Source organism: Condylostylus longicornis, unplaced genomic scaffold (genome assembly GCF_029603195.1).
Source record: "Condylostylus longicornis isolate FDR11 unplaced genomic scaffold, ASM2960319v2 ptg000018l, whole genome shotgun sequence".
Classification (NCBI taxonomy): Eukaryota; Metazoa; Arthropoda; class Insecta; order Diptera; family Dolichopodidae; genus Condylostylus; species Condylostylus longicornis.
The window spans coordinates 14,171,825-14,316,003 of NW_026577987.1; the positions used below are offsets into that span (position 1 = coordinate 14,171,825).

Consider the following 144,179-nt stretch of genomic DNA (forward strand, 5'->3'; position numbering starts at 1 on the left):
AAATAAATAAAAAATAAACTTGTTGTTTTAGGAAAAAGGGTGCCATATAAAAAGAACATGTTTTGAGTAAATTTATTTCAAATTTAAAACTTAAGTTCGTTTGCCTAATTTCAGGCATAATGTGAGATTCGTAAAAATTTTCTTATACTTATTTGAAATTCAACTTCATAATTATGTAGATGTTCTTAAAATTTTAGAAAAATTAAACAAACCTCTAAAATAATTTAATTTCGTATTAGTATCCAAAACATTACCCATATATTGTTTTCAACAATTGACCGATCGAATTCCATACAATAAGGGAGGTTATGTGGTGACACCAAATTTTGCGTATTGATTTTTCAGTTTAAATGCACTTTTCTAAATTGGAAAGTGTAAATAAATTTTAGCAAGATGTCGGTCTGTTGGTCTGTGGTGTTCTTGCGTATATCTCCAATTCGGCTGAACTGATGAGTTTATTTGCCGGTGTCAAGGATTGAATAAATTTTGTGATATATCGGGCTTCGAGAACTGGGCTTTTGTACAGCCGGACTAAATAGTTAAATGTTGACAGAACGTAGATCATATTATCTACTATGAAGGATTCAAGTATTGCATAAAATTGCGAAGCAGTCACAAAAATGTGTTTTCCCGTTTACTTTTTATATACATAACCAAACAATAACAAAATCAATATACTTTTTTTCGAATAGCAGTTAAAAAGCTTTTTATTGTAAAAACAATCAAAAATTTTGTGCAAAACTATAGTAAAGCAAACAAATATAGTGAAATTTATAGTTTTAGAGTCAAAGTTTTAAGATTTTTTTATTGTTACATGTAAAACGTGCTCTGATAAACAAATACAAAAAAAATTCATAATAAATAAAAAAAAATTTGCATAAAATCTAAATTTTATTTTTAGCTTTTGTAATTATGCGTAAATGCTCTTACATACGTATACCTATGAAACATTGCGTTAAGTCAAATTTTTGAACGTTAACTAAAGTATGCAATTATAGATTAAAAGGATATTTTTAGTTCACCACTTCACGATTCTAAGAAATACAGATCACAGAAACAGAAATTTTATTCAGCTAAATTCATCGAACTTGCGAAAGCAGATTATAAATAATAAATTACAGACAATTCTGAAAATCGAAAACGTGATTCCCGTAACTATCAAAAATTTTATATCTATGAAACTATTGAGTTTATAATTCTAAAATTTATATTAACATTAATATAGAAATGGGGCACAACAATTTAAACATAGGGCACAAGTTTAACACAAAATATAATAAGAACAAGGCTAGTCAATTATACTTATAGTGAAATTGAGGGTATGAATCCATATTACAGTTAAGTCTACTTTTACCAATATTCATTCGTGCAAATATATCCGATTTATTCTAAAAACTTTTTAAATTGCGAAAGTAATTGCTTGAACTGCTTACTTCCACAGTTGTTATTCAAACTCTTTTAAACATAGCATTATATAAGCTCAGACTGTATTAACTTTTAAATGCTTATCATATTTATTGATCTCTGGCTGTTTGTAAGTTCCTTTTACAACAGAAGGTTTGAAAACGTAAAAACTCAATAGGTCTTAAAAATTTTGAAACTTAATTTTTTTTCCATTTCATTATTTGTTTCGGTCAATAATATTTGCAACATGCCAAAATTCTTTTCATCTTTTAAAGTCTTGTTAAAAATAATTATTACATTTTAATTGTTCATCACAATTATTCTTAATTATCTAAACAATCTGCAAACGTCTCTACACTTTTGAGGATTTTGCAAAATTCAAAATAAATTTATAAAACTGTTATACTTATAGGCTACAGAATCTATATAATATTAGATGGGCTGAGTCAACATTCAGTTATTTAAAAGTATTGAAACCATTTTTCTTAAAATAAAAGTCTATATATGTGCATTCCCTATATTAACCCTTAAAATATATCGCCCGCAATTTTAAAATTATTTACACTTTCTTTAGCACGAACACTAAAGTTAAATGCATAATAAAATTACATCTAATTTCAATAAATTTCTTTGAATTGATTTAATTTACTGTAAATAATAGGTTATTAAAAACAAAATTATTACAAATAAATTATACATATATGTTGCATATATACATTAACATAGATATAGATTTACACAATCAGCGTGTTTAAAAATCACCATCAATTTCTTTCACATTAGTAAACTTATTGCTATACGAGTAGCTGTTTGTGATTGTTTTCAAAATTTTGCTAAGAATTTTTTTTTGCACTATTCATTTATAATTAATTATTCTATTAAGTATTATGAACATTTTCATTAATATTTCAAAGTTCATTAAGGCAAGTTTAGTTTATTTTAAAATCTTGAAAATTTGGTATACTTAGTAATTTGTATTTAATATAATTCTATTTTTACTATAAATTAAGGAAATACTTAAACAAATAAAATAGATAATTCAAACATTTTCTCTTTATCCAGTCATCATATATTTAATTGGATAATTTCCTAGATAATTGTCACAATTTCCACAATAATGGTTTGCTGTTCTACAGCCTTTTAGATAATATGGTAACGGAGCACAACACCATAGCCTATGGAAATGAAAACACGAGGATATATTAAAAAATTTTTATAGAAGATTAAATTGAAGCAAAGTGCATAGTGAAATTAAACCACATGTAATTATTGTTTACCACATGTTTGGGTCCTTAATAAATTTTTTGTATGACCCAAACACATCATTAAAAATGAATTGAGAAAAATATAATTTTAAAAATTTCACATAATTTTTGGTCCATTCTTTCTTTAAGTTAATCATAAATTAAATTAATTGTTCAATATTTTCTTCAAAAAAATTTTTAATTCATATTGAATTTATAAAGAACATTCAAAACGAACTATTAAAATTTACTAAAAAAATTTTTTAGAAAAAGAAACACAACGCGAGTACATAATTTCATTGTAGTTCAATTTTCTATACTTCACTTTAAATTTTATTCGTAATATTTATTACGAATTTTTCGCATACCCTAAAAAACACATCACTAAAGCAGATATGTGAGTTTTAAATCCGTCTTCATAAAATACTCTTGAAGGCATTTTTGAGCCGCAATCATTACAATCAACAATAACCGAACTTTGATCCAATGGTTGAAAGTCTAATTTGAAAAATGGGAAAAAAAATAATTTATTTTTTATCCTTAAATTTTTATTGTATCTTCTATAATCCTTGCATCTTGCAATGAAAAATTATTATAGTTACCTGCTCCAGCTGCTTGATGCATAAATGGTGGAGGTGCAGGTGATTTTGATTTACATTCTTCGAATTTATTCTTTTTATATTCATTTTCTATTGTATATAAAAAAATTGGGTCAGCAGTTGTGGTTTGTTCCTGAGGTGATGAATAACAACAATAAGATTTTTCTATTTTATCAGTAATTGGAGTTATGATGCCATTAAAGGGCATATTTTTTATTCGCTCGAATAATATCATTATTTTCCGAATTCATCAACTGTATAACATCAACTAAAGACTATATATACAAAAATAGTCTATTATAAATAATTTTATTTAGAATATATTATTTAAAATTTCTTTACTTAAAAGTTGTGCGCAATATATGAAAATAATAACATTGTTGGTGCATATAATAGTCAAGAATATTATATGAACCAGTTCCAAATTAAACAGAAAATTTGTTAGTATAAGTGAAGTTAAAATGATTGTATCTATGTTTTAGTACACATAATAAGAATATGTGTAAATATATGTATCACTAATTGTGTATAGTCATTATTCGATTCAATAACTGATTATTTTTGTTTTCGTTATTCAATCAACCACATATACACACATTCTAAAAAGAAAACAAATTTTCTATTAGAAAATTAAAATGACAGTGAATTGAATTGAAATTTTATCGATGAAAATTTATATTTCGACTTTAATAAACAACAAATAGTTTTTTTTTTTTAACATTCATGAAATAATATGGTAAGAGTATTGATTTTGTTACTTCAATTTTCAGACTTTTTATATTACTATTGGACTCAAATAACAAAATAAAGGAATTTCGGTTTTCTAGAAAATTTCATCAAAAATTTTCTTAAAAAAATAAAGGCGATTTCTAGATATTATTTCTGATATATTATTATCGTAAGGTTAAAAGTTTGATTGGAGATGAGGAATATACCTGCTTGACAAATTTAAAAAACTGACTAATCCAATTTTAATAACATTTCAAAGACACACCCAAATATCCAATTTTTATCCAAAAACCGCATATTTTGTCCTCTTTGGAATACTCATCAAACAAAGTACTGTACAAAAGCTTTTAAACCCCAACATCGGCTATGACTTCATTAAAATATGAACCAATTATCTGTTTATACTCTTTCGCTATCCTCAAAGCCATAAAATTTTGTGTGTTGTTAACCTGGTGTTATATTACAACTTTTGATATTACATTTTGTATTTTTTTTAATTCAAAATTCATTGTATATTAAATTTTGTTTTATTTAATATTTGACACCATTTTGTCTAACAAATTAATCAGAAAAAAGAAAAGCATAACACTTCATATTCCATTTAGTTGAAATAATTTTTTTTTTATTAGGTACTTATGTACTTGTAAATTTTTATTTATGAATATTTTTATGATAATAACATACAATATTTTATATGAGAATGACAAAAAAATTAACAATATACTTTACATTTACATGTATTTCTTCATACTATAGGATAAAATTCAATTTTTACTTTATATTCTCGTAAAATGTGCTTTGCATATTGTTATTATGTATGATTCATAATCGAACATGTTTTTGTATTATGCTGTTTGAGATAAAAGCTTTATGGTATTTTTTCTACTGTTTCGTTCCGAAAACGAGAAAGAGTCTACAATGTTTCAAATGCTAAGTTTTTAAAAAATTTTAAGATCTCATAATATTTATTAAATTTATTCAAAGGCGAATTATATCAGAGAGAAAATTATTTTTAATTCAAATGAAAATTTTGGTTCAAATTTTCTAATGGATATAATTCTGTTCATTCAAGTTTATTTCCCAAAAATGTGCATCTTAAAATTATAATATTATCAAGCAATATATAAAAATTAGCAGTTTTTAAGTGAAAAATTCCGAAAGCTTTTAACATGTAAAGCACAATTGTTTGGATATTGTTTAATAAGTTATTACTGTAGCTGCCATCGTGTATCTCTAAAAATATTATGTTTATATTAGAGAGTATATAAGAGTAAATTATATTAAACGAGTTTGTTAAGAAAGCGATTATAACGATAACATTTGGTCACAATTGTATAAGTTCTCACAATAATATAGAGCAAGAAACTTAACATTCAATGTAATCACAGACGAAAAATACACTAACCTAATAGATACTTCTAAGTTAGAGTCAATTTTAAAGAAAATATTATTAAAGTAACAAGAAATTTAAAATGTCACTTCATTTTTGGGTAAGATATTACTCACAATCGTTAAATATAATAATATTGTTGACAACATAAAGCATAATTACGTATAATATGTAAATAACTTATTCAAAATTATGACAAAAAGCGCACATTATAAGACACTGAATATAATTTAATAAGTCACATTTCATAAAATTACATTTTTATACTGTTATTTTTTCTACTCCTAATGACCTAATAAGGATAAAAAAAACACATATTAACGTAGAATAGTGAAAAAATTATAATATTTTTACTTACGCATTATCAACAACACCATTCCAACTTTCCTTATATTGAACATTCAATTACATTAGAGAAAAAGTGTTGACATGTAACGTATTAAATATATCAAAAATTATTAGCAAATTGAATATTAGTGCAGGAACGGCAGGCATTAGATATCGATTAAAAGGGATTAATTTTTGCACGTTTAAGTGCGCTTGTATAAAATAAATAAAGTGCGGTCTAACCAATGGGTTGTAATGCAGCCCTTTTCCCTTCAACAAATGAAAATACGGCTTTTAAAAACAATCTAGCGATCTACTACATTAATAAAATTACTTTCATTCATATACGAATATATTATAAAATTGCATACATTTAGGGTGAACAATTTATACAGTTTTTGAAATAAAGTAAAAAAAATTTAAAGAGGTGTTAATATAATGCTCGATTTTTAGAGTTAATTGCGTGAGTTAAGAAAAATAATTAAAATAAAAATGAAAACCCATATCAACTTTAAAAAAATTTTGAAGAAAAATAATGTGCTCTCCAGAATTTTCTTTAAATATTAGGAAAATTTTGTTTCCCGATACTTATTGAACACTTGGCGAACTTTCATTTGGAACTTGATTTATTCTAAAAATACAATGACGTTATAAAAGCAATTCAAATATTTAAGAATAAAAATCTCCTCAAAGTCTCATCGAGTCACACCTTGCTTTAACAAAAAAAAATACTCCTTAGATGACAAAATATCTCCATGTTTCATTATATATATATATATATATATATATATATATATATATATACACATATATATATATATATATATATAAATGGTATGTAACCACTCGAAAATACCTCTCAAGGACACAGAAAAAAAATAGAGAAAATCATATTAATTTCCATACATCTAAAATATCCACTCAATACATGATCCGCTTATTTCAATTTATTTTCATAAAGACCCTCAACTGAATTATTTTTTCACACTCTAAAAATTTTTGCGGAAAAAGCAGAAACTAATACTATTTTGGGAAGAAAATATTCGCTCAATTAGCGAGCGCTGATGAGCGGGAAATGTAGGCATAAAATAAATTAAAGAGCTTCTCTTTTATTGAAAAATCCCTACACATATTTTTCTCGAATGCTTTAAATTCTTAATTGTACAAATTACTGTGTGATTTTTTCAGCCTATACAGGCACTCAGATCTTCAAGTTTTATACCTTATTTAGTTCAACATAAGTTAAGCAGAGTTTGATACTTTTCGTTTTACACTCGTTCCATTGGGCCTGGGAGCCGATCGATCTTATCGCTTACAATATTAGAGGAATAGTAATGCTAAATTATACATTAACTTATAACAATAAAAAATTTCTTCAAATTTCCAAATATTGAAAAAACAAAGATATTATCTAGCAAGTATTTCAAAAAGTAAATTGGAAATTTAAATACTATTTTTCTGAGTGTATTTTATTTATTATAAAGGAAATATCAGTAGCAGAACATTAAAACATGACCATTTCTACTAGAGTTTAAAGCATGTATTTTAATTTTTGTTTTCGACTTTATTTTGAATTCTCAAAATATTCGTACTTTTTTTAATTTAAAAGCACACATTCCAATATGGCACCTAGTTCATTAATATCAATATTAAATTATATAAAAACAAGAAATACTTCCGATATTTTTTTAAATAAAATTTAAATAAATGTCACGTTATAGACCAAAAAACATTTGTTTAAGATTTTTAAAGTAGGATATAATATAGTACGAATGAATGTTCAATAAATTCTTTAGAAAACTCATTCATGAATATACAATGACAGAGGTTCAAGGAGCTTGTCAATAACATGTGTTTCCTCACTCTTTGCAAATTTACATGAAATATTTATTTAATGTGATAGAATATAAAAGGAAGTGAAGTTGTCGAAAAAATTTATATAATAATAGTAAAATGCCTGACGGTTATACTATTTGGCTAACAAAAATTTCTTTAAAAATCACCATTAAGTACATTTTTTTGCAATTTAAATTAATTGCACGTACTTTAAGACAATTTAGCTTAATAATAATATTAAAATATATTTCCTTTTCAGATAAGATGGTACTTGGAATAATAGAAAGAGAATAGAAAGGGAAGATTTAATATTGCATACTAATATTTATAGTAAAAGAATTTATTAAGATTGTGATTAAGAAAGTCTAAAAGAGTATCATGATTTTCTTTGTAAAAAATGTTCGTGAATCTTTAGGCTATGAAAGATATTACTTTACGATAACACTTAACATGACACTGCCTGAAAATAAAAAACAAAGAAATTGAATAAAACTTTTTAAAGATTTAAAAACAATTTTAAATAATCTTGTAACAAGCGTTGTCACAGAAAATCTGGGAAATTTCGCCTAGAAATCCAAAAAATCTGTTAAAAGCACCAGTTTATAATTAAATACTTTTATATTTAATTGTTATTGTCATATAACTTATGTTTATCAAAACCTATTCTTATTTTGCCAGCATCATTTCTTAAACTGGTTTACTAAATATCCCTCACAATACAGAAAAAAAAATTCCATAGAAAATACAATTTAAAGTTTTATCTCCAAATCTGATCCAGGAATTCAACAATTTTCAAAATTAAACATGCGTCAAAATAGATAAACAAATTTAAAATAACCCTTTATCAATATTACTCTTAACAACGATATAAAAAACGTCTGAAAATCAAAATTATCTTGATTATTTTCTTTTTGCAGGAATCACTCCAAATTCATAACTTTAAAATCATAAAAATTTAAGCAAACCAAAGGTTGTTTTAAAAATATAATAAAATGCTTTTTTTTTAATTAAATGCAGAAAAAGAGACCAAGTCCGTCAACAGAATTTCATGTTTAACCTTTTTAATAAATATTTGATTAATTAAATTAAAAATAACAAAAATACACCGGAGTACCAAATTTTTCAAGAGAACAATAACGATACAAATTACTTTTAGATTTTGTTTTTTTTTTACGGCCAAATAATTCTATTCACTTCCATTACTAAATTGAAAAAGTATGAAAAAAAAGGATCTCAATAAAAAATAAAAACATGTTATACAAAGTGATTGGAGAAAATTATTAATAAAAAAAGCATCAATCAATAAAAAAAAAAAACAAGAAAAAGATCACCACAAAATTCGATTCATTCAATTTTTAAACCGTTGCCCATTCATGTAGAAAATAGATAAAGAGTAAAATAAAGATTGAGCAAATAAAATATTATGAAAGTGAAATGCATACGTCATGTGTGTGTATGTAGAAATGTATGTGTTTGATGAAGTCAACCGAGTGAGAAAAGTATGTAGTATATGTATACAGTACAAAAATACGGTCAATATAATAAAAAATTTAATTCAAAAATCTAATAATATCTTACTGAAGACGTTCCATGAAAACACTTTTTTTTTAAATTAAGTTTTGAAAGGCAAAAGGGAGGTATAAACTATGACGTATAAGGTACACAAAAAGCCGGCCACATAAACTAACATTAAATCCCCAACACAATATGCATTAATTCGGAAATTAAAAAAATTCATTTTAGTTAAATATTCTGTCAATTGAAAATAATTAGGAAACACAATGACAAATTTAAATGTGAAATATTATTTAATCAATTGCCAGATTATTTCTCATAAAAGGAGCACCAGTTGTAAGCAACAAGAAATATCAAAATTAAGCTAAGTAAGTAGTTGAATCTCTTTCAGTTTCACCACCTTCTCTCAGTTGAACCATAAAGAAAATGGAAAATCTGTAAAACGAAACACGAGCAATTCTTGTTCGCTTATTTTGAAACGAGCATTAATTTTTTTTGTTATATTCATTCAGAAATCCTTTTCTCTCATTTAATCAACACAAGCAGGATCTTTATTTCCCGAAAGCACCAATTCTTGTCGATTTGTTTTAAATTTTTTGAATATAATTTTTTGTTGCAGATCTACTTGTATAAAATACATTTAGAATAACTTTTCTTTCTTATACCACAATATATCCTTTCTATTATAGTAGATTTTCCTGTATCTTGCGTGTTTTAATGAAATATAAAAATTTCTATAGGTATATATTAAAAATTTTCTAAAATTCATTACAAGGACGTTTTCAAATCTAAAAAAGAAAATAAGCCAAGAAATAGTAGGGATTACAATTTTTCTTTGTGTTTCCGATTTATATTTTTTCATACTCAACTGAAATATTCAACATTACATGTTTCTGTATACTCGCATTGCTCATTAAAAAAAAATGTTTTTCACAACGATTATAAACAATCATGTATGAATTTCATTTTCAGATATAAAGTTTTTTAAAAATGTAAAAAAGTTGAAAACAAACAAAAATTAATTCTGTTCGTTAGACAATATCCATAATATTTTATATGTACGTATATGTACGTATACTGTGTGAGTGCGGTTATTTACAAAATGGTATTAGTATACAATAAAATGTCAGTTCATTGTTTTATTTACTAGCAAACATTAAAAAATAAAGGAAAAAAAAACCTAACATAACAACATATATTTTTTTTTAATTTTATAAAGTATAAAATAAAATAAAATCTCACGAACTGCTTATATGTTTGCTATAAGGATTTTAATCCTTACATGGTATGCAACTTTTTTATCGAATTCAGACAGTTATAATACTCGAGTCAACGCTATTCTGTACTAAAGAAGTATTTTATAAACTGCTTATTTTAAATTTAAATAATTGTTCGAGAAAATGGCCAAAAGTAATATTAAAACAATATTATTGAATAATTGCTAGTGTGCTAATTAAAATTGTTCGAAATGTACTTGCATATAATTAGAATTAGCATCTTGTTCTTGATTTTTTTTAAAACTTTTCGCCTAGAAATCAAACTGTCTTTATGTAATTGAATTCTTGTTGCTAAAGAATTGAATTTTTCAAAAAAACATGAGCTATAACTAAAGAAATCCTAGGTAACCTTAGATTTTGAATGTTAATTTTAAAATATTTTAATTATAAAATGGGCGAAAAATGAGCAATCGCGAAAAGAAATTGAGTTAATATTCGTTTATTTGGACCAAAAGCTAATCCAACTTTTTCTACTGAAAAGCTAATCCATATTGATTCTGTTTATTATTTAGAAATAGTTAAAAATAGTTTTTTACATAAGTAATAATAAATTGTTATTAAAAATAAAATCCAGCAATTAAATCCATATAGATTGTTTTTTTCCAATTACAGTTTTTTTGTATAGCCAGTGTTCAAAATAAAAGTATTTATTTAGAAAGTTCAAATAAAAATTAATGATTCAATTAATTTCCCACAATCGTTTAATTCCATCGGTGTCCCAATTTAGTATTTTAATTAGTTTTTCTCGCAGTATTGTTAGTTTTTATATTAGGTATTCAGATGCGATAATAAAACAAAATCAAGAAATCAAATAAAATCCAGATACCCAATAGCGAATTTTATATTTAGTTTCATTCAAATTACTCCACATTAAAACATGATTTTTTTCAGTTTTTCAAAGAGCTGAGTAAAAAAACTGGGATAAATAATAATTTTTGTAAAATCAAAATGCATTTAAAAGATTAATCTAGCCATCTATATTAATTAACCTAGTCACCTATCTATATTTACACACTATTAATTTTTTTTGTAAGACACATTTCAACATAATATTGCTAATAAATTAAAATTGCATACTTTTAGGTCCCTGTAAAATTTTTACTTACGAGAATTTTTAAAAAATACTTAAAAGATAATGTTTTAAAATTATCTTTTCCATATGAACAAACTTTACTATTCGAAATCCTTATAGAAGTCTGTAATAATTTGCAGAAATCAACAAAAATTTACAGAATTCATTTGTGTTTCTATAAAGTGTGAAAGTATTCAAACTGTTTATAAAAAAAAAGAGAAAAAAATTTTGTTTTCTTTTGTATTCTTAATTATTTTTTACATGAGCTTCTGGTTTTTCTTTCTTCCGAGATCGTTGCAAAAATTTTTGGATTGCACACTTTGAGAGGAATTTTCATGTAATCAAATTTCACATCTCGTTTTTCACCATATCTCGATATTAAAATTTCAAGTCCTTCTCTATATTAAATGAAGGAAAATAAATTTCTTTCGTTAATGAGACTGTCAGACTGCGCTCTATAGGTCTTATATCCTAATTTCTACTCAACCCATCTTAGTTAAAATGTATGTCCAAATTTATACAAAAGCCGATTTTGCATTTTGACCATATCCATTCTAAAAAGAATTATCATAGATTCATAATTTTTTTAAGACCCAATTTAAAATTTTTGGACATAAATAAAATAGAAGATACTTAATTTTCTTAAACAGTTCTGAATACCATTTTTGCTGAAGTAACCATGACTTACGTTAAATTGACGTGCTGCACTGATTACTAAAAATAATTTTGAAATTTTTAGTTTTAATAAGATTGGATAAAAAATATATGACGACTCAGTAATTTTCAAACAAATTTTAAAATCAAATATATAAAACCTCAGATAATGCTGATTTTTTGTACATAACTAGCATTAGTTAATTATAGTAAAATTTTAAAATTTTAAAACTTGACAAGGATTTCCTTTGAATTTAATATATTTTTAAAGTAAGTTAACTAATACTACCTACACAATATTCAAGTTGATATAAACAATGGCCCCAAGTTGCTTAATACGAAATTAGGAGAATATTACAAGAAAATACAGCGATTAGCTAATCTAAATCTTACCATAATAGAAAAACGACAACCATCGTACATGATAATTATTTCCGATGCGGAATTGCTCGAATTTTAAATTGCAATTTAACATTATTTTAATTTTGCGTTTTTTGTTTTTCATTTTCATTTTATTTAGTTACTCAATTTGATTCAATTAAATTTTAATGTATTAAAATTTTTTTTGTTATATTAAAAACCTAAAAATATATGAAGGAGAAAGTGATTTGATTTAAACGAAAAATTTCGAAGGATATAAGGTATTTGATTCCGTTTGGAATGTTGAAAATAAAACAACTGAATATTTTTAACAAATTTTTAGATTAGATGGTATTAAATAACGAAAAATTCCATTTAGTGACGGAATGCCCTCGAATCCAGTATATTTTAAGCAATACGTGGCATTTGAAATTTTATTGGAATTGATATGGGAAGTGTTAAAATATAGAATGAATACTATACTATTCCTTTTAGAATTATATTGTATAATTTAAAAGAATAAACATTCCATAAATCGAAATTTTTGTACTTAACACAATTAAATGGAAAACACAATAATTTATTTTTGATATTAATTTCTATACTGTTCTTTTACAAAGTACATTAAGTGCAATTTCCCAAAATTGTTTTATTTCAGTTTAATTTACCCCGGTTACCGGGGTAAATTAAATTCTATTCCAAGTAAATTATTTGCAATAATCTTGATAAATAAATCCTCAGAGTTTTCAGTATAAACCAAAATGATAAAAAACTAAAAAAAAAAATTTATGTAAAAATCCTTTTTCATTTTTGTTTAAATAATAACATGGGTTTATAATTTTGTTCCTTTAATTTTTGTGGCACATTTGTTTTGTAAATGTTATTTTATTATTAAATTTGCATGAATTAAATAACATAGGGAATCCATTATCAAAATGTAATCCAAAAAATTAATCCTTTTTGGTACCGCAATTTACCGTTCTATTTTATACAAAACATTTTGTATTATGTAATTTCCGTGGTGATATGTTGTGTAATATATTACAAGAATGTCTAATTAGACAAGTGAGATTTATTCACTGAAACTTTATTTTATTTTTTTCATTATAAATAAAAATTTCAATTCCACAAAAAAATAATAGGATTTTTATTCAATTATATAAATATTATGTTGAGTAATGAGAAAATTTGTTAAAATTATCATTAATCATTAGCTTTAAAACATTTTGTTTGCATGTAAAAAGTTAAGAATTTCAATTATTTCAACAAATTCATAAAAAATTCAAATTATTTCTAAACAAATAAAGTTAATTTGTTAAAAGTTCCACTAAAATAATGATAATTAGATCCATGAAGGTATAATTTTATTAAAAATTTATTAGGGCTTAGGAAGCATGCAATTTTTAGATTTGTAACTGTTTGATTACTTATTTGGTTTCCATAGACTTATATTGAAGTGGGCACCCAAGTAACTGTGTGATCGTACGTAATTAACCAATCAAACAGTTTGCAATTTTTGGTTAACGCAATGGATTTGAATTGGCTCTATAATTTAGTTACTTAGATGACCACAAGATGTAAGTGCTCTGCTTAAACCCTTGTATTATTAAAGTTGTCCTTTAAAATATCCGGAGACTATTCTATAGTTTTCACGCAAACTGGTAACGCATGTTGTCAATAAACTAATATGTAATAAAATTTATGTAATACACAAACATACATAGCTATATTAACAATAATATTAATAAAATAATATTTTAATAGAAGAAAGTTTAAACATTATTCAAAGGTCAATCACAAAACCATCAAAAAAAAAATTTTACTAAGAAATCAATGTAAGAAAATTAATAATAAATCAGTAGGACCTTATCAATTTAATAAGAGAAAATAAACAATATCTACTGAATAATTTGATAAATCCAAAATAAATTTGTGAACAAGCTTTTATATTATATAAAGATTTATACTTCCATACGCATATGTATATAGTTTGTATACATATATTTAAGCACTAACACATTTAAATAGACTACCAATGTCATATCAACGGAATTAATTTCTACTTTTCTTTTTTTCATATCTCAGTCTTTATCTTCTTCTACTCTTATTAAAAGTAACGAGCATGTAATATTATATTTTGAAGGTTGCTTTTCCTATATGACATTAATAACTTGGCTTCCTCGATTTGTCATTCTATTAAAGCACACATATAGATATTTTATTTTGTTTTACTTCTCTTTCATTTTGTATTCATTTTTACTTTCTCAAGAGGAAGTTGAAAATACTAAGATTCCTAATGTAATGAATATTACGAAACATGCTTAATGTCAGACTTGAACATGTGTATGAACAAGAATGTACATTTATATAGGTACTGAATGATTGCTATCATGACATAAAGCTATTAAAATTGAAGTAAAAAAATTTTATATTGCGTCATTTTGTTCTTCTTAATAAATAGGGAATAAATTTTTTCTCGAAATTTTATTTTCTCGATTGCAAATATAAAATGAAATTGTTCAACAGAGATTGAAAGTACATAATTTAATCAGATACTTGCAGAGTTTTAAGAGAATTAAGGAATTTAAGCTATGGAAACATAATTAAGCAACCCAAATCCCAAGAGTAATGAAACTAATATATTATAGAAGCTGGAGATGACGAAATCCGTTTTATAAATAAAATTATGTTCGATTCAACCTTAAAATGAAATACGAATTTAAATTAATCGGGAAAGCAACGCACCTTTGATACTTTTTTTTTGTTTAATAATACTTGTTTTCTTTTCTATGAGTAGTTCATTCTGATAAAATTGAATTTCTTGTTTTCTTTTTAATATCTTAAATGTTTTTGCTATTAAGTCTATTGGTTGTTATTGATAATGAAATGTCATTTTAAATTATTTAGAATAAATGCTCAATTCTACAGATGGGAATACATTAGTACAGAAAAATATTGAGTATAAAATTAGTACGTATATTTTTTGACGGAAGTCACCATATTCTAATTTAAGATAGCAACTAAAATACAAAGGCATATATATATTGCGGATATTAATGATATGTAGTGCAAAACCAATTTGAGCTACAGACGAAAACCTAAGAAAAGTTTATTTATTATATACAAATCGTAAAACTCTTGAATATATGACAGAAAATAATTTCTTCTTTACCAAATTTTAATTACAGTTAAGGGATAAAAGAAGAAATTTTTTTGGCTAGTTCTTACTTGAAGAGAAAGCCATAATATTTTTTCCTTTAACTCTTTCAAAGTGATTTGTGGATCAGTTCGCTCTTTCAAAATAATTTGTGGTCGGATCGCTCGTTATAATATAATCGTATAAACAAGGAAATTAAACAGCAACCCTTAAACATACAAACCAAGTTACTCTCCTACCTTCAAAGAATTATAATAGTAAAAATTTTTCTCGCTTAATAAACTAAAAAGTAGGTACTTAGAAATTTAGAAATACTTTACAATCTTATTTTCTGTTTACCACCTACACTCTAGAATATAATTAAAGGAGAAAAAAAAATTTGATTCAATTTACATTTATAAAATAAAATTTAATTGGCTATTCGTCGAACTAATTACAAATTGCTTCAAATTTAAAACATTATCGCAAAAGGGGAATTCGTCAATAAACGACAATTTATTTTGAACAAATTTCTTTTTAAAATTTTTATTTTTAGTTCAAGGTGTTTTGAATAAATTTTGCAGGGCGAGAAATTATGTCAGACTTTAATTAATGAACGATTAACTAAATTTTATCAACTTTAATTTTATCTTTTTTCCAAAACGCGTACAAAAATTAATTAAATTTAAATAATCGATTTCACATTTTCTGACCAATATCGTAAAGATTAAAAAGTCAAAGACGTTAAGTATAGACAATTATCCTATGCTTGGCCAAGTTAAAGTATTACAATAATAAAATTAAAATTAATTATACTCCGATAAATTTCCATATTCAACTCTCAAAAAAAATTTAAAATATTGGATTAAAGCCAAATTTAATTCAATTGCCACAACAATATGTGAATATTGCTAAAACGAAATTTTACAATTTAGTAAGTGAATTGCTATGAGCTCGAAAATTTTCATAACCCATAAAGCTACAAATATTATACATGCATCATTCTAAATGTAGAAAGACTTTGATCTTAGCATATACAATTTCGCTATGAGTAATTAATTGAATTGTTTTTTATATTATAATTGCATTTATGAAACAAAAAACTGCATGCTATTTTTACTTTACCTTATTAACTATACCGCTTTCGAAATTCCATTAGGTGATGATATTCTTAAATTATGATAATTTCCTAGAATATTTCTTAATTAAATTTATTAAATTTGTTTGTTTTGCAATGTGCTCTTTTATTGTCTAGTTAAATGAAAGTGTTACAGAATATTATAAAAATGTCTGTTAAATACTTCTTTCCAATTTTTAGGACATTAGTAAGCTTATAGTTAACATACTTAGAAAAATGTAAATTTGGCTCTTAGTAGAGTTTCGCTTTGCGCTACCCGAATTCCCTGAACTGCTCGTCAGTTAGTTTCGGTAACAACCAGAACTCAAATATCAAATTTCAAGAAATTCCATCAATTCGTTCCCTAGATATGGTGAAAAATGTAAAATCGGCCCACAAATCAGTTCTCGAGCCCTGATCTTTCCAAAAAATTTATATGTTCATTGTTTTAATACGAGGAGTTCATATATTAAATTTCAATGAAATCGGTTGATTATTTCTTTTTATATACACAAAAATGTATATTTGGCCCTTAGTAAACGTCTAGTTGCCGATGCCTGATTTCTTCCAAAACATACGAATTTTTGCGGACGGTTGAGCTGAGCTTATATATAAAATTTCAAGTAAATCGGTTGAATATTTTCTTCAAAATGTTCAAAAATGTAAAACAGGCCCGCTAAAAAGTGCAGTTCCCGAGGCCTGATATATACCAAAAGTTGATCGATTCGTGCCATGGTGGAAACAAACTTATACATAAAATTTCATCAAAATCGGTTCAGCCGAACTTGAGATACACGCGTGCACACACAGACCGACAGACCGACAGACCGACAGACCGACAGACGGACAGACCGACAGACCGACAGACCGAGAGACCGACAGACCGACAGACCGACAGACCGACAGACCGACAGGTTGCTAAAAATAGTTTATTTACACTTCCCTACTATGGAGAAGTACGATATGCAAAATTTGTTGCCATCACATAACCTACCTATTGTTTACACAATACGGTCGGTAAAAATAGTTATGTGGAAACTACAAGGATATGAACTGCAATTAAATTAATATTCAATTATGCAATTCGATTATTCAAATTTCGAAAATGGTGGAATTATTTGGAAATAATTTTATTTTTTATTAGATTTAGAAAGTATTTTGATAGAATATTTTTATTAACCTGTTAATTGACCAGTATTTTTATAAGGATCATATATGTAGACGCTTCATCATAAACATAATGTCATTATAATTCGTTTTCAATAATTGAATTATCTTTTTGTGTCCATATTTCAACTATATTACAAATTTGGTGAAATTTCTTTGTTCCACGAAATTTAAAAAAATTTTACCATTGAAAACTTTTAATATTTTAAAGAATAAGTCATTTTCTTATTGATTCTTTCGTAACGTGAATACGGGAAACAGGTGAAGAAAAAAAAACTTGCATTAAATATTAGAAATTAAGTTCATCAATACGGACCCGATTAATATTGCGATCAAATCCTGGAATAAGAGGTTCTTACCCATTCAACTATAAAACAAACTCTTTATTCACTTATGATTTCTTTGATTTAAAAGTAATCAGAAAACATTAAATAATTTTTTTCTAGATAACTAATTCTTTTCATCAATGACTCAAGCATCTCAATTATTTTATGTATTGCATACTTTAGCCCTACAAAATTCACGGAATTATAAACAAAATTTTCTGATTAGTTTTCGCAATCATACTACTTAGCACACAAAAACTCTATTTTATTATACAACATTTTGATTGATCACGTTCCATTTGATAAAGGTTAATTTGCGATAAAATTTTCTAAATTTACAAAAACAATACTCTAACTAATTTTCAGATATATCTTTGTTTCTTGAATATTAAACCTAAAATATTTTCTCCCAATTTCAATTCACGTAAATAAACATTCTTTTGGTAAAGTTTAAATTCAAAATAATATGTACATACATAAGTATAATATATTTATTACCCTAAAGTTTATATACACATATCATTACCCCATCATATTTTTGTAGAATTATTTACCAACATAAACAATTTTCCCATGATACCCATTGTTATGTAGATTTAAATTTGAAGGAAAAATTTCTCTAAAAACACCGGATTTATGACAGGAAGTTCACCGGAAAATCACATATCATATTATTATAGAAATATAAATTTTCTCTATTACATACACATGTACAAGAATATCTACTTATTTTTATTATTTGTATTCTTCTTTGATCAAGTTGGCTTACCAGTGGTGTGTTACAAAAATAAAAGATATTCATGTTACTGTGAAAAATTTAATAAATTGAGAAAGGAATTGAAAATAATGGACAAACGTTTTAAAAATTCATTTATACTATTTTAGTACAAAAATTTTATGGCCAAATATTGCGCTTCTTCTCTATTCAGCGGTTTTAATACAGTCAATTATTTTGTTCAAAGAAGTTTGTCTTTTAAAAAAAGTGTAAATTATATCGATGAATTGGCCCGCAGTAAAGATCCAAATTCTATGATCTGACAAATCCCAAAAAAATAACCAAATTGGCTCATCCCCAGAGAAAAACTCAGATTTAAAAGCTTGGAGAAAATAAATTCGGCCGAAGAAGAGACTCTGATCTGCACAGAAACACTTACAGACAGACATCTTACTAAAAATATTTTATTAAGGATTCCCTAACATTTTGAGAAACGCATGTGGTCGGTAAAAATATACCACTAATCCATATAAACTTAAGCTGTAATAACATCACTGTAAATTTTTTAATACCTGTGTGTATATTAAAATAATTATGATAACGATTATTTGAAAAATATCCTGATAACAATATTCTTCAACATGATTATTATCAGCGAAAATATCTACATATTTATTCATGTACACAGGGGGACCCGGTTCGGAAGGTAATTGATAGGAGTTTTTTACGAAAAAAAATTCTATTGGTGGGGGAAAGGTTGAGCTCGGATATCCTTTGGTAGTTTTGGTGGGTCAGAAAAATCTAATTGAAAAATTCTATCTGACGAATACCCGTAGTAGCTGGGGAACTGTTGAAGCTAGAACAAAGCTGTGTCCTGAAACTTCTTTGCCAATTGATAAATCTGCTCAATAGTACACTGATAATTGGTGTCAGACTTACCGTTTCCAAGTTGCTGAAACAAAAAACGCTAGTTATCTCAAAAAAGTTCGTTATTTTTTCGTTTTTCCTCGATGCCCTAAATTATCCTAAAACTACTTCTGATATTCGAGGCCTGCCCAAAACCCATACGTTTATGTTCCTTAGAAATTTACCAAATCACTTCCAGAGACCTTTAACATTTGGATCGTACTACCCTGTATTCATACTCATATCCAAATATAATATATATATGTATACGAATGTACAAATGTATGTCTATATTTCGTAAGTATATATTTAACTGATTATTATGATAATGTATTTTGATCCATAACATTAGATGAATATAATAATCGTATGTTTTAATTTTAGAACGAAAAATTTTCCAACTTTCTATATAGTCTTAAATAATACATTAGGAGTTGGAAGGGATGATTAGTATTTCAGTCTCAGAGAAAACTTATAACGAAGTGAAAAACAAAAATTTTAATCAACATAATAAAGATTTGTAAAATATTAATGTTGTGGTTGGGGGTTTACCCATTTGTTTTTCCCGCTTTTACTTTTATACACTTTAAACACAATGCAACGTTCCTCTTCTTTTACTTTTTCGTTTATAAATTAAATTTATTGAAATTATATAGAAAAAGAAAATCTTTTTCAAAAAAAAAGAATTTATTCGTGATTACGAGTATAATGATAATGGAATAGAGAGAGAAGGAGATAAATGGGTTTGGTGAAAAAGGGAAAAGTGTTAAAGTAGGCAAAACTTCAGCAGGATTCCAGACATTGTGAACTTTATCATTGCTTGTTAACGAGAAAATTATTTTTGTTTTTCTCTTTTTTTTTTTTGGTTTTCAGTCTCAAAATTGCCTGTATGTTTTTGGTGTTTTTTTTTAGAAACTGTTTTTGCTGTTATTTTCCACCATTTTTTTATTCTGTTCTCTACTTCTCATCGATTAAATAAACATTAGCATACCTTAAGGATATTTGTGCTTTTATTTCTTTTTGTTTTGAATTGTTATATATAATTTATATGGTTTGGTTTTCGGTTACGTTGGTGTACCAAAAGAATTTTCTTTTTTATTATTGTTAGGTACTTTCCCTCCTGCACAATTGTGTACAACAATTGTGAATCGAATATAAATGTGTTGAATCAAAATATGGGAGACGATTTAATTTAATTTTAATTTCTATAAAGAAGTTTTTAAGTTATTCCAACATTTTATTTTACTTAAAGGTAATTTTAGAATTTCTTGCGAAAGCATTATTATTTTTATCTAATTTACATTAAAAAGTTTATTATTAATTACCCTTCTTACTGATATTTCAAAATAAGATATGAAGAATGAAAGTAGAATCAGTGATTTTTATCGAATTAAAAATTCCATTTAATTATTTAACATTGAATTTCGTAAATTTTAGATTAAGGACTTACAAATAATTTTACGGAATATTGAATCACAAAGTTTTAAGATATTGATATTTACGAGTATTTTATTATTGTTAATGGAACTAAACAAAATCTGGATCTCAGACAGGGTTTTTGGTTTGGGAAGTTGATGTTCCTATAAAATTCATTTTTTCCATTTCTTGCAAACATTTTACTCAAAAGAGAAAAAAAAACATTATTTATCCTATTCGACTCTCAAATTTTTTTTAAAAACTCAGATTTTTCCTAATTTTAAAATATTTTATTTTAATGCAATGGTTAGCAATTAAGTCAGTCTTGTAAAGAGTATTTGTTGCACCGATTCGGTCTAAGTGTCTAAAGGTAGCACGAAGAAGAATGACAGAATAAATAAGTACTAACGAATAAAAAATTATAGGCAACATTTTCCTTATTCTACTAAAATTATTGAGCCTAAAAATTAGCTGTTTCCCAAATCCTGAATTTTAATATTTCCTGTTTCAACTCCGGTAATTTTATGCAATATAGAGAATAATAATTCCGGTAATTTCTTCATACCTCTGTAGCTCTGTTGGTAGAGCGTCGGTTTAGAATGCAGTAGGTCACTGGTTCGAGTTTAGTTCCATAGTTAGTTATAAAAAAATAATTTTTAACTTTTCACTTAACTTTGCAAAATCTTTAACTATAGAAAATCATTATTAAACTTTCCTCTTTTCAGTACTATACCAGCATATTTAAATCATTTAACTGTGAACGATTGAAATTATGTACAACTCTGTAATAGTCTGAAATTCCGTATTTCAAGTAAATTTTTTTACTGAAACTTTAAATGGAATTTTTAAGTTTTTTTGGAACTACATAGGTAGAGCTGTCACAAACAAAAACATTATTTTTGCTTGGTTTTTAATTAAGCGACTATCCATATTGATTTTATTTTCTAATATGAATATTTCTCTCTCACCTTCTTCATGACTTTATTTCAAATTTCTGAAAAAGAAACATGGAAATTGCTTTTCAAAACTTTCACTTTATACCAAAAGTAACAGGAAATTTTTAATAATAAAATAAAATTAAAAAATATTTTTCTCTCAAGTTTGTTTTTCTTATATCCTTTACAACGTAAAAAGACTCTATGTTATTAGAATAATGTATAAGGATTTTAAAATTAAAATTTTAAATTTGTGGAAAAAAATTCTTTGTCCAGAAAACGTAATGCTACCTAATACCTATATGATTGTCATAACATTTTCAAAAAATTAAAATTGCATGCATCTTTTGAAATGAAAAATTTAATTTAAAGCAAACACCAGTAAGTTACGTAAAATCATTAATGTACTGGTCATGAAGATAAAGTACCCACATTTACTTTTAAAAGCGACATATAAGATAAACAAAAATAGGGTAAACACAAATAATAATAGGCCATAATAAATGATTTTCATCAAAAAAACAAAATCAATATTGTTTCGAATTCAATTTAAGTTTAAATCTCCCGAAAACTTTTTAACATTACTAATAATAAATTGAAAACTTTCTTAAACCGAATTAATAATTTTAAGCTGAAACATTTATTTAACATAGTAGATACTTTTATTGCTAAAAAAATATTTTTTTGTCACAAATATGTAAATCCGATGCATAAATTAGCAAATCCAAAAAGAAATAAAATTTTTCGGATAAAAATTACAAACACAAAGTACAAGGAACTTTAACTGTTGTTCTAAAGAAAAAATCCTTTAATTTTATAGATTTGTGAAAATTTTTTTCTTTAATGGAGTTAAAGTATTTATAAATTATAATTTAACCAAAATCAGTTTTAAATTCAACCGCAAAACTGTTTAGTAACTCACCTTCTAAACATAGTGTAAGATTTCCAGAATGAGATCCGATTATTTTACTTTTCAACCGTTCCGAAATCATTTTCAATTCTCATTTTCGACAAGAAACGTCCAGAATAGTATAACATAGACTAGCCAGTGTTATTAAAATAACTAAATCTATTCATTGATGCAGTATAATAAAAAATCTTAGAATACGTGGTAAAATCTATTTCATTTTTTAATTATGAATAAAATCCACTTCAGGATGGTTCAAAAGCAGTTTCATGTAGCTAGAATTTTCCTTTAAATCGCGTTTTGATTTTATTCCCTTAACACATTCTAAAATAATTGTTTGTGTTTCTTCTGTTCAAACTTCGACAATTTTAAGGAATTCACTATTTCTGACATTGAGAACTAGTTGTGGTGTAGAAATTTTATTTTTACAATTTTTATTATTCATTATCGTGATAAAATTCTTTATTCATAATATTATTGCCAATTATACATACAACAACTTAAGAAAAAAACAAATTACCAACAAAATTTACAATAATAAATTTGTTTTACTTTTAATCTTAAAATGTTTTTCTCTAAATTGAAATAATTTAATTTCTAAAATTTACTTTTAAGTATTAAAATGTTTTGATATGAAAAGTTCCCAAAAATTATAAAAGTTTTTTCCATCAATAACAAAATACCATCCATTTTGTAAAAACCAAAAAGAGTTTAAAACACAAAAAAAAATAAAAAATATTTTTTCTAATTTTTTTAAATTTTTATCACTTTTATTTTTTACATTTTTGCACAAATTTTCCAAGAGAAATTTGTAACGCATCAGAAATATAGATGAAAAAAAACCATATTAATAATTTATTTTTTCACATCCACACCTAAGTTGAAATGAGTTTTAAGTGAGAAATTGTAATTTTTATGAATTTCTAAATATTATGTAGATAGATTTCAAACAAGTAGTAGTATTTTTTCAGACAAAACACGAAACAACGAAAACAGAATATTATTGCAGTATTTCAAGAAAAGCATATCTGCTGGGAAAAACATAAATTTGGATTTACCCCAATATGGGACACAATAAAAGTGCAGCTTAATAAATTTTATAATATAAAATAAGCTTAAATATACGATTCCTAGACTTTGTATACTCCTTTCGGCTCCAAATGCTTAGCAATTACAAATCATACAATCTATTAGAGATTATTATAGATAATTATGACGATGATTTTGAAATAACTCCAGTTCATTTCATTATAAAATATTCTTTATTTGCCTCATTTAAATAAATTCACAAAATCTGATTGTTTTGTTGCCGTAAATTCATTTATGGTAAACATAATCTCTTTTAAACATATTTCAATCACTCAATTTCTAAAATAACCACCACTGCAAAACATATAGATACATTTTAAGGTTCTACACAATCATAGAAAGCATTTTTTTTTTAATTTATAAATACTTTATAAGCATGCATTCAAAAATTAAAAGAACTTATTGAACATCTATATAGATTAAATTTAAATTTTCGAATCATTGAATTTGTCTTATATAACGCGATTTATAAAATTATTTTGATTGATATTAAATTGCCGTAAGTGTTGCAATCAAAGTGTCTGTTTGTAAAGCTTATAACCCTTAATTTTCATGTATCAAACAAATTATTATTATCATTAAATCATTAATCAATCATTAATAGAAAATATCATTAATCAATTACTTAAGGCTTTTTATAGGTACCAATATAATTTCAAAATATTTACAGATTAATCTGCAATAAAATCATTATTTTTAGTTTGTTGCAGAAGATTCACTGAAGATTCACTGAAGGATAAATATTCCATCATGTACTTAAAAATGGGTTTAATTGAAATTATTTTCAGGACTTCTTTTATAATTTCTTTCCCATAAACGTATTCCGAAATGATTAAACTAAATGAAGTGGATTACTAAGCATCATGTAAGTAATATTTTCCATCAACAAGCAGAATAATACAGTATTTTAGAAACTGGATTTTTTTTAAATCAATCAAATTTACAAAGGATTTCATAAAACACAAACATCTAACTTTTATCGAATATTAAAAAATCCTAAAATCTCTCGAATTCTGATATTAATTTTTTTTTCCATAAATAATATTTCCAAGATTAAAGTTGACATTAAAAATTTGCCTATACAATTGACAATTGAATTTTTCACTTGAGTCGTCAAAAGAATAATAAATTTTATTGTAAATTTAAAAAAAACAAAGATAAATATAGAGAAAATTAGAAAACATGACACCACATAAAATTTTATCCTTGAAAATCAGTAAAAACCAGAAATGTATAAAAACATAAAAATTTGTCAAAATTTATGCCAATTCTAAACAGAGACATTTATTTTCATTTCTGCTACATGAATTAATTTCGTTATTTAAGTACTAAATATCTATAGCTCTAAACAGTTTAACAAAATGTATACATGTATATGTCCTTGTTAGGATGGGTTGCTATAGCACTTTGGGAAAAATAAAAGTTATTCGTTTTTATTAGAATAGTAATAGTTTTGTTAATTAGTTTAATCTCACCATGTTTTCAAAACAAACTACGTATTGTCAAACCTACATATATACCACAAAAACAATTATAAATTGCTAAAAATCATTAAAAAAACCGATTTAAAAGCAAACCATATCCACAATCATCAGATTACAATACTTTGAAAACAATATTTTAAATCAAACAAAAAAATTTACGATGGCTACGAGCCAACCACTTACACCTTTTCCTTTTAGAATTATAAAATTAAAACTAATTCTAATTTTTTTATATATAGGAACCCTCAATATGCTATTTTGTAAACTATCACCTAACATGGTTATCACGGCATGGTAATGAATTCAGGAGGACATTTCTGAACTCTCAAATCTTGAATGCTTTTCATCCAAGACTGTGGAATACACAACTCTTACACCTAAAATAAATATGTAATATTATTTTGCAATATCTTGTAATTCATCTATAAAAAAAAGTATTATAATACGAAGATAATATATTGTGTGACTGTTGTGCTCTGGCCGATAGGAGGTGCAGATGGTTTGAACGGGACTTTCTTAGTATTGTGAAGTTCGCTTCCAACTCCCTGAGTGATATCTCTGGGTATTTAGAATCTGAGACCGGAGTAGTGTAAGTGAAATATTTGAAAACTACAATAAGCCATGGCTGGTTGCGGTGGTCGGAGTGAGGAAATTCCTTTGAATTCATATCTCTGTTCAATAATTTACAAAGTACAATCTACAATATTACAATAAATGGATTTAATAAGACAAAAACGCTTTTACCCACCCTAATGTAAATACACTGTATTACATAGAATCTTTATTTATTAAAATTATCAACATTTTGGCTATGTAAGTGAGATTTTGGTACACCATAATATTTACTTTAAAATTTATAATATTTGAAGCATATAAAAAATTCAAATTCATTACTTTGTATGTGTAATATTATGATAAAAAAAATCATATACACTTTCAGGATAATTCAGACACATATACGTATGGATGTATGTATATACATTTATGTATTTTTCATTTCTAAATTAAACATTTTGAAACCAACGGCAATGCAAAAAATAAATTACCGCCATGACACAATATTTTTGTATTCTACATCTAAATAAAATGATGTTGGAAAAATAAAAATACAATTGAATAAAATCTAAATAAAAATAAAAGTATATATGGAAAGAAATTTAAAATCTTGAAACTTTTATTTTCTGCATTGAAATAAGTTTGTCTCTATTTCAGATATAAGATAAACTATACTTTTCAAATTCCGCTAAAGTTTTGTCAAACAAAGTGATAAATTTATTGTGAAAATTTTAAAAACATTTTAAAGCGGAAAATGTTATTTATCTCATAGCTGACAACAAACAACTTTTTAATTAACTTATAACATCAATATGTCAAAAAAATAAACAAATAAATAAATAAAATAAACACATGAGAAAAAATACAACACTATCGAATTACAAAGTCACTTGCTATCTCAATGGGATATGATAAAAAAATCCAAATTTTTTTACACAGCTTTAGAAATATTTTCACGTCATGAAAATTTCCGCAACACAAATTAACATGAAACATTTGATATAACAATTTTGAATTGAAAGCACTTTTCGTATCAACGTTCAACACGGTGTTATGAACGTTTTATGTTATTTTCTTAATTTCATATTAAAAAATATCTAATTTATTGATAATTTTAGATGAGAACCAATGCTAAGGATCCACAACGGTTTCATGGATGATTCAAGATTCAAGAGTGGTAAATTGTATTTTCCAATGACCGGTTTTTATTTTTTTTTATAGAAGAAATGAATAGCACAACATTGTTATTTTGTTAATTTTGAAGAGCAGGCAATAATAATATAAAAAGGAAAATAGAATAAAAGTTATTTCTAACGAAATTTCAGGATCCTACAATTTACAATCTAAGGTGAAAAAATAATGTCAAAAGTTGAAATAAATATAAGGTTTAATGCAATTTGGTCAAAAGCAATTTTGTTATTCTTTTACATTCGCCTAAATTGATTTGCGGGGGAAAATGCAACAACATACACACGGACGTGCAGAATGAGATAAATAAGCAAATATTTTTTCAATTTTGTTGAAAACGTACTTAGAAGTGAGTGACACTTATACCGGTATACGTCATATAACATCAAATACGTCAATACCGTATACGTAAACTGAAATATTATGTATGACATACTAAATTATGAATGATAGAGAAAAAATCTGTAAACCGTAAAATTGCTTTTATATTGGATATTTTAAAAAAGCTTTTAAATGCATGCAACAACAAACAAATAAAATATTTTAAATTTAGTTCTTTTTTTTTGTAAAGAAATTTATAATCTAAATAATTTTTGTACGTTTTTAGCATTTGTCCAAATAAAAATTTTGAAAAAAAGGCCGTTTGTTAGTGGACCCGGTTACGAAACTTGTATATTATTGAAGATAGAAATTTATTTTAGTAAAACCCTTTTAAAAGGCGAGATAGGTAAAAACTTTCCCCCTTCAAATTTTTTGTTTTGCTTAATCCTAAATCTAGGCAATTTTTTAAATTTTTCATATTTGGATGAAAGTAATTAAAATAATGTTTTCTAAAGCAGTATTTTCACTTATTGAAGGGAAAAACCCCCTTAAGGGTTTTGGCGGTCGAACATTAACGATAATTTTAAATTCAATATACAGTTAACGAAATTTGCTATAAGTATATCACAGTTAGCTGAATATAATATTCCAACTTAGTTTTAAAAATATTGATTTTCAAAAGTTTCTTGTAAGTACCATTTATAGGACAAGATATGCTAAGTACAATAATAATGCCTCTTTGCTAAAATAAAAGTCGACATTAATATACCTGCTAGAAATCATTGCAATAATAGTGCCAGCTGTTCTTTTAAAAAATAAAATTACTAAAATTTATTTTAGAAAATTACTAAACGCTAACTAGAATTAAATAGTTCTCGCTTATTCGACGTCGATAAACATCGACTTAGAAAAATAAAATTTGGTTATTTTCAGAACCTAAACTTAGATTCCAAGGTTTTATAATTATTACAATTCGATTTTATAGTGCTACTTCTTCTGTAATACTACTTTTTCTTTCGTAAGTGGGAAGTACTTCGGATTCCAGTGCTCAAATGCTATTTAGCTACGGATTAATGTTATGGTAATTAAATAAATAGTACATATTTTTGTTAATACAAATTAAAATTTTAAAACGCGTTGATATTTTTCGTACCATTACGATTTTTATTCAATTTTAGACATATTTCCTAAAAGCTTCAATTCTAACTCTTACAATATGGCTATCATAATTTTCATATTGATTAAAATTTTTTCTTGACAGAAAATTCATAGTATATCTTAAGAAAATTTGATTAAATATGAAGTAACCAGATGTTACAAAACGAATTCTCATTAACAACAGAAACAATATAAATTTGTACAAAAAAGGATCATGAATTTCTATTAAATTATTTAAACTATAATAGCAGTTTTTAACTCTATGTTTATGCTAAAGATACGGTTTATATTAATTCTAAAAAATATTCAAAAATGGCGCAAAAAATAAGAAGAAAAATTAATATTATTCAAAAAAAAAAAAATTTTAATAAAATTTTTTCTACCACTCTTGCGAAACTTTATATTTAACAAGCCGTTATTTAAACATTTCTCTAAAACAAAAAAAGGAAAACATTAAATTCAAACATTCATAAAAGGAAAAAAAGGGGGGAAAACAACTACCTACCCAAAACAAAAAAAAGAGAAAATATGAAAAATCCTTATGAATCAACAAGGTGTTAGTTATATGGTTTAAATATATGCCAAAAAGAAGGTTAATCAATTTATATCCTATTCGGCTAAATTTAAGGTTAAATCGAGCAAAAATTGATATTCAAAATAAATGTGCAGAAACCCTTAAAATGAAAGCAACAGAACAGAAAAATGAAAAGGTTATAAAATAATAAATTTTTCCTTTTCTTTTTTTTTTGGATTTTTTAGTTACTTTATAATGAAAATATTTATATATGTACAGTTAAACTTTTATTTTTTGAACTTAATAAGTAGGTTCAATAAAATAGAGAGGATTTGTTTGGTAAAAAATCAATGAATTTTGAAAATAAAGATGAATTTTAGAAATAATAAAAACACGCGATTCAATTAAGGTTTTAAAACAAAGGGCATGTAGAATTGGGATCAGATAAGTATTATGTGAAATATTATAATAATTTGATTCTAATGAAACTTTTTCCCATCACTTTTTTTTTGAAAATTCACTATCAAAAAATATGGTATATTTGCAGCGCCAGATCTTCCATATATACAAAAGAAGCACTTGCAATAGGCGCCATAAAGCAGGAATGCCATTGAAAACTTTCAAAAGATCTTTTTTCACTTTTCTAGGCCATAATTCTGTGATTATACTTGTGTTCATCATAGTAAAGTTACAAGAAAAAGATTTTTTATAAGCAAAGTGAAAAATTTATAGCATTGTGTTCATTGCTTTGAAAAGGGGGAGGACGATTTTGGCAACCGCTTGGAGCGTCGATCAAGATAGAACCGAACCTGAGTATAATGGACGTAACGTGGCAGAAGTCTCGGTAATCTTTACAATAATTCTTCAAATAAATTTGTTCCACTTCATCAATATATTATCAATAATCAATAATCTTGAAAAATAAAATATATTTAAATGCATCGAAAATAAAAATAACTGTTTCAATATTTATTAAATATTTATTCAAACCGACCGTGCCTATAGCTGCAAACCTTAAGAAGAATAATAGTCACATTACATTTCGGGAATCGCTAATAATTTCACTTGATTTGCCCAGTCATACTACCTAATTTACGAAATTACCCAGAATTTACTACCTAGAAAAATACGAAATAGTTAATTGAAAATTACAATTTTCGAAAACTTGGGTCTATGGTTCATATTTTTCTGTAATATTTCTATAGATACCGAAAATGCTCTTTAAAATATCCAAAATTCTAAATTAAGTAGTCAACATAATAAATTTACAAATTTAGTGAATTCAATTTACGAATAAATAAGTGGGTAAACGAAAATATTCTTATAAACTTTTTAAAAACTTTTATTAATTTTTTTTTTATTCATTTTGTTGAAAAACTAACCTCAAAATCTTTACTTTCTAACAGTTTGCATTTAAAGAAGTTTTATTGTTTTCATATGCGCAAAATATTTCTATAACTTTATTACTTTAACCGTATCTTAACATACTGCTGCCATTTTCCACCCTTCAAGCAAAAATATTTAAAACTTTATTCTTATATATATAATATCCCTAAGGACAAAAATCAATGTGCGGTTATGTGTATATGAATTGCAATAAAAATGTAAATTTTTTTTATGTATTTTATTTTTTTTTTCTTCATCTTATCTGTAAAACAACAAAATTAATGTAAAGAGTTTTAGTTTTTTTTTTTTATAAAATGTTACCATACATTACAGAAACCTTTCACTTATCATTAAAAAATCTGCTCTTATCCTTCAAGATATACTAATATGCATAAAATATATAGAAAAGTCAATATACTTATAATATATTTTTTATAACTAGATGGCATTAGTGATTAAAGTTTTGTTGAAAAAAAATTTTTGAAATAATTTTTTTTTTTTTTGTTGGTTCAGAATATTTTACAAAAATAAAATGGAATATAATAAATGTAGTTTGTTTAAAAAGTTCATTCATTCTCTTGTTTTTAGTAAAATATTTATAAGGAAAAATTAAAATAAAATAACAGATAAAGTCCACCTTCAATCAAATAAATTAAATCCTTGAAAAAAATTCTCTGCAAACTATAGTTTTATTCAGTAAAAGACTTGTGAAAGCTGTTATTTAACTAAAATGATAAGTAAAGTGCTAAAATATAGTTATAACTTTAAAGTCGGGTATACAATCTGCTATAAATATAAAGCTTTGCTATTAATAAAATTGTTCAGTATATTTTGAAAACAAAAAAGTATTCGACTTATTGCTAAGTCTAAAATAATAGTAAGAATTTTAATGCTTACGGAATTGAAATAGTGTCGCAGTTTAAATGTATTCATGGAAACAGCAGGCTCAAGGTATAGATACAAAGCCTACTTTAAAACTAATGGAGATGAACCACTTTTATGCATGTGGTTAGCTGTGCTGTGCAATAAATGTTCTTAATTTGCGATACAGAACTAAACAGTCTACGCCAATCAATTAAATGAGTTAATTAAGAGAAATTCAGTTTGATTCATTGAACATTTATGTTATCAAATAATAAAATTAGATCTCAATTTCCAGTTTGAAGAGAAAGTCTCATAAGTTATACACAAATATATTGCATGAAATATTGCTAATTTTTTTATTTCAAATATTTCGAAATTTTAAATTTTTTCACCAAGAAAAAAACAAAATATTTTTTTTTCGATTTTTAACAATTCCACCTTATGATAAAATATTTTACTCTTATATATACTGTGTACAATATTTGGTTACAATGTGGCAAATAAATTTGTCATAATATACATACTTAGTTTCGATAAAAAAACAAAAAAAAAACAACAACAAAATTATACAACATTCAAAACAAAACTACCATTAAGGACTCTTCATCTTATTTTTTGTTTCGTTTTTTTTTTATTACATCATTTTAAAAAAAAAAACTTTATCCTTATTTCAATGAATATAAATAAGTGCGATAGTGTAGAGTTCAAGGTATTCTCAACAAATGTTCATTATATTATAGAAAAAAAACAAGAAGTAAACAAAAAATAAAAAAAAATGTTCACTTTTTAAAAAATAAAATTTTATAGCAATGCGTGCTTTCATATATCCTTGTTGCTTTTTTTTACTTTTTCTTATTTTATTGTACAAAATATTATATTATCCTTTTAAAACAAACACTGACATATTTAAAAAAAACTTTTCAACCTTCATTTCACTTTCTTTAATTTTTTTTTGCAATATTTGTTTTTTTTTTAAATATTTGGCATAACAATATAAATTTACAATTTACATACAATATTAGAAATTATACAAAAAGTTACTTCGATCATAATAAATATTGTGCAAACAGAGAGAACAATACGTGTGTGTATTATGGTTTGCACATAACATTATGCATAAAATTTATATTTGAAATATAAAATAAACTATAAATTATTCGTATGTGTGTTATTAAAATGAACTTGAAGAGAATAAAATGCAAAATTGCCAAAAAATGAGAAAATATCTAAAGCAGTACATATACATTCCAATGTGTATAAAAGTATGTCCTATACCTTAAGTGAAAATTTTAAATGAAATATTTAAATGCTGACACGTCATGGATATTCGAAAACGAAGTCGTGAAAGCATAATTTATTTGATATTGAAAATTATCTTGATTTTCATTTTATCACTCCTGTAAGAGTATCAGACGCGAACAATAAGCAGGTTTGTTTGACACTAGGTATTAAATATCAAATCATTCCGAGATATTTTTTTTATGAAATTAAAAAAAATTTAAGAGCTGTTTTGCTTATAAATTCCTCTCGGAAAAGAAACAGTTCTCGAACGGGGTAATTAAGGCCATCCAAAAAATGTATAATTTAATCAAAATCAAAAAATTCAATCTAATATTTTTAATTTTCCAAAAAATCCTCTATTTTTTTCTGAACGGAAGCTATAAGAAAAAAAACTTGAACATGTAGAAGATTTATTAAATTTCCTTAAAATTTCTGAATCTCGAAAGCATTTGAATTTTGACGCTTAGATCCAAAGAAAATTTCCTGTTTTTCCTGTTTTTGGTAACCTGAGCGATGATAATTTTAAAGCATTCATAACTGAATCATCCTGTATTTTATAATATAGACATTGAATTTAAAAATACACGCCTTGTGTCAATATTTTGATTCTTATATTGTACAAAATGTCCTAGCCGTAAAAATAATTATCTTTCCGTTGTTTTGATTCGGAAATGCCTAAAATCTAAAATTGTTGCTGGAATTTTTAAATTCTCTTCTTTCTTGTTAAATCATATAATAATTTTAATATATTTCAATTTCTGCCGAAATAGTAAAATATAAATACTATGAGGAGTGAAACTATTAGTTTAGGGCAGGCAGTTACAATTTTTAGTAGGTGGGTTAAAAATTATTTTTGCAAATAATAATGAGGGTTCTATGCAAATTTAAAATTTTTGTAAACTAATTTGTGGTAATACAAAGAAAATTTTCCAGGACACGGTTGAAATTACATATATAGGCTTTCATAATACAACATAATCTTCAACATATATTAAATTCACTATATTTTATTTTAAAATAAAAATAATTTTAAAATTTATTTTCAAATTAAATTCTAATAACAGTTCCTTATATATAAGCAATAAAATATGAAATCTAGATAAATTTCTCTTGGAAAATTCCACTAAAAGATAGCGTAATAAAATATTAAAAAAAAAAAAAAATATTTACATAAAAAACAGTTAAATTTTATCTAGAACATTATTAGTTCCCCACAATATTTATATATAGCACTTTTCCTGTCTGACAATATTAATGGAGACAATTTAGAAACGAAAATAAGTTCATAATCATAAAAATCTTGTTAAATATTTCAAATAAATAAAATTTATTAACTTTATTTCCTAGTGTTATAGTAATAAATCTTAAAGACTAAGACCGGTAGTTTTAGAATCTTCAAGGATAGTATTATTCTGTATGCACTTTATCTTGCAAAGAGATTACTTTAGTTAGAGATAATATTAAAGTAGTAGTAGTAGATAATATTAAAAACAGTTTTGTGATACTTGAATGAGTACTATTCTACAATCTGCAGTATCATTTAAGTACGTAAATTTAAGAAACTATAAATAATAGATAATATTTTTTCACAGTCTATATGATGTAATGATATCTGAGAGAATCACATTGAAATTACACTGAAAGATTTACAGAAATTTGTCATATCAAACAGAATTACGAGTTTTGTTAAATTTCGAAAATCGCAACTGTATGAAAATAACTAACTATGTGGGTTTCTTTTCAATTCGAAATACATAAAATCTACAGTAAAATTTATGCAAATGCAAAAATAAATTTATAATTTTCCTCTTAAGAGTTAAATTGTCGAAATTTTAAAATTTGTTAAGTTTAAAAAGTCTGAATACGAGTACCTGCGAAATATCAATTTTCAGCGTGCTTTTGCTCGAAATCGTAAACTTTCTAAATTTCTACAAACGTAAGAAATAAGGTGGAATATGTTTTCTTATCACAAAATATAATTATTTATTCAAACTAGCTGTAGTGCCTAACCATAATTTCGTTAGTACGTTTTTCAGCGTTTGCTCTCTGCATACAATGTGTCAATCATCATGGCATTTTCTCAAATATTTTTTTATTGCAATATATTAATTTTATTTATGGCAACATATTTAATTTTTTTTTTAATTAAAATTTCTGTATGTGAACTCGAAATCTGTGACAACAAGCACAAACGACTTAAGTCTATATAAGTGATTTCGGGATAAATCAATTTAAAACTTTAAAATAAATTTTGAAAAAAGTCATAAAGTTATTTGATTCAATTTGTTTTAAACGAAAAATAATTAAAAAACAAGCCCTTAGCACATAACCTGATGTAAAATAACTAAGAGCAGCTTCATGGTCATTAAAATCTAATTATCGTTCCTATTTGAAAATCTATATGTGAAAATCTATATTTTATTCATTTTATGAATTTCATATCTTATTAGATGCAGTTTAACTGCTTTTAAAATTTGTTTATCGACTAATATTAGTTATTAGTCATTCTAAAAGAACAATCAAAAATTGCGAAAAAAATTTCCATAAACTAACAAAAAATCGTCTTTGAATCTTTTCTAATAAATAACACTTTAAATTCTACTTCTACTACAAATAATTCAATCTATTCTCGTCTTCAATAAAATTGAAAGGATAAAAATATCAATATTTTATTCTCTTATAATCAGATTACAGACTATAAGGATATAATTTATTTAAATTATAATTTTACTTCTTAATATAGAATATTAAAAACCTTATCTGGTACAAAGCGACAGTGTTGTTTTCTTAGTATTACAGACCTAAACAAATATCAAATATAGACACAAATTCCTTTTCCTTGTAAGTATATACATATATTTACTGACCCAATTCACATTAAATAAGGATTTTGCATAATACAGTGCCGTATAATTGATTTTCCTATTTAAATATAAAAATTTTCTTAAAAAAGTTTTACTTTAAAGTTTCTTAAAAAGAAAAAAAAAATTTTTTTTTTTATAAAAATTAAGAAATTTGTCTTAAATTTGTTTAAAAAGACACAATCATAGAAAAAAGTCTTTTAAAATAGGTGGCATAGATTTAGAATTATAAATAATTTTGCCATTTATTACATTAATTTAAAGACTGATGTGGATGGGCTTTAAATAACAAATCTAATTTTTGTATTTGCTTTTAACAAATATTCACAAAATTTTGTATTTTTACATGTGCTCGAAGGGTATACTAAATTTGGGTTACCATTTGTAATGCTATCAAATAATGGTTTGAAATATTTGAAATATATGCTCCAGTTTACGTTCTTGATCAGCGTCAAATTCTGATTTGATTTAGCTTTGTTTGCCTGTCCGTCCGTCCCAATGATAACTCAACAACTAATTGAGCTAAGTTCACTACATTTTTACAAATGATTTAAAACAGTAGATTCCCAAACCCTAATTAAATTGGATATGATTTAATTACTGGTTCAGGTAGCTGCCATACAACTTCAAAATTAATTTAGCCATAGCTCAGAAATTATGCAGCGCATCATTTTGAAAATTTGCTCAGCTGTTATGTTTTATATAAGCCGTTGAAATTTTTTGGCTTCTTGTTTTAGCTGCCATACAACTTCATCAAAATCAAAAAACTAGTAAAATATTAAGTACTATTAAAGGCTGATCAAAAACTATTAAAGTATTAAAAATTATTAAAAATTATTAAATTTCATCGCTCAAAAACTATTAAAGTACCAAAACTGAAATTTAAAAAAAACGAATTTGGTGATGTGGCCATCATTTTGAGTAAAACTCCTTTAGATTACATAGGGTTATATCATAACTATCATATATGTATAAAATAGTACTAGACACAAAACACGCAAAATTGTTCTATTAAACCATATGTCAATTGTCTTCGACAATTAAAATCATACGGATATCTCAGAGTTGACACGGTTAACTAGTTATGTTCTCGTTTTTGATATCTTTATTTAAAATTGAAATTAATATTTTCTCTTGAATCGAAAATCTGTAGAGATGACAGCTTGTCTAGCAAGCCAATATAATTTTACTATTTTTCAATTATTATTGTTTTATTTAAATAAATTAGAAATCAATTAATAAATTTAATATTCAAAAGTCTATAATAGAAATTACATATATAAATGTATGTATAGAAAAATTTTCAAATCCTAAAAATTATTCCTACTCCTCCAAAATCAATTGAAAAATTACTACTCGTATAGTAAAAAACAAGGATTTTTTTTGTGAAAATTTTATTGCTGTTAATAATATGTAAAATCAAATTGATTGAATAAATAAGAAATTGTTATTGTATTTATTACAAGCAGTAAATCAAACTTTTACATTTTAAAGAACCCAGTCTCCAAATTTCACACAGTTGGGGGTATCTTTTATGTCGTCTCGTCTGAATTGTTTTAATAGTCTTCTTAGAAATTTTCACAAAAGAAAAAAAACTTTTTTGTCGCCACAAAACAAAAGGCTTCATATTATAAACTTTGAGACAACAAAATTTCGACATTGTATAAGGGTTCTCTAAAATAATATTCTTAATAATAATAGGCGAAAATTCTAAAGTCTTTTCAAACCAGCGATTTTTTTAACAAAATTAGAAATTTATAGTTCTTGTATTTTTATATTTTATTTTTAATAGTAAAATATTTTCAAATCTGGTATATTTTCGAATAAATTGAATATAAATATATTCGAAATTTTACAACATTGACCAGTCATTAAAAATGGTAATAAGTAATAGCAATAAAAATAATGCTATTTCTGTGGCAATAATGCAAAGACTTCTAATGTCTAGAATTTTCATTATTTAAATATTCTAAATCAATTTACTTTAAATAAATTAAAATCTATAAATTTTCAGAAAATATTGTACAATGTAACAATTTGCTGGACTATAAAATTTAAGTAAATAAAATGAGTCCTAAAAAATGTGTTAGAACTAGATAAGTAAACTGATTACTGGATTCACTTATCATCACTTCACTTTAATTATGGATTCACTTAATTTTAAAAATAAGTAGTTCAATAAGTTTGTAGATATAAAAATGTTTTAAGACTTTAAATTCTAAATAGTGAGTAAAATAAAAACTACTTACTGAATTTGATTTGAACAGCTTTGTCTGATGCCTTCAGATAATTATTTATATTACATTTGTTTTTAAATACCATTGATTTTTCTTTTAATTTAATGAAATATTTTTATACCCTGCACCTTCGTGAAGTAAAATTCTGCGTTGATTTAACATGTTCGTCCGTCCGATCGCACGATAAATCAAAAACGAAAAAAGGAAATACCATCAAACTTTCATAAATTGTTTAATTTTGTGCCAACGACGCGGAAAACGGGTTTGGGTAGTTGCTGAAGTCTAATTTTAAATTTTCAGAAAAATAATAAATTTAGATTCATGAGATTTAGCAGTCAAATTATAGGTCAGACATATCTGCGCAGTTTTAGTGAAATGGTTTAACAGGTTCGAATAACTGCCATACAAGATACTTCTACTACCGTAAAAGTTAATACGAAGTATCTTTAAAAAAGCTTTAATACATACACAGGTTGTCAACATGAAGGGTATAAATCATTATAAGTAATAATTAATATTAAAATATATCAGTATAATATATTTTCCTTTCTGTTATGATTGATTCCAAAATATTTTCATAAATTATTACTGACAAAATAATATTTAAAAATATAATCTTCCTTATTTTTTAAATAACTCACTTATTAATAAATTATTCTTTTTAATTTTACACAACCAGTATTATTATAAATTCAGAGTAAATACAATTCTACTTATATAATTGTAAATTTATAGAGGAATTTTAAGAGAAAATTTTCAAATTTAACACAATATATTTAAAAATTTTAATTAATTTTTTTAAAATACTTGTAAATAAATTTATTTTTTAATTAATTTTTAATTAATACAGTAAAATTTCTTAAAAAATATAAAATTTTAAATAACTTAAAAATTTTTTAAAGAAATTTCTATAGAATTTAAAATTTTTTTTAAAATAAATTGTTGTTATAGAAAAATATTTTCAATAGAATTAAGGTTTATACTTTCAATTATCATTGGAGTAATTAAATAAAATATTTAAGAAAACTTGATGTAGTATAAGTATTTATACTTAAATTTTCAATAAATATTAATTATGTAGATGTTATGAAATCTAGAATTAAAATCTTCTTAAATTTGAGTAATATAGTTCCCAGATTTAATTACAGAACAATTGAATTCTTTTTTTACTTTAATTTTAAAAATATAATTTTCAAATTCAAATTTAATGTAATAATAGTACAATCTGCTTTATTCACGAGAGGATCCTATAGTAATGAAAACATGTTTCAGTTAAGTATAGTAAGAAAGAACATAGTGCAGTTGGATTCTCACACGAAAGTTTTTAACTTTAATAAGAAAAAAGCTTTTTAAAAAATTTTTAACAAAAATTAGCAGAGAAATAAAATTTAACTGCAATAAAATGAATACTGCAGTAATTTAAAAATCTTTTTATATAACTTTGGTTTCCCCTTCCCAGTTACTTTCATTATAATGAAATAATTCTTCTGAACAAAAAATATATAAGACAAGTGCTTTTCTGGAGTCGAGATGTTGTAAGCCAATATTCGATTGAAAAAAAAGGTGTCGAATTTTTTTAGGGCTAAAAATGTTGAGCGATTAAAAATGCCCCATAATCACTTGTATTGTAGGTGTTTTTTGAAGTTTTAAAACTTTTCTTAATATTACTTTGAATATTTGAATGAGAGGTATCCGTTTCAGAAGCCCTAGTTTGTTAATTTTCAGTACGGACGAGTAAAAGTAATACATATATACACAAATTGGAATATATAGATTTTTATAATTCATGCGATATAATATTATAACCCATATGTGTGGAGGCGAGTATAATAAAGTTGGGTCAAACAAAAAAAAATTACTTTATAAAAAAGTTGTAAAGTATCACTCTTCCATTCAAAAAGTGAAAATACTGTTTTTAAAAATAATTTGCTATATTATTAAAATTATTTTCATTCATATACCGAAACATTTTAAAAATTGCCTACTTTTAGGACAAGACAACAAAAATAATTTAAATTAGTAAGATAATGCTTGAATTTTATTAGGGTTGATTGCGTTAGCTTAGTAAAATGATTGTGTTTTTTGTTGGCACGGAATTTATTGTTAGATTTTTGCATTTATAGAAATTTGAAAAAGATTGCAGTTTCGGAAATATAAGTGGCCAAAAATTCAAATTTTATAAATTTCGAGGGGTATCACTTGAGAGGTGGAAAAAAATTTTCTTCTAAAAAAAATTAACTATTTACTAGTATCCAAATAATGCTATAACTTTTACAAATGGGAGATAGGTAAAATTTGTTTCTCTATATATTGCAATATAAAATTTCAGATTTCTATATTTAAGGTTGTAAAAGTTTTGTAAACGGGTACACGGACGGACAGAGTGAAACTAATAAGTATTTTTTTTTCAAAATTTTTTTTCAAAAAGTGCTAAAAACAACATAAATTTTAAATAAAAAAACATATTCCACTTGAATAATAATAACCGAAAATGTTCAATTTGCAAGGGTAGAATTCAAGTATAAATTTGTATTTCACTTACAAGGGCGGAAAAAAATTTCATAAAATTAGTAACCGTTATAAATTCTTAACAAATAGTAAAAGATAATTTCGTTAAGAAAATTTCTTTTCTTCTCCAGATTTATTCCTGTCATTGAATCTATGAGATTGGGGACAACAATATTAACGTTCGTCTTTAATTTACCTATCAGTTGCTTATTTCTTTTAAGAATTATAATCTTAACACACAATATGGCATATAATTTCGATTTTAACATTTGAGTACTTTGAAATGAATGAATGAACCATGACAACATTCAACTTTGTTACCAAACACAAAAACGTGTGTTACGATTTTTTTTTTATGTTTGCTATACGGTATTTTGGTCTCAATGCAATAAATTATTTTGTGTCCACAAACAACCACGCTTATGTTTATTTTTGATATAGGGAATTTATACCAAATTAACTAGAAAAAAAAATTTTCCTTAAAGATTTTAAAGCGCAGAGAACTGCAAAAAAGAATAACATTCAGAAGAGAAAAATTTTTATATAAAAGTTTTAATGTGAGTTGAATGGTATGAAAGCGACGAGATATAAAATCAATGATGTTTCCAATATTTTTGTATCTTTCTTGAAGACTTTACATTTTTTCTTTTGTTAATTTTTTTTTCATTTTAAGTTTTTCTCTATCTCTCATATTTTGTCTTTTATCGTTTGTTCTTTTTGCTATCATCATAATTCCCTAAGAAAGCATTTTTGATTTAGAAATTTTTTTTTGCTCTAACTGAACAATGAAATTACGAAGTCTGACATTAACAAGAATAAAATTCTAAAGAGAAAAAAAAACTTGAAAGAATTTTCTGCCGTAATTTTTGCTCTTTTTACATTGTCAAAGATATTTTTGTTTTCTTTTTTTACATACATAAACTTTTAAACTTTTGATTTTTGCCGCATACCAACATTATATTTTTAACTTTTTAGAAAAGAAATAAAGAATTTCTTCCACAAGAATTAGGAATTGTAACTTAAAAAATTGTTAATGTTAAAGAAATTGGTAGTGATAATCAATATTCATGCATGACTAAACTCGATTTCAGACAATAATATCGAATTGTTTGAATAGTTGAAAGGAAGACACATATAGTCACGCTTTCCCATCATGCACATTCTAAATGAAAACGAAATTAAACATTTCCTTTCTGAAAATATTGTTTTATCTTTAACCAGTATGATTTTGAAGACATTTTGTGATATTAAATTCTCACCAAAAATCTTTAAAACAAAATTATTTTTTTTTCCAATAGAAAAATAAAATTTCTAATAAAAAGCAAATTTTCTACCTTATTTTAGAAAATCTTATGTTGTGGATCAAAAATATTTTTTAATTCAATCTTTTTCAAACAAAGATGGTTCTGGGAGTCAATAGGAAAATCATGTACGTGCAAGTTTCGTAAAAAAACATGAAAAACTGTCTTTCGTCTTTCGTAATTTTTTATTTGCTTGGATTTACATGGTATTTTCAAAATATTTTTATGTCAGGTTCAATTCACTCTGTATTCGTAGCTTATTCTGTAATATTTTTATTTCCTACGGAAAAAGAGGAAGCATAAAAATGGGCTCATTATTGTTAATTGAAACGTGTTTCTGAAATTAATTGCAAAATTAATTTTCAAAGAATGTAAATGGACTGAAGCAGTAATGTCCATATTTCAAATTCAATGTATAAAAAATATAAGACCTCTTTAAGATTAAATTTCAACGCTGTCCTACGCAAACTTTTTCACTGTTCTACGTTCAATTTGTTCACTGTTTGATTCACAAACTGCAATTAACGAAGTTTTCAAAAACATCTCAGTTTGTTAGGAAAATTTTTTAGGAAAAAAAATTGTGGGACATAGAAATCATGTTTCAATGAATTGTTTCCAGAAACTATTCACAATTTAAATTTCTATCAACTTATAAAAATCTATCATTAAATTTCAGAAACTACATTTAACCAAACATATATTAAAGGGGTTTAAAATCTCCACGCTAAATGTTGTACATCTAAACGAAAAAGAACAAAATATTAATTAAAAACAAATTAATATTAATTTACAGCTCCTTCAAACCCACAATACTTTTATACTCTAAATAGGACAATTTTATCGTACACAATCTTTAAACGAATTTTCACTAAAATTTAACCATATTAATAGCAATAAACAGAATAATTTTTATCTTATCTCTAAGATCTCAGATAATAAAATTTAAGTATCAAAAACACTTTATTTAAATTGTTCTAACAATTAAAATTCTCATTAAATGTATACTTAATTTTCATGCTTGTGCAGAGTATCTTGTCTTCTTCTTAAAAGAATTTTTAATAGTAAATAGTGGAAAATAATGGAAAATATAAAAGTATGTAAGATATTTTCATTAAAATAAGGAAAATAAAATACAGAGAGCACAATATGACTTTCAAAAATGATCTAATCCATTTTAATCAGGAAATACATTTCCCATAGAGAATTAGAAAAAACTTACCAACTCAAGAAGAAGATTTTAAAATTGAAACAATCTAAGAAAATGTTATTTTTGTGAAATAGATTTTTATCCTTTATAGCATTTTCCCAAAAAAAAATTTAAAAAAAAAAATCTTATTAGTTTCATTCTGTCCGTCCATAAATTTGTGGACATATTTACAAAACTTCAACACCCTTTAAATTAGAAAGCTGGATTTCACATGTACGTAGATCTTTGATAGAGACTTATTTTCCTAGAAGAAAATTTCTCAAGTTATCGTGTTTCAAAAAATTTGTAAAATTTGAGTTTTTCACAGCTTATATTTCCGATACTGAAAACTTTTAAAGATTTCTATAATTGCAAAAAGCTAACGGTAAATGCCATGCCATTAAAAAAAATAATTGTTTTTCTTAACTCTTAACTTAAATTAAATTGGAGCAATATTTCTTGTTTTATTTAATACACAGCTCACCCCTAAAAGTATGCAATTTTTAAAATATATTTGTGTGTAAATGAAAGTAATTTTACTTTAATAATGTAGAGTATAAAGGAAAAAGTGCTACATTACAAACCACTGGTTTGACCCAACTTTATTATATCTCCTTTGAAAAAATTAAATTTTTCGTATTTTATTGTTTGATATCTATATAAGAATCCTGTTTCGAAACACTTCCACAGTCATTCATTAGTTTGCGCTTTTCACATACTATTTTTATATAATTTAAAAGAGAAATTGAAAAACGTTATACCCTGGTATTCATTATATCACTTTGTTTTGAAACTTGTTGGTACTAAATTCTTCAAAATTTCTTAAAATTTTTAATTGAAACTAGTGTTTCTATGGTTTTAAATACTTTATTTATACTAACTTTGTTCTAACTAACTTTACCCAATGATTTAGTACAACTACAAAGTAATCAATTAAAGTACATTTCTATATGTAAGCTTATTAAATTTATAGTTGAGAAAGTGGAATTTACTTTAAAAAAATTCAAATTTTGTTTTCTCAAAATCATTCAAATTTTTTTTTTGTGTATAAACAAAAAGTAAAATAAAAATTTTTCTTAATTTCCTACAATTTCATTAGCTAACTTGCAGATATGAGAATATCAAAATATTTCAATATCTATAGCAACAATCTCCAACTAAAAAAAATCAAACAAATTAAAACTAAATTGTGTGTGGGCAAGTAATATACATATACGCACACAAAATGTACCCATGTATATGCTATAGGAAATTGAATCTGAAAAAATAAAGTTTTTCTTCTTTTTTATTAACTATTAAAATTGTATTTTATTTTTATTTCTTCTTTATTTTAATATCTTAATAAAATAAAAGATATAAAATGAAAGTTAAAGGGACAAAGCCTATAAATATATGAACGTATTATGTATAAATAAAAAATATCGTATTTGTAATACAGAAACTATATTATATTAATACGATAAAAGGGATATTTAATCGAGTTTTATATTATACAAGAAAACTTACACATTCTATAAGAATATTTTACTGAATACAAGTATAACTTTAAAGGAATCCAAAGGGAAATTTGATAAAAGATAACCTTTTATTTCTTACATTTATTCAATTTATTGTGGGCGAGTAAATTCTCTTACGTCCAAATTTTATTGACAATGGACTGTCAATAAAAAAGGTGTAAGCAATTAATAATTTTGGGTATCAATAAATTTCCAAATGAATTTCGTGAAAATTTATTTTCATAGACTCCGTTACATATATTTTCGTAAATTAAAAGATTTTTGAGTTCCAATGTTTTCAAATTACCAAGATGAATCTGAAATTTCAAGAAATCTTAATAACAACTACCAAGATACAGAGAAGCCAGTCATTTAAGCGTTAATGTCCATGCAAAAATTTTTAGTATGTATTAGTATTCTGAAAGACGTAAAATTTTGTTTAGAAACTTTAAATGAATTCAAACATTTTTTTAACCCGAAAATGCCAAAATTAATTTTCCGATTCCGCTTCTTAGAGGTTATAAAGAACATTTTATAAAAAAAGTTATTAAAATTTTCAAAGGAATTACAAAATAGTGTGATACAACTCTAATTGGTCTACAGTATAACAAATTTCAAACTTGTTGAAATGCAGTTAAGATTCAGTAATAATTTGAATTAAAACCAATAAATTTATAACGTGAATTTAGTAATGCAATGAATTTAATAATAAAAAATCTTATAATACTAACCAATGTTAAAGTGCTGTATTACAATATGAAATTGTCCTTTAAAACGTTTATTTCAAGTTCTGTGAAAAATAATAAGTACCCAGAATAAATTCTTTAGTAATAAGTTCCTTCTAAAATAGAAAAATAATAAGTTCTTTAGTGAATGTACCCAGAAAAATGTAATTTTGGCTCTAAATAAAGGTTAATTTTCGATCTCTCTAGATCTCTCAGATTTCTCTCTAGAAAATTTTCCAGTTAATTTCGTTTATTAACTTAAAATTTCAAGAAGTCTCATCAAATGACAGATAGGAATCCCTCCATCTAAAATATTCACGAATTTTAATGTTTGGCTCTACATTACTTTAAATCATAGTTTTTGTTTTAGAAATAGAAAATTAAATATAAAAATTTTTATACTCTGTTATGTACACTTTAAAAATCAAGAATGAGTATTGTACCGTTCAATTAATTCTACCAACCATTGCTCAATTATTGCAATTTCAAAATATAAGCCTAGACTACTTGTTTTAGATTCAATTTAAAACAATTTAACTTCTTTTCAAAGCAGTTAGTAACAGAAAAACAGTGAAATCAAAATGCCAACACTTCCTATTTCGAACTCGTGGCAAAATTAACTAATTTTTATTTTTATCACAATCTTGATATCCAACATATATTGCAAGAATAATAATTAATACCAATTATGATATCTTCTAAAAAAATTTCTTTTTACTTATTTACTTTCTATATTTACATAAATCTGTAAATATTTTTAAATGATAAATTTTTTTTTTATGTTCAAGGATTAATATTCCTTTTATTTCCTTTCTAGCATTTTTCCAAACTTTCAAAAAAAAAGTGCTTATTGATTTCACTCTGTTCATCTGCTTGTCCATTCGTCCGCCTTTCTGTTTTTTTTAAGGTAGACAGCCGAAATTTTTGTTACAAATAGATCTTTATTAGAAACATATTTCTGTAGAGGAAAATTTTTACCTACCTTAATTATTTATTGTAACAACACCACAAATAACAAAATGGCATTTGAAATTAACCGCTATCTGGAAATACGAGTATGTGGAAGTTTTTTTCAAATTCTTGACCTTAAATCTTTTTTCTTCTAGATCTTAAGTAGAGGTCTGAAATTTTAGCAATCTTAAGATATCAATAAATAATTTATTCGGTTCGAAGAAAATTTTTTTCCATCTCATATCTCTTGAAATTCATAAAACTTGAGTTTTCGGCACCTTATATTTCGAAATTGCAAGCTTTTTCACATTTCTATAAATGGAGAAAACTGACGGTAGATGCAATGTCTTCAAAAATTATGAATATCACGGAATTTTTTTTTCGCTCATCTAAAATATATGAAAATATTTGAAATATTTTCTGTATATCTAAATGAAATTAATTTAAAATGTAATAAATTGTATTTAGGAGTAGAATTTTCTCTTATTCAAGTAAATCGTGCTAATCTATAAACCATTGATTTGACCCAACAATTGGTTTATTGGTTATTCTATTCTCTTTCTCTTACTTTACATTATATTTTATTGGGATCGCATATTGATTTTGAATAAATAATTATAACATGTTCAAACATTTTAACTATTTAACTTAGAATGACATATAAATACTTTTAATATGTCAAGATTGTTACGATATGAATACTTTGTTACATAATACTTATAGTTAACTTATACCGAAGAGAATACTTAAAAATAATATGGTAAATACTTTCAGTTATTGAAAAAAAAACTGATATTATAAGAATTTATTCACTTGAGTTCTATTATTGAAAATTCGAGATGATTATTTGCACATTTTATTTATTCATAAGAAGCTTAAAAAATTTTCATGTAAACAAAGACAATTTAAGTTTCTATAAGAAAGGAATAAAGTTTTCGGAGGAACGGGAAAGAAAATAATGAGAACAAATAAATATTTTGAATTGTTTTAAATGAAATTGAAACAATGAATTTTTATTTTATATAGAATAAACAATAATCTTTGTCGTATAACGGGAATTGACATATCGAAACTTTTTATGGAATGAAAATTGCCATGGCTTTATTAGCCAAATTCCAAAAAAAAAAAAATGTTGAAAAAATGTGTTCATTAGTTTTATTCTCTATTATCTGTCAATAATTTTCTCGTCCGAACAGCTACTCGAAAGAATACCAAATTTTGAAAATCTACAAATATTTAGTAAATGTTTTAAGTTATTAAAAGAAAATTTCTTTAAACTTCCCAAATAATTTGGCAAATTTAATGTGGTACACAAATTTTTAAATGATGTCAATTTCCCGTCACCTTCTCGCCAATTCTGCCAATCTAGCCAATAATGTCTACTAAAGAGAGAATATAACAATAACTGTCTTTTTACATAAAATTTTACGTCCTAAATTAAATTAATAATTAATCTAGTTCAATTTTTATGCTAGAAAATTCATTTTAGATTATTACTTTAAGATTTCACCAAAAAATATGCAATTTTTTTAAAAATAGGAGAACTATTTTTCCTTTGAACAAAATTAAAAAACAGTGTATTTCAATACAGTATAACATGTGTCTAAAATTAAAACAGCATTATAACTTGTTTCTAAACTATGACTTTAAGCTTCCACCTAAAAATATAGAATTTTTTTATAAAAAGAGAATTGCTCAATCGTTTTGATTGTTAGGGAATCAAACTAGGTATACAATGGATATAAGTTCTTGGCTTTAACCGATGAAACAAGATATTCTATTTGAAAAAAATAAATATTATATTGTGTTTAAATCCATAGTCAATTCAAATTTCATGAATATATGTCCATATACCGTTCTCCTTATCTTGAACTAGATCATGTATTGGATTTAGCATTTCAATTTGATTAAAGTTAGAAATAAAATTAAATTGTTGCTAATAATTGTTTTGTTCTTTCATCAAAACCGTACTTGCAAATGTATATTATGAATAATAATAATCATTAACATAATTTCAGTTTGTTTTCAAAAAACCCTCACTGAATATGGTATTTGCAACATATTATTAACTTTTCAAAATAAACTAGTATTATTCTAGATTTTTTTCAACATAACTTATGATAGTTATAAACAGAAATAATGACAGAAAATTTTTTTGTTTAATTCTAAAACAGAATTTCTATTCAAAGTTGTTCATACAAAATATAATATGGAATTTTTTATTCAATTTATCACAAGTAAGGGACCTATAAGACTCTTAATTTTTGGTGACAGGGTGACAATAATTCCGGTAGTAAATCGCCAATATTAATTTTTACTTTATCCTTATATATATTTAAAACTTCATACGTATAGCTGTTATATTCTGCAAATAATATAATTTTGAAGGAAGAATATTAATTATAGAATGTCCTATACAATTTTTATCACATTTAATATTAATCCAAAACTTTTTCACATTATTATATTTGGTATTAAGAAAAGAACAAAAATAGACTGACACGGATTGTATTTTTAAAAAAAAAATGAGAATTTTCTCAAAAAAAAAAGTGAAATATTTATGATTCTAAAATTGAGAAGTTGACGACCATAAACTCTGTAAATATTGATACGGATAGACGATTTTGGGACAACTTCCACTGGGATTTACACCACCTATTGTCTTTAAATAGCTACCTTATAATTGACATGGTCCGCACTAAGTTTTAATATTGCAGTGCAACTAAAGTATTTTCTTAAATATGACAAATAAAACTAATGTTGTAGAAGATAATCAATATTTATTACGTTTCTATTACAAAATGTGTGCTAAACTTCAATATGATATCTTTAACAGTTTCCAATATAAGAGAAAATAGCTTTGAATTCTAGGATCCTAACTCTCTTTAGTTAGTCTGTCGACCATTTACTATAATATGTAAAATTTGTTGAGTGAAATTATAATACTATGTAGTATAAATAGTTTATGAAATTATTCTATTGTTTGTTAATATTTTTCAATAATATTTTTCGTTTACAAAAGGATGAATCGTTCACTTATAACGCAAACGTAAATTTGTTAAACAGAAATCTTCCAATACGTTTTAACACAGCAGTACATAATAATATGTGCCATGTTTGTAAGAACATAATATTTAGATATACCTACATGTACATATACATTTTGTTATATTGTATTTGTCCAGTACATTTTATAATTTGTAATTTTTCATAAATCGGATAACAAATCTTTTTCTTTTTGTCTCAATGGAATTATTGTTCCACTATATATTCTTTCCAATTATTTATTCTTCCGTACAGTTCTTTTTCATTTCCTTTTTTGATTCGTTTTATCTATAATATATAATTGATTGATGAGGAAAATTTTCGATGTAGATTGCATTATTTATAAGTCCGGAAATGAATTCACAAAATGTACATAATATATAAACTTTTCGCATTTACCCCTATGTCGTACTAAAATTTCTTCACAGTATACCCTATTTATCAAAACAAAATAATTGTATGTAAAAAATGAAGTCGATTCGAATGTACCATATACCATTGGTTTCATTTAATTCCGACTAAAAGAAAACTTAAATACAAACCTATAACAATATGTGCATATAGAATAATGTTATATGGTTAAACAAACCTGTACATAATACACATGATATAGAAATGTTATATCAGTTCAATTTTTTCAAGAATATCCTTTGGAAATTTGAAGTCAATTCTAATTAACGGATAGATTTTTTTCTCGCTTCTTTTCTATTTAATTTTCATTTTGCTATTGATTAGACGGATAAAATTTTTATTAATGAAATGAAAAGCAAATAATAGAAAAAAATCAAAGCCAAATAATGGTATGTGGCATGTGCATCAAATTTGAATAATATTTTCTTTATCGCAGTAATCACCAGGAAACATGTAAAAATTCAGGATAATTAGAATTTTAAAGAATGAAAAATTAAAAGGAATGTTAAAAAATGTTAAACTTTTTTTTTTGTTTTTTGATAAACTGTAGTCAAAGTTCAATGAAAAGAAGCGGAAACACATATCAGTTGCACCTCCAATTTTGAGTTTTCTTGATTTGGTTAATGTCGCAAATTTATAACACAGGATTAGTTTAAAATGATACTCTTGTAAGAAACAAGAAAAATATGTGCAAGATATGAAAGGTTTTTCGACAAACGTTCATAATTTCATGTATATAATATGCAAACGTTGAAAACGTTAAAAAAAGAACGTCGGTTTAATACAAAAATGTTTCTGGCATTGTTGAACTTTCGTTCGCTTTTATCTCTTTTTTCAATTTTGTATTTTTTTTCTCTTTAAGTATGTATGTGAGGAAAATTGGTGTTATTTATATATTATAAATTTTGGAATGGCCTTTACAAAAACTTGCTATTGAGATCCATATTTGAATACTCAAGTTTTTTTTTTTCGTTCCTACTTCATTCCTGGGAGGAGCATAGAGCTTGTGCACGATTTTCTAGATAACCATAAACCAGTTTCTTACGTCATTAAATTTATTATGATATTCAGGTAATGTGAAAAAATTCCGAGGCTTGCACTATGTTGCCGTTGTACATAATTATATTAAAATTATAACGGATACTTGGACAATTTAACATGTGTTGGAATTTTAATCAAAAATAAATAACATTTTTTTACACACTATGTCGAGTATTCATCGTATTCGAACCACTTTAATCATTGGAAAAAATTTGTAAAGAAATTTGTAAAGAAAAAAATAATTAATATTTGCTTTGAGTGTTTTTACGAATTTTTTTACAATATATGTACATATGTATATTATTATGTAGTAGAGCACTTTCCCAATATCGTTATGAAAAAAGGATCTGTTTTTTTTTACAATACTGGTATTTAACAGAATTTGATGCGATTCCCTTTGAGAACAGTCTTTTTTTCTCTTTTTTTCAATTCATCCACTTTAATCGACAACGAACGATCATATGGGACAAACTAGAATAAAAAAAAAACTATTGATATAACTACATATATGCTACATCAGGTACTGAAAGTAAAGCTGCATAATTAATAAAAAATTAAAAAAAAAACGTGATGAGTCCCTTATGATTTTCAGAAGAAGACAAAAAAATATTTTTTACAAACTATTTAACTTTTAACCCACATGTGTGCTATTTACAGAATTATTTTTCAATAGTAAATTGGTTTTTATATCCAAGTATTTCATACAAGTCTATGAAAATTTAGAAAACTAATGTTGTAGAAGATAATAAAATAGTTAAAACTGTGCATTGGTCAAATGGAAAGGAAATAATGTTTTCGTTCCTTGTTAATTGCTACTGTTGATTTGTAATAAAGTAGACAGCTGGAACGGATACCTATGACATATAAAAGAAATTATAGGAAGGCTCAATATTTAATATATAAAGTTTTTATTTAAATCTCATATTATTTAGAACAATATTTTTTAATGCAAAATAACTCTCCCAATTCATAAATAAATTTTAATCGAAGCAAACCTTTGAATATTTTCGTCCAATTTTCAAATTTTTCATTTCTTATTTTTAATTTATTTTTAATTATATAAGCAAAAAATTAAACATCATTATGTATGTATGCAAAATTCCAAATTTCATAATTTCAACCTTTAATATGCATTGAAGATGCATTTATTTTTGCAAAATGCGCTGACCAAACAAGCTCAACTGTTTCATTAGGTTATGAGATTGTTATATCTTACATTACATTAGATTTAAAAAAAAAATTTTAAATAGAATATAAAATTTCTCGTTTATGGCAGAGTCATTTTTCATTTGATTATGAAAACTTTAATAATTTTCAAGCTTAGCGAGTTCACTTTTAAATTATGTATTTTGATTGAATTTCCCAAATTCTCTGCAGCAATATTTTCTTATCTGTGTATATCATGAATTCGAAAATAAAAGTATATAGCTTTTACGATGCAACACACGTTGCACAAAATGCATTTTAATGTAGACAATAAAAAATCCAAAAATAAATAATAAAAATTGAAAAATAAACTATCTAAATGACTTTTTGCATAAGGATAATGACGTTAAAATACAGAAAATTTCTTTTTACTAGAAAAAAAATGAAAAATTTATCTATTCACTATTCTACACTACAGCTATACCTTTATTCCAAAAATTCTTTAAAAATAACTTTTAAAAGTGATTGAGAGTAGAAAACATCACATAAAATTAAATTACATATTTGAAACTCACAAAAAAATATGAGAAAGATAACGTAAAAGGTGGTGATATCATAATCATTTGTATACTTTACAAATATCCTCATGAAATTTAACATATTTGAATATAAACGAACCACCTTAAGCTATATACTTGTATATAATATACAATATACATAATATACAATATTAAATTCATATATTAGCTTCTTTTATACTCGTACACACAATACACTCTCTGTAACGTCGCATGATATTTTTGTACACTTTTTTTTATGAATTCAAAAATAATTTTAACAAAACTGTTATTGAAATATTTACAGGATTTTCCACTTATGAAAAATTCTAAAGACAAAAAAAAATCACACCATCAAAATTTTTGCTTTATCACCATAAAAATAACGTTACATCAAAAATTTCTTGAGAACCCTTTCAAAACGTTCTTTTTACTAAAGATAACATTAGTGTCATATTAAATAATTTTATATATTTTTAAAGGATTTAAAGAATAGATTTTGCTCACACAAATCTTTCTTTGATAATGAATGTCATTTAAAATTATCTGAAATAGTAAATATACGGTAACATTTTATAGAGCATCAGGCTATTTTAATGTTTGAAGACAGTGTCAACACAAAAAACAAATTATTCCTAAAATTAATGTGATTCACTAAAATCTTAACCTCAGATTTTGTCTGACTGCATATTTTGTTATGATTCAGATTTCATTTGGATGAAAAAAATGGAACCCCATTAAATTACTGTAACTGAGGCATTGTTCTCGAATTTTATTTCTTAAAAACTATTTGAAATTCACACGCTGCAATATGTTATGAAAATTTTTATCCAAATTAAATAAAATCAAATCCAAGCGATATTGTAAATTGTAACTAGACAAATTTCTTACAGCGACGTCTTATAATTTATTTTGGAATTATAGTATGTTAACAAAAAACACCCGAATAGATTCTTTTTCAATACTAATTTACTTATATTGTAAATATTGCCAGTTTATTGCATAGAATAGCAAATATATAATTAAAATTTTCAAAACACGTTAATCATGCCATTAAATAAATTATTTTTTTCATATATAACTAAATTTTAGATATTATAGTTTTCCTGTGTAATAATATGTGAGTTCGCAAATAGTAAAAATTAATTGGTGAAAATAATAAGTCATGAAATGACCATAAATCAGACAATTAAATTTATATTAAATTAATAAATTATTATTCTGAATTTAATTAATAATAAATATCACTTTAGTTACCTGAATATTAATGAAATATAAAATAATTTCCAAAATCAATAAATAAAAGTTATTTTGTGTAATAAAGAATATAAAATAGTAATACGTATAGATCCATAATTATGTACATACAACATTTATGTAATACTCTAAAATTGTAAATAAATTGTGAAAACGTTTTTCTTCAAGTTCAATATACAAAATGAATTGCTAGTAGCTGGACAACTCCTATAATAATATTTTGTATAAGAATACTCGTATAATTAGAGAATCGTGATTCATAATGTATTTTAATTACAAATTTAGCATTTCAATTGCAAATTAAAGGATATTTTGTGAAAAAAATTATAAATTAATAATTCGAAATAAATAAAATATTTAATCAATATCATAGTCTCAAATAATGTCATTAATTGACGATCGATTTTACCCAATTATAATAATTATATTAATAAAATTATAAAGAGGCTTCTAAAATACAAAAGAACTAAAAATATAAACAAACAACTACTTACAATAACAAAATATTTAGAGAATTTTGCGCTAATCACCCGGGTGACCAATAATGTGAGAGAAGATGTTTTATTCTCTATGAACACAAGGGTTTTAAATTAATGATATTTCTAAAAAATCATGTAATCATTCTTTATGAATTCAATTGGTATACGCTTAATATTTTTTATAAATGGTGTGAGGACCAAACAATTGTTTTTTAAGTTTTCTAATTAAAAGCACTCTTTTCGGGGTGTTTTATCATCCAGTAGGTATAAGTTAGTATGTGAATAATATTAACACAAAAATTTCATTCACATTTTCAATTTTTGAAAATCTTTCAATAAAAAATTTTTCTTCTAATATGAATTTTTAAAGCTGAAAAGAGTCAACTTTGTACAAATAACAATAAAGTAATAAAACTAAAATCGCATTACCCTCTTCTTTAAGAAAATAAAGAACAAAAAAAATTACAAATAAAATAAAAATTCTAAATTTGATCACGTAATAATAATTTGAGAACGACGTTATACTTTGAATCTAAATAATGCAATCAAAAAAACAAAATATATGAACATACATGAGAAACACAAAATGACAACACACAAAAAGTTTCCTTTCAAAAGGAAACTTTCATATAACAAATTTGTTAATATCCTTTATCATTTCAATTCAAAATACACAGTACGCATATATTACAGATATTTTACTTATAAAATATAGCATAAAATTTTTTGCGAATACAGACATTTTAATATACACACGCATATTTTGTAATATTTTATTTATGTATATACATAAATATGCAATAACAAAATTTTTTTTTTAGTTATTTTTTACTGTCTGCTTGTCTACTGTATAGATAATATGTAAAAATTATTTTCATTTTTAACTTTAGTAACTACTTACTGTCATATTTTAAGTTAACAAAAAAAATAAAAGAAATCATAGGCGATGAAGTTGAAGTAATTCTCTCGATTTCAATCATACATTTTAAAATATTGAGAGCGTGGGTACTCGTTGTAATAGTTATGGATGTGTGCGCATAATAATGTATGTATTATGAAGATTACAACTTAACTTAGGCTATTACTTATGGTTTTTATTTCGAAAATAAATGCTTAATGTGGCAGTCTCTACTATTCAACGTATAAAGATGAAACGTGGGTCAACGTATTTATTGAAAAATTAAAATTTCATTTCTGTGTTCGAATTTCAATATCTTTAATTCTAGAGCGAGAATTAAAGAATATACAAGAATTTTTACAGTGAGAATTAAAGAATTTACAAGAAATATGGGATGGGAAATAATGATTAGGTTTTAAGACAGTAGACAGTACAAAAATCATAAACGTTATTAAAATATAGCTAAAGGCGAAATTTTTTTTATTTACTACTACTTTATAAAAGGCACACCCTGTAAAAATCTGCAAGTTTGTTTTAAAGATTTGAATTTCAAACATATCTCAATTCTATCTTCCTCTTCCACATATTACCGAGAAGGTGAGAATTTTATTTTTAGTATTTTAGTTTTTTCTTTGATATTTTTTTCCAGCATTATAACAAACACTATAAACACATTGTATATATAAATTATGTATGTTTACGTTGTACGTTCATTTAAACAAATTTATGATAAAAGCTAAAATAAAATGTCTCACTTTATTACATTAATTTTCATTTTCTAAGTCAGTTTTCATTCAGAGAGTGTAACAGAATAAATTTTTTTTATTATTATTAGACTCCGGAATTAAGCAAATACTGCATGATTAAAGAATAGTTAATATACTCAATGTATTAATTCAAATATTTTAAATGGTTTTTCTTTCAAGTGAATTTGGTCACAAGAACATAGAGCATCGCAAGATATTGGCATAATATACCGAGTTGCTGTTCAAGAAAATTTTATGCAAGTAAGTAGACGCACATAATAAAATTTATTTATCTATATTAAATGATGAAAATCTAATTATTAAAAATATTCCCGTTACACTCTTCAAATTTACCCCTGAATTATGCAAGAATTAAATATCCTAGTATTTTGTTTTACCCACTGCACTGTATATAATTAGGTATAACTTATGTGATGGAAACAAATTTTGTATATCGAATTTTCAGTGGGAACGCATTTTTCCGTGATAGGGAAGCGGTAAAAAACTATTTTTAACAACTGGCGAGACATTTTAGAGAACTGGGATGGCACAAAGCAAAACTCTACTAAGAGCCAATTCTAGGTATTCTAGCTAATAGCTTACTAACGCAATAAAAATTGGGAAGAAGTATTTAACGGGCTTTTTTATATTATTCTATAACATTTTCATTTAAGAATAACATTGCGGTCGGTTTTGTGCTGACAACACCAGATTTTTTAACTTACAATTCTCAAGTAATCGTTTTATTGACAGAAGAAAACTTACAATATTAATAGTAAACGAAAATGTTTTAAACACTCTTCTGTAAAATGTTATGGTTTGCTATAAATCAATGTCGTAGATAGTATGATGAAATTAATCATTTAATTGAAATAAAATTAAGCTGAATTACACTTAAGTATCATAGCATTAATACAAAATACGACCAAATCCAATTGTTAAAAAAATTTGACACTTTTGACAAAAATTCAGACACTTATGAGACACTTAGTCATTTTCCTCTTCATTCACGCACATATAGTTCAGTAAGTTGTTAGTTGTCATATTAAAATATAACCTCAGTTTTTTACGAATTTTAAAAATTATTATATAGTTGTTTATATTTCATTTATAACATAAAACATATTATTTTTACATAGAAAAAATTTTTCAATCTTATCCACATTAAATGAAAATCTAAATGGGTTAATTAGAAAAGTATTCTTTGGGGAAAAGTAAAAAATATAGAAAAGGATTAAAAAAAAAACATTCAACCTTATTTTTTACATTTACTCTAAATTCCTTTTTTTTCTTGTTTTGCGTATCAACTTACTTCATCTTTTTGCTTCTCTGTTTTTTTTCTATTCCCTAAGTTAGTAATGATAAATTCCAAAGGACAATGACAAGCATAATGGAGCGTGATTTGAATTACGGATAATTTTAATATTTAAAGTGTTATTAAAAGTGTGTAGGTATAAAAGAGAAGAGAAATATTTTATTATTACTTGAGTTGAAAATGTGAAAAGTTAACAAAGGAGGAGTAAAAAAAAAAAGTAAATTAATAAAATAAATTTTTTATTTTTTCTCCACTTCGATTTTTCAATATTTCTTCAATCACTAATTTAAGTGATTAAATTTTAATTGAGAGAAAATTTCATGCTTTTAAACGGTTCTTGAATATAATTATCTTTATTTTAAGGATAAGTATATTGTTAATAGTAAATACATTATTTTAAAACTTTGAAATTATAGAGAAATGCAAATACTACGCCATGGTAGATAAACGCAAGAAATCTACTTTTACGAGTTGCTAAAATTTTCAGGCTGTCGGACTGAATACTAAATAGCCTCGTTGTGATATATAGCTAAATCTTCATATTCACGTCCTCACATAATTCAGTATTTGGTGTATTTTTGAAAAGAAAATCATTTAAGAAGTTTTCAACTCTGGCGTTGTAGAGCCTCCAATTTCTCAAGTCGAGCTCCGAAAATAGTTTGCCATCTCTTTTTTCCCTTTATAAAAATACACTCTGCAGTTTCGTAGAATTTAAAAAAAAATTTAATAAAATCTCTCAATGAACAATCATTCCATTAATATTTAAGGATAACTTTTTCAATAAAGTTCACTTGACTAGAAGTTCAAGTACGAAATTTTGAATACTCCAATATAATGTAAGATTTATATATACATATACAAATATGTATGTATTATTATGGCTAAATTCCATTTTGAATATTCAAAATAATAATATGCATATATTTCTATAAATTTCAAAATATTTATGCATTATGATTCCCTAATATACATTTAAACAAATCTTGATATAATAACAAGTTGGAAAAAGTATTCTCAAAGGATTTCAGGTCAATGTTTTCATACCAACAGTACTATTAGTATGCTGTCAAGTTGCATGTAATTTTTTTTTTACAATATTTTCTTAAATATTTTTTCTTGATTTGCTTATATATAAATATTCTTTTATTTGATATCTAAAGTATCCTTTTTATGTAGTCAGTCTATTTATGTGGAAAATATTCAAAATTTCAGTAAATTTGTTATTTGTTTCAATATGCTTTTATATACAACATATACATACCTACATATTTGTTGATAAATATCAGTGGCATGCAGTATTTTGTTTCTGGAAATAAAAATTAAGAAAGTAAGTTATTTCGCTGTTTTTAACTTATTGTATAAAAAATTATTATGATAAAATACTACTCTTTTAAATTTATAATATCTAAGATTTCATTTTTTAAATAAAAAATTTTAATAAAATTAATACTATAATGAAATATGAAATTCTTGTATACGTAACAAATAATTCTTTTTAACATTGTTCAGTCCACATTTTGCATGAAAATGATGCTACGCCACTGACTGATGTTGTAATGCATGTGTATAAAGGTAATAACTTATGTACGAAACAGGTGATATAAATTTTCGTACAATGTTACTAAACATTCTCTATAAAGTTAAACTAATGCAATTTTTGTAAAAAATTTATTCAACTTGAAATATTATGGAAACTACTTTTAAAATTCAGTAAAAATAATTTTTTTTACTGAATTTAGAGAGGATTCAAAAAAAAAAAAACTATGAATATTCTACACAAGTGATTTAAAGTATTATTTTTTTCCATTTTAGGGTAATATTTTTGGACATATTATAATACCATAAAAAATTTTAATGCTTTTCTACTGGTAAAAGCTTAAAAGTGCACTGTAATCATTATTCCCCAAAAGAACTATTTTTTTTACCCTTGTAACTTACTAATATAACATTAACTCAACATTGACGTATAAGTCGAGTTCAAGTTTAAAAATTACAAAATTGCTTCAACAAAAAAAACGAATAGAGTACCATGTACGATAACCTGAATAACGCAAAGCCATAGTAGTTAAAATATGGTCTGCAGTGCTTTACAGCATTAACAAATTTCATTTTAAAATATATTTTTTCGAAGCGGCTGGGGAAAATTTCTAAAACTCTTAGACCTTTAACGATAACTCATATAATAAAACGAGTCTAAATACCAAGGAAACATTAGTTTTTACACAAAATCTGGAAAATAATATTAATATTAGGGGAACAAAATAAATAAGTTTTCATTTAACTAAATTAATCAAGCGAGGTAGATTCAGTTCAATAATAAAGTAAAACTGAAAGAAGGTATTTTTATTACAAAAGAAGAAAAATGAAAAATTTCTAAAATAAAATTTATATTCAAAAATTTCACTATGAATAATTCATCTTGAATTTTTGCTTACATCAAATTTATTGAAAAAAAAATCAAAAAAAAAATCAAAATTTCGATTTAATAAAATTATTTTCCTTCTTCCATTTTATAAAAAATTCATATGCTTCTTCATATTTTTTTATGCAAATGCAATTTCTCTTATAATGCAATTGTTTCTACCTTTAATATATCATTAGAATAAAGGAAAACTACTTAAATATTAGACTGTCAACAATATACTGCTCTTATATACAGACATATTAAAATAATGTTGTAAATCTGTAATTTGACAAATATTCGGAGTATATTGGATCAAACAGAAAATTTTCCTCCAGTTGTACACGTTGTTTATTCTTATTGAATAAGGTTTCGCGTGCCAGGATCTCCAGGATTTGCTCCACTGTCGAAAATTTTAAAAATTTTATTTATTATCTGTTCTGTTCTATTCTACTCGGTTTTTTTTTCTGGAACGACTACCCTCTTCTAACTTTATGTTGATATATTATTTAAATGCCCAATAAACTTTTATAGATTAAATGGCAACACTAATTTTATTTTATAATTTCAACCGTTTTACAATTTCCCACTTATGTGAGATCAATTTCTTATCTCTATTTCTCACTAATTTTTCTATTTATTACACATACCAATTATACGAATATAAATTTTTGGAATTTTACGTGGAAAGTAGAAACAATTTCTAAATACAATGAAATTAAGTGAAAAAGCAAAGGAAAAACAAAGACAAAAAAAATGTTTTAGTACCTTTAGTAATTTTTGACATTTTTAACAATTAAAGACAGAATAGGACATCATAAAGGATAAACTACAAACTCACAATTCCTGTGATTCTATGTAATAAATAAGAAAGAAAAAAGAAAGTGTGTATGTTTACTTATTTGAAATTTTTACTTTGAAATAGTTTTAAAAAACTTTACCAATTTTTATTTTTTCTACTTTAAAGAATCTAAAATACCATAATAATACCACATAAATTTTTTCAATGTATCCTTTTGAGATAAAAACAAAATTTTCAGAATTAAAAGCAAAACAAAAAATTTGTTGGAATTTATTTTATTACCACACCTACTGTTTTCCTTTCTTTCTATTTTTTTTTTTTGAAAAAAAAAACAAATAAAATATTTTAAAAAATATTACACAAATCACAAGAATTGTAAGAAAAAAAAAATATTTGAAATAGTTCAAGTTTCCGTTTAAACTATTCGAAAACCATAAAATTTACTAGCTATGCATTATGGATACACTATGGATACTTGCAAAATAAAGTTTGGCCCAATTGTAACTCTATAATAAATAAAATTAATCTACTAACTATGATTTCAAACTTCTTAGAATTACATGTAGAAATCTTGTATAATATCGTAATGTGTGAAAAGAAATCGATATATGCTTATATCACCTCCCCATAAATCAATTTCGAGTATGATTTTTGCCGTATATAAAGAAATCTTTTGTATTGTTTATGACTTCAATTTTGTAAAATTACATTTTTTTTTAATAATAGCTAGTTGAGAGTAAACAAATATATGTATTTAATTTTTTTCTCTATTTATAGAATATTTTTTAAAAAATTTTTGAAAAAAATGTTCTTATTATAGGTTTCAGAGGTTTATTTGTGCGTTTCTGAGCATTTTTTTACAAAATTCCTAAATTTATTTTTGTGTTAAAAATTTCAAAATTCCACAAAATTATCAACCGTGCAAAGCTTATGGCAACATTGTGTAACAGTTAAAAAATTTTATAGGCAACCGTTGTCATTTGACTTGGTATCTTGAACCAATTTCTTCTTCATTTTCAAATAAAATTTTAAATTTTACTATGATACCACAAAGTAATGAATTCAGAGTTAAAATCTAATATTTTGCTAACATTGTCCTTCTTGGGAAAACTATTGTGATTAAATAATAATATTATTTATAATTTATATTTTAAATTACATGTTAGCTAAGTCTAGCGTTAAATGAATATTAGTTTCCCCTAAAATTATGCAATGAGTTTTTAAAATGAAAATAGTTTTTATCAATAAAAGGTAATTCTAATAATCGCTGCTTCTATCCGAATTTCTATATTTTTCAAACCATTATGAATATTTGGAAAAATATTTCATTCATTAATGTAAATAACCACAATAAATAGCTACTATATTTTTGAATTGAGTAAATATCTACATAAAACAAAGCATGAAAGCAATCTTTATTACACGTACAGATAAGAACAACGTGTAGCACATCTATTATAATTTTTAACTATGGATGCAAAATATATCTACCCATAATTCTTGGTTTATTCCATAATATATTATTTTTGTGTATAACCAATATTTTTTTTTATTTTTATAAAATTTTTTTAAAATTATCTACTTGCATAATATTATTTAAGTTCCTATTGGTATAACACATAAAAATTTTAAATTATTTTTTAAAATTTCAGATTATTTATGGTTTACCTCAATTCTCTTATATTGAAACTGTGTATTTTCAAATAAAAAGATGGATCACATTTCTTGAACTCTCTAAACTTCATAATTTTTACAGAAAAATTTCATAATTTTTTTGCAATATTAAATCCTGGATTGTTTTCAATGGTAAACGTTCGTGTAGTTACTACTATATGCAGTTTCGTATACATGTTCTGATTACAGGATTTTTACTAACCTCAATCATCTGTAATTTAAAAAAAAAAAAAATTGGGAAAAATCCACAAACAAACAAAATCAACACACAGAAAATTTAGTTCGAAACAGAAAAAAGTGAAGGTGGTAAAATAGCATGCAACACAAGTTTACTGCGTTAAAATGTTAAAATTAAAAAAAAAAATGTAAATAAAAACCTTTTTTTCTTTAATTAATGCCGTTTTGCTTTCTAATTATGCAACTTAACAAAATGTAAATGAGTACAAAAAACATTTAACCCAAAAAAAAATTTAGTTTTCTCTCAAGCAAAATTTTATAAATTGTTATAAATACTTTTAAATCCTTAAATATTTTTCGAAGAAGTGTTAAAGGAAAAATTAAAATTCGGAAATGATAATTTTGATTTCGTAAGTACTTTTATAACGACAAATGCATGTACTCATATTATACGATATTAAGGAAAATTTGGGGAATGCTCTTGAATTAAATTTACAAAAAACCTGTTAGTTGGAAAATTAGTTGGAAAGTTGTTAGTCAGAATTAAAGAAATGGAACAAGGTTTTGCACAAGCTCAAAAACTTATATAAAAGCAATTCAATTTAGATTTAAATTTATATAATTTGTAAGATCCACAACGCAACAACAGACAGGCTTTGATATTGGTAAATTTCGTTCATCAAGAACTGCTTATTTTAACAATAGCCAATTTCTCAATGAGTTAGTCGACCCGAATACAAGGAAAATTTATAAATTTTGAAGGATTTCAAAATTCATTAATTTTTTTGGTTAGAATTCAGTAAGCACAAAGGGTTTTTTTTAATACAGGTGTTAAAACTCATCGAAAGACAAAGATAAATGGACTGCCATCAGGCCAATCAATAGTGTAGGATTTTACTTCAACCTGGAAGGTTATAAACTTCTTTGCTCTACTGTAGTTTAATGTCTAAATTCCGTGCTGGAAGTGCTGTCAGAGCATTCTAGGTTAAATCGAAAAATCTCGTTCGTTTCAGTGTTTTTGTCCAAATCTTCTCTCCTATAAGTCGAGAGGCCTTGGACATTTTGCCATTTCATATTTTTGAGATTTTGCCATTTCACACCCCTAAATTGTGAATCCCCTTTCTATTTTCTATACTAAGTCTCAAAATCAAAACAAAATTATAATAATAAAATAAGTTAACTGGAAATTTTATATAATATGAGCTCTTGTTTGTAATATGACGAGCTACTAAGCTTTCTTACATTTCACCAAGATGCAAAAGTAAGAACAAAATTTATTGCACTTTTCAAATATTATTCAGAAAATTCATATATCACATAATCAGCATTTGGTTATGTTCGGACCACATATGATTTAATATTAAATAAAAAAAATTTGGAAAGAAAAATTTCTTTTCGCATTTTTACTATTAAAGCATTCAAAAAAAAAAAAAAAAAATTTTCACTTTAAATTTTTGTTTTTTCAATTTTGTTGTCTACGGCTGAAAAATAGCCCCAACAGCAATCCACTTGACTTTTATGTCATAAAATTTCATAAAATTTTCTTAACCATACTCATAAGTTTCGTTTTTGTGCATAATAAGAGGAAGGATAAGAATAAGTGATGACAGGAAATAAAAATTTCATGAATTCATGACAATTTTTAAAAGAGGACAATTCTAGTTGGAAGGATTAAAATGCATTTTGAACTTTGTTGCAGCCATTATAAATTAAATCTTCATGTATGTATCTTTTTGTGTATTTTTTTAATAGTCTTAATTTATTCTGTTGTATAAGGGTAATGTTCTTAGCCTCAGTGATCAAAATGAACGTTTAATTTGAAAATCACAAGTACGTAAGAGATTGCAAAAGAGATGCAAAAGAATTTCATGAATTAATTTATTAACATCAACAAAGCTGCCATGAATAAATTATTTATAATTATTCTAATTTCAAGTGACTATTGCAATCACTATTTTTTCTTTAATAATTGAATAGTTATTGGAAGGGAAGTACACATTTACGTACATATATACGACTTATTGATTTAAGGGGAAATTTTTGTTTTGTAATATAAAGCTATGCCATAATGTGAAACAGTATCATTCTCATCACCTTCAATAACTATTTGCAAAACTGATTTCCAAAACTAAATTTATAATTTCACAATTCTTGTTCATTTGAGAATGCGAGCCCATTAAATTTACAATGCAAGACTCAGTAAAAAGCTATCATATATGTTATATACTATTTTAAATTTATATTTTACTGGATCATGTAACTTGGTCGCGTAACATAAGATACGCAACCAAGTTAATAATCGTTACATTTTCGTTTGTAAAATCTAAATTTGTATTATTTTACTCCCTTTTTGAAAAGTTTATTGCCAATTAGAATGTGGTACGACTTTTATTTATGATTTAACTGTCTTCATTTCCTATATAGGCATATTTTTTTTAAAATATAAGATGTTGCAGAAAATGATTATTGCATACCAATTTATACCGCTACTCTGAATACCAATAATACAACACGTGTATAAAACTTCTTTCAAATTTAAAACCAGATCAATAATGCTATCACTACATTCTTACTCAATACTTTTAAATTTACATTGTAAGTCTATGTTATGTACGTGATATAATTTTTACGCTCAAGTAATGATATATACATATATACACACACATAATATAATTATGTATATAAACATAATTTTACAGCTTTCTAAGACTTTATCTTTTTTCCAGTAAATATAAAAAAGAAAGAACGACATGAAAAATTTTGAGATTATTTAAATGACAAGACCTAGTTCCCCATTGAATTCAGATCAATGTTACAGGTATAAATAATGTTAAATATTATATTATTTTTATGAAATTTCTTATTTATGATCAATTTCTGTTTATGTTTTTGTGTGCCTATAATTTTACATCATATAACAATAAAATATTACTTCATTTGTTTTTTTAACAGTTCTGTTAAAATGTCAAAAGATTTTAAATCAAATAGAAATTTCAAATGTTTACGTCAGTTTCTGAATATAGTATAAAATTGTAAATTTACATTCAAATTCTGAATTGTAACCATTTTTAGTTCGAGAAAATATTTTAGTTATTATTTGAGAAAAAATTGAATCTTAAAGCTCTGCCACAACAATAAAACAAATTACAAATGCAATTAGGCAAATTTTAGATTAACCTGCGCTTTGCACGATTTATCGTTCTCATGGTCACGGTATTGTAGTTGCTTGCCAAACACTTCATTTTACTTTAAATTATAATTTACACTGAAATCTTCTTCTTGATCTTCAGCTCTTGTACCCCATCCAATTATGAGCGGCAATAAAATGTAAATATATTCTTCTCTTTTATTACAAGACACGAGAATCACAATGGAATGGAATTTTTACTTAATTATTATTAAAAATATTTTAAAAATTTTCTCACTTTGACTAATTTTTCATTTTAAAATAGTTACTTTTTTTCTGGTTTTTTATTTGAGGTTGCACCATTATTTTGTAATAAATTACAAAATTCTTAATATAAAAATGTTGTTTTAAAAAATTAACCAACTTTCAACATTAATAAAATATTGCTTAATTTTATGTTCAAAATGTTTAGCTTGTAAAGGGAAATACGGAGGGAAAAAGTGCTTTTTCTTGGCATTAGAAGCATATTTTAAATTTTATTACTTAAATTTAAATTATTACTCACCAGGCGCATTCGATTTGGTCTATTACGATTGCAAAAATTTTTCAAGCTTAACATGAATGATTAAAAATATTCTCGAAACCTTTTAGTAAAAATAGCATTTCCACATAAAAAATACCCTAATAATTTAAAAATCATAATTAATAAATCATTTGTTTCCTATTTGTTATTTGTTAGTCCTCTATGACAAATATTATACGCAATAGTTATTATTTCATTTCCCATTAACAAAAATTTTCAAAATATTTTAAATTTTAATTATAATGAGCCTTTTTATACCCTGCACTTCGTGAAGGGTATATTAACTTTGGTATGGAGTTTGTAACTACTTGAAGGAGTCATCTGCGGTATGGACATATATATATATTCTTGCTCAGCGTAAAATTCTGCGTTGATTTAGACATGTCCGTCCGTCCGTCCGTCCGTCCGTCCGTCCGTCCGTCCGTCCGTCCGATCGCACGATAACTCAAAAACGAATAACGCAATCGACACCAAACTTTCACAAGTTGCTTCTTTTGTGCCAAGGACGAACCCTATTGTTATTGGACCAATTCGGACAACGGGGTCGGGTAGCTGCCATACAACTCAAAGAGTTTATTTTAATTATTTCAAAAACTAATAAAGGTACAAATATAAAATTTTGTATACATGTGTCCAATTATATTCTACATATGCTCTAAAAATTTTAATGAGATAACTGCACCGGTTCGGGTGGCTGCCATACAACTCCAAAAGCAAATTTTTTATATTCGGCAAGATAACAAAGTTAGATTCATGAAACTTGGCAGTTGTGTGTCCAATTATAGATCAGATATACCTGCGAAGTTTTAGTGGAATTGCTTGGCAGGTTCGGGTACCTGCCATACAACTCCAAAAGCTAATTTTAAATATTTGGAAAAATAATAAAGTCAAATTCATGAAACTTGGCAGTTGTGTGTCCAATTATAGATCAGATATATTTGCGAAGTTTTAGTGGAATTGCTTGGCAGGTTCTGGTACCTGCCATACAACTCCAAAAGCTAATTTTAAATATTTTGAAAAATAATAAAGACAGATTCATGAAACTTGGCAGTTGTGTGTCCAATTATAGGTCAAAGATATTTCTGAAGTTTTGGTGGAATTGCTTGACAGGTTCGAGTGGCTCCCATACAAGTCCAAAAGCTTATTTTAAATATTTGGAAAAATAATAAAGTTAGATTCATGAAACTTGGCAATTGTGTGTCCAATTATAGATCAGATATACCTGCGAAGTTTTAGTGGAATTGCTTGGCAGGTTCGGGTACCTGCCATACAACTCCAAAAGCTAATTTTAAATATTTTGAAAAATAATAAAGACAGATTCATGAAACTTGGCAGTTGTGTGTCCAATTATAGGTCAAAGATATTTCTGAAGTTTTGGTGGAATTGCTTGACAGGTTCGAGTGGCTCCCATACAAGTCCAAAAGCTTATTTTAAATATTTGGAAAAATAATAAAGTTAGATTCATGAAACTTGGCAATTGTGTGTCCAATTATAGATCAGATATATTAGCGAAGTTTTAGTGGAATTGCTTGGCAGGTCCGGGTACCTGCCATACAACTCCAAAAGCTAATTTTAAATATTTGGAAAAATAATAAAGTCAGATTCACGAAACTTGGTAGTTGTGTGTTCAGTTATAGATCAGACATATCCGTGAAGTTTCTATAGAATGTTTCACAGGTTTGAGTAATTGCTATACAACAATGAAAGGTGCAGGGTATAATTCAATCGGTTCATACCGACTGAAACGTTTTTACTTGTTTATATATTAGTTCATCTTTTTATTGTAATGTCCTTTCAAAATTCACTTTATCATGCGCTATTCATAAAAAATATAATTATTAGAAATTAACATAAATAAATTAAGTTATAACTTGAAACTAAACATCATTAATTCAAAAGAAAAACAAAAAAAAACAAAAAAATATGCTGAAATAATTTCGAATATTAAGAAAATAGAAAATTAGAATTTTCACAAAAAATTAATTAATTTTATCCGACAATTAAACAAAGAGAATTATTTTCCGTTGTACGTATTTAAAGCTAGAAAAAATATTCAAATTTCAAAATAATTGAATAAAACGAAACACAAAAAAAAAAAATTTTTTTTCTTTTCTAATATCCTTTTTACGCCAGACCATTAGAATACTAAAGGAAAAAATACCGAAAATATACGATAATAACGGACAAAGGGTATTTGGTTTTTTTCGACTTTGGTTGTGTTGTTTTGGTTTGTGTTCTGTTTTTTTTTTGTTTTGTAACCATAAAAAATTCCAACCAAAAATCCCAACATCAATTATAACCTTTTCAGAATAAAATGTTAATCTCCCACATTTTCATTCACATTTTTGTTGTACAACATTTTTCAAAAAAAAATATTTTTTTTTTTTTTGGTATTTCACATTACTAAAGAACAATAAAAAGGCAAAGCAAAACAATTATATAATTTAGGACTACAAAAAAATAATTTTTTTTTTTCATTATTTTATAAGAAAAAAAATTTATTGTCCCAGGTAATGGTTGAGAAATGCTTTTGACAAAAACGTTCTACATTTTAAAGAGGAAAAATAACACCGAAAACAAAAATTACAATTGTACACTTTTCTCTTCATTTTAAACGCTTCATTTAAAAACAAAAATAGAGTTGCCCATGACAAATCGAGTACAATTGAACGAAGTTTTTTTACAGTTATAAAATAAGTGATCTCACGCAATTCAAGTTAATATTTTAACAAAATGTTGGTTCTATGGAAAGTTGAAAAATGCAAACCTTTAAAATTTTTGGCAGTTCTTGTAAGTATGCCCAGTTCGGAATAGTTGCCCAGTTATAAAATTCTCAAGCAAAATTTGAATTACTGTAAAAATTGAAAACACTAATTTTTATGGTAAGCATGACATAAACCTTTTAACTTTTGAAATTGTATAACAGTTATTGTAAAAAGTTATACAATAACAATCAAATTTTATCAGAATGGTAGCCATTTATTATTACCGAATTCCTTCACACAAGATTTAAATACTTCAATTTGCAAGACATTGCCAAACTGCTATTTAAGTTGTATGACAATTACTGTATGAACTTTTAAAATCACTACAAAATTTTATCATAATAGTGGCTATACACAGTATCGTTCATGCAAAACTCAGTAATCCGAATCTTACTCCATTGTTAAAGATACAACTAAATTATGTGAGTTATAGGGCAAATTATATCGAGCAGCTGTTTAAATCATATTAAGTAGAGTTTCTGTTAATTTAATTAATTTCACTTAATTTCAAGTTTTCTATGGAATGGGCAGACATTACTAAATCGGTTCAGAATGCCATGTTAATCAAAATCATATATTATTGTATACATACTTGTGCCTATATCTTAGAACTTTATTTCTTGGTATGATAAACCAAGTGTTAAATTTATAATACTATTTGACTATTTACTCGTGCGTTTATGAAAATACCATGAAAATGTCCGAATTCTTGTTTTGCATCTTTTTTTCTTCTGTTTGGTTTTTTTATCCAATTTTTTTTTGTTGTTTAAATAAAGAATATAAATTAAGGATCATTATTAAATTTTCTTGTATTATTAAAGTGAGTATGGAAGAAAACAAAAAAAAATATTTTCAAATCAAAATGTTTACCGTTTACCAAAATGGCAGTAATTTTATTACATCTATTTCTGCATACACGTGTAGTGTGTTCAGAATACTAAATAAATTTCCCCAAAAATATGCAATTTTATGTTTTTTTTTAAATATTAATTTATTATAATATTAACCTTATTGCAGTAATTTGAAACGAAATATTTTAGTATACAAAAAGTAAAATGCATTCTGCACCTATCCTTTAAATAATAATAATCTAAATTTTTTTCTAATTTAAAGGACTACATATTATAAACAAGAGTTATTAATAAAACAAGAATATAATATTGCGTTAATTTCCTAAAATGGCTATTATAGAAGGCTAAATATTTAATTTTCGAATAATTTTCTTGGAAAATTTTAAAATTTATTTGTGAAATAACAAGTTTCTTAAAGCAAAATATAACATTTTTAAAGAGCCATTTTCTTTGTTTCCTTTAAATACCTTATTCCCCATCTTTCGATGTGATGCAAAGATCTCATGATCAGAAATCCTTAAACAAAAACTTGATTTCGTCATATACTATTATGATATAAAAAAATAAAAATTGACTAATAGGTATGTTCTGTTATCTAAATACAGGCTTCTCTGTCTATTTATTTGCAACATTAACAATGTGATTTGAATTGAAATTTTAATTTGTACATACATAATATTTAAAAACTAAATGCAAATCAACATTATTTTTAAAAAATTTCATAAATTTTTCATATAACAATATTTAAAAATATCCTTTTGTACGCTCGACTTATATTTCCCTTATTCAATGGCCTAAATAGCTCAAAAAAATTTATTTCCTCCCATTTTAGACTAATAAAAATTTTAGTAGACTAATAATTTATCGAATCGATCGAAATATTCTATAAAGATTTATTGCAAAGCAAATGAATAATAAAAAAAAAAATTCTTTTTAATTAAGGAAATAATCTCTATTTAAAAGATATTATTTTTGACTGGTTGTTTTATAATAGCACCCAAATCATATACAATCAGTCATACATCACTTAAAATAATATTTTCAAAGTTTTATCGTAAATTCTTCGAAAAGGATAATCACATTTCAATCGATTCAAAAAGACAGACTAAAAGACAGATTGTTATGTAATAAATAATATTGTCCTTCTCATCTATTACAGAAGAAAAGAAAAAAAATCAAAAAGTTTTAATAAAAGGACATGAGACGAATAAAAGTTTATATTAATGATGTTTTCACTAAAATGAATGACGTTGACAAGTCACTTAAACAAATTTTCTGGTTTTTTTTCATTTTCGTTAAAAAATTATATCCTTTTTCTCTTTGTTTTCCGTTTTTTTTTTAAAGAAATAAAAAAAATATAATGATTCATTGTTATTGTTATTAAGAAGGATGATTCATTTTTTTTTTCTCTTAATTTCTTATTTTCTTTCATGCCATCACATTTTTCTTTCCAACAATTTATAATGTTATTATACTTTAAACTAAAATAAATATGAGAAATTTCATTCAAAATATTATAATATCCTTTTTCATTATCGCCATTAAATTTAAATAAAACAAAAAAAGAAAATAATTTTTTTTTTAATTCTTTTATACTATATTTAACAAATAATTTTCATGTTGTATTTTGATTCCTTTAAAAATTTGAAATATGGTAAAATTTAATATATTAATTAATAACATAGTAAAAGAATTTTTGTAACATTATCCATTCAAGGATAAAATACAAATAATAATATCATGTAAAAGTTATTTAAAATAATAATAATTAAGAATTTCCCTTAACATCTTTTTACCGACCGCATTGCATACAATAAGGAAGGTTGTGTAATACCATCGAACGAGTTTTCGGTGGGAACGCATTTGTCCATAGTAAGGCAGCGTAAATAAACCATATTTGGAGGGATGTTGGTCTGTCGGTCTGCGTGTATTTTGGGATATATCAGACTTCGGGAACTAGAGTTTTTTGCGGGCGTATTTTACATTTTTTCGTATATAAAGAAAAAGAATCAACCAATTTAATTGAAATTTAATACATAAATTAGGTGCCGTATTATTTAATAATACGGCACATAAATAGAGCCCATTTTTCGTTTTTTACCATATCTACGGTACGGGTTGTTGAACGGGAAATTTCTTGAAATATGGCGTTTAAGATTTGGTTGTTGCCAAAGCTAATTGATAAACTTTTGAAGGAAATCGGCTGGCACAATGCAAAATTCTACCAAGAGGCAAATTTATATTTATCTAGATATTATAACTAAAAACTTGCTTCCATTCCTTAAAATTGGAAAGAAGTGCTCAAAATGCATTTTCTATAACACTTTCACTAAACTAGGCAACATACATTCGGTTATGTGCTGACCACATCAGACATTTGTTATTCGTTGTTTCCCTAAAACACACATATCAAATTACAAATTTTTGTTATATTAGAATTTTATTTAAATTAAATTTGAATAATTATTATTTTACATATTTTACATATTATGCTTGTAAACTTTTCTTTTGTTTTTCTTTTCAAACTAAAAAACATCGTGTCAAATTATTCACAAATGAATAGAAAATTAAATTGCATATATAAAGTCTTGCATATTATCAAATGAATAACACCTGGGATTGCATCAAATCATTTTTCAAATTTACTTGTTATGAAATTTGTTATACAATAATGCAAAATATTATTATTAACAAGAATAATATCATTTTATTACAAGGATAATTTATTGTATTTATAAAATATTATAGAAAATCAATTCATAAAATAAAATTGTTCGATGCTTTTGTAAAAATATTTTTTGATCATTTTAATACATTTGCATTCAATTTTTTTTTTGATTTTATAATATGCAATTTTGTTATATGACAGAATAATTTGAACTAAGAAATTAATTATAGGCTTTCCATAACTGAATGCAAATTAAATTCGGCATGGTTTTACAAGCTCCAAGAAACTGAATATTGTTCCTTCAAATATTTTTCCATTATTGACTATAAAACGACCGGTATTTTGTAATTAAATCGGTAAACCTGAAAAATTTTCAAGTCTCCACAATATGTTACATGATTCACTTGGAAGACAAACTTATTACTTTTCTTGGCTCTCTAATTAACTCGACTAGTGTTAAGAGCTGTTCACAAGATATTACGAGCTTTTAAATATTGAACTAAATTTTATTTTTTAATAACTTTATTGCTTATTTTATTAAAGTGTCGACAAAGAATAATTGAGCAAACATTCATCTCTCAATCTAGCCCCGCAATATATTGGAACTTTATAAATGTAATCAATAATATTTATCTTTTTTTATACATAATACCTTTTTGATACAATTCTCCTATGACATTTTCATATTTTCTTACTTTCAATTCTAATAGTTTAATACGAATTGGATCACAAAGTATAGCGTATCCTATATATTTTTAAATGCAAACTAACGTATGTTCGAAGGGTATTATAAATTGATTTTATCGTTTGTAACGCCAAGAAATAATATATGCTTTGGTCAGCGTCGAATTCTGACTCGATTTAACTATTCAAATTATTGAATCTAAAAATAATATTGGAATTTCGCACAAGCAGATATATTATTAGGGGTGTAAAGTGTCATGAATATCATTGAAGTTTTTTGATTCGTTGTGCAAGCTGCCATACAACTTCAATAGTATTTTAGCCATACCTTAGAAACTATTGAAATAACATTACTGAAATTTATGTCAGCTATGGCATATTTTTTCGCTCATGGAATGACAAATTCTCGTTTAAATTCAAATTCAATTTTGTATGATTTTGAAACAAAATCTTATTGAGCTATATGCATTTATTTTTAAAGATTTGTAAAAAATCTTGGAAAATTTCCCAAAATATCACCTTCACTCATAATTTTCGAAATATTATAAATTGGGTGCGTTCATCCTCTCAAAATTCCTATACATCTAATTATTTCTTCTTATTATTATGGTTATACATCTTAATTATACTAAAATAATATAATCATCAATCAATTAATTATTTTTCAATCAAGGTGCAAAAGTATAATATCATTTACGTATTTCGTATATATTTATTATTATTTTGAATAAATCATCTCAGTAATGAATTTTGAGAGTATTTTCGGAAACAAAAATAATGAATATTTAATTGTGATTTATGATTTCATAATGGTATCACAATATACCATAATTTAATGAAAATTTTTAATTATTTGAACATTATTTCAACAAATAAAACAATTATATTTTAATTAATTATTAATTTTAAAATTTTAATTTGTAATAATATTAAAATAAATTCATTATTTTAAGTAAATATTATGAATTTTATACGAAATTAGTTCAATGAAAAAATTCTCTGAAAAAAGAAGGATTTTAAGTGTTGGATTTCTTAAATATAAGTAATGTTAAGGTAGTGCTCTTCCAATTTAATTAATAAAAATAATCAATCAATTAAATATAAAAAAGTACAAGTATACATTTTAAAATTTTTACATTACAAAGGTAAAACAAAAGCTAAGTGTTTGTTCAGAGAAATGCAATTAATATTGTTAAAATTTTATTTAGAATTTTTGATTAAGTTTTCTTTTATAGTAAAAATTTTAAAATCAATTTTGTAGAATTTTTTCTAAATATCTCGATAATTTCTAATGTGTGCACACTCAAAAGATAGTAAAATTTTCATATTCTCATATTCTCTATCAGATTTCATAGTTCTTAAACTTTTAGATAAAGAATTTCAATTAATCTCACAATAATTGCGTTTTGCATATTGAATGACGTAAAAAGAGAAAGTTTTATTAAAACTACCAAAGTAAACTTGTTTTTTCTTCATTGTTTCTCATTTATTAAAAGACATCATAAAAGAGAATATAACCAACGCGGAAAGAACAAATTTTAAAAATTTCATGTAAGAGACCAACTTTAAAATTCCCAATTGTTTTTAATATAGTTATTTATTATTATATCGTTTTTCTGTTTTTTTGCCGCTCTCCGAAATTTATTTGAAAAATGGTGACAAATTGCACGAAATGATGGTAAATTAGGTCTGAGTATTTTAGATTGTTAATTCATTGCGAATGAATTGAGAAAAAAATGTCAACTCTGTGATACTCGTAAGAATTTGTTATCCTACGTTACTTTCGAGTAAATATACCATAGCTGACTATGTGACAGACTATGACTTAAAGTTGCCGTATTACCATATTAATTTACGCAAAATTTTCTAAGATATGGCCAAACTACTATTGAAGTTGTATGGCTCCTATCATAACGAGTCAAGAAATTTCAATGATGTTTATCACACATAACAGCCCTACTAATACACGAGACATCAAACATATCGGCCCTACTTATATACAGGGTGATTCTGAAAGTTATACAACAACATATATTATTGGTTAGAAGATCGAAAATGGGTAAAACTTTTATCCTGGGTTAGGTACCAAATGTCAATGATTTCCGAGTTCCACGTATTTTCAAGAATTTGGTTATAACTTCCGTTCCGAAAAAGATAGGAACCTACACAAATTTTTTTCAAACTGTTTGTGAAAGGCCTAGTAAAGGGCTTAAAATAGTCATCCTGTTTGATTTTGTATTTTATGTACCTTCGGAATACCAAGCATTCGAACTTTAGGGAAAATCAAATTTTTCACTTGTTTTATTTTTAAGTGTTTTTTAACCAGATAATTTCGTAAGAAATTTTTTGAAACCTTGATATTTTTTTATAGAATTTTGCGCAGCTGCTTAAACTTTAATTTAAGTACTCGAACATTAAAAAAATTTTTGTGGTACAGAAGATATAACACAAAAACCACTTCTATGTCAAATTTAAAGGCCCTATTTTCCATTATTTTTAATTTTATTGATTTAAAGCGCTGTAACTATCAACTATTATTAATTTTTGATGACAAAAGTTGTTATTTTGATAAAAAAATCTGAATTTTAACATTTTCATTGAAATGTAACAGGTAATAATAAAATTGAAACGAAATTTCATACAAACTTTAATTTGAAAAACAAAAATTTATTTTAAAAAATTTGAAATTTTTGAAAAGAAAAACTAGAATTTTCATTTTGGAAAAACAAAAAAAAATCTAGTAATCAAAAAATTTTTTTCGAAACTTTTCTTAGTAAAGAAAATTGATAAGTTTTTAATTTTTGCCAGTTTTTATAAGAAATGGTACCTATATGGTTTAAAATTTTTAAATGCATTTTCCTCAAATTGGGTGCAATTTAAAAATTTGAAAAAAATATTTTCGAAATCTAGAAACCATTTAGCATCTGAATTTATTAAAATTAACCAATTGGAGCGTATTTTTAAAGACATGTCATACAAATTTTGACATTTCTTCTAATAGAAAACATTTTTTTTTCAGTAGGAAAATTTAATTTTTTTCGTACAAAATGAAGTTTGTAAATGATATGGTATTAACATTATGAAGCTAATAAATAATTAATAAATAATTAAAAGGGGATAATAAATTTTAAACAAATTTCTAGAAAAACTAAAATTGATGTATGGTTGATGAAACTAGAAAGGTAAAACAATTATATAAAGCAATTATATATTATTATCTTTATGTAATTTAAAAAATGCAATTGAATAGAAATAAATTTGAAAGAAGAAAAACATAAATTTTTTCCGAATTAGGTGAATTTCATAGGAAAATTTGGTGTTTGTTTTGAAAAATTTATAAAATTTTTGGATAAAGAATTCGTATTTTTCCAAATTTTATTATTTAAAATTAATTTTGAATTGATTAAACAGATGTAAGATATAAGAAATAATTCTTTTACTAATATCCTTTTCGAAGGACGATTATCTTATTAAATGCAAAAAAAATAATATTCACAAATCAATTAATAAATTTAATATTAAATTTTTTATAAAAATTAATATTTTTATATATTAATTGCGCACTCACTTTAATTAAAAATGCAAGTATAATCTGGCATTAATGTGGAATATTTAGAAAGCAAAATGTAATATAAGAAAATTATTTCTTAAATTTAAAAATCTTTAAGGTCATTTGAAAATTTTGTAAACACTATACGAAACTAATATATTTATTTTAGTTATTAACACTACATTAAGAGGTCTTAGAAAGTTGATAATGTGAAAATTTTAATTAAGTTAAATATAAAAAAAAACTAATGAAGAAATGGTAAAATAATTATAACAATTTCAGCTAACAGTTGAACTATTAAGGAAACTAAAAGAAGGAAATTATTTTAATTAGAGCATCTGGTGTTTGTGCTTAATATTAATACTATTTAATTTTTAAATTTAATATAGAACAATAATGCTTTTGAAATCGGACATTATATTGATATTAGAGCTATATGCTTAATGTGTTTTAAAGAAACTTAAATTGTGGAATAAAATTATTATAAAACTCCAAAATAATTCCAAAAAAATGTATTATAATTCGATAATATCACAATTGTAGTGCAAATTCATACATTTCATATATCTTCATACAAAAGATTTGATTTTACTACAACGTCGGCTGTTATACAAAAGTTAAAAAATTTAAAAAATAATAAATTTTATAATAAATAATAAGTATTTAAGTTCTTAATTCAAAATTAACATTTTTTTTGCCTTTAAATATAATAGGCATCATCTGTATTTAATTTACTTGCTTATACCATAAAATTATAAAATTTTTGGATTACACTCTATCATATTCAATTGGTCGTAGAATATTATTTAAAAGGACCTCTTTTTATTGTTATGTGAAAAATTATACCATGAGACCATAGAATTCCATTTTATAAGCTTAAATTATTTTATACTTTTTTTTATAATAGTAGTATACCCTCATATAGTTAACAAAATATTTTTACTTTGCAACATTTGTAATAATACCAAAATTTTATTGTAAGAATCCTCAAGGATTCATTATGCATTTAACGATCGTTAAAAAACTTAACATATACAACAAGTATGTACTTGTATACGTAAAGTGGTTGATTTTTTTTTTCTAAAAAAAAAAGGATTTTCAATATTTCCGTGAGTACTTTTATGGGTAATAGCACAAAAAGTTTAAATATACATACTGTAGCAATGGATCTAAACGCATTGCTGAATTGTCGTATATTTTATGTTACATTTATGAGAGACTGAAAAATGAAAAAAGGATTAAAATATTTTAGGTTAATCGAACAAATCGAGGTTTTACTAATGAAATGAATTCCAAACAGCTTTCTATTTCAAACAGCTATGTTCAAAATTTTTCAAATATTGGTAATTTTCTACTTGACTTTGATTTTTGTCTTTAAAAATCTGTACAAAGGCGAAAGGTAAGAAAGAAATAATATCAAATTCAGCCAGTTCCCTGATTTCTACAAATTTCATTTACAAAATTTTGAATTTGTACGGTTTTGGAATTTTTACGTATCCCACATATGATTTGTAGTATACATATTTACATCCTCTCTTATTTCAACGATGTTTAAGTAGAATGTATGCCGAATTTTAAAATATTTCATCCTTGAACATAAATTGTCCATAATATAAGTTTGTTGTGTAAATAATTACTGTGAATAAATATAATATTAATATGTAAGAAAATGTTATTTAAAAATTATGATAAAAATCTGTTCTAATTATATTACTAACCCTTTCAAATAATAATAAACACATTTCATTCGTGTAAATATAAAAAATTAAACAAGAAAAATTTTAGGAACAATATGAAAATTACAACTACTAGCCATTAAACAAAAAATTAAAACAGCCTGTTGTACTACATTTACAGAACTGAAAAAAAACGTAGGAAAATTTAAAAACGAAAACAAAAAAATAATTATATGGTTCTTTGTTTTGTCTTGATAACAAATAATTTTATGTTAAATAAAAACAGAACGTTGTCATTTATTTTTTATTTTTAAATTATTATAAAATAGAAGGTTTAATTACGTGTATATAGATAACATAATATATATTTCTATATATAAACAAAAGACTAAAAAATTTAATAAAAAATAAAATAGATAAGATATTCATATTAGTTTCTACGTTAAGATCTAATAAAAAATTGCATACCTCGCGGGGCAATAATTAGAATACGTAATTTATTTAACTAGATTTAGTAAGAGTATAGCTGTCGCTATTCCAATGAGTAAAAGTAACTACTATAATTATTTTTCTTTTAATTATTTTTATTTAAAAATTATTTTTGTATATCATTCCACTTATCGTTTCTGTCTCACGATATTTCATTTAGTCCCTTCTAAATAATATTTTCCAAAATTTTTTATCAAAATTATTTAGAATTTCGCTTCTAACACTATTTTTGCTCTAAAATTCCAAAATCAATTTAGAAGTAACTGCACAAATGCAGAGATTAGAGACTCTAGAAACATAATCAAAATGTATTACATTATTCCCTTATATTATTTTTCTTTTAATAATAAAAAATAAGACATCTAAATTCAATAACTCTTAACTGGTGTTGAAAACAGGAAAAATTTTAAATACATAGCTAACTTCTCAAATTTTTGGAATTGTTTTCGGATTTTACAACCTTTGTTAAAAATTGCATACCTTACGGGGCAAATATTATTCAATATTTATACTCAATATTTTTCTACTTCTAGCTAGCAATATATTAATAACTTAATTACACCTACATGTACTTATGTATACAAAATGCACTTTATGCTATGATAAAATATCATAGTGATGAATAATACTATAATGATGAATTGCTATAATGTTGAAATGTTCGAATGATGAAATGTCTTGAATGATGAGATGTCTGGTCACCTATATTAATAAAAATCCATGTAATAATGGATAAACAATATTCTATCTATTAGCGACACTTGTTTAATAAGTCTATTGAAAAATATAAAAAAAAGTATAAGTTATAACAGTATCTCCCTCACTAAGAACCTACTTAAAAACTGAAACTCATTATTATTGGAATGCTGTGGTACCAGATCTAGTATTTATAATACTTTTAAAAGAAAATAATTTAATAAAGTCCTCAAGTTTAGAAATTTTTAAATTATAATTTTAATTAGAATTTTTTAAAAATGTACAACAATATTAATGAAAGCTAATAATTTTTATGCAAAACCCTAAAGACAACTGAAAATTCAATAATTTGAATTTTAAAATTCTTCTTACAAAATTCTTAAATAATTTTAAAAAATTCAATTATAAAATTGTTTATTTTAATATTCTAGTAATCAGAACCACAATATCACCTCAATTATATAATCCCAAATTGTGTCGTCTGTATAAAAAATTACAAATTAAATAAAAGAAAAGGATATTTTTTTTATGTATTTTGAAATCAGACAGTTTTAAGTGTTACACCCCTTCGTTATTTTTTAATCAAAAAATAAATAGATTTAAGTCAATATTATGAATAGAGTGAAGTATTTTTTAATTTTATCCTTGTATTCTTCATTTATTTTATTTTCTCCGACTTCGATTTATTGTTATTAATATTTTATTTCTCTCTCATTCTCTGATTTTGAACCAGTTCAATAGTATAGCAATATTTTTGTTTTTACTATATCTATGTGAAATGAAAAATATTTCACAAGGACGACACGGAACAAGAAACAAGAAGTAAATTTAATATGACAAAAAAAATTAGAAATTGAAATTATGAAAGAACGTAATTAATATTTCATTGTTTAGAGAATAAATTTCTGTAACCACAGATAATGTCCTAAAGTTTGTTTTTTTATTTTTAAAGTATTGTCAATGGATTTTGATTATAAAGAGGAAAACTTTAAAAAGAGAAATAAAGTTTAGGAAAATAATTAAAATTGCAGAAAGAAAATTTAATTGGAAATGAGATTTTAGATTTTTAGAAATTTTATAGAAATAATAAAAATATGAGCTTCTCTTAATAAAATAGTACGTTAAAGGATATTTTGATACACAAAAGAAATATCGCCAGCGTACTAGTAATAATATTGAAGAAATGTCAAGGTAGAAGGGGAAAATGGTTCAATATTATTTATGCACTTAATATACAATGTTATGAAATAAAATATTCGATATTTTCAAAAAATAAAAATGATAAATATCAATAACCTCCAATATTCAAGATATTATCTGAATCTGCTGATCACGGTCTGGTTAATTCAGAAGAATGCACATTCGCCAGGGTACGAGATATACGTACTTCTCGAACTACGTATATCTCGTACTAGATATGCTTGCAAATAATTGCACACCATTTCTTCTAATATTGTATTTTTATAAAACAATGGGCATATCTTCTTTATTATTTTGAATTTTTTAATTGATTTCAAAAACAATATTTTAGCACAATTGCAATACAACTCTTTAATCAACATTAAATTTAAAAAATCATGCCACATTTTCTCACTTATTCAGTGCATAGATTGTAAAAAGTTAAAGTTAATTTTTTTTTTCTTTGTGAAAAGTTTTCAAAGAAAACTACAAAATAATCTTACAAAAACAATAAAAGAGATTTTTTTGCAGAAAAAAGAAAAGTGAACAATAAATTTTCTCGTGGCAAAATTATTTTTACATTTGAATGAGAAAAGATGACGTTGATCATTTCAGCTCTATGAACAGATTAGCAAACAAAAAAATTCTGATACAATCTCTGTTAAAATTTTAATAAAATGGTCACCTTGCTAGAATACTAAGGGGTGCTTTAAAATTTAAGATTGGCAAACGCTAATTAATTATATGGCAGGTATCGTTAAAATTATGCAACAAAAACAAATTTGCGTAGAAGTAATGGTTTAATCGCCTTCAATGAAGCCCATTTTGAATAAATTAGCCTTTTCAGTTGCACAGCAGTATTAAACAAGGAACGTGCGATAAATCTACTCAAAATATCTGTTTCACTGCCTACATTCCAAGCGTAAATTTCTTAGAGTTACAAATGAAATTGAAAATTTATTATATGCCTCATTCGTATGGATGCAAAAAGAAAACAATAAGGGTAACTTTAAAAATAAAAGAAATTTTGTTTTTTTGCCTCCAATCCTTTTTAAAATTTTATACCTTAGGTAAGTACTTTGCTGGTGCTGTTGAGCCTGAAAAATCTCTCTATAAAAATAAAAATAATTTGAGTGTACGTGAAAGAATAAAAAGTTTTCATAAGATTTTTTGTTTCGTTTTTTCGGTTTTTATTTTTGTTAGATAAAAACGAATTTTTAAAAACAAAATGAAATAGTTTAATAAAAAACACTGAATTTTATTAAAAGCAAAAGTAGAATTAAGTAAAATTTAATAAAAGAGAGCAGTTGCGCGTAAAACGCTGCGATTTAAATTCTTTCATTTAAATTAATTGAAAAACTTGAAACTTTTCATTAAAATCATAAAATATTTTATTTAAATTTGCATATCTGTAAGATAATATTGAAATTAATTTGAAAGGTTAAATAAAGGTCAGACATACTAATTTAATTTTTAAATAATTTCTTTATATATTGCTTTTTAATTAAAATATCTTAAAATTTTATGGTGAGTAAGTCATCAAAGTTGAGTCAAAATGAGTTTAATTTGAATAAAATTAAAAAATTATTTAAAATTAATCCTTTTAAGAATAATCAATCTAAAGATACGATAAAAATATTTATATATCGCCAATTATTGTGTTTTCTTTCTCTACTTAAATATTAAATTTGATATTAATAACGCAGCTGTTATAAAATGTGATTTCACACGAGTTACCGTAATACCCTCATAATTAATTTTTATTGCGAACAGCTCCACTTCTAAACTTGTCTCCTAAAAATTTTACTATCATATCACAACTGGTTGTACAGATATTATAGTCTTCCTACGTTTACAAATTTGTGGCTGATTTTCGAGCCACATTAGGGAAATTTACTATTGGTTGTTGTTAGAATTAGGTTGTACCGCATAAATCGTTTTAAAATGCGACGGTAAGTAAGAAGTATAAAATACGTCTATAATAATATTCAGATCAGCAATTTATCAACATTACAAGCAAAATAGTTAAGTTACAAACACAGTAAAAATATTTAATTTGGAATAAATTTTAATTGATTACAATATTATCATAAAATGTATATTATATGTGTATATAGAAAATAATTTTCACTGACCCATGCATTTTTCAGTAAAATTATAAATATCATATTCGTAGGATTTTACTAAAATTATTGTACAGTAATTGAAATATTTTAACATGAATATTTGTTGAGTGTTAACCACATTTTTTTATTAAATTATTTTAAATAATTTTTTCTTTTTTAAATTTAATTAAGTATTTTGATGTGAACGCATTATTCTCATAATTAATTCAACCACATTGTTATAAAATATTTTACCACGGAATAAATATAAATAATATTTTCATTAATTTTTAATTTAAAGTTCAATTGAAAATCCAATATTTAACGTATATGTACGTAAAAGTACAGGTACATACCATGCATTAATAACATTTGGAACCAAGTACTTTTTTTATTTTCAGAGACCATTTTGTTAATTTACGGAAGTATTTGCAAATTTTGTAAAACAATTTGTTCAAATAGTTTTAATTGAAATTTATTACGTTTAGACTGTTACTAATAATTATTGTCTAAATCACAGCACAAAAAGAATAAGTTTCTTTGAGTTTAAAAATTTCGTAATGGAAATCTCTATTAGTAGTATTAGAATTAAATATTTTGATAAATGGTTTGTATTATTGACTATTTTTATTATAGCTCACTATTTTTTAACTATTTTTCATCAAAAAAGTTGGTCAGAGCATATCTAATATTTATAATTATTAATTATTCATCTAAATACTATTGTTGTACATAAAATTTTTTGAAATTGTTGTTTTACATTAAAGCTTATCATATCAAAACGCTTTTTAGTACTTTTCCAAAAAATTTTTGAAAGAAGTACTTATTAGTTTCACTCTGTCCGTCAGTTCGTCCATAGTTCGTCCGTATGTCCGTGGATCCATCTACTAAACTTCTACACCCTTTAAGATAAACAGCTGAAATTTTACGCATAGATAGATCTTTCCTAAAAACTTATTCCCGTAGAAGAATATTCTTACCTATATCTCCCCTATTTAAAAGTTGTAGCCATTCAAAAACCCAAAAATTACAGTTTCTTACTACTTATTATAACAAAAGCATTTTTGAAATTTAAAAACGCGCAAAAAAAGTGCTAAACTTTCTTCACCGCGGTATACCGAAAAAAAAATCCAAAATGACTGCTAAAAATTTACCGTTTTCTAAATCCGTTTTTTCCAAATTTTTGATGTCGCTCTTCTTCAAGACCCTAGGTTGTGAAAATCTGAAATTTTAACAGTTTTCAAACACTAATAAATAGCACTAAAAACTAGTACATTTTGTTAGAAGAACATTTTTTTCCACCACCACACCCTATCAAGCTAAAGCTTTTTAAAATTTGTAAAATTTGCGTTTTTGGCACTTTATACTCCCGAAACTGAAAGGTTTTCTAAAATTTTATAACGGTAAATACCATGGCATTAAAAAATATAATTATTTTTTAGCTCACGCAGTTAGTCCTTAAATTCGAGCATTATGTTAACAGATCTTTCAATTTTTTTTGTTTTTGTGCTTTACCCTAAAAGTATGCAATTTTTGACGTATTATGGCAAATCAAAGAAAATAATTTGAAATTATGAAGTATTGTGTTTAAAAGCAATATTTTCACTTGTTGAAAGAAAAAGTGTTTCTTTACAAGTCATTGGTTTGATCCAACTTTATTCATATACATGGAAACAAATTGTAATTCCAACAAATGGGAAAATAAAATTTTGATTTTAAAATTTTTGTTACAAAAGAATGCCACAAATACCAATTCTTCTACAATTCGAAATGAGATTTTATAGAGCAGTCGCGAATCCCGATGTATACTTTAATTTAAATTGCTGAATTACTTGCCATATTATTTTCTTTAACTTTAAAGTACCTTCCATTTTAAATTAACTTATAATTACCTGAAAATTTGTTCAAAATTGATTGTCATGAAAAAACGAGAAAAATTGCTAACTCAGAAAAGACGACACAATAAAAAAAATACAAATAAAATATCTTATTTAATTTTATTCAATGCACAACTTCTTCCACCATCATGAAGTCCTTTTTTCTACTAAAGTTTTCCTCTAATAAAATTCTTTACTTTTTCTACAATTTTTTACATTAAAATTTTACATGTGATTTTCAATGTTTTTTTTTGGTAATTTTTAAGAAATTTTACATAGATATGTTGGCATGTTTAGTTACAATAAAAAAAAAAGCTAATTTAAAATGCTATTAAAAATAACTTAATCTAACTTTTATTAGAAATTTTAAGCTACTGCTAAAAAATAAATCTGTTTTCTTATAAAAAAAAAAATGTGCATGTTAACTATGTACCTGATAAAAAAAAGATAATAAAATTTTTTCTTCTAACTTTACGTGGAATGTAAAGTTGAACGTGTGAATTGCATAAGATTATGTGTTAAATATATGAAAATATAATTTAATTCTGTGGGGAAATTAAAATCTTATAAAAATTTGATATGCTATTCATAGAAAAATTTTTAAATTTTTAAGTTGTAAAAACAAAATTTCGGCTTTTATTGGAATTGCTTGTGTTGAATGTGCAGCTGAAAAAATAATTTAGTTTTATAATAATTACAAGTGCAAGTAAAAGCTGTAATAAAGGCTATAACTTTATGATATCTGACAACTAAATGAGTTTTTTCCTGACATTTGACTACTAAATTTTTTTATTCAATAGCTTATATAATAAAAAAAATCAATTAAATTTCAATAAATAATAAAAACAATTCTATAATAATAATTTTCGTTATTCAAATCCTTATAAATCGCCATATTTCAGAAATTAACTCTAAACAATAAAAACCAATTCTATAGTATTTCAAAAAGGATAACTAAAAAATTTAATTTATTTTTTAATTAAAAAAATTTAAACAAGTCTATAAAAATTTCAGATTTAAAGTGTTTTTATATTTTTTTGGTTTTTTTTTTAATATGTCAGTGGTGATTTGGTGATTTCATTGGATATTTCACATGTGACCTCTTATACAATATTTATTTAAAAAAATTTGTTGAAAAATAAAATTTTTTAAAGAACAACTTTGATAAAAAAAAAATTGGTATACAAGTAATTGAGATTTTATCCCAAAATTTTGTAAAAAGCACATTTTTTATATTATTAATTTAATTTTTTAATTACATGGAAGCTAGGCGAAATAGGGTATTTTAAATTACTTTATTTATAATTCTTTTATTTCTTCCCCATCAGTTAGTTGAAACTAAAAAAAATTTTGCACGCCACAGAAAATAAAAATTGGCATAGCAAGCAAAATAATTGCTATTTAAATATGTAAGGAGACGAAGTCATTTGGTGTTAGATTATTAGTACAAGACAGTGCATACAAATGAATTAGTGTTTTATTACTATAAGAACCCGCCAAAGTTTAAGTGAAAAATTAAATGTCAATTCTGTAGCAATAAGTTGGAAGTGACTAACTCGAGTTGATAAAAATTAGTTTATATCAGAACAAAATTTGTTAAATTGGTAAATAAAATTATACAGACAAAATTTAGTGTGATTACCTCTAATTTTAGTTACAAAATTTTGTAGTGACAAAAGTGCCTAACTTTGTATTTTCCCTGTCAGATTTTGCCATAACGTACTATTTCAATTATTTACTTAATTTGCTTATTTCAAATATAGGAATAATAATCAAAATCGCGAGTTAACCTGTTTTTCCTAATTAAATTAAAAACGTTGAAAATAAAAACACATTGCAATTCAAAACTAAGAATTTCGACTTAAAAAACTTAAGCATAAAACTATTCTATTTCGACTTATGATGTGCTTCTTGGAAAATTTATGAAATTGGAGAAAATAATATGTATAACTCACATATGCACTTCTGCCATATTATCAAGTCCAAAATTCCTGTTATAAGATTACTTATTGAGTAGTATCAAAATCAATGTTCAGCCATTGAAAAATGAACCTAAAACCAAGTGAAAGTGTTATTATAATATTAAAAATATGAAAAAGGACTATAATTGAAAAATGAAATACTATAAAAATTAAATTACCATGATAAAAATGTACAGAATTATATTTGGCAGCTCTACCACAATATATTACACAATTCATCATCATTATCGTCGATGAAATATAGTCGCTCTTATGGAATTTACTAATCAAAGTCAAACTTGATCACTGTATCTTACAAATATAGTGATTTTTCTCACATTTACTATCACTTCCATCGAGTTATAAATGACAAAAATTCCATGTAAACAATTTGTACTTACTTCCAAAACTATAATGATATGATTATGAAGTTTATTATCGTTAATAAAATGCCTTCTAAATTATTTAACCAGCATTTCTTAATAAATTTATTCTGTTTGAACTCTAACCATCGTAATTTAATAATTAATTTATCGAGAAAGTTTTAGTATAATTGAAAATTTCGTAAGCAAAAAAAAGCGAAAATAATAATTTTACAAATTACTCTCCAAATCCAACAAATTTAAAAGCAAAAAAAAGGATTCAAGTTATGAAAATAAGGGTAATAATAAAATAAAATTAGTAAAAATGAAAAAAATTATTTTGAAATAAACATTGTTAAAGACATGAAATTTTTTTTATTTTAGTCAAAAGAATTCCAACAGCTGCCACAAATATATTGTTTTGCCTTCCATTAAAAAAAAAAACGAAAAAAATAACTATAAAAACACATAAAAAATTTATGAAGGACTTCAAATATTTTTAAAGTTTCGCGTTGCGTTTTTTTATGCCCCGCACTTCCACCCCTTAAAAAACAAAATTAAGTAACACTTCAAAAAATGAAAGAGTTGAAAAATGTTTTCCACCTTTTTTTTCTTGTTTCTTTTTTCTCTCATTTTATTATTTTGTGCTAATGATTTTTTTTTTAATAATTTTATTCTTGTTGCTTTTCCTGGAATTTACAGTTGTTATTTGAGTAATTCCACACTTAATTTATTTAAATTAAAATTTCCTCTTGTTATTTTTAAGGCCCGAAATTAAAATTAAAAAATATTCATACAATATTTTCAATTGAACGTTCGTCTTGTTATAATGCAGACAATTTTATTTGTACATAATTATTATTATTATTTAATTTAAAAATATTAAAAGTAGATTAATTGAATAATTTAATTTGTATTAAATTTAACTAATTAAGTATATGTAATTTTTATTTTCGTGAGAGTTCGTTTTTTATCTATCGGAAGTACATTAATAATTCCAAATTAAACTGACCCCCAATATTAAGATTTAGACTAAATTAGACTAACACCAAAGTTTTATCAAATATCGTTTAGATGTACAAATTTTTATGCCCCTCCATTTATGCTAGCTTTTAAATTTTGCAGAGCTGGTCATACATGTTAATTACACGCTAATTGAAAAAAGTAGGAAATTTTAGTATATTTAATTTAATTACAGTTAAATTTCTATGTATATGCAAAAATATTTACATAAGTACAAAATAACCACAACTTCGAAATACTTACTTGATTTTATATTTTTAATTGTTCCAAATAAAAAAAAAATTATTCTATAACTAAAGAAAAATTTTCATTTCTACAGAATTAATTAGCAATTTGAATTAAGGAACACTATTCATCGCGCAGTAAAAGGAAAAAAAAATTTCTTTTCTCTTTTCACTTCATAAAGATTATTTGAATATTACATTAAAATAATTTTTCTTTTATTCTTTTATTTTTATATATATACAAATTAAGCCTTTCTGGAGTGCTAAATAATATTATAAGGTTCTCAATTACTATATGTATATAATGTTAATTATAATATGTATAATATTATATTATATAGTGTATTATTATGCTCATGTGGCCATTATATAATGAAAAATCTGTATACGAGTACATACATATCAAAATTACCAGAATATGCCAATTAGAAATAATAAGAGTGAAAATGATTTTATAATAATTTATCCTGGTCTTCAATAGTGTTGATTGAATTCATAATGAATAGTTTTTTATTTATTTTTTTTTTATAATGGTAATTAATAAAGATATAAAATTTCTAAATATAAAAGTGATAAAATAAATAAATTAAGAGATAAAATTCTTATGCTTGCATAATTTTGTTTGCATGACAATTTTTCTTATTTAATCAAGGATTAACATAGTTTTATATATGCAAATTGGAAAGAGAACTTTATGACACATTCAGCATTTTCAGAAAAACTCTTTTAGTATTATTAGAATAACAACACTAATGATTAGTTTAATTATAAATTTCCATATAGAAAAATAAATTAAGAATATAGCGTAACAAAAAAGCGAATTTTAATATTGAATTTTAATATTGAAAATTACGTTTATTTGCATGAACACCAAAATGTACAATTATTGACAGCCTAGATAAAACTATTGAAATGGCTCAATTTTACAATTTATTGATACTATAAAATGTTCTCAAATGGTATTATACACTTTGAACCAAGTAACCAAGCATAAGACTTTGAAAATACCTCCTGCTAAAAGATAAAACTAAGCCGCAATTTGTGATGTTCATATTGAATTTTAATAAGCGCTCTTCAAACTATATGGTTTGAAAATTGCATAATATATTAAAAAACAAAAATACTGAAATAATCTTTAAAATTTTACCTAATCATCTATAATGATAAAAAAAAATTTTTCGAAAATTAATAAAAATTAGCGCGAATAATTATATTTTCTAGTTACTCGTATTTCACTTGTAAAAAAAATTAATTTGTTTCAATCGATTTGATTTTATCAAAAAAGTTAATTATAAAAAAATCTATTAAACTTAATCTCCCATATCAATTAAAATAAAAAGCAAAATGATTTTGTAAATTGATTTTGGAAAAATTTTCAATACAGCTCTTTATTATTAGATAACTATTAAATTTTTTTGGAAAAAAAAAAAACAAGAACTGAAATTATTTCTCATTATTCCAAATAATTTATTTTCAAACTATTTGAATTTTTTAATATTATAATATCATTAAAAAACTCAAGGTACCGCACTAAAGCTGAGTTATTATTTTTATAATCGCAAATATTAGCTGCAATATTAAATTATGAGTGAATAAATCCGCCGATAATATTGATGTTCTAACAGATTTAAAACATATTTATAGTAAAATGGAAAGAAACGTGTTTACTGCTCTAAAATATGCACTTTTTGCATATTTTTTGAACACATTTAACACGTTTTACTGGTAAAACTAAGAGAGATCGAGGAAAATATTATGTGAGTCAACTTTTAGATCTCATCGTAGCGCATCGAAAAAAAAACAAAAAATTTCAAATGAAAAACAAAAATTCTAATTTTAGCGAGTTGTATCTCGAGAACTATGGCTCAAATGAAATTAATTGTAACACCAAAAATGAAGAACAATCAATCGCCTTTAAAACAAGCTTCTAATTGAAGTTATAAGCATTTATTTATGTGCAGGAAAAGTTCGGCACCTTTTTTTTCAACAGACTGTAGCTCTACAACGAGTGTATGTGCACCCCCTTCCTCATACTATTTTTTGCTGCAAATTGCAACACCCTGTATATGATATATAATAACATATCTCTTCTTGTATGGTACTATATATAATATATCTTTCTACTAACAAATTTGGAATTCTGTATAGTAAAGCAAGCAAATAACATTTTTTGAAAATAAAGCTTTCGCAATTTATTATTCGCAGCACTTTGACAGTTTTGTAATTTTTATTTAGTGTTTGAGAAAGACATTTTAGTAAAAATTTTTAAATGTATCCGATAGCAGAGCTTGATATTTGAGTATCTTTTTATCTAAGCAAGATTTAAAGCAAAAATGTATACAAATTGATGCAATTGTATCCAAATCAGGACACATTAGAGCGCTTCTATTATATTTTGCAATTAAGCGCTTTTAGAATGCTTTTTATTGATGTAACATATTATATAACAACTTAGTGGCTAAACAAATGAAATTCTATTTAGACTTTCGGAGATGAGGGTCCAAATAATTTGAAAAGCAACCATAAATTTTACTTCTATATTTTGAAAATTGTGATTTTGAAAATTGAGAAACAAAAATACATACTATAAAATTGCCTGCCAAATGAAACCAATTTTTAATCATTTAAGTAGCTAATTATTTAATATTAAATTTTTTTTCTTTGTGTTTTCATGTATGTATTTAAAAATTGCTTACCTTTAAAAACATCCAACATAACATAGAAGTATACTCGTATAATATATCTACGTATACAGCTGCAAAAAAAAATTTTTTTTTTAAATCAGAGAGAAAAACTTTTTCTTTTACAATTCCCTTTTGCTTTTCTATTTTTTTTCTTTGCTGATTTTTAGAAAATAAAATAAAAATAATAATAAATATTAAAGAAAAGCAAAAAAAAATTTTTTTGCCTTTAATAAAATTTTCCATTTCTTTTATACAAGTTATTAATATTTTAGAAAAAAAAAATAAATGATTATTTTGTTAAGAAAATTACAATACATAAAATGGTAAAAAAAGTGTCAGAGAGAAATTTTTTAACCATTTTTATCCTTAAAGTTTTAAAACTCATGACAGTTTTTTTGGGTAGCGTTTAACTGAAGAGAGTATACCCCGATTACTTTTCTCATAAACTTTCCTTTTTTTTTACCCATTCATTCACTTTTTAGTTATATACGATTTGTTTTTAAAACAAATTTTTCTCTTTTATTTTATTTCCTACACAAAACAATATTTGAAAGGATTCAAAAAAAAAGAAAGAACCAAAATAATAAATAAAAATATTTTAAAGGATTCAATATTAAAGGATTTTCACCCTATATTGCTATGCTATAAAAAAATAATAATACAATATAGCTATCTATACATTCAAAATTATCCTGAAGGGATTTTAAAATATTTTCAATTCTAATGTACTCTTATACAATAGAAATTATTTTTAATAATTTTCGTTGATATCAGAAAAGAGTTACCCAAAATCAGATTAAATTTAAATAATCTTTAAAAGAAAAAACTTATTTTTGTTTTTCATAAAAAAAATTTTTATGAAATGAATTTTTACTAGGCTACAAGCTTTTATAAATTTAAAACGAAGAAAGAGTAAAAAAACAATAAGGTTTTTTTTTTGAAACTAAGTAACCTTTATTTTTACAATTACAAATAGGACTTTCACAATATGAATTTACAATTTTAAAATTTTTTTCTTATTTTAAATATTTTTCATGCTACATTTTAAGATCTTTAAGATTCCCAATAACATGAAATCCCATAACAAACTGAGTAAAACAGAAGCACAGAGTCCCTATTGAAGTATATCTTTGGCATATCAAAGAAGATACCATCGCTACGCGTAGCACATATATTTTACCGGTTTTTTTTGTTCTCCAAAACAAGTGTAGAAAATTTTCAATCTCCTTTTTACCCACTCTCTTAAAGTGAATCACCGAGCGCCAATGTTTAATAAGTGCAACAACCTCTTCCAGTTGATTATGAAATATATTATTTCATCTCACATTACAATTTAGACTATGCCGAAAAACTGAAAATAATACTCTTGCATATACCTTTCGTATAAAATTAGAATTTTGAAGGATTCCTGCATACTACACTATTATTTTCTTTAATAATGTTAATATTTTTTTTTCCAAAATTTATACATACATATATTCAATTTCTTAAAAAACAAAAAATATAGACAAAGTGTTAAAAATCTAATTCTCAAATATAATAAAATCAATTTTCTGATAAAATTTGAAAAATTTCGCTTCAATCAAAATGACAAGACAAGAGCACACTATCTCTCATATTATAGCATTAACTCATTTTTTCTTTATGTGTGCAGTGGATAATTCCGAAAAATTTTTCTTAAAAGCTGAAAGAAAACATTTTAAAATATATAATCACAAAAGGGAGAATCTGTAATATAGTTCAAACGACGAGAAAATTATAACAAAATTCAAATTGACTCCCAATTTCTAGTCAACCAATTATGTGTTTTTATGACAGTTCGTTGCCTAACTTACTATAAAGTAGTATTGCAATTATATTGCATAAAAGTTGGCGTATTATAATCAAAGTATAAAGTACACCGTCTGCTACGGTGAACGCTACAGTAGACTATATGGGGTTAACGATTACAGTTATATCCTCCCCGTTAAAAATATTAATTGATCTTGTTTTGAAAAGGATTTTTAATATCCTTTTTATTATTCATTTTGTTTTTAAACTATAAAATAAAAATAATTAAAAAAAAAATTTATCCTATTCATAACAAAAAAAAATTCTGCCATTCAAATTCTGTAAAATAAATTGAAAAATTTTTTTTTATTTTCTTTCTAACTTTCAATCAATTTTTAGTGCTAAACAGCATTTTTTTCTTTATTTAAATATTTTCATTTAAAAACTTGAAAATTTATTACTAAAACATCAGTTTCATTTTGAATTCAACGGAGCACAAAATCAGTCAGAAAATAATATTGTGCCTACCTAGTTTTCTGTTCATATACTTGAACACACGTATGTAACACGTGTTTAAGAAAATAATTATTGGTGAAAAAAAACCAACAACAAAAGAAATTTCCAACATATTTAAATGTATACAAATAAATCTTTTCAAAAAGCACAAGTTTTTAAATAATGGGGTCCTTATTTTTCAACCTCATCAATTACTATTGTGGAACTGGGACCTCTTGCAACATTTATAAAATTGCTCTTTTTTTTCATTTCAATGTTGTAATAAAGCAATTTTTTAGTATCTACCAAAAACAGAAAAAATCAGTAAAAAGCAAAAATTCGTAAACTTCTAAGTCTTTGAATTTTCTTTTCAATTTTTATTTTTTATCTTTAATACTTATACAAGCAAACATTTTTACTGTACGTGTATACGAATAGAAAACAAGGCATGAGAACAGTTTGTAGAATGAGCAATCGCATGATCATGTTTTCCAGGTCCTATTAAAACTATTCACAAATCATTTTGAATTCGTATGTTCGTCGGATGAGTGAAAAAAATTGTACGAGAAAGAATGAAAATCTTTCATAATGAAATTTTTTTAATTGTTACTTGCAAGAAAGCTAGAAAATTTCAAGAAAGTTACAAAATGCCTACAGAAAATGTAAAATTAACCACAAGGAGCTGTTGTTATAATATTTATATGAGGAAACTTTCCATAACTCATAGGAAAAATGTGAATCTCTACAGTTTGTTACCGTTCTTGTAATAGTAATATGTGAACAAGCAACGAAGTATAAAATTCTGATTTTTACAGATTCTGTTGATTTTTTCATTTTTCTAATTACTGTTTTAGAAATATGCTTTTATTTTTAAATTGATCGAATTTTCGCACAGAGTAAGGTCAAAAAATTTATCATTTTATTGCAACTACAAAAAGTCTATACCCATAAACTATAAACACAACTAGAAACTTTAATTAAACGACGTTCTGAACATTAATTGTAAAAATTAATTCAATGCTTCCTTTCCCGTTAAAAATTTCAACATGTCTAATTTTTTCTTATGTATAACAATACCTCCCTTATTGTATTAAGTTAATAAAAATGCAATTCCATATAATATGCATTAACAACACCTTAATGATATGCAATAAATTAGAATGAAAAGAAAAGAAATTGCAAAAGAAAAAGAAAAATGAAAGAACACAGAAGCGAGAAAAAAAGGATACGAAAATACAATGAATTACATTGAAAATTGTATTTAACTTGTTTGTTTGTTTGCCTGTGTTTATTTGCTTGTTTCATTCAATTTTCTTTATTATTTCATTTTTTCTTATTATTATTGTCCTGTTGTTTTTCTTTCGTTTTATATTTTCTTTAACAACAATAAATTAATATTTTGAAAAAGAACAGAATGAAACCACAAGCCCGTCACCTATCTAGATAAAAATTGAACAATACTAACAGTAAATTTAGTGTAAATGATTTTTTATACATAACAGTAAAAGTGTAAGTATATTTGTATTTCTAGATATGTATATATGAAATAAGTACATTTTACGTACAACAGTATCTATATATGACAATATTATATGAAATGCGGGAGGGAGGGCGTGTTTATACGTATGTAAAGTATATGAATTTCATTAGGCAATAAAAAATAATGGTTAAAATTAATTTTTTGACAAATGAGCGTTTTAACAAAAGTTCTGATTATTAAGTGATTTAAATTTATCCTGATACTTGGTAAATTGACTTTTTTACTTTTCATTTTGATTTTGATTTTTTTGTAAAAGAAGACAACACTGTTAAGGTCATTATGACATTATTATTATTAATAGCAATTTGGAAAAAAAAAGAGAAAGAGAAGTGATAATTTGAAATATTTTTTGAAAGATGTTTTAAACATGATTTATTATATAACAGCTACATATATACCACTTGATGTCCTAAATTTTAAATATGTCAGCTAAGAGAAATAACTTTTGTCAGAATTAAAATATTCTTTTTGAATCAATAAAAAATTGGATACAAGTAATAACCGTCTTAGTCCAATCCGAAGGAAAGAAATGTAAAGAACGACTGAGCATACAAGTAAGAAAAAGTGACTTTGTTATGAACTAGTGGCTTGATGATGACAGAGCATGTCAGCTACCCCAGTGTGATATAAAAAGAGCATGTCAGCTACCCCACACATTGATATAAAAAGATAAAAAAAAAATTAGTGCGTTTTGTCTTTAAATTTATTGGTTTTTTTATATTAAAAAATAGAAAATGTTATTAAATCAAATATCAAATTAATATCCAAAATAGAAATGACAGAAAATAATTCAGAAATTATAGCGAATTTTTTTTATCTTTTTTTTAATATTTCTAAAATTTATTTCATTTTTTTTCTGTACATACATATTATATTTGAACTCATAATGTCCGTCTGCTTTTAAACTCCTCCACTCACTAACTCTTCTTATTTTTCGAAATCAATTTAACATCAAGAAAAATGAGAAAAAATATGGTTGACCGTGCCAACTCTGTGATACCCGTACGAATTTGTTATCCTACGTGCGAATAAATATGCCATAAATGACTATGGGGTAGACTATGACTTTAAGTTGCCGTATTATCATATTAATTTATATAAAATTTCAGTACTGTGTTTTTCAAAATACTGTGTGTGCCAAACTATTATTGAAGTTGTGTGGCAGCTACCAGAAAGAGGCAAGAAATTTTATCAAAAAAAAAACTCTAAAATTCGTACCGGTAGAATCGTATGATATTTAACCAGAAATTTCGATTTTAAAATAGAAAAAAAAAATCCTAATAAAAAAAACCAACAACAATAAATCAGATCATGACAAAAAAAAATAAATTTCGATGATCCGACAATTAACCCTCCACAGGATTCCACCTAATATTAAATACAATTTATTCCTACCTAACGCCAACATGATCATACACACCTATAATTCGCATTAGAATAGTATATGACATATAAGGGGTTAGCAAAGAATTAGAATATTTTAAACTGAAATAACAAAAATAAAATACAACAACAATTTGTATTATGCGTACAAGAAGAAAATAGAACGAAAAAGAAACAATAAAAATAATCTGATATCACAGCACATAACCGACCGTAGTGTGTGTTGTCTAGTTAAGTGGATGTGTTACAGAATATTATAAAAATGTCTGTTAAATACTTTTTTTCAATTTTTAGGACATTAGTAAGCTTATAGTTAACATACCTAGAGAAATGTAAATTTGGCTCTTAGTAGAGTTTCGCTTTGTGCTACCCGAATTTCTTGAAATGCTCGCCAGTTAGTTTCGGTAACAACCACAACTCAAATATCAAATTACAGGGAACTCCATAAATCCGTTCCTTAGATATGGTGAAAAATGAAAAATCGGCCGGCAGATCAGTTTTCAAGCCCTGATCTTTCCAAAAAATTTATATGTTCATTGTTTTAATACGAAGAATTCAAATGTTAAATTTCAATGGAATTCATTATTTCTCTTTATATATGTAGGCAAAAATGTATAATTGGCCCGTAGTAAAATTCCAGTTTCTGACACCTGATTTCTTCCAAAAGTTAAGAAGTTACGCAGGCGGTCGAGCAGAGCTTATTCCAAAAGTTGATCAATCCGTGCCACGGTTGAAATAAACTTACATATAAAATTTCATCAAAATCGGTTCAGCAGAACTTGAGATTTACGCGTGCACACACAGACCGACAGGTTGCTAAAAATAGTTTACTTACACTTCCTACTATGGAGAAGTGCATTCCCACCGAAAACTCGATATGCAAAATTTGTTGCCATCACATTACCTACCTGTTGTATACACAATACGGTCGGTAAAAATTGCAAATGCCAACAAAGTGCAAGCATACTTATGCGTAAACATTGCAAATCATCCGATGTGCGACTGTACACATTTTTTTCTATGAATATGTATGTTTATGAATAACATTACGTATACATACATATGTAATGTTGTTTGTACGCACACGAAAACAATTTGTTAAAGAAAAAAATACAATTCGTATAAGAAAAGAGGTATAAAATCTGACCACCATTTTAAGTTGTATTATTGAAATTACTATTAGGGATGGGGATTTTAAATTTCATTATTGCTACCTATAGAATAGAGCAATTTGTGTAAAATTAAAATTTGTATGTATGAAAAATTCCTTTTGATCTTGAAGTTAAATTTTTCCTATAAAAAAAAATTTAGTTTTTCAAATAAAAAAAAGTTAAGTACTTATACAACTTTCAAATAATTATTGCGGTCCTCTACTTGTACTTTCTATATAACTTAAATACCTATAGGTAATCTTCAATAATAAATTTTGTTATTCAAACTTTCTTCTGTGTCAAACTCATATCCAGCATTGACAGAAAATGTCTGGCGACAATAATACCGATAAAAAAATTAGGAAGAAAAGCGAAGAAACTTTCAAATAATTTCAGCACTTTATTGAAAGCGTTTTCTAAATGCACTAGGTATTGATGTTACACGTTTTTCTGTACAACTTTCTCCCAAATCTGTTGATCAACGGTATTCTTGTTTTAAAATCTAAGTACTTGCAAATAAATAACGCTTTCAATTATATTGGGTTATGGATAAAGTTTTGACCTAGCACCCATGCTACTTTATATGTTTCCCATATGCATGTGCCTCAATAATACATACATATGTATGTACGTACATTACACATTTATGAATTCGTTCAATGATTTGTTCAATGATTGTGGATTCCATTGTAATAATTGCCTTAAGAATATAAAATATTACACATGTACAGATAGTGCAAAGAATTATGATAGAAAATAAATGTCTGCTATACGGAAACTATTTAAAAAATTCCAACAAAAGAATAATGAACAAACCACCTTATTGACATAAATTTGCAGTTTGCAAAAGGATTCATTAGAAAAATTCATTCCAATGTTCGTAATTATTTAATTTCACTTTGTTTCAATTTCAATTTATTCTAAAATTTATTCAAGGTTATTCACGTACACAAATAAAAACTTTTAAAACATAATGTAAAAGCACAACTTGTAAAACTCAAATTAAATTATAAAAAATAAATTTAAAAAGTTTCTTCTATTTTTTAACATTTTTTATTGATTCAATATTTTCATTTACCATATTTTTTTTGTCAACTAAATTTTAATTAATTTAATAGAAATTTTTAGGAAATTTTTTTATGAAAAACTTTACGTTGTATAATTTCCATTCACACAACACTTATTTTTTTTGTAATATTTTACAAGAGAAAAAAAATATGTAAATCATTGTGTTTTACAAGTAAACTTTCACATTTTTTAATATTTAAATGCCCAGGTGCATCAATAATGTAAGAAAAACCTCGATAAATATTTTTATGTTTACAGACCATGAAAAAAATATTATTATGATTCAAGACAAGCAAAAAAAAAACAACAAAACTATAATCATAAAACAAGGACAAGAGTGTAAAGAACAAGATATAATGCAAAGAGCATAAAAGCAAGAATAACATGAATAAATATTTAATATCCTTGAATAGTTGACCATCGCCTTTTTTATTTTTTGAAAACTTACTCACCACTCTGTGAGTGATTAAATTGAATATTTTACTTCAAAGCTTTGGTTCTATATGAAAAATTTTTATTTTTCGTTTCAGTTATAAAAATATGGTAGAGATAATAAATTATGTACTTACATAAAACAATGAAAATGGTAGAAAAATACAAAGAAATATTAAAAATTAACCTTGAGATACGCGGTATAACATAAATTTAATGGCAAAAGAAAAAATTCTACTGCAAAAATAAATTTTAGAATAAACGAATTGTTAGCAATCCATAAAGTTTCAAATAATTTAATTTCAAAAAAATAAAGGTTTAGTTTTTTATATCTGTTTAGTATATCCTTGTTTCACCTGAATTCAATAAGTTTATATTCATATTCAACGAGGAAAAAATTTATTCGAGATCTTAATAAAATGAGAAACATTTAATTTTTTATTTGAATAAGAATAATTATTGGTAAAAAATGAAAAATTTTCACAACAACCATATTAATTAAAAATTCCAATCAAAATTTATTTTGTATTAATCTCAAAAATTAAGGATTAATAAGTGACATTAAGAATTGATCCGCTTCTGCCGTAGATATTGTCATTTAAATATCTTTGTCATTCTTCATACTTTTATACCCTTACTGAGGCATTACTCCTTATTCTTTTGATATCTTTCATACTCATATATACACTTACTGAAGAAAACTACAAAACCGTAAGATAAGTTGAACTTCTTAATTTGCCTCACCACATACTGGTTGAAGTTCTTCAGTTTTTTATGTAAATTGTAAATGTGCAGGCAGACTTAGTAGTCATATTATTTTATTATCCTTTTCTCCTATATCGTAACATATCTATTTATTTTAAATTACTTCTTGGTGCAATAAATACTAAATTTGCAAAGGAATTTTGTTAATTTTTTTTTAAATATGATCTCAAAAATATAAAATTAACTTAACATTTCTTATTCAATCAAATATTGAATCAATATTAATTTTTGCCTTCAAAAAATGATCTTCTAACATTGTTCAATTATAACGATTTCAGTTACATACCAAGTACTGATTGTCACTTTTGTTACTAAACGAAATTATTTTGCTATCCTTAATGCTTTTAATAAACAATGGTTCTATTTGAAAATATTCATAAAAAATTCACTTTACACCCAATTGTAAAAATTGCAATTCTTAAATTTAAAGTAATCTAGTAATCGATTTCAGTAAATTCTATTAAAAATTTCTAATTTAAAAATTTTTATAGAAAAATGAAAATCTTAGCTATAATTTTCGTGTACATCATTCATATATAGAAAACCAATCGAACCTAACCTTAAATATAACCTTAATATAATATTATTATAATCGACACCATTTAAACCGTACCCTCCATAAAATCTACACAAAAAAATTAGCAAGAATAAAAATATTAAAAAAAAAACCTAATTTAATTTTATTTTTTTTTTTTACCAGTACAAATAAGCCTATGATGCCGATAATCAAGGACATTTATGTAAAAGAAATGTAATCAAATCTCATATATTTTTCTTATATATTATAAAAAATATTATAATAACGACCATATAGAAAAGCAATACAAAAATCTCTCGAAATAACCAGTATATTTCCTCACCTATACATGCTATGTCTATACATAATAATATACTATAGATACATATGTCTATGAACACAACTATAAGAGAACATATATGGAGTAGACATATTAAATCAGTTATCCTGGTAAGTGATGACAATAATTTAGTAACACTTTTCTTTACAAATACACAAAAATAAAAAAAAATATAGAAAAAAAAAATAATTTTGAGGAAAAACCAAAAAGTTTTTTTACATTTTTTTCTTTATCCTCTTGGTTTGCTTTTTTTGTTGTTTTTCTTTTTCTTTCTTCTATTTTTATTTAAGAAAATCATTCTATGGTAAATTGCCTAGAAATTGGTCATTTTTTCTCACGTTCATCCATTATACTCGTACAACAAGGACATATTACCTTGGATTATAAGGATTATAAGTTGTAAGAAAAGAAAAGTAGTGAAGAAGGAAGAAAAACTAAATAGAGAGAAGAGAACAGAAAAAAAAGTAATGTTGAAATTACATTGATTTGTACCACAAAAAAAAAAGAAGATACAGGAAAAAAATTAGAGTTCAGAAAGAAGGAAGAAAAAAGCAAAAACATGAAAAAACATAGAAAAATTAACTACAAGTGACATTTCATGTCCTTTTTTATACCCGTACGAACGTATGTTCGAAGGGTATACTAAATTTGCCTTACCGTTTGTAACGCTAAGAAATAACGGTGTTAGATATAGACTCAAGTATATGTTTTTGATCAGCGTCAAATTCTGAGTTGATTTAGCTTTGTCTGTCCGTCCGTCCGTCCGTCCGTCCGTCCGTCCGTCCGTCCGAACGATAACTCAAAAACTAATTGAGCTAAGTTCACCAAATTTTCACAAATGATTTATTGTAGTAAGTGCCAGAACCCTATTTAAATTGGACGTGATCGGGGTACCGGTTCGGGTAGCTGCCATACAACTTCAAAATTTATTTGGCTATATCTCAGAAACTATAAAAGTTGTGGTATTGACATTTCACACAAACGAATATATTAATAGGGCCAATGTGCCTCATAAAAGTCGTTGAAATCACTTGGCTCCTTCTGGTACCTGCCATACAACTTCAAAAGTTATTTGACTATATTTCAGAAACTATTAAAGCTATGGTATTGAAATTTCACACAATCGAATATATTAATAGGGCCAATGTGTCTTATAAAAGTCGTTGAAATTACTTGGCTCCTTCTGGTACCTGCCATACAACTTCAAAAGTTATTTGACTATATTTCAGAAACTATTAAAGCTATGGTATTGAAATTTCACACGAACGAATATATTAGTAGGGCCGATGTGCTTGATGAAATTCGCTAAAATTTCTTGGCTCTTTCTGGTAGCTGCCATACAACTTCAATAGTAGTTTGGCACAATCAGTATTTTGAAAAACACATAGTACTGAAATTTTGCATAAATTAATATGGTAATACGGCAACTTAAAGTCATAGTCTGCCCCATAGTTAGTTATGGCACATTAGTTATTCGCACATAGGACAACAAATTCGTACGGGTATTACAGAGTTGACAAAGTCAACTCTACTTTTTTTCTCGTTTTTCTGTATTTTTACTTTTACCGTCCTTTTTTTTTCCTCATATATGGTTTCTTAGACAAAATGTCATTCTTAATTGAGTGTTTCAGTTAGATAAAAAAAAAATTTTTTTTTCTGCATGAAATTATTTTTTTTTGGGATAAATATAAAATTTTTATAAATATAACACCCACACAACAAGACCATCTTAACAAGAAATATTGAAAAATGAGACAATATTGAACACTATTAAAAACTAAAATAGATGTAGTTGACCGTATGAGCTATGTGATACCCTTACGAATAAATGAGTTGTGAATGCCGCAGACTTTTGAAATACAGTTCCAAACAACCTTTTGCTTTTTATGTCTAGTTCTATTTATATGGTAGTTACCATACTCATACAATCTAATAGAGTTTTACTAAAAATTATGGTCACATTAACAAATTCCTTTATTTAAAATTTCAGGTTTGTGGCTTCAATAGTTTCATTCTATGAACAAACATTTTATCAAGTTGTATGGCAGCCACCACAAGCAGTCAAAAAATTTCAACGGGTTTCAAAACTATGCGCTGAATAATTTTTAAAATATAGTCAAATAAATTTTCAAGTTATCATTGGAAAGAACGGAGGGGCAGACAAATAAACATGGTTGAATCCGCTCAGAATTCGACGCTGATCAAAAGCATACACTTATGTCTATATCTCAGACCATTATTGTTCTTAGCATTACAAATCGTAATGCAAATTTATAATTCCCTTCGTACGGGTATAAAAAGCAGCATCATCAGGATTATTTCAAGCTAGTCGAAATTATTTTATGACCATGATTGGAAATCGGTCGTCGACAAGCATTTACTATTAAGATGTTATAAGTGCGAAAACCTTCTTCATAAAATTGAAAACGAAAGATAAATATAATACCGATATTAATATTAATTGAGGAGAATTAAGTTACGCAAATTAAAAATTTCCTAAAACAACATTATTGTCGAATAACTGATTTACTAATTAATTTTTTCTTTATATTTAGATAAAAATTGCTGTTTGATAAAATCAATTTTAAATGGAGGTAATGAAGGTTAAAATACGTAAATTTGGCAATACCGTAGAGATATCAACGAGCTTTAAATTAAACGAGAAAAAAAATAGAGTTGACCTTGTCAACTCTGTGATACCCGTACGAATTTGTTATCCTATGTGCGAATAACTAATGTGCCATAACTAACTATGGGGCAGACTATGACTTTAAGTTGCCGTATTACCATATTAATTTATGCAAAATTTCAGTACTATGTGTTATTCAAAATACTGTTTGTGCCAAACTACTATTGATGTTGTATGGCAGCTACCAGAAAGAGCCAAGAAATTTTAGCGAATTTTATCAAGCACATCGGCCCTACTAATATATTCACTTGTGCGAAATCTCAATATCACAGCTTTTATAGTTTCTGAGTTATAGTCAAATAACTTTTGAAGTTGTATGGCAGGTACCAGAAGGAGCCAAGTAATTTCAACGGCTTTTATGAGACACATTGGCCCTACTAATATATTCGTTTGTGTGAAATTTCAATACCATAGCTTTAATAGTTTCTGAAATATAGTCAAATAACTTTTGAAGTTGTATGGCAGGTACCAGAAGGAGCCAAGTAATTTCAATGACTTTTATGTGACACATTGGCCCTACTAATATATTCGTTTGTGTGAAATTTCAATACCATAGCTTTAATAGTTTCTGAAATATAGTCAAATAACTTTTAAAGTTGTATGGCAGGTACCAGAAGGAGCCAAGTAATTTCGAACATACGTTCGTACGGGTATAAAAATCTCTTAATCTAAATTTGGAATAAAATATGGCAGTCTTATTTTATAGGTGCAATTATATTTATTGTTATATAATAAATGCTTGTCACGTGCTGCATCAAAATATATATAAAAAGGTTTTTAATATATGTTATATAATATTAAACAGGTATATTATAGGTTGTTCGACAGGTGTTAAGAATCAAGATCAAAATATGTTAACATTTTTAATTAAGGATGAATTTTTTCGCATCCGAAAAAATACGAAATTCTTTAAGATTTAAATTAGCTTTAATATTAATTAGGAGTCAAATAATGCATAAGGAATGAGCAATATGCATAAGGAAAGAATATTATATAAAAATATTTTTTGACAAACTACTAAACACCCACAAACTATTCAGCAAATATAGCCCAAATACCGATAAATTCTCATAACTGTGTTTCAAATGAAGAAATAGGAACCAAAGGGGAAGAAATAATTTTATCAAGATGATAACATCAAAAGTAAATCCAAGCAGAGAATTCTCGATTGTTTACCTATTCAATAACTCGGTTTTCAATTCCTTGAATCAATTGAGCAATAGAGTAAGACTATAAAATTTTAAAAATTTCTACTGTTAAATTCAAATACGTTCTAATGGAAAAGATTCGTGATCGCGTAAAAAAAGTCTAGAATTTATCGAACAACACATGTAAATAATATTACGTGTATTCCCAAAAATTTATATTTATTTGTATACGAGTAAAAAGAAAAAATTGAACGAACAAAACAATTTTATTATTATGGCTCATATCGAAAAGTTAATTACAAAGGAAAAAAAACATATAAGAGCTTTTACCAATTAATGACACAATATATTACAAGACACCTATTTGTAAGTTAATTACATCTGCCATTACATAATACAACCTGCATAAATAAAACATTTTTTAAGTAAATTAATTGCTTTAGTTGATTTTAACAATTTTACGTAGATGACACGTACAATTTCTATTTAGCTAAAAGAAATTTAAGTACTTTTTTTTCATTTTGTTAATAAATTATTTTGGATATAGACAAATGTTATAATATAATATCTATGTATATATGTGCATGAAAAAATATTGAAGTTAACGTATACTTTTATATATTGCATAATAATGAGTAAGAGAGAAAAAATCCACAATATTAAAGTACAGAAAAATAAAATTTAAGAATTATAGGAAAAATTACTTCCGAAATTGGTAATTCGTAAAACGCATCTTGTGAAAGGAAATTGGAAGATAAGATAGAAATTGAAATCAAATTCCAAATTTGGAAAAACATTTAAAATTGAAATTGAAGCCAGATTTTTGGAAGTCAAAAATTAATATTAGATTAAAATTATATATATGTATAAAGAAACAAAAACAAGAAAATTATACTCGTAGCAAGAATAAAAAGCATTTCGCACACTTTTCGATCTGAAGAAAATTAGTAATATTTGGAAAATTTTCAGGAAAATGGAAAAATGTTGCTATAATATTTTGTTCACCACACCTATCACTCTTTTTCATAACAACTATCAGGTCTCATATATCTTCTATTTGCCTATGGTTATATTTCTGAAAACATTAAGTTTCACTTAACAATTTGAAAAAAATATGAGAAATTTTTTCCAAATTAAATCTAAATTTTGAACTTAACAATTTATAGGAAACATATTTTTCCTATTTAAGGAATTTTCTCTGAAAAAGTGACCACCATATCTTTCTGTTCTACATTTCTAACTATTTGTATTTCTTACAATAAATATTAATTTATTATTTCAATAAAATTATTTAAAAAATGCTATTATTTTACTTAAAATACTTAAAATGATATTATTTTACTTAAAAAAAATTATTTTATTTAATATATTCCTTTATTATTATCCGGCATTATCCTTTAAATTCATTTAATTATAATAAAAATTTAATTACATAGAATTTTTAATTAATTAAAAATTTTATTACTTTATTTAATTTCAACTTCAGCAGTAATTTAGTAAATTATATATCGATAATTATTTTTCACTTTATTAAATTGCATTTTAAGAATTTAGGAAAATATTATTTAATAATATTAAGCATTATGTCCTTAATCCCTCTTAAAACCAAAATAATTTAACATTTACAATTATTTTCAATTTTGTTAAGATACTACCAGTTAACAGGAAAATAATATAGATTATTTTGTTTTTCATTAGTTATAATTTATTTTTTTGATAAAATATTTTCTTAGTAGACAGTTCTAAAACTTATGGTATCTATATAAGATAATTATCTTATATGAGGTACCATACTGGCATAAGATATTAAAAATTCATATTTACTGTTTCCTTATAAATTCAAACTTCAAAATTGTGGTTTTCATACACCGTTATTAATTTTGTTAAAGAAAATCAATTTCTAAATAATCCCTAATGAACGAGAAGTAATTATAATTTCATTATAGTTTTCCAGTGAATTTAATTTTAATTCTTATTGTAAACTAATTTAAAACCATTATGGATTGAAGGAAATTGAAGGAAACTAGAAAGAAAAAGGAAAACTAATTAATTAGATATTAAAAAGATATATGATTTTTTTTAAACTTATTTCTCTATTAAAATAGATTGAAAGTTGCCATTATAATTAAGGTATTTTCACAAGATTCCAGATGCTTTAACTGTGAAGAGAGCTGATATTACTCGATTGGACAAAAATTTCGCGGTTTACTCAATTCAAGGTTAAGTTTATAGTGAACGTAGAAAAATTTCCCAAACGTAGAAAATCACAGTGTTTTTGAAGGTAAGATGTTCAGTCGATAATTTGACAAAAAATCTTAATCTTATGAAAAAATGAGTAATCTTATTGGAAATGTGAAGAATTCTAATTTGAATGTGAATAAAATTTATTATTTTTTATCTCACAATTTAATAGTGAGATGAAAAAGCGAGATAAATGATTAGGCTGTAAATTAATGACCGATAATGATAAAACAATTTTCAAAGCTCCTGAATGCGTTCTGATTGAGATTTGAAAATAAAGTTATAAAAGTATTGTCATTATTGAAAAATAAATAAGTATATTAGTAGAATATTGCAATGTTTAGAACAATTTGCCGGCAATTTCTTCATACCACTGTAGCTCAGTTGGTAGACTGTCAGAAAAAACAATTTTTTTAATTTTTCTGCCTAGTTCTTTTGACTCAAAAATTCAATTTCTTTTTATAATTTTTCTAATGACAAACACTTTATTCTAATTCTTTATTACGTTAAATGATTTTGGTATTTTCCTAATTTTTTAATAATCATAATAATCTTGTGCACAAAAAAATATCTAATATCATCATTATAAAAATTAAAAAAAAAAACACTTATTTCTGTTTGTACTCATGAAAATTCCTTATTGTGGAAGATATCAATATTAAAAAGAAATACTAACAGTTTTAAAATATAAAATAATAAAATATAACAATTTATGTAAGGAAAACATCTAAAATTATAATATTATACAATTAAACAGCATGTTGACAACCTGACCGAAAAATAAACCCTGCACAGTATGCAAAAACACTTAATACATTAGGAACCGTAATTTTATCATTAATTTCATTAACACAAAAACCGTTTCCGGCACCCTATAAATATAAAAAAAAAATATTCTACTAAATAATAAAACCCGTAGCAATCCCAAAGAAAACAAGGCATAATTTTTTGTGAATACATAAAATAAAACTCTGAAATTTTTATTTTAAATCAGCATAGCTAGCTAGTATTTTTTTTCTTGAAAGCAAACATAAAATATCCATAAATTTATTCAAAATATCTTGTAAAAATTTTACGTTCTCCCAATAAAAAAGGAAGTAGCAAGAGAATTTTCATTTTAGAAAAAAAAATATAAAAAATTTTATGAAAAAAATTAATTTTTACATATAAAAACGCCCACCTCGGGGGAAAATCAAATCCCTACTAAAACAAAAAAAAACTACAATAAAAAAAATTATTGAAAATTTTATCAACTTTCTTGCGATTGTTTCGATCCTTTTCTTTTCAAAAGTCTCAAACTTTCACACAAACAAAAAAAAAAGGAAAATTTGATTAAAATGAAAAAGAAAGGAGGAAAAAAAATCCTTACAAAAATCTGTCAAAATTTAAGGTAAACGTAATAAATATCATGGTGATAGTTATAAAAAAAAATAAATATAATTTAAGAAAAGATAACTGGTTTTTGTTAAACTTTTTAACACTTTTTAAACACAAAACTTTAAATCACTTTAAGTTGGTGAATTTATTATACTTCACACTGAATCGGGTAATTTCTTCAATATTTGCATTCTTCTATTCAAAGAATATATTAAGACGATACTGATTCTTATTTCATCGGTTGTAAGAAAATGTACACATAATCGAAAATACACTGAAACATTCTATCATTAAATTTAAACTGGATGCGTAGCCGGAATTTTTTACTTGCTAAAAATAACAATAAGAACTAAATTTGTTCAAAATTCCAAAAAGACAAATGTTCCGTAATCAAATTCTCATAAAAAAAACCGTAAAAAAATAATTATAACTTTACTACTTTCGAAATATACTGCGATTGAAGAAGCCAGCCGCTACTGCTCTACATCAGCAGAATTTAAAAAATATTTCTGGTTTTTCCATAATAATTACTTAAAAATGGCATTTTTATTTTTTTGACGGGCTATAACTTTTAGAGTGGGGGGAGATTGGTAAAAATTTTCTTCTACGGAAATTAGTTTCTAGTAAAGATTTATGTACATATTAAATTTTCGCTTTCTATCTTAAAGACAGACGAAGTGAAACTAATTACAAAATTTTCACATGATGTATATAAATGTTTTGCAAAAAATTGTGCTTTCGAGAAATACTCAAAACCAGTCTAAATATCAACAAAATGCGGAGCATCAATTTTTTATATTGAGTTTTAAATTTTATCTTTCAATAAACTTAAACTTTCTACATTTTTCTCTGCATAATTCCTGAATTAACATAGGCAATTCAATCAAACTTCAAAAACACTATATTAAATTAACTGCAGAAAATTTGAATTAAAAAGAAAAATCAAAATCTGCAAAACTTCACTTTTCCTTGTCACCACTGAGTAATTAAAAAAAAAATTAATTTTTTTTTTTGTTAATTAGTTAAAAAATTTTGTTTATAGTTTATTGATAAAATAACAAAAAAAACTTCACATTATTTCCGTAATTATTAATTAAAATTTCTTTAAATCAACTTCTTGTTGATCTATTCAATAATTTCCATTTTCATACATAATGTAAAGTAAGCGCATGTGCTCCTTACCTACACATGTATAAGAATTACAAAACTATGCACCATAAAATCTTTATTTATTACGAGTATCAAAAACAAAAGAAGGAAACAAAAGTCAATATACTTCTTTTTCTTTTACTTTTTGTCTCTTTCATAATATCTTTTTTATTGTTTAACGGCTTTTGATTTCATAAAATAAAAATTAAGTGGAATAAATACATGTACACATATTGCATAATCTTACAATAAAATTGTTATCGTACATACACATTGTTTCACTTTATCTCTTTTCTGTCATCACTATAATTTTGCTGTAAATTTATATTGTAAGCAAAAAAGAAAACAGAACAAAAAAACGAACGAATAATAAATAAATTTAATAAAATGGCTGTAAAACACAAGCATCACATATGGAATAATCATAAAAGTATTTCATTTGTTTCAAATACATATTTCAAACATTGACTCTGGTATTAGAACAGAAAAAGGAAAAAAGGAAATTTTTTAAAAAAGTTTCAATGTAATAAAAATGAAAGAATTTTTTGTTTGCTTTACGAAAAATACAATATAACATATAAAATTGCATAAATTTAGGCTAAATTTAAATTGCAACACCTGAGTGTCAAATTAGCGATTTTTCACAACAATGTGAGTTAAAACTAAAGGTTTAAAGAAAATAAAATTTATATAACTTGTATAGCTCTATTCAGTTACTTTGACATATTAGTGCAGGTCGGGGTAGAAGCAAGAAAATCCTTACAGCTTTTACAATTTATCAATGAACAAATTTCGATTGAAAATTTTCTAAAGTACCGGTTATTGAAACTCCAATATTATGACAGAACCCGGTCTGTTACAAAATTCGATTGGAATATTATAAGAAAAAATATTTTTTGGGTTGGTTTTGCGTGCAACACCATTAATGTGGTAATTATCTATAGCTAACAAAAAATTCATATGAAAAATTATAAATAATTGAAATATTCCGAATTTTTTGCTAAACTTAGTTTTGGAAAATAGCGTTTTTTCCCTGAGGATCCTGTTATATGAAACAAATTTAAAACGACATTATACTCAAAAAAAAGTTTTTTTTTGTCCCTTTGAATGAGTGGTTCAGAAAGTAATTTTGACTAGGAAAAAAATAATTTCGATTTTTTGGAAAATTTCATTTGGATTCATCGAATTAATGGAGCTTTTCTATATCACCTGATTTAAAACTTTGAGATTAGCTTAATAATTTAATAATAATTTGCATAAAATAAAAAACGTAACGCTTAAAAATTTATGAATATTTATCGTTATTTTCGATTGGAAGTAAACAGTTTTAATTTTTTTAATTCGATAATCACGATTTTTGCTTTCCTGCTTTTAAAAATTTAGAAAAGTATACGCAAATTTCTGCATTAAAAAAGATTAACGAAATTTGGGCAAATAATTGTTACAGAATTCTAAAAAAGAAAAATCTTTCTAAATTTTTCGACGATAAGAACAACATTAAATTCGTTTTGTTCCTAAGACTCGAAAATTAATTGCATTTAACCGAAGTTTGCATAAATCAGCACGTTAATTTACATGAAAACTTTATTTATATATTTTTGTTTGGATTATACGATATTATATAAAATTTTTTACCATCAGCATTCACAATAATAAAAACCCTACGATAAAAACTACAATATAACAGAACAAACAGGCGTATTAAGCTGCGACCTTTCTGCAATATAACTCTTTTTGTCTCTTCTAAATAATATTAAAGTGTTCGCGTTACAAAAGAGCAATTCATTTAAAAAAATAAAAAGTTATAATTTTTTTGTTCTAAATTTTATTTTGTTTTACTTGTTTTTTTATTTGTGACTTTATACAGCTTTGTAATCCTATAAACAATACATACATACATACTCATATATAATATACATAATATGTACCGCCATTTTCATATAATGTATGTGAAATCATAAAATTAAAGTGAAGTTTCCTTTATAAAATTCTTTATGATCCCAAAAAAAAAAACAAATACACTATTTCCTTGCTTCATATATGTGTGTTCAAAAGTTTTATTCATGTATTTTTTTTTCATAAATCTAAAAATGTAAAACGACAAAAACAATAAAAAAAAAAAACTTTTTTCTAAATGGATTTAAAAAAACAACAAACAGGATTACAAATAACAAAAAATGGTGTACTTAAACGAAAAGTTAAAGATTATTAAGTTTAAATGGAAATAAAAGGAAAGCAAAAGGAAAAAAAATCAAAGCCACAGAAACGCTGAAAAAAAAACATAAAAAAGATAAGGCGCTAAATAAAGATAAAAAAAAATTAAGTATTCCTAGAAATAATTTTGAAATCATTACAAAATTTATTGTATGCCAATACAAGGACATAATAATGAAAAAGGATCAATACAAAAAATTATTATTACTCATATTGGTTTCATATATATCAAATTAAATTTTCATCTTAATTTACAAATTATTGGGTTTAATAAAAATTTTAAGAAATTCATGACGGCAAATGATATTTTTGTGATTAAATCTAACACGTAATGGATGCTAATTGGTGCATTTTTTCTCCTTTTACAATTCCCCGAGGGAACCTAGGGCCTCCACACAACCTCGCCACCTCACTTTATTTTGAGTCATGTTCTTAATTTCTGGAATTCATAATTTTTAATAAAATTTTTAAGATGGTGAAATTCAAATGGGTTTTTATCTCCAGAACTAGATCATAAAAGATTAAAATATTTTAACCAAAATTGAAGCTTCAGTAATAGGAAAAAATTGTGTAAAAATAAATTTTGCAATTTTGGAAAATTTCAATTGAAATTCCCGGAATAAGAAAATCTAGGAAATCACTAAAAATTAAAAAAAAAATAAATATTTTCTTAAGTTATTTCAAGACTTGATTTTTCTTATTATTTTAAAACTTACATAGAACACAAAATAGGCTATTGTCCTAGTTTCAAACCCTCTGCTAACCCTTTAAAAGTATTTTTGTTTAAGAGTTTTGTATTTTTTGGAATTATAAATGATATAGACAAAAAACAATATGACTTTTAAAAATTAAATATTTTTGTTTTCATTAAATTCCCGTAGCCAGGGAACCACTTAGATTTTAAATCTAACCTTAGGCAATTTTTTTGATCTGTATGTGGAATCTAATATCTTAAACTTTATTCTTCGAATATTAACACTTATCATAAAAATAAAGCAAATTTTTAGTTTTGAACCAGGACAAGGCTAGTAAAAAATTTTACGTTCAATATCCTGTCTAAAATCATTAAATTTTTGTTCTAATAATATAAAAAATATAAAATTACATTTACACGATTTTCTTGCAAAAAAAATGTTTATATACTTTTTATATCCATCGTATATCATAACTTTTATAATATTATTCAACTAAAATATTAAATTGTGAAAGACATTCTCTACGAACAGAAATATTGCATTATAAATATTCATTTATTTTTGTCTATGTTTCAGGTACTCAAAAATACCCTCATAAGTTCACATAAATGTGTTAACATTATAATAATAAGTATCTAAGTTTGTAATTAAAAAATTACATTACTTTTATTTTTCTACAAGTATATGGAAAACTGGAAAATATAGTCTATCTACACTCCCAAACTTTTGTATTATAAAAAAAAACGAAACGAATTTTCAATGAAAACTCTTTTATTCAGCACAAAATCTCATAGAAAACTTACTGATATAAATAAGAAATAAAAAAAACAAAAGAGAAAAAGTAAAGGATTTTTTTTAACAATGTACGTGACCCTTACTTAATTTAAAAATCAAAAAAAAATTAATAAAAAATTAAAATAATAAAGTTGATCACAATTCTTATATACTATACTGAACTAAAGTACTATGAAGTCAGATTTTAGAAAATATGCAAGAATTTACTATAGTAATATTCTTACTCTATACACCAGCCATTTTATAATTATTATCTTTTAAAATTATCTACAATAGCTTTTAAAATTTAAAAGAGAATTAAAAAGTTTTATTATAGTTTCGAAAAAGTTTTTCGATTTTATACCTTATTTAAAATTTTGACTCTTTATAGTTTTGTCATTGCCACTCACATAACCGTAAAGAAGGGAAGAATTCTGCAATGATGTAGTGTATGTAGGTACATATTATGTATTTAATGTTGTTATAAGTTAAATGGCTTCTTAAAAATTTAATTATGTGCTCCAAATTAAATCGTATATTGTCATTAACAGAGTGCATAATAATGCATTTGATTTGACTACTTATTATGGTAATGGTATAAAATTCCCTAAATAAAGAGATCAATGTTACGCAAATTTCAAAGTTTATTATAATAGCCAACAACGAAATAGCTTAGATCTATAAAATTACCCAAGAACTTGCTGGATAGCCGAAAATTAAAGTTCAAATACTAGTGTTAAATCTTTTTTAAATATTATTATTAAAAATTATACCAATTTTTCGGCACTTTCTTCAAAATCTGGCCTAAGTTAAAAATTAGAAGTTGACAAAAAGGCGTAAGGAATATCTCACTTTATTTAAAAAAAAATAGTTACATAAATTCAAAATTATAATTAAAATACATATAGAAAGTAAACGAAACACATGTGCTAGTCACTGCAAAAAAAAATTTTTTTGTATTCCAATGTTAACATTCTACAACGTAAGGGAGAACTAAATCGATGAAAGCATTCTGCTCTACATAAAATATCTACTTAACTAAAGCTTTCTTTGAAAAACTATCAAAGGTTCACAATTATCTTGTTTAGAACATCAGACACTTTTAAAAATTATTATAATTTATTATAACAAAATTGTATATTCCTGTCAATTAAAGTATTACAGTCAAGAATTATAAAAACGAAACTAATCTAGAATTGGATTCTAGATTTTTCAGTCTAGAAATTGGCTGAAATAAGATTGTGATTGAAAAGATTATGGCTGGAATAATTATTTACATGACATCGCGTATACGCAGTATACTATAAATTAGCTTAGTAATTCAAATAACAAGAATTTTTCATTTATTTCGTATACTAAGCAAGTAGGTATTCTGGCACTCTGGGATGGGAAAAAATCAGCCCATATCGCACGACCTACTTTCACTTCTTATTTCCTGGTACAGGTAGATGACCTGCTAAAGTGTGTCATGACTTGTATAACTGGTCGTTTATTTCCTGGTATAGGTAGATGACTTGTTTGAGTGTGTTATGACCCATGTACATATGAATGTACGAAGCTGAGGTGGTCGCCAGGTCAATGAGGTCAAAGGTTGCAAAGCAAGTTGTTTACTTGTCCGAGTTCAGCGTACTTGAGACTTTGCATGATTTGTTTACATGTGAGTTTCCTTTGCCGGAGTTGTCCAGCAGATAAGGAAATTTAAATTAAATATTTTAAAAATAGTATTAGGTAATCAGAAAAATCAGAAAGTATGTATTTTTAATTTTACCTTGATAGTAAAAAAGGAAAAAACTTGTTTTATTTACATTGAGGTACCTATAATTTTTATTTTCCTTCTACCTTAATTCTTGTTATTGTATTTAGTTGCTTGCGCACCGCATTGTTTTTGTTTTTACTATGCATAATTAAGAAATAGCAGGAATGTCTTTATTGCTTACTTTTGCATAAGAAAAACAAGATGCATGAAATTTGTTGTTGTTGATGCAAATAGTTGCGTTGAAAATAAAAACAAATTCTTGTTTTCATTTTCTTTGATTGTACTTAAATGCAAAAAAAACTGGTTAATCAAAAAAAAGTCTAGTTGTTAATACATTACGCATTTGTATTTTTCTTAAAGTAGAATGTTCTATAGAACGTATATACCTATAAATTACAAAACACATTTTTTTTTTTTTTGTACTTTTTCTTTAATATAATTATATATAGTACATATTTGTTCTTGGAATCTTTCTTTAAATATTTTTTTTCGATGACTACAGGTTAGAATTGCAGATATCACTGGTTCAAATATTTGTATACGTCTTTGAAACCGGTTCCTATCTCGTGCAAGCTTATCGTATATTCCTTTTCGAGCAATTCTGTAAGCAAAATCCCATGCATACATATAATGAATTTTTAATTTCAAGTTAAAGTGAACTTTTGTTTTCATATTTTTATTATGTAGTTAATTCAGTATTTTTTCCTTTATCAAATGTATGTAAATGTTTATTGCATTTTTTACAGCACATCTTAATTTTTTAATTCCATTATGTGCAGCAATAGGGCATAAAAACTTATAGTTTTCAATTTGTAATAATGATGGCATACTTTCTGTTCTGGTATAGGTAGATGACCTGCTAAAGTGTGTCATGACCTGTATAACTGGTGTTGACCTTTTGAAGTATATAGGTGATACGAGTTTAATTATACGTTTTTAGGAAGTAAGAAGTTTTAGGAAGTTGGCCTGAAAAGTTAAGTTACGAGTTGAGGAGTTGTCTGGTTTAACAGGTCATTAATCTTGTTTACAGAATGTTGTTTACCTGTCGAGGTCATTGTTTTTGTTTTGCTGTTCTTGTTTTTGTTTTCGCGTTAAAAGAGGTAAAAGAAATAATCTTATGATGCATATACCTACATATTTGAATAATATTTTTATTTAAGGTCAGAAAATTAAATAAAAAGAAAAAAGAAAAAGTGCTGGAGGTTTAAAAATATTATGTAATAGAAGAATATATAACATAGAACTGTATTTTTAATAGTAATTACCTGGTTTTGATTATGAAGCTGTTAAGTGGAACATAAAAAATTCTTTATGTAATAATACGCATATATTATATAACATACTTACTTTTATTTTTTATATGTAAAGAACCAAAAATAAAATATGATATGCACATATGTATATATTATGTATAATGTACAACATAGCTTAAGACCTTAATACCTATAAGTGAAAAGAACACGCCTGTAGATAAGAATTACGGATAAGAAAAATTAAGATGTAGGTACCTATAAAATTTTTGTTGTAATAATTATTATACAACATCCATATGTACGTAGGTCTAGTTACCTTTTATTTTAAATCTGAAAAAACTAAAATGAGCTGTAATAGAAATTCTGAAAAATTTGAAAAATTTGTAAATAACAAAAAACTTCTTATTTATTATAAAAATTTTATTTTTATTTTTCATTATACTTAATCGTTACTTATAAAAACTACTTTGAACTTAGTTCTAAATTTCCATGCTTATTTTTTTTAATTAAAAATTTGTTTGAATTTGCCATTTGGCAATATTCTTCTTTTTGTGAAAATAAATTCACATATTTTAACGGCATGAAAATAAAAAAGGATTGGGTGATAAACACCCAATAAATTTTCCCCTTTTGGGATATTTTTTTTTCTACGCCATTTAAGGCGTAGATTTTATCTGTTTCCATTTCGGAAACAGTTATATATTTTTTTGAAAAAAAATTTTGCTGTTCATTAAACGCGTTAATAAACAATAGTTCCGATTGTGATTGTTGGTGTTGTTGTTGCTGTTGTGGTTGTTGCTGTGGTTGTTGTGATTGTTGTTGTTGCTGTTGTGGTTGTTGTTGTGGTTGTTGTGATTGTTGTTGTTGCTGTTGTGGTTGTTGTTGTTGTTGTTGTGATTGTTGTTGTTGCTGTTGTGGTTGTTGTTGTTGTTGTTGTGATTGTTGTTGTTGTTGGCTCATATGCACCTCATGGTGCAGCTTCATTCTTTTGCGTTTTGGTGGAACAACTGTCTGACAGTCCGTTACCACAGCGTTGTATGGAGTAATGAACTCCTGCAAAATAAGATCAACCTCGGTTGGTTCCATTTTGAAAACTGATAATGTTGGTAGCAAATTCTCTCAGTATTTATACAACATTTAACAGGATATAATTATTACATATTTTTGTAAAATTGTAAATTAATTAAAAATTCTTACAAAAAGGTAGATATAGAATACTTGTTTTCTTTCAAGATAGTACAAAGTAATCTATTATTAAAAAATTATTAAATAAACCTACTATAAAAAAAGCCTGCAAAAGAAACAAGTTAAATTAATAAATTTATCATTTTTATAGATCCTTTTTCATTCTCAATTTTTAATGAATTTAATTTTCTCTATCTTTAATGAATTATTTTGTGTATGCAAAATTATACGATTACAGCCTGTGACAGGTAGTATTTTATAATTGTTACAATGTTGAAGATTATTTATAATAAAAACATTGATCGTTGAAAATGAAAGAAACATTATAATAAGAGTAAAAACTTCTATTTCTATCATTTTGCTAGGAAAAGTCATTTTAAAAACAACATAATGTCTAAAAAAGTTATCTTACAAAAATTTTTAAATTCGAATCGCTATACAATTGAAAGCGATTATATTACAATTATCAAGCGTTTTAAGGTACGTGGGAGAAAAATAATATTTAAAATAAATCCAATACCCACCAATGAAGACCCGATTACTTGGGTAAGGGAAGCCGTGGAAAAAATCATTAAATATGTATTACAAAACCTGACAAAAAGTGACATGGTCGGGTTGACCTTTTGTGGAGAAAGTTTTCAACACCGCGGTCCTGCGTGGCTTGCTTATAGGCCAGCTGAAAGTTTAAAATTTGAAGACGTATGGGATATAATTTCAAAAATTTTTCAAAGTAATTCCGAGGGTAAGTTGTTACTACATTTTGATTTTGTATTATCTTTTTTATTACATAATTTTTTTTTGTTACAGGTTTAAATACGGACAATTTTTGTGTGACAGTAACACATGTCAGTCTACCTGTTGGTAGAGGAAGGCCCAAGAAATATAACAATTTTGTTGAGGAATGTAAGCAACGAACTGGAATAATTAGTATTAACAATAAAGATAACTTATGTTTGCCCCGTGCTCTAATTACCGCTATTGCCAAAATAGAAAATGATGTAAACTATGAAAAAATTCGACGAGATGTAAATAAGCAACAATTAACAAAAGCCCAAGAATTGGTAAAACAAGCTAACGTCATAATTCCCGTACTCGGCTGTGGAGTAACAGAATTAAAACAATTTCAAAGTCATTTAAATAATTACAAAATTGTTGTTTATGAATATGGAGGTGGTGGTAGAGATGTGATATTTGAAGGGAGTAATCATGGTAAAAGGATCAATTTATTACATTATGATGACCATTTTAATGTAATTACCTCTCTTACTGCGGCTTTTTGCTCTTCATATTATTGTGAGGAGTGTAATATTCCGTATCATGGAAAGAATGACCACAGATGTTCTCGTATATGCCCATGTTGTCAACAATTACCACAATGCCGATCAAATGGAAACAATATTTTATGTAAAGATTGCAACAGACTGTTTCGAAGCCCTATTTGCTTAGAAAACCATAAAGCATCGGGTTCAAAAAGCAAAAGTATTTGTGATGAAGTGAAAAAATGTTTAAGTTGTCTTAAGACATATAAATCTAATCGACAACATATTTGCGGGGAATCATTTTGCAAAACCTGTAATATTCATGTTAGTCAAGGACATCTATGTTTTATTCAAAAAGACGACAAAGAACCACCATTAAGCAACTTTATTTACGTATTTTATGATTTAGAAACACGACAAGAAAAAAAAATTAGTGAAAATGAAAGGCTTCACGAACCAAATTTATGTGTGTTATCTCAGAGATGTGATAGTTGCATCGATGAATCTAAACTGTTGTTTTGCCAAAAATGCAAATTTAGAAGTAAAATAATTAAAGAAAAAGACGTTATTGCCAACTTTGTTTTACATTTGTTAGCACTGAGAAAGCTTTTTAAAAAAATTATTGTTATAGCTCACAATGGACAAGCGTTTGATCATCAGTTCATCTTAAATTATATATTACAGGAAACTGTATTAAAACCTAAATTAATCATGAGAGGAACCAAAATTATAATGATGTTAATTGACAACATAAAATTTCTAGACTCGCTAAATTATTTTCCAATGGCTCTCTCCGAACTCCCAAAAGCTTTTGATTTACCATCAAATTTTAAAAAAGGATACTTTCCATACAAATTTAACACCATAAAAAATGCGAATTATGTTGGCCTTTTACCAGCAATAGAATACTACGGGGCAAACAGCATGAAACCAAAAGAACGTGACATATTTCTGCAATGGCATGAAAATCATAAAAATGATGTTTTTAATATGCAACGTGATATTATTGAATACTGTATTTATGATGTTGTAATATTAAGAGAAGCCTGCCTTAAGTTTCGAAAATTGTTCATAACTGAATGTAATGTGGAACCGTTTTTAGAAGCCACAACTATAGCATCAGCCTGCAATTTAGTGTTCCGGAGAAATTTTCTTAAGTCCAATACTATCGGGCTGATTCCTAAAAATGGATATAGATATGCAGATAATCAGTCAAAGCAGGCTATACAGTGGCTGGTTTTTGAAGAGGAAAACCGTAAAATCAATATTCAACATGCAGCTAAAGAACGGGAAGCTATAGTGGCCGGTGTAAAAGTAGACGGTTATTGCCAAGAAACTAATCAAGTTTTTGAGTTTTACGGATGCTATTTTCATGGGCACCCCTCTTGTCTACCACATAAACGTGACAAACCTTTGTACGATGATTTAAATGATACTCTAAATCACCGCTATGCAAGAACAATTGAAAAAAGTAGCCGATTAAGAAATTTAGGTTACGAAGTTGTGGAAATGTGGGCTTGTGACTTTGAAAGTTTACTAAGTACAAAACAGAAAGAGCATTTAAAAAATCACCCATTAGTAAACTGTACCCCGTTATATCCTCGAGATGCATTTTATGGTGGTCGCACAGGAAATACATTTAGTTACTATAAGTGCAAAAATGCAGAAAAAATAAATTATATTGATGTGTGTTCCTTATATCCATATGTATGTAAATACGGAAAATTCCCTATTGGACATCCCAAAATCCATATTGGAAATACTAAATGTTATTCATTAAATTTACAAAACATAAATGGTCTCATAAAGTGTAAAATATTGCCACCTGAACGTTTGTATCATCCGGTTTTACCGCTGAAGCAAAATAATAAATTAATGTTTACGTTATGCCGTTTATGCAGCGAACAAAGAAATCAAAATAAATTTTGCACACATTCAAATGATGAAAGAGCCTTAACAGGAACTTGGGTTATCGATGAAGTTATTAAGGCTCTAGAAAAAAATTATAGGATATTGGAGACGTATGAAATATGGGAATACGACGTATCACAATATAATAAACTTAAAAACGCTGAAGGATTATTTAGTAAAATGATGGATAAATTTTTAAAAATAAAACAAGAAGCTTCAGGGTGGCCCAGCAAGTGTTGTACTAAAGATCAAAAAGAAAAATATATTGAAGATTTTTTGCAAAACGAAGACATACAGCTCGAATATGAAAAAATTTTGAACAATCCTGGGTTACGATCATTTGCCAAATTGATGTTAAATTCATTTTGGGGTAAATTCGGACAAAGAGAAAACTTACAAAAAACAAACATTATAAATGAGCCATTTGAGTTGTATGAGATGTTAACTAATGCAGCAATAGAAGTATGCCACATTTTACCTATAAATGAAAGAAATATTGTTATTAACTGGCAATACAAAGAAGAGGTAACAGAATCTTTATCAACTGTGAATGTCTCTATTGCTGCATTCACAACCGCACAAGCCCGTCTAAAATTGTACACATACTTGGAAAAGCTAGATAATCGAGTTTTATATTACGATACAGACTCAATATTTTACATAAGTCGTGAAGGTGAATATGAACCCCATACTGGAGAGTTTATAGGGGATATGACTAATGAATTGGAAAGCTATGGCCAAGGTAGTTATGCTACAGAATTTGTAAGCGGTGGTCCAAAAAATTACGCCTATAAGGTTTTTTCTACAAAAGATAATTCTGAAAAAGTGGTTTGTAAGGTGAAAGGAATTCGCTTAAACTACGACGCTTCACACAAAATCAATTTTGAAACGATGAAGGAAGCTGTTTTAAATTTAAACAATTTTGAAAATATTTCCATACTTTCTGACAATATTCGAAGAACAAAAGAACATGAACTCATTACGGTGTCTGAAACCAAAACATATCAACCAAAATCCGAAAAGCGAAGATTTTTGCCTGATTACAGTTCGTTGCCATTTGGTTATAAAAGAAGAAAGATAACTCAATAAATAGTCATGTAATTTTATAAAACGAAATTTATTATAATAAAATGTACAAGTAATTTCAAATTAAGTCTTTTTTATTAATCCAGCTGTTATGTTTACTGTCAAATCCCAACCACTTTACAAAAATTTTATTGCCCTGTTTTTTTAGGATTTTTTCTACTAAATAGGCGTCAGAATTTTTAACAGGTGTTAATTCAGGTTCATAAAATTTACCAGATATATCATTACTCTGATAATCACGCAACTCATAAGTAACTGGATATGTATTATGTACTTTAATAACTTTAAAAATTTCAGTAGACCAATTTGCATTATAACCTTTTTCAAATATTCCTTTATATTTACTTATCCTAACATAGTCTCCTACTTTATATTTATGTTTTTGATAAATTTTAGGCTCTGCATAAAATTTTTTTAAAATAAATTCTTCATTTTCTTTAGAAATTTTTCCAGGTGGTAGCTTGGTTTTTCTATGGGGGGTTGAGTTATATATTTTTAATAAAGACGGTAATATAGTAATCCATTTGTAACTACCCTGTAAGCTAAACTTTCTCCACATCAAATTTTTTAAAGTACGATTAAAGCGTTCTACAATAGACGCCTTAAGATCCGAAAACGTATGGTAATGATTAATTCCTTTCTCCCGCATATAATTTTTGAATTTGATATTAAAAAATTCTTTCCCTTGATCTGAATGAATATTTTTTGGTACAGTTTTACTTCGTTTTATAATTGTTTTAAAAGCTTGTAAAACATTATCAGCAGTTTTATTTTTTACCGGTTCAGCAAATGCGTGCTTAGAAAAGGTATCTATAACAGTTAACATATATTTTTTGCCCTTATTAAACTTTGCATAAGGAATCATTTCAACTAAGTCAATTTGCCATGTATCATTTAAACCTTTTTGTAGAAATCTTCTCCTCCGGTAATTTTTTCGAGCCGGTCTATGAATTTCTGACACTATTTGAGCTCTTGACATATTTTTCGTACCAATTAATCAATTTTGCAACTTCAATTTTGTATTTTTCTATTGTATGGCATTCACAAGTATCAGGTCCAGATGTAGTATCGTTGCAAGCCCAAGGGCAAATAGTAAAATGGCTTCCGTGTATAGAAGAAGTTATATGTAGTTTATTTTGAAATTTTTTTAAATAGTTGTTTAAATATAAAATTCGTTTTTTATGTTCGTCTAAAATTACTGAATCATATACATTTAGAAACTGATTAACGTCCATTTTTTTAAATGATAAAATTGCAGAAAATTTTTCTATTTATATAAGTTGGGAGCTTTCCAATTCCGATATAAAAATGACGGTTTAGTTCACGTACGTCACATTTTCAATTTGATTTTGTGTGCGTACTAATACAATGGAAGCAGATTCAACTAGTGTTTCAAATGAGATGTGTAATCACAGGAATCAAACTTGTGAAAATCTACCCATCCAAGTAAATGAAGTCACATCAACCGTTGATGATGAGGAGTTAATATTAACTCAAGAGTTTATTCCACCAGGACAACAATATAGAAACAATGATAACGATAACGCAAACCAAGATGAAGACCTTTGGGACGGAAATAACCAGGAAGGTGATCCAGATTATTATAATATCTTTTAGTAGCTTCTTAAAAACACAATTCTAATTAAGAAAAGCTTTAGTATATTACAATTGACAATCGTAGAAGCATAACAAGTTTTTAAAACTTACTAAAGAAATAAGAATGGATACTCAATTACCGAGGAGAGATAATGTTTCAATTATGTTAGATAAGGAAGAAGAATCGATTTCGGAACCAAATTCGTTCTGCTGGAATTGCTGTAAATGTCTCATGCTGTATATGGTGTTTTTATGTTTGCTTTTTATTATTTTTACAATTACTCATGTTTTAAATAACACAAAAATAATGTAAATAAAAGAAAAAATAAAATACAAGTAACATATTAGTCTAGTAGCATAGTGCTTTTATTTATTTCTAAATATTTTTTTATCTTATTTTTAAGTAAAAACGGAATTTCATAAAACAATCTAGAATAATTACATTGAAAGTTAAATCGATCTAATGGTATATAAATTTCATTTTTTAGTATGATTTCATTGTTTTCTACACATTGTCTTATATATTTCCTTACATAGTCTTTTACACCTTCTTCAGCCTTGTGGTTGTAATCCATTACCAAATGAATAAAATCAATTAGGATATGAAATTCATCCATCTCTTCGCTCCTTAACACGAAAGTTTGTAAATTTTTTGTTTTTATTCCAAATTGTAGACAAGAGACCTTGTTATTTATAAATTTTTTTTTATATTTTGTTTGAAATTGCTGATAAAATTCCACCCAATCTTCATAATTTACAAAAATTTCCTTTTTTCCAATACGGTGTATTGAAATGGTTGCTTCTAATAATTCTACGTGGAATCCTATTACTACTTTTACAGTATGTGTTTTGTTTAAAAAATAAGTATACGCCAACAACATGTTTTTAAGAAACACTGATTAAGTAGTGCTGATCTAGCTATCTGTTTTTTAAACTGCATTTTAATTGAGACATTTCATCTTTTATATAACATGATTTCTAGAAACACATCTCTGAATATTCTGCTTTCCAAATATTTTGTGAAATTTTCTTAAAACTATTTGATCATTTTTAATATGGTTGCGTTTCTTAAATTCACGTAAAAAATTATTCATACTTATACCAAAACATCTATACCATGCATACACGCAACAGTATTCTCCACAAACTTCTGAAAAGGTGCTTTGTAATTGTTTGTCATTGAAAACAATACATTTATCTTTTAAAAAACTTAAAATTTCCTTTTTATTTGGTAAACCTCCATAAGAATCAAAGTATTCAACACAACCATATTTTGGAATATATATGGCTAACCAATGTTCGCCAGGATCTTTTGCTTTATCAGTATTTATAATTATAAGGGAAGATCTTTCAAGGTTTTTTGGTATTTGATCTAAAGCAAATACACCTCTAAATTTTTTTCTTGTATATTTATTGCAATTTAAATATTTTATAATATCTAAAGTATTCATAAATTTAATTCACTTAAATCATAAACTGTACTGTTTTCTTTAATGTAATGCGAAATGAAATCCTTTTTGATTTTTCCGTTAGTCAATATCACGCTGAATTTTTTTAATATTTCTTTAAGTTCATAGCTTATATTGTCATTAATCAAAGTTCCAAACGAATAGTTTTCAAAATTTTCATATATTAGTTCCTTAGTTGGAAATTTGTAAGAAAACTCCTTTACAATTTTTTTGCATTTTTCTTGAATCCCAACTAAGCAAATATCTTTTACAAATAAGGTATTCTTGTCGTCACAACAAAACGTTATATCAACAAGTGCATAAGACGATGACATCATCTTGAATATTAAAACCATTTATGTAATTGTTCTATTTATAGGTTTGTGAAAATATTTCTATTTTTGTCAATTTCAATACTTGCATCAAATTCTCCATAGACAATAGCAGTCAATACAGATGATTGCGCTTTAGATAACCTTGCCTCAATTCTAATTGTACCTTGATTAAATAGACCCTGACATATCTCATTTCCTGATGCATCTGGTGTCAAATCGAAAGCCAAGATGAAAAATCCACTACTAAACATAGATTTTGATATTTGATGTCCTTTGTCATTATGATAAATTCCTGTACCAGAGAAAAGTGTATGGTATGCACGAGTATGACAATTATTTTCATCTGAAAAACTTGTTTCAATTGCTGTGTTTGGTACTTGTACACCATTTACATACAATACAAACTGGGACATATCAAAATGTCGAAAATTATATGGATTTTTTGATCTTTTTCCAGAGTAGCCAACATTTTCTGTAAGGCAAAAAATTATGGTGTTGGGTAATTGCCCAATGAAGACATTATCAAGTGAAATAGTTGATGTATTAGAAGGAATTGTAAAACTTTTTACTTCAACACGTTTGTAATTGTACTTGGCATTAGATTTTTCTAGAACAGCATTATGGGCTAGTAGTACACTTGGGTTTATTGTTACGTGCTTCATAAATAATGTAGCTTCCAAAATTTTTAACTGAGATTCATCAGCATCGTCTGCAAAAATATAAAAATCTGGTTTTTCAAGTGTTAAAGTAATTCTCACATCAACGTTGTTTATTAAAAGAGTCGGTTGGTTAAACATATCCAAATGTAGTTTACCCATTAGCTCTACGATATTGCTGTTGTGATAAAGTTTTTGACGTTCTTTTGATCCATTATTATCTGGTTTTGCTATGTTTGGTTTATCTAAACACCATCCAGCACACTCTAAATGAGTAGTAGCGGCATCCGTACCATAATTTAATAATGATTCAATGTATGCTCTGTAATGATAATTTCCATCTGACGGGGTAATACTTTTTCCGTTAAATTGAACATTACACTGTTTTATTATTGAGTGTAGAAGATTATTCACTACACTTGGTTGGGGCAATGTTTTTCCGTCGGCACCTTTGTCGTTATTCCAATGGTTTCCGTCTTTTTTAACAATTTGTACCTTTAATCTAAGATATGTAGAAGATAAATCTCTGTATGTATCACCATGACCTAATGAGACAAATTCAATAGTTGATGGATTATCTAAAGAAGCAATAGGATTGTATGAAACTTCTTCAGATCTTAAAATACTAGATTGAATTGGCTTTGTTCTAAAAATATCCAATTCTGATTTCATACATTCAATCATAATTAATCAAAAATATCAACTTTTTTTCTTTTGCTATTAACTTTTCGTCGCTTTGAAGCAAAATAGTCGATTTTTTTAATGAGGCGCCTTTTTATAGTTTTTCTTTTTCTTTTTCCAGATCCATACATTTCGTTTAACTTACGAACTGCTCCACGTCTCACATTTTTTAAAATTTCCTTACCCCGATCCTGAACTACTTCTCTTATATTTGCTCCAGTTGCAATATCAGATAGAGCATTCATACTGGAATTAATTGCTTCATTTTTCAATATATTAGCTCCGGAGACAAACAAAGGTTTCAAATATTTAAAAAGCCCCCCAAAAAAACTTCCCAATCCTCGACCTCTTTGATAGGCAAGGGCAGAATGAAGTAAGGGGCCGATATCATCAAGCCCTTTACCAGATTGAACTAAATAATACTTATAATACAATCGTTCCATAATATAATAGAAAAATAATATAATTTTTGCTTAATACCTTTTATTTATACTTTTTTGAAATGTAATACAATTTTTGTAGGAATATTACTATTAGAAAAATTTATTCTTTTACCATATTTATCACATAACATAATAGAAATATTATCAAAAAATTTATTTTCAACTGGAAAATAATGAATATTTTTAAATTCAAAAAAATTATTTTCGTATGTATTCTTTATTATTATTGTTCGTAAACACCTCAAAGTATTGTCACCGACAATTTGTGGTTCTATAATGTCACTGTATACAAACATAATATCTGATTTATTTACTGGTATAAAATATAAGGTTTCTAAATAAGACTTGTACAATTGCACAATTCTGTCTTTATATTTTTTAAAATCGGGGTATTTTATTAAAATTTGATTAAAACATTCTTTGATAAAAACATCAATTGACCAATTGGTTTTTACACCTATTTTTATGTCAACTTCTGGATCGCTGACACATATTTTAACCACTTCACCAGTGTATTCAGTTGGTTCTCCAGATTTTATGTAACTTGAGTTCCTTGAAATATAATCAAAAATTTGCCATATAAGTTGACGCTCACATTCCTTTTTTGTATATCCTGCATCCGGTTCTATATTTTGTATGAGTGTAGGTAAAACAAAAGTTTTCCAATCACAATTGATTTGTTCTTTCCTATATGGAATATAAGTTGTACCTATGTTTTCATATTTTTTTTCTGTACTTCCAATCGTAATTGCAATTCTTTTTTCGTTGTTTTCTCCGTAAATGGATGATACAAAATCATTTACATACACTTGTGAAATTCCAACTTTCCATTTTTCATCAAGGGCAAATTGTTTATTTAATTTATTAGTAAAAGCTGCCAATGTGTTTTCAGGATAGTAGTTAATGGACGAGTCACTTAGTAAAGTTACATAAAATTCATCATTTACCTGTAAGTTGTCCATGTGCTTGTCGATTTACTTTTACGTATGGGAAAATCAAGCTGTGTTTGTGTGTCACCTGCTTTAGCTGATCGTAAAACACGTCTTTGAGATTTTTCTGCGCTTTTGCTATTTATAGTTTTTTCTTTTTTTGTAGGAGGACTTGGACTGTCTAGAGGAACCGTTATAATATCTCCACTATCAGTTTCGTACATCTGAAAATTTTGATTTCTGATAGACTTACGTTTTCTAAGACGTTCACCAGCTGATGCAGCAGAAAGCGCTGTCGTAAAAACATTTTCATGCAATTCATTATCAAATACATCGTCTGGTTCTTTTTCGAATATTTCCTCCTCGGGGAACTGTATTTTAGCATCCTTAAATTCCACAAAATTTGTTTGGGTGTCTGTGTTTTTAAAAACAGTTTTTGGACGAGTTTGAGTACTCTTTGTTTCTGTAAGTTTGGGCTCGTACGACTGTGCTGTAATGTTCTGAGGAACAGTTCTACTTTTGTTCCTTATTTTAAACAGGTTTTGACGATATAAATACCACTTTTGGATATCAGTCAAATTTTTATTCAGTAGAATATTTTTCATCTTTTTATTTAACTCATTTAGCTCGACATCAGAATTTTGTTTTAGTTTTTCATAAATTTCAGGTTTTATTATTACCATTTTATTAAACATTGCGCTATTCATTTTAAGAAACGTCCTATTATTCCAGACAGCATGGCTCCGAGAAGGCTTGGTAAAAATCCCCCTTTTTGAATAATTATTTTTCGTTTATTATTTATAGATTTTTTATTGGAGGTTAACGCCCGTAACTCTTTTTTATACTTCCTTAGTTGATTCGTTATTTTTTTATTAAGATTGCAATTTCCTTTTAATATATTCAAAGCTATTTCACAAAATGTTTTTATTACTTCTGGTTCACAATGCTTAATTATTATTTTTTGAAACCTTGGTTTAGAATTTTTTAATAGGTGCAATATATGTCGGTTGGTTTTCAAACGTCTCATATTCTTGTGCTAATTGCTCTAACTGATCTTTTGTACAAAAACATGAATTTAGACCAAACAAATCACTTCTTAATCTAAAAAGATCGTTGACTTCTTGAGTGAGATCTAATAATATATATCCATATGGTTGTGATGTTACCTCATTATATACTTTTTCGAATTCTTTAACCTGATTCGGATATATTTGTCTGGCCAAAGGTAATATTTGTGATTTATCTCTAGGGTTTTTGAAAAGTACTAAATATTTACAATTTAATGAAATATCTCTTGAAAATTTTCCTTGATGAAATAGATTTTGTGTTACAAAAATTACAGACAAATTTCTGTGATGTGAACCTCTAGTAAATAACTCACATATTCGTTTGTCCTGTGTACTTAACATCATATCGTCTAATACTATTAATATAGGTTCATGATTATCATTTATGTCTGGAACAGTAACATAATGCTCAAGCCGTTCTATATTTTTGGGAACAGCATTTTTATCAGGATTACACCAAATTATTTTTTCAACACAAGGTTTTATATTGTCTTTATTATTTTTTAAGAGATTATGTATAAAAGTGGTTTTCCCACAGCACGATGGACCGGCCACCATCATTGTAAATGGGTGAAAAAACATAATGAAAATAAAAATTGATCTTGTAACCTACATATATTTATAACATAAAACATGTCAATTGGTCAAAATATTATATAAACCTAGTAACCTCTTCAGTACTTTTATTTTCATTTAAACTTTCATTGAGGACAAGCACTTGTTTTCAATATGAGCGGACAGATTTTTATTGTCGACCTTCAATTTGTACAAGGAAATGAAAAACACTATTTTGTAAAAGAATTAGCTTTACTTGAAAAAGGAAGCATGATCCCCATGGTGTATTATTTTAAATCTCCATACTCTGAACACGAACTTACCCAAAAATCAAAATATAATGTTCAATATTGTGAAGATAATATAAATGGATTAAAGTGGAATAGCGGAAATATAGAATATTCACAAGCACCACATATTATTAAGCAAATTTTACAATCAGATGAAAAGATTTATGTAAAGGGCATTCAAAAAAAGGTATTCTTACAACAGTTCATTGACAACTCCAAAATAGAGGATTTAACAGAAAGTATGCCATCATTATTACAAATTGAAAACTATAAGTCTTTATGCCCTATTGCTGCACATAATGGAATTAAAAAATTAAGATGTGCTGTAAAAAATGCAATAAACATTTACATACATTTGATAAAGGAAAAAATACTGAATTAACTACATAATAAAAATATGAAAACAAAAGTTCACTTTAACTTGAAATTAAAAATTCATTATATGTATGCATGGGATTTTGCTTACAGAATTGCTCGAAAAGGAATATACGATAAGCTTGCACGAGATAGGAACCGGTTTCAAAGACGTATACAAATATTTGAACCAGTGATTTCTGCAATTCTAACCTGTAGTCATCGAAAAAAAATATTTAAAGAAAGATTCCAAGAACAAATATGTACTATATATAATTATATTAAAGAAAAAGTACAAAAAAAAAAAAAATGTGTTTTGTAATTTATAGGTATATACGTTCTATAGAACATTCTACTTTAAGAAAAATACAAATGCGTAATGTATTAACAACTAGACTTTTTTTTGATTAACCAGTTTTTTTTGCATTTAAGTACAATCAAAGAAAATGAAAACAAGAATTTGTTTTTATTTTCAACGCAACTATTTGCATCAACAACAACAAATTTCATGCATCTTGTTTTTCTTATGCAAAAGTAAGCAATAAAGACATTCCTGCTATTTCTTAATTATGCATAGTAAAAACAAAAACAATGCGGTGCGCAAGCAACTAAATACAATAACAAGAATTAAGGTAGAAGGAAAATAAAAATTATAGGTACCTCAATGTAAATAAAACAAGTTTTTTCCTTTTTTACTATCAAGGTAAAATTAAAAATACATACTTTCTGATTTTTCTGATTACCTAATACTATTTTTAAAATATTTAATTTAAATTTCCTTATCTGCTGGACAACTCCGGCAAAGGAAACTCACATGTAAACAAATCATGCAAAGTCTCAAGTACGCTGAACTCGGACAAGTAAACAACTTGCTTTGCAACCTTTGACCTCATTGACCTGGCGACCACCTCAGCTTCGTACATTCATATGTACATGGGTCATAACACACTCAAACAAGTCATCTACCTATACCAGGAAATAAACGACCAGTTATACAAGTCATGACACACTTTAGCAGGTCATCTACCTGTACCAGGAAATAAGAAGTGAAAGTAGGTCGTGCGATATGGGCTGATTTTTTCCCATCCCAGAGTGCCAGAATACCTACTTAAGCAGTCTATCCGGGTAAACGAATATATTGTTATAATATCTACTTGATCGTACACTGCACCGCAAACGAACATTTCTTCAAAGCTGATCGTATACACTTTAATATTTTCTAAATTAAATTTAGTATAATAGGGTATTTTCCGCAATACAATGTTTTAGTGAAGAACAATTTGAATGTATTATAGTTACGCGTTTAAAAAAATCCCAAATCATCACTGTGTTTTTTAACAACAAACATGCGATTTGAAAATCAATCAATAATATAATTCAAGGAAAATTTCACATTTTTATAAAATATTTTTTTTATTTTTTCATTCTAATATCAAAATTCTTTCCTCCTTAAACAAATACTTTCTATTTTCCTGTTTTGCTTTTTCATAAATCATCAAATAAGCATAATAGAACATCAAATTTTATGAATCAGTTTCAATTGGAAATATATTTGAAATATCAATAATTTAATTTGAAAATTTTTTAAATTTATTTTCCGAAAAATACATTCATACATACATATATGCATTCATTCTTGTGTGTATTCGAATATACGCTGTTATAAATCCATTCTGGAAATCATCAAGTATATGTGTATAAATGTTCATTGAAATTCATGATCTCCTTATTTTATCGAAATAAAACCCTTTTTCCGTTTATTTCTTTTTTGTTCTTTTTCTTTTTCATTGATATGTCATGAAATTTATATAACACATAATAATAATATTATCATTTTGAATATTGAATTCAATCATTAAAAATTCAAGAATAACTGAAATGAAAATATTATAATATTTTCAAAAATTTAAATTAATTTACATTTTACACATTATACCACCCCTAAAACAAAAGTGTTCTAATTAAAAATATTGAAATTTTTTAGATTATAACTCTATTCACTTCTAACATTTTTGAACACGAATAATTGTATAAAATATAGGTATAGAACTTGGACCTATTTCATATTTGCTAATAAAAATTCTTTTGTATCTTGCTTTCAATATTTCTAATTTTTTCAAAAATAACTTCTTTGAGTTAATACATTTTTATTTCCGGAATTCAATATTATACTTACATGTATTACATATGTATTACAATTCATGTATAAATTTTGCAAGGATAATCATATTTTAAATTCAATAAAAAAAGAGAAATATAGGATAACAATTTGTAAAACGAAACTAAAGAGTAGAGTTACATTGTTAAATACTTGATGGAAGATTGAATTTCAAGGTGAAAATTCATGTCTCGAATATTTTATCTATTATACAGAACTGCAAGAAATATTATATTTTATGGACAAAATTTTTTATATTTTTTTTAAACAATAAAGCTTTTTTTTTTGTGTATACAATAAATTTACAGCATTTACTATAGAGTTAAATTGATTTCAAGAGATGTGACATTGAATCTCTTGTCTTGATTGTCCTATAATTTATTGAGATAATTATTGAGATATTATGACGTATACCGAGCGAACGTACTCGGAAATTTGTAATAAACTTCTTAAAAAAGGCACAATTTTCTTTGTCCCAAAAATTTGGATCTTATTACTTATAAAAAATTGTATTGTATTTTATTGTATTTGAACGCGAAACTATTTTATTCCAACATTTTGCTTAGTACATTGAAAATTTTTAGTGGAAATCAATTTTTAAAACTATCAATTTGATCATTTGCAGAACGCACTATTTTTTTTTATCCATGATCTCACGCTATAATGTTGTATAATTTATTAAGTTTGTGTACATAAACATAGAATTTTCTTGCTAAATTATAAAAAAAAGAAAAAAATGTGTCAGGCTTCAAGGCATCTGTATACCATAAAATCCTAAAAGGTAACCTTTCAAACAATATTTTTTTGCCTTTCTTTTACAAACAAAAGACGCATCTAGAAACCCATATAAATCTTCTCACATGCATACAATAGTATTTTTTTATAATTCCAATATTTTATTTTTTAAGCATTAATTTATTTTATTAAAATAATAACCTTTCCGTTTAACCTTTTTCAAACGGAAATCTTTTGTTAAATATAGGTTATCCTAGAAAAATATAACATTTTTTTCCCCAATTTTTATTTCAATATCCTGATTACATATCCTGAGTATTTTTCGAATAAAATTTGAAAAGATGGCGGAATATGTGTCAATAGCACATTAATAAACCAACGGAAATAGTTAATATTATGCTAAAGACGGTCCAGTAATTTTAGCTTCATCAAAAATTCAAAAATTTTGAAATTGAGTTGAAATTATTAAATTGTAAAATTCGCATAAAACCGCATAAAATATTTGAAATTAAATGAGATTGTAATAGTAGCACGTTAAGAAAATATTTACAATTTATGAATGCACAATAATCAGCAAAACTTATACCATTAAATATTAGAGGAAGCGCCACTAAGATTTCAATAAAACTTTAACAACCTTATTATTAATATGAAAATAATCTAACGTGTAACTTGAGTGAATTTATATAATATTATTTTGTGATCCATAAGTAAAATATGAATTAAATGTTAAATGTATCATCTAAAATTTTTTTTTTCTCCAAACAATTAAATAGTCATAATGCGTCACTATATAAATGCTTAAATATGTGCTTACTCACTCGAATTTTTATTCTACTTATATGAAAATTTATTTGATGGCCTCACATATTTTACCACAGGTGAGTCTGGGTATGAGGAATTCTAAGAGTTAAAAATTTTTGTAAGGAGAAAAATAGATTCTCTTATATAGAATCTGCTCAAATATACTTCGTTTCGAGTTTTAGTATCGATCTAAAATATTCGTCCAAATAAAAAATCAAAAACTTTATTTAATAATCGAAAATTTCACTTTATTATGTAAGTATTATTATTATTATTATTGAAACTTATTACACTCATATGAGCTGAAACGTACTATAATTTAAAATATAAAGCTCCCAAAAGTGGTTGAAATTTAAAAGTATTAAGTAATCCAACCAAAAAATTGATATAAAAATTTTATTAATAGAGAATTTTTTCTTAACTACGAGTATATTTCTATTTAGATTTAACTGTCTTTGAATTTTACCGTACATTATGAACTGAACTCAATTATGAAAATTAATTTTCCATTCATCCAAAGTTATTCATTATACTGATCGCATGCACTCTATACATTAAAAAATTTCCTTTTAATTTAAAACTGGTAATAATTTTCAATTCTTTCAACAATATTAAACGCATATTTTAAGAATGATCCTTTTTAATGTTTTTATCTACTTTTCCTAGAAAATTTTATCACGCATTCTTTTTTTGATTTTTTTTTATAATTTTATTGAATTATATGAGCGCTATAATAACCACTCGCAACCAACTCCAACTTTATTATTATGAATTTTTTTTTGCTATTCTAAACAAATTATTAACAACCAACTTTTTTTTTACTTTTATTAGTTTTTCCACTCCATAAATTTTCAACCAATGTGCAATCTTATAATATAATAAAAATTTTATAATATTTCATTTATACATATACATACATTATGTATTTATATGAAATGTTATATAATAATATAATGGGGTCATAGTCTAATGCATGTACATACATACGATAATACAAGCATAATGAAATTTTAATAAGGGTATTTAAAATTTCGAAATATTGAAAATAAACTGTTATAATAATATATCAAGAAAAATATGAACTTATAAAATGTGAAGGACACTAGTATTACATAAATTCTATATTATATCATTAAACGCAATTTAGTGCAAATATTCAGAAAAAATATTTATCTAGAAACGTAATATAATTCCAAAAAAAGGTTTCGTTGTTAAATGGAACTGTAAATTGATTTTCTTTATATATACATAATTTTGGTATAATTTTGTTGGAGTTGAGTTTATTAAAGTTTATTAAAGTTGAAGTTGACTTTATTGCAGTAATAAGACATAAAATTTTAAATAATTTTAATAAACTGAGGTTTTTGGGTAAATTTATTGATTTCTTTTCCCATTCGCTAAACAACCAAACTAATACATATTATCAAAACACAATATGATGATTTGATCCTAAAAGTAATACTTCGAAATTTCGCACTGAAAATTATTCATCATAAACAATTTCTCTTAAAATAAATTGTTTTTTTTTTTTTTTTAACTATTGTCTATAATAGATGCAAAGTATCGAAAAAATTGCATGTAATCAGACATATCCGAATGCATTGTTCATTTTAGAAAATATATTCAAAAATATTTCAATAAATTTACTCTCATGAATTAAAAATTCTTAGATAGAGAAAATGTTGCTAAATAATTATTTCAAATTTCCAAAAGCGTGCTTAGTAATGGGCAATAAAACGACACCCATATGAGAGAAATCATACTAAAAATAGTTTTCTAATAGTTTTGCAACAGTCAAATTTTTATTTCATTGTTCAAATCTCGTCATTGGAGTTTTGATGCGATTACGATGTCTCTCTTATAACGTACAACACAGACTATAAAAAATTTAATCGAAAAATTATAGGCATTTTCAATTATTATTTGGGAAACAAAATATTATGGTTGAAAAATTATCCTTTAGAAACGAACAACAAGTGGAATAAGTGAAATAAAATAATTTCCCTATACAGAATATACGAAATATTATGTAATATAAATACATGTTATTATCATGCTAATGGTGTACATATATCAAGTATATTTTAAGTTATAAAAATAATTCAGAATTAAGTGTTGTTATTGCTATTTTTTTGAAATTTTCATTTATTTTTTTTTATTATAAATCAATATATACAATTTAATCTGTTATTAAATTACAAAATCAAAATCCTTTATTACACAAAGTTAAATTACATAGGATAATATTATAGATAATGAATTAGAAAACAAGGATGTAAAACCGATCCTTTTTTGGTATATACGAATATTGATTAAATTATTTTAATATACATTAAGTGAATAAACAACCACACAATATAGAACATACTCATATTGTATTAACAAGATCATGAATTTTATGATTTTCCTTCCATTCTTTTATAAATATATATATTTATGTATCTAATAATATAAAATTTTGAATTGAATATCCTTGAAATAGATAGAAAAGTGAAAGTATAGCAAAAATTTTATGATATTATCCTTATAATTTTTTTTTCCTTTTTTTTTTAAGATGATTTAATTGAATTTAAATAATTCAATTATAATTTAATTAAGGATTTTAAAACAAAAAAAAAAGGAAAAATTTTTTTCTAAGTAATTTTGAACTTTATTTTTTCCTTTAAGGTTTGAATCTACTCGATTTTTTATGAAAAGAAGAAAAAAAGCAAAATGTTAACGCTACACTGGGAGAAAAATTCAATTAAAAGCAATATAGTACCTTCCCATTTCCTTCAATACAGCTGATATAAAAGAAAAATGAAATTAAAATGTAAAATAAATTAAAATTATCACAAACATATTCTAAGAGACTTGGGTTCAATATTCGATCGTTGGGGGTAACTAAAACTATAAAATTAATAAAACATATTGACAAATCAAATTAAAATCAAAATAACAGTGTAAGTAACAATTTAGAAACAATATTATGGTTTTGTTCCTAAATTAACATTATTATTTTAAGTTCTCTTAAATTTTGTCACGGCACTTTGATTTAAGAAAAACAATTAGAAATATTGTAGAAGTTTCAATTAGTATCAAAATCGAAATCTACATGAAAAGTGCAGAAGAATTGCTGAAATATTTAGAAAAATATCAAGTGTCATACCAACAAAGGAAAAAAGATCAATATAATTATTACAGTCTGCCTACAGCAATTTTATATATGACCCAATCGTCTGAAATCAACAACAAATCAAAATATAAAAAAATTACAAATTATCCAAAACAAAGCTATAAAGAACCTGTATAATCGTGAAATAAGGATGCAAAGATTATGATATTATGAACATAGATAAATAACTCAAATTGTTACAAGTAAGTCATATATGCAATTTAATTGTAACAAATTCCAAAATGTGTGATATAGCATTAGAAACGCCGATGAATTTAGAAGTTCTAACGCAATATCTAAGATATATAGTAACGCCATTAAGATCTTCAACAAAGTACCACCAACTATGAAAGAACAAAATTATAAAGAATTTAGAAAAAGAATATCAAAATGTATTAGTTTAAATTCGAAATTAAATTTTTATTTTTTCTATATCTTGGTTTAAAAGTAAAGTTCATTACTTCCCTTGCGATTAACAAGTTTCGCTTTAACTTGTTTTGTAGTCACTTTAAATGAGCTAACGCGCTATTTGGGACTATAATAAATAAAGTAAAATAGAAAAAAAAACAAATAAAATCCATAATATGAAGACAGCTGTATTTAACCCATTCAAACCTATGTGAATTTGAAATATATGAAATATATCAATTCCAAGATGACCCTTGATAGTTTTTAAGCAAAACTTTATTGATACACAACTGATACTCAGTTATTAGTAGAAAATCTTTGCCAAACCTGGGAAGTTTATAAAATTATTTAATTTAGTTTTTTTTTATCATATTGAATTTTTTTCGGTGTTCAATATAGAAAGCTATCTTTTTCCATAAAGAACATAAAAAAAAGTAAAAAAAAATGGGATTTTTTTAAGAAACAATGTTCCTAAAATAAATTTTAATTTTTATTACTCTACATAATACATACATATACATATCTTGGGCGCAATGAACCGTTAAACTCATCAAAATTTTCTTAAATAGGAAAATTTAATATCTATTATAGATTTTAATCTTTATGGGGATTTCTTAACAATAAAAAATATCAAATTGCAATAAAAAATCCAAAAATGTATCTTACTACATATATAAGTATGTATGTATAATTGTATTACGTAAATTTCTATTTGAATTTTTATGCAAACTCTTGAATATAATTACATTTTAATTGTAAATTTATTAAGCGTGCCAAGAAAATTAAAATTTTTCTTCTTTAAAAAAGCGACACATATAAAAAAAAAATTTTATGATCAAAATATTTTTTTTATACTTTCATCTTAATTAAATTATAAACATTGTAAAAGGAAATTAAAATATTGCCGCGGAAAAACAAAGTTTTCTTTTTAAGTTTCGTAGATGTCACTAATCTATTTGCGACTTATGAAAAAGTCCGAATTTTTCTAAAGAAAATTTTAAAATTAAACTATTTATAAGTTTTTTCAAAACTTTTTTAAGTATTTTGTCCTTAATACTTTTTACTGATTGCATTGCGTACAATAAGGGAGATTATGCAATAGCACCAAATTTTGAAAGTCGGGTTTTCGACAGAAATGTGTTTCTTCATGCTAAGAAGGCGTAAATGAGCTATTTTTGGAGAAATATTTGGCGATCTGCCTATCTGTTTATCTATTAGTCAGTCAGTTTGATTGTGCAGATCAGTTCCTCAAGTAGACCGATTTTTCAGAATATTTGATCAACCTTTGGGACATGTCAAGCCTCTGCAAATGGATCTTTACTATGGGCCGATTTTACGTTTTTGACAATATTTAAGAAAATTCTCCTGAAATTTTATATATAAGTTTCGTTTGACAGTATGCGGAACCACCTGACTTTTGGAGGAAATCAGATATCAGCAACTTAGCGTTTACTGCAGACCAAATTTATACTCGTAATTTTGCACATATAAATAGAAATAATCAAGCAGTTTGCTTTACATTTAATGCTCGTATATAAATTCAGGCTATTAAAACAACGAAATTGCTTTTTTGAAAATTTGGGAATATCAGGGGTCGAAAACCGTACTACAGACTAAATTTATATTTTTTAACATATCTAAGCAACTAGTGCGGAAGATATTTATTAAAATTTTATATTTGACCCCTTTTTGCTACCAGAAGTAATTGACAAACTTTCAGGGAATTCGGATGAAACCTTACTAAGTGCCAAATTCACATTTTCAAAGGTATGTAAATTAAATGTTTTTTAGCTGCTTTAAAATTTTAAAGTGATATTTAGATCGCATTTTCATAATTTTTTTAAACATTTTCGATAAACTAGAAAATAAACCTTGCGGTCGGTTATATGCTGACCACATTAGATTTTTCTTTATATTTTCATGCATTATTTATACAAATACAAATATAAAAATACCGAGAAGCGAACTGAATTAAAATACAATGTTTATAAGATTTTATGGTGTTCTAAAAGTGCAGTAATGAGAAAATTTTCTAAATTTTAAAAGTTTAATAAGGATTTTTCTTATTAGTAGTTCGAATATTTACACCATATAATGAAATGCTTTCCATATAATAGTAATAATAGTACCCTTTTCTAGGGAATTACATAAATAGTTCACCTAATTTCCAATTCTTAAAAAAAAATTTTTTTGACGTAACCGTATTATGTTCTTTTTTTTTTTTTTAATTTTTAGTTGGTTTAACAAAAAAAAATTCTTCAAAGTGAAAATTTAAAAATTTGGAAAAAGTGATTTGGTAATCTTAATCCAACTTTAAATAAAGTTGGGTCAAACCAATGGTTTGTATTGTAGCACTTTTCCTTTCACCTTGTGAAAATTCTGCTTTTAAATACAGTCTATGTATACCTAACACACTATTAAAATTATTTTCATTCATATACAAAACTATTTCTAGAATTGCATATATTTAGGATGACGCATATATGCAGTCTTTGAAATAAAGCAAAAATTAATATAAAGAGGGGTTAACATAATGCTCGATTTTAAGGTTTAATTGTGTGAGTTAAGAAAAATAATTATATTTTTTATTATCATGGAATTTACCGTTAGCTTTTTGCGTTTATAGAAATTTAAAAAAGCTTACGGTTTCGAAAATATACTGTGTCAAAAATTCAAATTTTACAAATTTCAAGAGGCGATAACTTGAGCGGGGGTGGAGATGGAAAAAAATTTACTTCTAACGAAATGAACTATTTGTTAATGTCTAAAAGCCCCTAAAATTTCAAGTTTCTACAAGCTGGGGTCTAGAAGAAAAACAATATCAAAATTTGGAAAAAACGGACTTTAGATAACGGTAAATTTGAACGGCCATTTTGTTTTTCTAAAATTCAACTATAGTATACCACGTTAGGGAAAGCAAGCCACCGCCTTTCTGCGTTTGCAAAATTTCAAAAATGCTTATGGTTTCATTGCAACAAATAGTTAAAGAAGGCCATTTTTAAGGTTTTGCGGGGATATAACTTCTATTGGGGGGGAGATAGGTAAAAATTTTGTTCTACGGAAATAAGTTTCTAGTAAAGATCTATATACATGTAAAATTCCAACTTTCTATCTTCAAGGATGTTGAAGTTTTTTAAACAAAAAAAGTGTCCACGGACGGACGGACGGACAGAGTGAAACTAATAAGCACTTTTTTTCAAAAAATTTTTGGAAAAGTGCTAAAAAGTAAAAAATTTGCCTTCATACACAAAAAATTCAGTTTCCCTCAGATATTTATGGCTTTTTCAAAAACTTTCTCCTTAAAAAATCTAAGACTTAAAATATATCTTGCATATTTCAGTTTTTTTTTGTTTTGATTCGAAGGAAATATCTTCGTTATTATATTAGCCTTTTTTGCAGTTTCCAAAAAAATTTTTGAAAGAAAGTGCTTAAAATAATTTACTCCGTCCGTCCGTTCATTAATATGTTTACAAAACTTCTACACCTTTCAAGAAAAAAAGCTAGAACTCCATATGTACATAGATCTTTACTAGAAACTTATTCTTTAGATCTTTACTAGAAACTTGTGGAAGGAAAGTTTTACCTACCTCCCCCTCGCTAAAAGTTATAGCACTGTAAAATCTTAAAAACGCCATTTTTTAAATTTTGCAGACACAGGAAAGTAATGGGTGGCTTCTTTTATCGCCTCACCCATATTTAAACCAAAAAAAAAACGAAATGGCTATTAAAATTTATTATTGTCTAAAATCCGTTTTTCCCAAATTTTTGGTTTAGTTTTTCTTTTTGGCCACAGATTATAGGAGAGCGAAAATTAGCAGCTTTTTTACACAGTAATAAATAATTAATTTCGTTGGAATTAAATTTTTTTCTGCTTGCATCACCTCTCAAATTATAAATTTAGTACATTGAATTTTAACCATCTCATATTTCTTAAAACTAACGGTAAATGCCATGCCATTAAAAAATATAATCAATATTCTTAATTCACGCAACTAACCCTTAAATTCAAGCATTATGTTAACGCCTCGTTAAAGTTTTATTTTGGTTTATTTCAAAGACTGAATACTCATTCCCTAACGGTATGCAATTTTTTTAATTTTTGTATTTTTTTTTATTAGTAATGGATTACATAGGTAGATTGTTTTTAAAAGCGGCATTTTCACTTGTTGAAGGGTGCTGCATTACAAATCATTGGCTTAACCAAACTTTACTTTGGCAAGTCCTAGTATTTTTTAAATAATGTTGTATTAACTGCATGTCATTTTGAATTTAAAATGTTTTATGTTTAAATAATAAGGTTTTCAAAAATTTTAAAAATAATTATTCTGGTTTCCTTTAAGACTTCTTGCCATAAGAAAAGCGTAATATTAACAACAACCATAAGTTAAGCAAAATTACACTTATAATCCAAAACACAACAGTATATTCTTAACAACAGTATATTTTCTTCTAAGTTACCACACATGCTTAACACATACAACCTATTCCGAATAACCTCAAACATTTTATATACCTTTTTATATACCTTGTAAGTAGAATGTTCGAAAATTAAATTAATTTTATTCATTAAACCCAAAGTGTTTCCTATATAGAAAAATTAAAAAATTTATAAAAATATTCATACAATCAGTATGAGTTTTAAAAACTTTCTTCCCACATATTTTGAATTAAATTTTACTTAACTTTTACTTTTACTTAATATTTATCGAAGTACCTTTTAATAATAAGCGGCTTCTTTTACATAGCAATCAAAACCTAAGAATAGACAAAAAAAATTTTTGATTAATTAATTTTTTCGCAATAAAATTTTTTGGTGAAAATTTTCTGACAAGTAATTCATTCATATTTTATTACAATCATTATATTTCCTAAAAATGTGGTGTACCCTATATCCATAAGATGAAAAAAAAAATGGAAATGGAAAAGACAATTCCAGCTGCCAACTTGCGATTTTTATTTGAAAATTTTGAAAAATATTTGTTTCCTTGTTTGAATTTAAGCCGAAAATGCGACAATACATTTATTAAACTGATTTATTAATTCCAGTAATAAAATTCAGAGTTCATAGAATACTACCTATATATTTTTGTATCAAAATAATTAAAAGAATGTCGAAGATAAAGCGCAAAAATGTGCTAAATAAGAAATTTTTTACAATGCGTTCTTTCACACCAATAATAATTTCGAACGGTTCTCTTTGTGCGGTTTAGATTTGAGTGCCGTACGCAAGTGTATTTGTTTGCGAAGTCAACGTTATTGAAATATATTTAGTACAAGGTCGATATAGCAAAAACATGTGCTTTCTTAAAACATTTATATTACAAGAACTGATTTATTGTTGAAATAAAGTATGGTAAGTACATTACTTGTAAATTAAAGAACCATTTTATGTCAAGTGCAAAAATCAAATTTTATTAAAAAAAATTTGAATTTATTTGAAATCAAAAACTAATGTAAGTAGAGCTAAATTAATAAAATTATACAGCGCTGTTCTAATTAACTACCCTCTTTTAACAAATTTACAAACTTTCAAAAGGCTCCCGTGTAAAATTTTATCTTATCTTCGCGCTTCATACTATCGATATTTAGGTTTAATTTTTTTTTTATTTTTAATTTTTTCAAAAACTAATGTAAGTAGAGCTAAATTAATAAAATTATACAGCGCTGTTCTAATTAACTACCCTCTTTTAACAAATTTACAAACTTTCAAAAGGCTCCCGTGTAAAATTTTATCTTATCTTTGCACTTCATACTATCGATATTTAGGTTTAATTTTTTTATCTCATTCTTGAATTAGACCTAGATAATTACGTCTTTTATGCTTTACCAAATTTTAAAATAATATTTTAATTTTAAAAGTTTAAGCTGAACACAACAAGACTTTGTATCTGAAAATTACTTTTACCATCTTTCATTTCACATTGATAAATAAAAATTAAAATAAATTAAAAGAAAAGCAAAAATTGCTACAATATTTTAAAATTTAAATAATTTATACAAGAAAGTTTAAAATTTTAGTTTTAAATTCTGAATATTTTTATGATAATTTTTACAAAAGTTTATTTGTTTTTTTTTAGTGTAATTTTTAAAAGTTTCAGAAAATCCTTTAAGAACAAAAATTTTTTGAAAAAATTTTTTACAAAATTTCATTAAAAAATATAAAAGAACTTTTTAAAAGCTTTTTTTTTTCTCAAATTAATTTGAAAAAATTAAAATTAAAATTTTAATAATCTTAACATTTTTATTAAAAATTAATTAAAATTTACTTTAATAAAATAAAATTTGTATTAAAAAATTTTTCTCAGCTTATATTAATTTCCGTATTTAATGACAAATAATTTTTATTTTATTCCATGAAATAATAAGGAGGCAAGTCTAAAACTTTCTATAGAGAAATTTTCTTACCTTGAGATGTTTTAAATAAATTTCCTTTCATTTTATATTTTCAAAAAAAGATAGAAAACACTTTGTTTCACTTATACTTTATACTAATAATTTTGAGCAATTTCAGTCAAAAATCTAATCTTCTTCTTATAAATCGAATTGGATGTTTCCTTCTTATTTGCTTTCTTCTTAAATTGGAATTCTAATAACATTTAGAATACCCAGCAGTATTTGATTAAGGACTTGCCTTTTTATGTAGTACAAATTTTGTACTTAATTTAATCAGAACAAAATTTTTCGTCTTGCTTAACAAATTTTTCCTAAACGCATAACAACTTTGTCTTTTCATAATTTCCATCCACCTTAATTAATTACTATTATTAATAATTAGTTTATCATTAATAATTAGTTTTAAGCTTTTCACTTGAACATGCGAAAATATTGATTTTAATCGCAATCTAGTTTCTATTTATACAATTATCTAATTTCCACGTGAGTTAATATAAACCATATTTGTTAATGATATGGCAATTCCTAACAACTTTCTATTTTTATAAAAATTACGAAAAGCTTGCAGTTTCAAAAATATAAAGTGCCGAAAATCCAATTTTTACAAAATTTCATGACACATTTGAAAAAGACGTAATTAAAAAAAAAAATTTCTGATAACGAAATGAAATTATTCATTAGTGCACAAAAGTTTGTAAAATTTCAGATTTCTACAGCTAATCATTTAGAAGAAAATCGATAACAAAAATTTGAAAAGGATTTAAAATAATGGACAATTTGCACGACCATTTCAAGAAAACACACGGACGGACAGAGAGAAACTAATGGGCACTTTTTTCTTATTTTTTTTTTTGCAAAACTGCTAAAAATTAAAAAAATTGAAATTCAAGAGACCCGCGCACTTTCGAAGAATCACTCACTTTTAATTTTTAAAACAAAATTCTTCAAGTAATTTCGTCCATCTATAAATAAAACCTACGCATCCTGAGACCAAAAAATATTCTATACAATTCTGAATAGATACATTTTTTAAGAAAAAATTTGCATAAATAATTTTCTAGTACTAATAGGAAAAATTCACATTTTAAACGTTTTTCTTTATTATTTAATAATTATTTTTTTTTGCGTGAATAATTCATTAATTCAACATTTTCATAAAATTTTATTCATCTCATAAGAAAAGGGATAGGGAAGCATGTGAGTGAAATATTTTTACAAAAACATAAAAAAATTAAAATAAAAAATTGTTGAATCTATTAAAAAATCTATTAATAAATTTCAGAAATATTTATCTAAGTAATTTTAATATTATTTTACTAAAATAGCAAAAGTTTTAAATTTAATTAAAAGAAATGTTTAAAACTTACATAAAATATTAAATTTTA

The 144,179-nt window shown here is 25.3% G+C and overlaps 2 protein-coding genes across 2 annotated transcripts; one reads left to right on the forward strand and one right to left on the reverse strand.

Moving 5' to 3' along the window:
- Nucleotides 1–2,458: 2,458 nt before the first annotated feature.
- On the reverse strand, nt 2,459–116,433 carry LOC129606505 (uncharacterized). Its single transcript, XM_055516846.1, has 5 exons — nt 116,314–116,433; nt 115,999–116,172; nt 3,251–3,320; nt 3,017–3,146; nt 2,459–2,579 (listed from the first exon to the last, which is right to left on the reverse strand). The coding sequence occupies exons 1-5, from the start codon at nt 116,431–116,433 to the stop codon at nt 2,459–2,461; spliced, it is 615 nt and encodes a 204-aa protein (XP_055372821.1).
- Nucleotides 116,434–116,922: 489 nt separating this feature from the next.
- Nucleotides 116,923–120,791, forward strand: LOC129606506 (uncharacterized). The gene is made up of 3 exons (XM_055516847.1): nt 116,923–117,004; nt 117,340–118,332; nt 118,555–120,791. The coding sequence occupies exons 1-3, from the start codon at nt 116,923–116,925 to the stop codon at nt 120,789–120,791; spliced, it is 3,312 nt and encodes a 1,103-aa protein (XP_055372822.1).
- The last annotated feature ends 23,388 nt before the right edge of the window (nt 120,792–144,179 follow it).

Bases quoted from the DNA above. Each gene is read 5' to 3' on its own strand.
- LOC129606505 (XM_055516846.1), bottom strand. From the start codon at position 116,433: ATGGAACCAACCGAGGTTGATCTTATTTTGCAGGAGTTCATTACTCCA. The intron at 116,173-116,313 runs GTGCATATGAGC...CAACCACAACAG, and splicing joins GAATGAAGCTGCACCATGAG to CAACAACAACAATCACAACA. The intron at 3,147-3,250 runs GTAACTATAATA...TTTTCAAATTAG, and splicing joins GCATCAAGCAGCTGGAGCAG to ACTTTCAACCATTGGATCAA.
- LOC129606506 (XM_055516847.1), top strand. From the start codon at position 116,923: ATGTCTAAAAAAGTTATCTTACAAAAATTTTTAAATTCGAATCGCTAT. The intron at 117,005-117,339 runs GTTTTAAGGTAC...TTTTTGTTACAG, and splicing joins TTATATTACAATTATCAAGC to GTTTAAATACGGACAATTTT. The intron at 118,333-118,554 runs GTAAAATAATTA...TAAAATTTCTAG, and splicing joins CCAAAAATGCAAATTTAGAA to ACTCGCTAAATTATTTTCCA.